General features: G+C 45.3%; 1 protein-coding gene across 2 annotated transcripts; it reads left to right on the top strand.

Annotated features, from left to right (window-relative positions):
• Window positions 1-2,174: 2,174 nt before the first annotated feature.
• On the top strand, window positions 2,175-119,156 carry DHCR7 (7-dehydrocholesterol reductase). Of its 2 annotated transcripts, none has more exons than XM_085643581.1 (8): window positions 2,175-2,281; window positions 74,913-75,019; window positions 86,729-86,951; window positions 93,611-93,701; window positions 97,020-97,233; window positions 99,473-99,677; window positions 104,327-104,458; window positions 118,591-119,156. In XM_085643581.1, exons 2-8 carry the CDS (start codon window positions 74,919-74,921, stop codon window positions 119,053-119,055), a joined length of 1,431 nt encoding a protein of 476 aa, XP_085499707.1. In that variant the 5' UTR covers window positions 2,175-2,281; window positions 74,913-74,918; the 3' UTR covers window positions 119,056-119,156. The 2 variants fall into 2 exon arrangements, with proteins under 2 accessions (XP_085499707.1, XP_085499708.1); XM_085643582.1 differs by lacking the exon at window positions 2,175-2,281 and adding an exon at window positions 7,667-7,769.
• The last annotated feature ends 25,023 nt before the right edge of the window (window positions 119,157-144,179 follow it).

The following is a 144,179-nucleotide window of genomic DNA, read 5'->3' on the forward strand; positions in this document are numbered from 1 at the left end:
ATGGTGTTTGCACTGAGTTGTGTCTGAAACCGGGCACTTCTTGTTTCCTTCCCCTGTTGCACCATGTGACGTAGTCTAGGGTGGTGCAGGGCCATCCTATCATTCAAGACAATCCCTGAGAGTGATCATCGCATTTGCACCCCACAGAGCCGCTCCCTGTTCCTGCGGGATCTCTTGTGTCATGGCCATGGCTTCTGCCGTATACTGGCGGGCTGCAACCCCTGAGCCCCAGAAGCATCTGACCTCTGTGTTCCGATCCCACATGTCAGCGATCACCCCTTCTCCGCCTGCCTCTCGGTGCTGGAAGAGTTCCAAAGTCCCTGCTCTGGGTGGTACCCTACCTTAAGAATGGGTCTTGGCTTCCGGCTGGGGCTGACAATCCTAGCTAAATGAGGGTCCTCTGGGACTGTTGCAACCTCTTTCATGTCTGGAGTGCACACATGCAAATACACACACACACACATGCACACATGCACATATGCACACACACGCCCACATGCACACACACAAACACACGCACTCACGCCCACATACATACACAAAACACACGCACTCATGCACACACACACACACACGCCCACATGCACACACACACACCCATACAAACACACACACACACACACAAAGACTCACACACACACATACAAACCCACACAGACAAGAAAGACTCACACACAGAGTCAGTGTCCTCATGTTACTGCGAAGGCTGTTCTACTATAGCTCAATATTCTTCTGGTCTTTTCTGTGATTTTCCCCAGTAGAATGAACATTTCTTGAGTACATCAGGGTGTTGGGTGAATTTGTAGTGTTTATCAGCACAACTGAAGATGGTTCAATCCAGGGCAAAACTAGTCCCAGACCTAGTGGCAGTATATGAGCAGTTTTAAACTGCCAATTCGACTTGGAAAAATAAGCCCCTTGCTGTCCCACAACTCCTTTTTAAAAATTAAAGCAATTGCCCAGTTTTTCTTAGGAATGTGTGTGGCGTGTAATACAGACGTTTTCATAATTGTGGCAGATGGATAACTGAGGCGCCTGGACAAAAATGGTTGCCCAGGTTCATACATAATTCAGGTTTGACTTTATGAATGTAATTTGCAATTTACTCTATGGGCTTTGATGTGAGAAGTGATATTGTGGGTTTTGCGATGAGCTGCCAGCGTCCTGTCTCAGGAATGAATTTTAGCTTCTGCACAATGTCACTTCTGTGGCATCCTGTGTTTTCTTTGGTGCTTTTTTAGAGAAAAAATCCAGTCCTCACTGAAATCATTTGACTCAGGCAGTGCGTTCTGGACCAAGGCATAACAGGTTTCTTATTTTTGCACACCCCATTGTTACTGTGTTTTGCATGGGTTGCTTCATGCCTGTTTATAACAAGCATTGGCATAGCCAATAGGTCTCGCATTTGGGACCTTATAAGTATTTAGTTATGCAGCACAATATCCTTGGTGCAACAACATCAACTGTTGCATGGCTAAACACTTATAATGTCCCAAAGGCGAGACCTATTAGCTATGCCAATGCTTGTTTTTTATTACAAATTAACCAGTTAGCACCCTCAACAGAGCCCGCTACTCGCGCGAGCCTTCATTACAAACACAAAAAAATTCCTAGTTAGACAATAAGAAATGCGAGCAAGCGCGTGCATGCAGGATGCCTATGACGTGCCAAACATTTAATCCACTAATGTAAAAACCCAAAAAGGCATGAGGGCTAAGGTCATTTGTCTCACATTGGTCTACGCCAAGCGAGAACACCTCGCAGGAAACTTTTTGCTGGTACTTATAGTTTTCCGATCTATATCATTATTGCAGAACCACAAAAAACACAGAATTAAAGAATGCACATAGGCCTTTGCGACTAAAGTACGCGGAAGGCCACGTTATCTCTGTTCGCGGCCTCTGGGCTGAGATTGGCATTACAAAGGTCCTTCCATGGGGCAGGGGGCGGCGCGGTAACTTGCAGAGTTTAGATAAACAAGAGACAAGGCCGCAGTCGCATCTTATCTGCGGCCTGCTCTCTCCTCCTCCTCCGCCTGCTGGCAATTGCTATGGTTACCGCAGTCGGACTAGCGAATGGCTCCAGGCAGCTGCACCAATCCAGCTGTGCGACAGCCCTGGTTGTCCTCGGAAGCGGCCGCTCATTGGGCAGCAGACACGTAGCGTCACCTACGGGGCGTGGCTAAGGATATTCACATCCTCCTGCTAGTCGCTGCTTGCACCCGCACAAAGAAGTCTCCACTGTGGTATGTCGTTAGGAGGCAGCGGCGCAACAACCAGAGGTAAGGAGCACCAGGCCAGATGTTTTAATGTATGCCATCGGCGTTATTGTAACTGAGTGAGTTAATGCATCTGCCGTATAGATCTGTGTTTAATCTGCAGGTCTCACGTTACAAACCAACGCATTTCATCCTTCTGAGGTCGATACTTGGTCAAGGAGGCAACATCGAAAAAAGTCGGCCTCCTCGATCATAACAGATGTTGAGGTTGCTCCTCGTCCTCCTGTATTTATTTTGATAGCGCGTAATACCCCTGACGAGGCGTTGAAGCGCTTTTCGGTGAGTAGCACGCTACTCCGGATCCAGGTGACATGTTCCTTATTTTGTAGAACTGCCCATCGTCACAAAAGTACCGCGGAGAGGTATGACACAAACTGACATAAACTGTGGCTTTAGTTCTACTGAGAACAGCTTCACTGGCAGTTTTAAAATTCATTTCATGATCAGATAGATTGCTGGCGAGTTCGTTTGCTGCAGCTGATATGCACTTAACGCCTCAGAGGCAGGCAGTCCTCCTCACCCCAGCTGAATGGCTGCAGGAGCACAGAATAACAACGTGTGAACACATAACCGGCTCCCTTTCTTGAACATTCCTAATACAGAATGAGAGGTAGGAAGGCAGAGAGCTCTGCTCACTAGAAATACTGCTGCAGAATCTGTTTGACGTTATACGTCAGTGTCCTTGTAGCCAAAATACTGATGTTGGTGCATCAGGAATGACAGCTCAATGCATGTTCGGTATTGTATTACAGTGTTGTGAGATCAGAATTCTGCGTGTGTTTAGGATTGCTGTAGTGACATCTGCTTTCCGATAACGTGTGCATTGCTGGGTCCCAGTCGACCGCACCTCCAGTACTGTTATAAAAACCTGTTTTTGTGTATGTCGCAGCTCTTTAAAAAGTTTTGGTCAGAGGTCTGTGCATGCAAGGAACACTTACCGTGTTCTTCAGAAGATCAGCAGGTTTGAGCAAACAAAAGCAAAGCAAATAAGAAGCGGTTCTAGTCCCAGAGGGCACAACATCACGCGGTGAGCAGATGATTTTCTGCACAGGTGAAACAAAACAGTTAAGTATTTTACTTGCAAGGATTACCGAGCTTGTTCTCTTTACGGTGGTGTTGTCCCACCCAAAACGTGTTCACAGATCATGTGTTTTTACTGCACTGTGTTCCTTAGTATGCATTCTCCTTGGCATGGATGCAGACGGTGCACAAGGAGGACATTGATAGATGTTAATGCAACTTTTGGGTCAGGCATCGCCTTTCCTGTGCCGGCCTGGTTTTAAAACTGCCTGGTTTTAACACTGGATTTTAATTCATTCATGTAGGCTACGGAAGCACAATTTCTCCCCACTGGTTAATAAGCAGGCTTGGTCATGTTTTCTCAGGACACACAGCCGCTTCCCCGGTCTTGTGAAATCAAGTGACATTGTTCATTCACTGAGTCACTCAGGCCCTATTCACTCTTTAAATTGGACTAGGGTAACACCCTCTATTCAGAACCACCATTCAACTCACTAGAAGACTGTGAACCATACAGAACTCAGCAACCAGACTCATCCTCAACCTGCTACATAGAACTCCCATCACACCACACGCTCAGGGAACTCTACTGGCACCTGATACACAAACACTGGCATTTCAAACTCCTCACATACACATTCAAGACACTGCACAACTTAGGCCCCACCTATCTGAACAGTCGCTTCTCCTTCCACCAACCTACACTGCTCTGCTCCTGGTCGCACACATCCCACGTATAGGCACACCCAGATCAGGGGGACGGGTGTTACATCGCTCCTAAAGCGTGGAACGACCTCCCACTCCATATCTGACCCTCATCCTCACTTCTTGAATTCCGCAAGAGCATAAGTCCTGGCTTTTCAATTAACCAGCCTACCCTAAGCAGCGCCAGGTACGCACACCTCCTCAGCACCAGAATCCCCTCGCGGATGATAGTCTGCTTTACAAATACACAACATAACTGCTGTCAGGGCAAACATAGATCCTGTGGACTGCAGATGAGTCATACATCAAGCAGAAAAAGCTGCACAATCTTTTTTACACTCCCTTTATTAGGTCGAGCCTAGCGCAGCGCGCATGCGTTGCCTTATAGGAAGCTTCTTGTGAGCACTCCAAACTTCCCCGAAACTTCTCTGTGTGGGTCTGACAACTCCCACACATTCTATTGGCCTTTGCGTGTGGCTTTCAATAATGAAAGCATGCAAATGGCCAAAGGCGGGTGCATGTCCCACCTCTTCTCTAAAGGTTCACTCCCATGGCATTTTGCTCTTGTGAGCGAGCAGCGTTGCACAGGGTGGCATCTGGTCGTGGATCGGGTTACTAATTAAACACAGCGCTGTCGCTTTCACTTTAGCACTGTGATTGTTTATTTAATTTCCTGTTGATTTGCTCCCACCCCCCTCCCGCTGTACGCATTCCCTTTGGTCCCGCCCCCTACCCACTTGCGGCGACCTGTGAGGTAACTCCCTCTCCCATTGTCCTTGTTCACCAGGCTCCTGCCCCCCTCTCGCTGTTCGCATACCCTTTGTTTTGTTTCCGCCCTCCTCCCCACTTGCGGTGGCCCGTGAGGTGCTCCCCCACCCCTGCCCCCCGTGGCACACCACTATTTGTTAAAAGACTGAACAGAGTCAGCTATGATAGCAGTTGCATTCTAACGTCTTGCTACGTCTTGACGTTTCTGCGACCGCGGCCACATGCCTTCTGCTGGACTGGAGGCGGGTTTGCTGCTTTCTTTGCTCTCTTTCACAGTGAAATGTGGATTAGTAATGAATGATTGAGACGCTCGGTGCTTAGAGAAGAGCTGTGAAGGCCAATGAAGGCTCACAGCATTGTGCCTAATGTAAGTAATCTTTACCCCATCGCTACAATGCTCCCACCCCCTCCCGTTGTCCGCATTCCCTTTGTTCCTGCCCCCCTACCCACTTGTGGCAACCCTCGAGGTAACCCCCCTCCCCTCCTGTTGTCCATGTTCACCAGGCTCCCGACCCCTCCTGCTGTACGCATACCCTTTGTTTTGTTTCCGCCCCCCTCCCCACTTGCGGCAGCCGGTGAGGTGCTCCCCTGGCACACCACTGTTTGTTAAAAGGCTGAACAGAGTCAGCAAAAAGCATTGGCAAAGCCAAAAGGTGGGACCTGTTGGCTTTGCCAATGCTTGTCTGCCACGCCGATACACAAGTGGCGCCAGTCGGGCGGGACACTAGTCTAAACAAACCCACCCCGCCCCAAACCCTATTCTCCTGCATGGCTAAACACTTATTAGGTCCCGTCGGCGAGACCTATTGGCTATGCCAATTCATGTTCTTAATAAGGTGCTGAGGGTAAATTAGTTTGAGGCAACTCACATTTTTTAGAAATAATGCAACCCAGCCACAAGTAAACAAACTAATTTGCCCAGAATCACACATTGTGGCAAAGCAGGGTAGCTGAGAATCACACAAAGATACTTGGCCCTTTTGAGTTTTTAGGTCTCGCTGAGCCAGCGCATGCGCTGCTCGGAGAGACATTTAGTAGGGGCTTTAAAAAGTGCTACCACAAGCTGCTTTGGCTGGCCTAGCGCTAGCGTTCACGCGCGCGTGCACGCTCGCAACCGCCACCTGTCAGCGCCGATCAGGCGCCATCTGTCTTTCCTCTCAACGCTCCTCTGCCCCTCCCCCGCCGTGTCGCTTTCACTTTCGCGTGCGGCCAATGCTTGTTTATATTTCCGTACATCTATACGTTAAGTCCCCTCTGGCTGTTCCACAACACACCATTGCATGGCACAGCAGACGTGTCTTGATTGCTTTCAAAACCATGCGCAAGAAGACGAGGGCGCTTGTGCGGCCCCGTGCACGGCTATAAAAAGCATATATTTACAGTGCATGCGAGGTGATCCACAGCAGGGAGGCCAGCGCCCAAAGGCCGAACGACAAGCACACTTTGTCATCTGTGAAGCACTTTGTCAGATAGTCCCAGTTCCAAAGCGCCAAGGTTACAACCTGCTGTCCTCGGGCCGCCTCTGTTCCATTTACGGGGACCCGTCGGTGGGAAACCCATTGCTGAACCCTTAAATTACCAGGTTTTTGATATTCGCTGCTGTTTGCACGGGGGTAACACTGTGCGATAGGGGCCGTGACATGCAGGCACACTGTTTCTAGTGCTCTAGCCTCTAGGCACTACGTTGCTATTCGTGCACTGGCCTGTAAAATGCTCAGTTGTTGATACAATGCCTTCTAGGTGCCAAGTTCATGTCTTTGGTTTGGGGGTTTACAATTAGTGAAAAGCTGCTTGTACCTATCCTTTAACAACAATCACCAGTGTCTCTTGTAGTTCTAGGCACTAAGTCCTGGACATTTGGTTAACGTGTGTTGTTGGCACCTCGTCATCCTGCGTGACTCCGCTTTGTGTGTGCTGAGCTACTGATGGCCATGACACTCAGAAAGGTATTGTGGTAAAACACTGGATGATATACATGTATCACTCAGCCACATGCATTGCAAAATCTGGTAGTCTTTAATTATTTCTCCCAATCATTCTTCTATGTATTCTTCAAAGTGACGCGTAGTATAATCTTGCAATTTCTCCTCACTAGAGGGACGTCAGACACGAAGCATTTAACAATGGAAACACATAAAATAGACGAGTTCACCATAGTCCATCTTCTTCGCTAACCGAACACACTACTGAGGGAATCGCTGTATTGTCGAGACCAGTAAGTACTCTCATTGAGTCAGAACTTGCTATAAATCTTACCTGCAACACACTAAAAGCGACAGTTTAAACGCACGTGTGCATTGCCAGCATCCTATTTGTTTTGTGCAAATTTGCACGCTAAATTCAATAAAGACAGGATTATTAAAACGTGACATAGGATTTGGATTCCTTTTAAACATCATCGACGGCTGGGTATTATTAGATCCTCTCTAAATGTCATTTGTGCCAGGCATACTTAATGTGCATAACGTCAGTAGGTTTACTGCTTTATGCAAGTTTACCCATTGATTTCATTTAAGATACATCCGGCCACCGTACAAATTATATATTGGAGCCCTTTATATATTATTCAGGTCGTCATACAACCATCTCAACACTGGCACTCGGCATAATTACTATCTATCTAGGACTTAGAGCCCCATGAGCATATATATTTCCATAGTTATCGGCGACCGGCATCTATGGACGCCTGTTACACTGGCTTTCTTTAAAAATAGATCCGATGTCGGTGGGACCCAACAGCACAAACAACATTAGCGATTGAGCATGATTATATCTAATGACAGCATGATTGATCATATTGCCACGTTAGAATAATATTAAGAATTATAAACTCCTCTCCAACAAATATATCAGACATCTAACCGGGCACCAATTTATTTTAATATTTCAGGATACTCTTGTGCCGAATTCTCTTCTCTTATGTGGAATCACGAATTTGAGTTTTCGTTGAGTCAACACTTTGTCATCACACTACATATCTTCTTTAAATAAACTCCAAGTAAGTACATATGCACTAAACCATTTAATAAATAGGGTCCTCTTCATATGTTCCCTTTCATTTTTTTCAAACCAACTGTGAATTTAATCTTGCAGTTTAATATACCCTCAAACTTCAGAACCGGAAATCAGCCTTTCAATATAAATTGCCACGTATACACAAAGAAAATTGGTGACTGAACAATGTGTAAGTACATTCTCTTGACAAGTAGGACATGATTAATAGCCTACCAGTTTGCTCCAAACATTGCTTAGATAAAATATGAAATTACTTGTCTTTACAGATTGAAACCATTTGATGAAATGGCGTTCACATAAACACTGGCATTGTCCTTACTAAACTACCACACAGGTATATATGTCTTTAAAACCTCCAGTCTTAATTACAATTAAAACAAGTGACCTATGGATAAATCACCATAAATTAGTCACTATAACATAATTCCTTTCTTCTCTATTGTGTACTAGCACCAACGTGAACATCAAAGGTCCAGCTACTGGTCTTGGACATTTAGAAGCAAGAACAGTAATTCCCTATACTATGATTACTACTGACTGTATATAGTAAAGATACACACCATCCCTTTTTAGGTCTAGCCTATGCAGCGCGCATGCATAGTAGACATTTAGCCGGCGTGCAGCTCTTTTTCAAAGCACGTGCTTGTAGCAGCATACGCCTTGCCGGAGTGCGCAGCGGCACGCCACAAGCACGAGTAAGTGCTTTGAAAAAGAGCACATTGTGTGCGCACGCGTACACACACGCACCACTCCCGGGCGCGTGCCTCTCTCCTCACCCACTCACCACCGCAGTTCGTTGGGTTTCCAAAGATGTCTCACTGCTTTTCCCATTCTTTCTGTCTGTGTAAGGTTCACCGTTTCGCTGTTTTTTTTTCTCGTTTTCTTTGCCTGTGTATTTCTCCTTTTAGCGCTTCCTTTCTCTTGCAGTCCCCATGTTGTCTTTGTCATCTGTGTGTCGCTGTTTCGCTGTATTTCTTTGCTTTCTTTGCCTCAGTGTGCATTTTTCTTCTAGCTCGTTCTTTCTCTTGTGTTCATCTTGTTGTCTTTGTCATCTGTACCTGTTTTGCTGTTTTTAGGTCTCGCCTGAGCCAGCGCTTTAGCGCTGCTCTCGCGAGAGCTTTTGTAAAAGGGGGATTTGGAAGTGCAAACCAGTGCTTTCATGCCGCCAACTACAGTGCATGTGCGCCGGGCACGCGCACCATTTGGCAGCCTGCCTGATCACTTTCGCGGCCGCTTTGATGTTCTCAGTGAGCCGCGCGGCCACTGAGAACATCAAAGCGGCCGCAAAAGTGCACACCATTTGCCAGTCTGTGCCTCTAACCATGAATGGCACTCATGCACATCTCTCTGGGTAAAGAGCATGCATCAACTCACACTCATTTAGAGGGTGTCATCGTCAATGTTTCTCTTCTCATCTTCCACGAAATCAAAATGCCTCCCACTGTTCCATAGACTCTACTGCACTGAAAATATCCCTCACCATGAATAAATATCCTATCTTCATTGATTCATTGTGACCCCCCTCCAAAACCAGTCAATCTCACTCTCCTTGGAGACTCGAAGGTTGAGAGGGCGGGTACAGCTAAGTTATATACAACCGCCCAATCCTCGCCATGCAGAGTTTTGAAATCTTATCAGGCATTGCAGCTTCCGATAAACTTTTTTTAATTGTCCCTGCCCTTTCCGCCTCCTTCCTCCAGGCCTCATGAATGAGCTTTCTCCTGTGTTGTCACTGTGCAGTTAGGGAGCACAAGGTCGCAGCGCCTTTACTTTCAGTTCAGCCCTGCCACACCTTTTCCCAAAAGCGGACCCCTGGCTTAATTGTTCTATGGGCTGGGGCAGGGCTCTGTGCCAGTGTCACACCTGAGAAGGCCAGCCTGCGACCCGCCTACTTCCCGGCACATTTTTTTCACCACGTTTTTTTTTGGTTATATAGAGTGAACCCGACCCAGGTGCCTTGGAGCCCTTTTACATGAACACCAAATTACATTACACAAGAACAAGGCCAGATTAATGTTTTACTTTTAGGCACTGGGAGATTAAAGTCATTTGCCGAGAATCACACGATAGTGAACAGACGCCGGGACGCGAAGCTGTCTCCCCAGTTTCACAATCGTTATACCTGACCATTAAACTGCATCTCCTCTCTAACCCCTTCACCTCAGGCACCCGTTAGCGGGTATGCCAGAACTTGAAGCATTCTCAAGATAGATAGATGCAGGGGCTGAATTCCTCTACGTATGGCTAAAATCTGGGCATGCATTTTTATTAAATGAACACTATTCAACCGATCTCTATAGGTCTGCAGGGCAACATGAACTTAGCAAAGTGAAGTGTCATCAATTTAAAGAGATACATCCTCGAATTCGAGTCTCGGCTTCGGCTCAACAGTTTGATTCTAGGCAAATCACTTAATCTCTCTGTGCCTGAAAACAAACAAAACAAGCATTTGCAATGCAATAGGTCTCGCATTTACACGAGTTTAAGCTATTGGCATTGTAAATGACAATGCCTTTTATTTATGTTCAAAAAACAAAAATAAAAGGCATTGTCATTTGCAATGTCAATAGCTCAAACTCGCGTAAATGCGAGACCTATTGCATTGCAAATGCTTGTTCTTGTTGTTTGTCTCTGTAACCTGTTTCTGTTGGTGTGTGTTTGCTCTTGTTCTTAACTAACTTTGAATGTTGATGAAACTTACTCTTGTTGTCTAAATTGGGGATTGCAACTTATGAAATCGGCAACCCTCGAGCACTATTTTGGTGGTTCAGAGCAAAGACAGGATCTGTGCCCTCCCTGTTGCTGAGGGGTGTAATTGGAACTTGCAGTTTGTGGTGCGCTGGGTGGCTTAGATATTGTACTCGGAGGAGAAATCTTCTCAGAAGAAGGAGGTAAAAATCTTTGCAGTGACTTCTTTCACGGTTCTTCTCCAATGCTTGATAATTGAGGAGTAGTCTTCTCTGTAATATGGCGAACAGTGAATTTAAAAGCACACTGGACCATTAACATCGGTCTCCGCATAACCCGATTAAATATACTTTACTGCGTTCTCCTTCGGGAGCAGGATTAATTGTAAGTGTGACACTTTAGTACACTGTTGACTGGTAGTCATGGCATGAGTGGAATTTCGTGTTCTATGTTTTTTTGTACCGTCTGACAGGTAGCATGTTTGAGCACACTCTTGTGCTGTTAAATTGGCTTTTGCCTAATATGACGTAAACACGTTTGCAAGCCCTGCTCTAACCCCACGAGCCCCCAAGGGTGGTGTTGTAAATTAGCATCTAGTGGTATAGTTTGTAGACCGTTCTTTTAATAAATGCTCTATTCATACTTCGTTTGCCAGCATGCAACACAGTCGCTATATTTGAAAAAGTGCATTACGTACACTCGTATCTTAAACCACTCTCTTGCAATCACGTTCGAGAACACCTCCTGGTCAGGCTTTTTAACACATAGAATCCTGATTGTGTAATCTGTAACACTGTTAACTATGAAACTCTTTGTTGCATCTCGCATGCAGTGGGATTATTTTTTAATATATTTAGGTGCTCGTTTACCTTAAACAATGCAACACAACGTTTGAAAAGATACCAGCAGAAATGTGCACAGAAACCATGCACCAAGTATGAGCATTCGTGGTGTTCCTTCAACAAAGAACTGATACCCACACATGCAAACTACCCATTCACAGTGGTAGGTTCAAAATGTATAATATTAATATCCCTGGTCAAAATGTCTGCTAGCAGTGCACTAAGTACGACTTAAGTCTATAGAACGATGTATATATATTTGTTTCCAGATTGCATGGTGAGATTATTTCAGAATGATTCTAGAGCAAAACAACGGGATCATTCATTAAGAATTCTCAGCAGTAGCAAATCGACGTTCTTGTAGAAAGAATATTAAATGTTGAAAAATGGCTTGTGACGAGTGGTGTGGCTAAATCTCACAGCATTAAAAAAGGCCATAGACAAACAGGAGTAAACATTGTGAGGACAAGCCTGAGTTGCTACCATTCTAGGTTCTTTTTATGGTGCCATAAGCATAGAAATGGGCACAATTGAATGGCTCTGCAGTTCTAATCCCAACACTATTTTCCTTTCAGAGATAGATGACTGCAAATGTTAATGAATGCCTGAACTTAACGTTTTCCAGTTCAAACACTGCCCTCCTGATAACCTCTCTCCCTCCCACCTACCATGGTATGCATTGCTCCTTAAGCCATGCTAAAAGACTTGAAACACATCTTCCCAGAAGCCAAGCTGTCCTCCCTTGCTAGGGTTTACTCTTCAGCTATAGGTAGGTAGTAAAATAGAAGTAGTAGGGAGAGGATTGTGAGAGGTCTTACTCTCAACAGTGTGGAGCAGGTGGATAGTCTCATGCCCCCTAGTGGCTCCCCTAGCTTCCACTAGAGTAGAGAGATGAACTGTTTCTCCATTGCCCTTGTCTGCTGTAACACCAGAGCATCTATGGTATATCTTCTCACCACAGAAGCTCTGCTCGTGTCTCTGAAATTCTTGGAATGGATGAGTAGAATCCTCAGTTGGATCAGGGTGAGTCGAGCAGAACTGGGGCAGTAGTTCCTTTTCTGTTAGTTATATGCATATTAATCCATTCATTTGTAATCGCTGTAGGCTGGTATATGCTGCAAAGAAATGACGGGAAGAGCGGGTAAACGTTTGTCCAGACAGAATGGTTTCATTATAGCCTTTAATTTGAAATGATTTGATTTCTAATAACTTTCAGCTTAATTATTATTCCAGTGGTTTAGAACACCATTTTACAAGATTCTTTGGCAAATGTCCATTGTTTGTATGCGATAGCGACCATGCTGCCAACATTTTGATATCGATATGTTCTGCTAGTTTACAGTCGTTTTCCTGTCCAACTCGACACTTCGGTGGCCTGGTTTCTCGTCATTCGGTAGCCAATAATTGCATTGTAGTTTACCACTTAAACGGTCCTGGCATTTACGGCGGAGATCATTTTCTGTCTGCTTTTTACCACTTGTGTTCTTTGTCATCAATCCCCCCGATTCTTTCACATTCAGAGAAAGAATAAGTGCATGCTTGGTGAATGTAAATGTAAATGTGCAGATATTTGTATAGCGCAAATCACCAACCGGTCTCTAAGCGCTTGCTTAGGGAACCCGTCCTGGTATTCCCCTGTGAGATAACCCAGCAGGGCATCCACAAGGTGAAAGCCAGGCATCCCACTGCGAGGGGCCATTGTGGAGATTAAGCAAGCTATTGCCCAGAGTCGCAGAGTGTGAACCCATGAATCGAGTATGCACTGGAGCGAGAATTATCGAGTCCATGGACAATTTTATGGACTCAAGACCCAGCCGAGCCGGGAATTGAACCCTGGTCCCGGGCTGACCTCTGCTTCCATGTCTGCCTACTCTAACCAGTGAGCCACACTTCTCCACGATGGTGATGAAACAAAGCCTCCACATCGCAGGGTTAAATGTAAATGTAAATTTGATACTTGTATAGCGCACTACTCACCCGCAAGGGTCTCAAGGCACTTGTACGAATACCGCTGTGGAACCCATCCTGGCTTTCCCTGTGAAGCATCCACTCCTGGGCACCCCCAAGGTGGAGGCCAGGCATCCTTAGCGTTGTGGGGGCCGTTGTGGAGATTAAGCAAGCTATTGCCCAGAGTTGCAGAGTGGGACTCCATGATTGGAATAGGCACCGAGGCGAGAATTATCAGGTCCGTGGAATTTTTTGAGCCCAAGACCCGCCGAGGCGGGGAATTGAACCCTGGTCCCGGGCTAGACCTCTGCATCAGGGTCTGCCGCTCTAATCATTGAGCCACACTTCTCCACAGGGTTCGTAACTGAAGCGTCACAAATAGCATGTAAAACTCTGTAAATGTTCATATGTTGCTTAATATTTGGTTTACGCAGTCTGTGGGCGCAGCCGATTGTGGTGATACGGTCACGGAAGCAAAGGGAAATATATATTGTCCAGGATCTCAAACTTTGGCCAAGGAGAACTATGAGATTGAAACCGGGATCTACTTGTTCCTCAGAATATATGTAGTCAAATGACCATGTCAAAACAAAACAAACAAGCATTGGCATAGCCAATAGGTCTCGCCTTTGGCACCTTATAAGTGTTTAGTTATCCAGCACAGTATCCCTGGTGAAACAACATCAAGTGTTGCATGGCTAAACACTTATAAGGTCCCAAAGGCGAGACCTATTGGCTATGTCAATGCTTGTTATATATATTATTGAACATGTATTTTAAACACCTAGAGGCAATATATGATTCTGTATTGTGGAAGTGAAGATTGAAATTCATAAAATATTTTTGATCATCATTTTTTAAATGTTGCAAAGGTTTTTAACTAATCATGCAATAAAGTGAAAGTTCTCAAAATATATATTGATGACCATGTATTATAAACACCTAGAGGCAACCTGGGAACTTCGCATGTTATCATTAGAGCCCGGATACTATTCTAATCTCTCACCCTCTTGTCCATGAGGTGTCAATCTGGGTAAATGACACCCCATGTTTCTCGGTGTCCATATCTGGCAACATTGGGAGTGGTTAGGGACTGGCTAAAGGTTGGTATGGCACGCTATACAAGTGACCAGATGTTTGCTCTCATGAAGGGGCAGAACTATGCACTTGAGGGCAAAGTGGCAGACGAGGGATTTTTAGTACCACTGACTTCAAATATTTACCACTAAATCGCCAGACAGACCGTATATGGTCTCTAGCTTTGTAACTTCCGTGTTATTGCTACTGCTATAAAAGCAGCACTAATTGTAGCAGAATAAATTCAATAAAAAGGATCGGATTCGCTGATCACGCACATTTAGCGCTTCGCCGCTCCCCCCCCCCCCTTTTTTTATTCGATTGCTGCCTTTTTTGTCTTTGTCGGTTTTGTATTTGTGTATACCCCCACAGAGGGTTTTTTTAAACAAAAGTCCCTTTACATGCAAATTCCAACAGATCCCTCTTAGATGTAGGAAGTGTTTGAGAGACTGACATCAGGAAACAGCTTCCCTCTCCGCCCCCTCCCCCAATCCAAAGAAAGGCGTTTCCTACCCTGGGGCACGTTTACCCTCAGTAAATAAATCATTGCCTGTCTTCCTGGATTGGAAAGAGCAGCCGGGAGGTGTGGTCACAGCATCGCAGCGTTTTATAACATGTTATGGGCCTCTGCTGGTGTTAGGAGGGCAGTACAAATGTCTGTCAGGGCGGTATGCGTGACATGTCTCCCCAGCGTGGCTGGAGGCTGTACATTCACCAATGCTGTCGCCATGAAGCCTCACGTCGGATCTTTGGGACAGGCGAGATGCGGCCAGACAGGGCAGACGCACATGCCTGCTGGGGGAGCATACGTCCAGGGGACGGCGCACCCCATAGGGAGAGTAAGGAAAGAATCGAGCACAGTTTTCAGTTTGGAGTTTTTACTCGCATTGAATGAATTGAAGGATTGTTGAGGCCCCGGGGAAAACATGGGGTACCCTGTTCAGAAAACTTTCAATTTATTACCCGTTCCCAGCTACATCAAGCCCTGAGAATGCCAAAAAATAATAAATGATATAATATTTTTCCGAAACGAAAAAATAAATGCTACTTCCCTCATTGTACTCTCGGGAGAAGATCTATTTTGTATTCGTCGCCATACACTTAGTCACATGTCAGGCATTCACTTGTCTATTCTTACATCTAGTATTTAAAGGATTCCCAGTTGCTTGGTCCCTTGATCTTTTTCTTCTTCAACCCCTTTCGTTTCCTCCTGTGTTTTCCTCGTTTCATTTCACCCTTCTATGCTTTTCTTGGGTATTGCTTACCAGAGAGCTCCTTCGCGCAATAATCAGTCCACGCAAGGTACTTTTAGCGTAAAAGGCCATTTTATTAGGACAGGGTTGGACAATCATAACCAGAAACATAACACAAATCCCCAACAATCCCCAACAACATTTCTCACTATCCCATACTCTCCAAGACTCCAACTACTCCATCCCCACTTCACACCGCAACCTTCTCACTTCCATTCGCTTCCTCACTTCTCTTCCAAAACTCCACCATCATCTCCATTTGTCGTACACTGGTCTGACGCACCCCCACGTTTCCCCAGTATCCCCCTCCCCGGAAGGGTGAGTATGCCCGTCATGGACTCCTCCCCCCTCCCCAATCCGCCCCACACACACACAACCCGTCCTAAACTGGCACGCTGATAAACATGACATCACCAACTAGTCACGTGATTGCCGGGTGGGCGGGTGGCCAACGATCCACTAGCTGACCCACCCTGAGGCGCTGGGGAAAGGAAGAGGAAGGACTTCCTCTTCCTCCCCCTTTTAACCCCTACCTGACGACCCCACCCCTTATCCCACCCCTTCCTCTCCTGTCCTTCACTTGCGCGAAATCCCCGGGGGAAGACTAGACCGCTGGTCTTACTTCCCCCGGGGGCCGCATCGCGCAATAATCAGTCCACGCAAGGTACTTTTAGCGTAAAAGGCCATTTTATTAGGACAGGGTTGGACAATCATAACCAGAAACATAACACAAATCCCCAACAATCCCCAACAACAACATTTCTCACTATCCCATACTCTCCAAGACTCCAACTACTCCATCCCCACTTCACACCGCAACCTTCTCACTTCCATTCGCTTCCTCACTTCTCTTCCAAAACTCCACCATCATCTCCATTCGTCGTACACTGGTCTGACGCACCCCCACGTTTCCCCAGTATCCCCCTCCCCGGAAGGGTGAGTATGCCCGTCATGGACTCCTCCCCCCTCCCCAATCCGCCAACCAGGGAACCCCCGGAGGGCGGTTACCTGCCCCACCCCGCACAAGTGCACCTTTCGCCCTCACCCCCTCAGACACCAGATCGACTCATTCCACAACCCACTGATAAGATCCCTCATCTCCATCATATAGTAAGCGTTTCCCATGTGCGAAAGGTGCACGCCATCATCCCTAAAAAGCAAGGGCTCCTCGAGCCGCAGACCAGGGTGCTCCAGCACCTTGATCCCACAGTCCTCACAGAAAACTCTCATAGCCCTATTCAATTTTCTGCGAGCTCGCTCCACCGCAGCGGGCTTCAATGCCCCCCTCCAAATCCTTCGAGGAATGAATTCTGTCCACACAATACAGGCGCCAGCCAGATTGCGTTTCATCGCTTCCAAGTCCCGTTGCATCAAATAAATCAATGACACCGCCGATTGCCGCACCAGATCATTCTCTCCCAGGTGGATAACGAGCAAATCCGGACACCCTTGCTGCGAGACTTTCTTCGTGAGCCAAGGCAAAAGTTCCCCCCAGCGCATCCCACTCCTGCCTCACCAAAACACCTCATGACTGCTGCTTCTCAGGCCCAGGTTACGCCCGTACACCTGCCTGTCAGAAAACTTGGCAGCCCAATGCACAAATGAATGTCCCACTATCCAGGTAACCGTCTTGGCTCCGGGACCCCCAACACAACCTACGAAGAAAAAGGGGAGCGTTAGAAACAAGAAAAGTCGCACAAAACGCTCACACAGCCGTCGCGCTCCCCCCACCCTACTTCCTAACGTACCGCTCGCAGCAGCGCGAAGGCCATCTACCAATCTTCCTGATCTTATCCCAGGACCAACCCAGCCGCGCCGCCGCCGTCGCCGCGCCGATCCGAAAGGAATGGGTCCCATACCCCGCCGGGTCCCTGCCTAGGCGCCGCAAAGCCATGCGCAACACCGCCAGTAGCTGGAAAGCCGTGACCCTCTTCCCGGAGGCATGACAGAAAATCTCACCCGCCATCCGGCCGCTCTGCCCGCAAAAACTGCTCCACTCCCGCACCGGGCAAACTCCCAACTCCCCTGACTCGCTCAGCCACACCCACGTGCCTCTTCCAGCCTGATCCGTCTTGGAGCGCTCCAACCATAGCCCCAGGCGCACCCCATCCAACCGAACATCCTCAAACCTCATCCCCAGCCCCCCCCTACCCCCCAACAATTCCGAAACCAGGAAAGCCCCAAAGAACATCCACGTCATACATAAGCGGAACACCGCCAACTCAGTCCCGTCGTAACAAAGAGAACCCAACTCCGCCAATATATCTACCAACAGCTCAAAAGTAATCGCCTCGCGCAACGGCACCCCCCCCGCCCTCCCCGCTCCCTGGTCCAGCCCTTCAGCATCCTACTCAGCAACTCACCCCTGGCTGGATCAAAACCCAAATAAATCATCCCATAGAAAGAAATCCCCGCCAATTTACCTGCAATCGTCACTGACGACAGTCCTCTATCCATGCAGTGCAACACATACCGCATGACACCTTCCTCACACTCCCGCTGAGACATCCGCCACGCATCCTGCGACCAACCCAAGAACACACCCAACTCCACCCATGCCAGACGATACGTCCGCCGCGTGGACTCGGCAACAGACTGCTCCACCAGATTCACCACTCTCACTCCCCCCAGCTCCAGATACCCTCCGGCACCTTGGTCTTGGCAAAGTCCGCTCCGGGCGCCAACCTTCGGAAACGCTGCCACTGCGAACGAGACAATGCATCCGCGATGTCATTGCTAGCGCCCGGCACATGTTTCGCGCGAAACAGCACATTGAAGCGCAGGCACAGCAGCATGAAACTTTGCAGCAAGCGCAGCACCCGCAGGTCCCTTGCCCTCTGATGGTTCACCAAATCCACCACCGTCCGGTTGTCCACATGAAAAAGCACCGACCTGTTCTGGAATTCCCGTCCCCACACCTGCAGCGCCACCAACAGCGGAAAGAACTCCAAAAAAGCAATACTCCTGCCCTGTGTCAACCAGTGCGCCGGCCACTGCTCCGCACACCACCGACCGTCCCAAAACACACCGAAGCCGCGCGCCCCAGCCGCATCCGAAAAAATCTGCACCTGCCATACCATGTTGTCATCCGCGAAATCCAAGGAGACCCCATTGAAGTCACTCAAGAACCCCTGCCACACTCGCAGATCCGCACGGACACCCACCGAAATCCGCACCCGGTGATGAGGCAACACCGCCCCCGACATGGCCAGCCCCAGTCGCCTGCAAAACGTCCTGCCCGCCCGCACCACTCGGCACGCAAAGTTCAGCAAGCCCAACAAACGCTGGACGGACCTCAAGTCGATCTTCCGCTGCAAAACAACTTGGCTCAAACAGACCTGCATCTCCGCCACCTTCTGCTGGGGAAGGCGCGCCATCCACTCCACTGAATCCAACTCAATTCCCAGAAACGCCAGACAACAACTGGGCCCAGCCGTCTTCTCCGGCGCCAACGGCACCCCAAACTCCCCCGCCATCCTCTGAAAGTGGCGCAAAGCCGCCCAGCACTCCCCCGACCGACCCCGGCCGACGAACAAAAAATCATCCAAGTAGTGGGACACCAGCCGGTGCCCCGCCCTGTCAGTGAAGGCCCATTGCAAAAAAGAACTGAAAGTCTCGAACAGAGCGCAGGAGACCGCGCACCCCGTGGGCAAAACCTTGTCCACAAAGATGGCCCCCCCAAACTGCATGCCCAACAACGAGAAATCCGCCGGGTGAATGGGCAGGAGGCGAAACGCCGACTTGATGTCGCACTTGGCCAGTTCCGCCCCCCGCCCACACATCCTCACCAACCCAATCGCATCATCCACCGACGCATACAGCACCCGAGAATCCTCCTCCGCGATGAAATCATTCACCGACCACCCCTCAGGCCATGTCAAATGGTGAAGCAAACGAAACTCGCCCGGTTCCTTTTTTGGAACCACCCCCAAAGGGGATATGATGAGTTCAGGCAGCGGCCACGTGTCAAACGGGCCGGCAATTCGACCTTCCAGCACCTCCTTGCGCAATTTAGCCTCAACCACCCCCGGCAACTCCTTCGCCGACCGCAAGTTCTCCACCCATCTGCTCTCCCGCGGCCCCTGGTACCCCACTCGAAACCCTTCAGTGAATCCCCAGTACAGCCTCAACGCCGCTTCCCGATCGGGGTAGCGGGAGAGCCAAGGACCCATGGCGTAGGAGCCCTTTGGCCCAGCCTGTCCCCTGCCCTTTGTGACCCGCCACTGCTCGGATGGGGTGGCCAATGTGAAACATTGCGTGACCGGGTGCCGGCCTCCGCACTTAGAACACTCATGTTTAAATCTGCAGGGGTGTCGGGTGCAAAACCCCTTGTTGAAATTCCAACAGGCCCCTGTGGTGGCTCCCCCACTCTTAGCAGGCTGTCCTGTTGCGCCTGCAGCAGCAGCCTGCCCACCCGCACCCCCGGCTCCACCGGCTCCCCCTCCCGCCCCCCCCGAGGCGGGACGTGACTGAAAAGACCGATAGGCCACCGGAAGCCCACTAGCCGTGTGCGTGGACGCAGAGGACTGCGTGGAAGACATCCACTGGACCCACAACTCCTGATCTACTTCCCCCCAAGGCTTGTCAGGGTTGATGCTGATCCGAGCCCGAAATTCCTCATCGTAACTGAGCCAGGCGAAACCCCCAAAGTGCATCTGCGCTTTACGTATGATATCCATGTATTTGAATAACGCAATCGCCCTATCCTGATGCTTCTCACAATAAATACTTGCATAGATCAAGAAAGCCGACGTCCAATTCTCCATATTTACCGGCACCCGCGGCCGCCTCGTCAACTCCCACTCCTCCTCTTTAGACCCCTCTTTCGCCTGAATCTCCCGGTGCAACAGTTTGAAAACGTCCACATACTCGTGTTTCCAGATCCTGCCCCTCGTCTTCTCGGACAGATGGGACCCCAACGGCATCGCCAATCCCATATAAGGCAGCTTCTTCTTATGTTTCTCTCCCCCTTCCTCTTTCCCTTCCTTCTCCCCCTCCTTATCCGTCTGAACGCCGGTTCCCACGAGCCGCTTCTCATCCCCCTCCGGGGCCGCCGCCTTAGCCGGCACCTTTGGCTGCGCCGACTCTCCCACCACCCTCACCGACCCATCCCCCACCCCCACAGACCTACAAGACTTCCGGCGCCCCAGCCCGGCCCCCCCCTCCCACACTCCCCACCATGTGCTCTCACCTGTCAGAGTGCGTGGCACCTCCTGCGCCCGTCCGCCGGGACCCGGGGCTGACACCCTCGCCACTGGCGCCTTGCTGCAGCTGGCTTTGTTGGCCTGTAAAACACCAAACTTCCGCGTTGTCTCCGTCCCCATCACCTCACGCACTTCGCCTTCCTCAAACTCCTCACTCTCCGACTCGTAATCCAGCTCTTCGACCACCACAGGCTCACTGGGCTCCATGCGCACCTCACGCACCACACGCTTCACGCCTTTTCCTTTCTCTCCTTGAACAAACTCATACTCCGGCGCCGATGATGCGCGCTCCCTCGATGGAGGGCAGGCCGCCGCGGACCCCCCTACTGCTTCGCCCCGGCGTCTGGAGGCCGTCATGCGCCCCGCCGGCCCTCCCCGACCTCTACCAGCAGTCAGCGCTGGCTTGGATCCCCCCCCCCCTCGTGACCGGCATAGTCTGAGGGGGCCCCAGCGCCACCAGGTCTCTGCGACGTCCAGTCCGTCCCTGCCTCATCCATCCACACCCAGCGCCCGCGCCCCCGCGCCGGCCCCGGGCCCCCCCCGCGCGCCGCCACCCGGTCCACCGCCCGCTCCCCCTCCCTGGCCGCGCACATCTCATCCCATCGACGCTCCGTCTCCTCGATCAGCCGGCGCTGTTCCCGGATACGCTCCTCCAGAGACATCTCCGCCCAACGGTCGTCCCACCGCCCCTCCCCCGCGCCCCGCGCCCCACGGCCGCGCCCTGCACCCCCCGAGGGGCCAGGCGTCCCCTGCCCCGCCCCCCCACTCCTTTAGCCGGTCCCTTACCTTTACCCCCCCGCCCTCCGCCCTTCCCCTTGCCCCCACCCGGTGTGTCCCGCGCCTGGTCCCCCCACCCACCACCCTCACCCCCGGCCGACTCGCTCCCGGAAAGATACAGGGCGAACTCCTCCCCCACCAACTCCTCCGACTCCCCCTCCAGGTCACTGTCCTCACTATAGTCAACCAAGCATGAGGCCCCCCCGCCGCCCCCGGCCCCCCCCGGCACGACCGCGCCCCCCCCCAGGCACCCCCGCAGCACTGTCCGCGTCAAAACTCACTCCCCCCCCGCCCCCCCTCCTCCAGCACCTCCACCGCCGTCCCCAACACCGGGAGGCTCAGCCGCCTATCACCGGGTTTCAATACAGCCCCCGCCTTCTTCCCCCCCCCTCGCGCACCCACCGCGTGCTTCTTAGGAGGCGGTTCCTCCATGCAGGCCACGACGGCCGCCGCCACCCCCGCGGACGCCGAACGCGGTGTCCTAGACATCCCCACCCACGCCTGCTCCCAGGGGCGTAGGAGACACTAAAATTCTGGGGGGGACAGGGACAACCTTGTGCACTTTCCAGTGACCCTATACAAATCACCGCCCGTTAAACAAATACAATCGCATACTTTCGAAGTGAAATATTGAGAAAAGCAGGCATGTAGTCACAGTTTGCATGTATGCTTTATTGTTATTTACATTCATATAGTAATGAGACCAAATGTTTAAAAAAAACATATATATGAATCTTGCATCTTAATGCACAAAGCAAACAAAGGCCGCTGACTTAGGGTGGGGGCGTCGTGTTTGCAAGTGCATTAGGGTTTGAAAAGTACCTGCTGCTGCATTCCTGGTCTCCAGCAATTTTCAGGCAACAATAAAAATGTGAAGATAACTTTGGTGATTAATGTTCTTTTCTTGAGAGAGATCGAAGGCTTGTCTAGTGAAAGTTTTAATTCAATAGGTCAGTGAGTTACTGCTTGTGTCTGAGATATTCTTTTGGTATTTGAAGTTTATAAGTTAAAATCCTAACATTGAACAGTGAGCTATTAACCGTCATCAAAGAGCTGCATAAAAACTTCAATGTATGTTATGATTTTTTCCCAGTCTTTCCCTATCCTAATGGGTTCATTAGGATAGAAATCAATTCTGATTATTGAAGAGAACCCCCCAATCATGGTGTTATGTTTTACATTCTGAGTTTGTGTTTCTCTAGTGTTGCAAAGCCGCCCTGGGCACTCCCCAACTTTTTGCTGACTGGTACTGGTGGTACCTGACTGACTGACCCTGGCCTCTGCCAAAACAGCCAGTGCTATTCTGAAAGAGGCACTTAAAAATACAGTGAAAACACCTACATACACTAGGGTGCACTATGGGTCAGGGTACCCCTCTGATTGGCATGACCTCTCCTATAAGGCCCTAGTACATAATAGGGCAGGGGGATTAGAACTACTTTTAAGTCCCTAGAATATAATAAGGCATGGCAGTTTAGAGGCCAGCAGCCCTTTCTGCGCTTACATGTGTGCACTGCTGAAGCCTGAGGTCAGTTTAAAAGTAGCCCTGTGTTATAGGGCTGCTTTTAAAATGCAAATTGTGCCCAAACTCGACTTTTGGGTTTGGGGAACTTACAAATTGATCAACTACAATGTGGGGGCAAAATTAAGTGGAAAAATGTTTTCCACTTAACTTTGGCTGTATCATATTTGCCACATAATACATCATCTGCTGCATAATCTAACGATTTCCTCCAAAACAATTTTGTAGCTCAAACGGATCCCTAATTACTAAAAGAAATGTGACTTGTGTTGCTGTGAAGTTTAGGGCCCTTTGCAAAGGTTAGTAAAGAAAACAATTCCTAAGAAAACAATTGGTCCCAGACACTCCTAATGACACTCAAATTAATACCTGTAGGAGAGTGTAGTATACAATCAATTCATACAACCAAAAATGTATAATGTAAAGGCACATTCAACAGGGAAATCTCATAGATAAGAGGCCAACCAAAGTCAATTAAATTGCAAACATCAATTTATTTCCCGCTGAATCATATTCATAAAATGCAAACTTAGGGGCTGACTACGATGGCAGGCGGACTTCAGTACCACCGCCATCGAATCGGGGAATGGGACCGCTGGCCTTCAAGGTGGAGGCCCCACGATAGGCATTACAATGCGACTGCCACTACGGTGTTCGCAGTGCCTATCTTTTACATTGCAGCAGGTGCTGCTGGCTGCATCAAAAAAAAGGAACATGTTAAATATATCGGTGCCTGCCACATGGTGCAGTGATATGTTGTGGGGCATCATAGATGCCCCCCAGGACCCATGTCTGAGGGCCAGGGGTAAAGGGGCCTGCTACGGGCCCCCAATGTCCCTTTCGCCAGCATTTCCTATGGCAGGTGAACCGCCATTGATAAGCTGGCGGGTAAGGGACATCGTAATCCCTGCTGCGGTGCATGGTAGGCACCACCAGCATTGTAGGAACCACGAGCCCCTCCACCACACTGGCGGGCTCAAGAAGCCCGTCGGATGCGTGGTGGTTGGTCTTTCCGACCGCCAGGTAACCACCCGCCATTGTAATATGGCGGGCTGTGATGCAGTCACCAATGGCGGTGGGACCGCCACCGACGGGGTGACGTGGCGGTCCCACTGCCATTATAATCACCCCCTAAGTTTGGTGTGCATGCAAATCCTACATTGACAACCCCTGGCAAGTTGCACTGCTAGTGCTGGAAAAAGGCCAATGGAGGTACCAATGGGTGAGGTGGACTGGCCTCAAGGGTCTTGTGACCTCAGTGACAGATTCACTGTCGATCTAGGATGTGCTTCTTCATATGCCTGCCTGTAAGACTGGAAGTGAACTGCAGTATGGATTGTGGTGGACAGGTCCACCTGCGGGTGCTAAGACACCTGGGCTTCTAAGGTCCATCGGGCCTTCTAAGGTGTAGCATCGGAATAAGCTCTGTCAGGAGTGTGGTATGGTGAACTGGACATGAAGGTCTGAACATGGTTCTCCAGTTCCAAATTCAGCAGCTCTGGCCAGAGTGCCACATTCTCTCCCACACTGAACACCATACTGCCCCACTGAGAGAAACTTGCACTGCCTTCAGCACAACTCAATTGTGCTGCGACTAAATTCAAATTATGCACTAGACAACAGTAAAATGCTGCCTGAAAAAAAATGAATAACACCCTGGAAAAAGCAAACACTCATAGGGAATGCAAGAATAAGCAAAGCATGTGAACTGTAATCAGAAAAAAACATGGTTACCTTAACGTTTTAAACTCATTATTCAGAAATCAGTAAGTGATTTTGCCTGAAAAGTTCAAGACATGGCTACAGGACCCGGAAGGGACCCCTTTCTATGTCCATTGCTTATATCCTTTAAAAATGTATGCAGTTTGGTTTAAAAAAGACCACATCCCCAAACACAGAGCCGCATTTTATAAGCTAAAATAATTAAAAAGTTGAAAACGATCATATTAAACGTTTCCACTCTACCCATCAACCAGGTATTGCAGTCCCTTTAGGAATGGCGCACTTACCCACCCTGGGAAAACAATGTTGTTCAAAGAAAGAAGATAAAAATAAAGTAGCGCTTTCACTGGCAAACTCTGTAAAGTGGCGCTAATGTGTGTGGGTGTAAATAACAGTTTGGCCTGTCTGCTGTCCACTCTGTATTGCTTTATTTAGGTATTTAACTATTTTTTCTCTCCATTCCGAGGTTTTTCTTTTCAATAGAAAACGGTCAGAAAATGAGGACATTTACAGCCAAAGTGTTCAGCTTTTTGGGATCAATTTCACAGGGGAACAAATAAAGAAAAGGAGAGGCAAGAGAGAGTACCTTAAGAGCTGCCTCTTGAAATCAGCACGTAAGCAGGAGCGAGACAGAGACAGAAAGAGATGGAGGAATAAAGAGAGGAGGGCAGCCGCCAGACGCAGATCAGGAGTAGTGGACACGGTCCTTGCCATGAAGGAAAAGAGACAGCGTTTATTCTTTCTCCGTTCTCTGCCCTTCCCAGAACGGCTGAGCCTTCCTGCAGCATAACAAAAGGCAGAGGACGGGTGGCCTCTGACTCCAGGCAGGTCAAGTGCAGGGCCATTAGGTAGCGCTTTCGCGTGCTAATGGCCCTGCGATAACAGAAGGGAGAGGGGAAATTCCTTTCTCCCCTCGTCCCCCCCACCCTTGTCCCCCGTTTCCCCCCCACTCCAAAATCTGGGGGGGATATATCCCCCGCGTCCCCCACACTTCCTACGCCCATGCCTGCTCCAATACACCCGGCCGCAATAGATCAGCCCTCCCCGCGCGCCCCAACAGCTGAAGCGCCGCCCGCACCGCCGCCTCGTCCGGCGCCTGGCCCCCTCCCGACTCCATCACCGCCCACGTTCCGCGACAACCACCACCCCGCCCCCGCCGACTCCACCCGCCGCACACAGGCCGCCCAACGTTGCCAAACGAGGTTGCCACCAAAACCGCTCGCCACTCCACCAACGTGCCCCGCTTACCGACGCCAAAAAACTCCAAACGATACGCCAAGCCTCCGCCAAACGCTCCACAAACCCCCAACGATCCACTAGCTGACCCACCCTGAGGCGCTGGGGAAAGGAAGAGGAAGGACTTCCTCTTCCTCCCCCTTTTAACCCCTACCTGACGACCCCACCCCTTATCCCACCCCTTCCTCCCCTGTCCTTCACTTGCGCGAAATCCCCGGGGGAAGACTAGACCGCTGGTCTTACTTCCCCCGGGGGCCGCATTGTGCAAGTGCTGGGCCTTGTGATCTGTGCCTGAAGGACCCTGGATGAAAGTGGTGGTTGGAATCCACGGAAGGGCTGCCATAAGTATTGTACTGACATCCTAAGCTATGTAAATAAGATCTGAATAATGTCCAATGATTACACCAGCAAACAAACTCTGCGACTGCTATAGGGTTATAGGGTCTGGTCACAATCTTCGTAACTTAAAGCAGTTCCGGTGTTTACACCGGGAGAGAGAGAAAGTTGCAGGAGGGCGGTTGTCCATTTTAGTATGCCCTATAATGGTCGGTATTCCATCTCGGAAATAAGGGCTGAAACAAAGGACTCCTTGCTTTATCTTCCTTTATGAGGTGAAAAAAAAAGAAAGAAAAAAGGACTAGTTGTATTGTTCGTTCGAGTTAAAAGCATGGTAGAGCAGTGCACACGTTAGTAGTGACAGGTATGTAAATCTATCTCAAGGGACCACCAACAGGGCGTGTAAAGGGGGAGGAGCCTGCTCCCAGGAATGCTAATAATGAGATGCCGTCCTGGGAGCAGGGGCTGACAGGCCATCCCTGGGAAACTCGTGTTCCTGAAAGCTTGCAGGCATCTCTCTGAATTATTCATAGCCTAAGGTAAGTATGCACAGTACAGCACTGTGAGCAGCCAATCCAGTGCTCGTGGACTCTCCTCATAAGTATGATGCCTGCATAGTTTACATTATAAACATAAACATAAACATAGGATTTGGGCATCAAGCAGACTTTGGCATAGACTTGGTGCAAAAAGTATTGTGTGAGGGTAATTAGTGTATGTTGGTAGTACTACAAAAATTCACTAACTCAGAGACCTGTTCAGCCCACAGCCCAAACCTGCCAGGTTAGAACACATTCTAGCAGGCTGTGCAGGTCAGTGCAATTTAAATCTGAGCTTAAACCCACCCAAAGCCCTTTTGAGAGCAAAAGCCCATACCTGAGCCCAGCCCAGTCCAACCTAGAGCTTTGCCAAGTGCCTGCTCCAGCCTACAGCCCAGAACAGCCAATCCCAGCCCCACCCAGCATAGAGCCACGTGCAGCCCAGAACCCAGGCCGGAATCCTGCCACTGTCTTACATGTCTGTATTTTCATTATTGGTAACAATCACCTACATGTTTCCAGGAAATAATGAGGATTAGGGTGATGAGCTAGAATTAGGAATTACCCTATAATAATCGGTATGGAAAACTCTTGTCCCAACATAAGTAGCCTTGCCTCCAAGCATCTATCTTGGAAGCGCCTATATGTATCTTTCTTAGGGATACACTAGATATTTACAGCTATTACACTTCACTGGATATAATTTGAAACAAGCATTGGTATAGCCAATAGGTCTCGCCTTTGGGACATTATAAGTGTTTAGCCATGCAACAGTTGATGTTGCACCAAGGATATTGTGCTGCATAATTAAATACTTATAAGGTCCCAAAGGCGAGACCTATTGGCTAAGCCCGGAGTGATTCCAAGATTGTCACTCAGCCCCACAGTGATTATGCAGGTCCATAACCCTCAGAAGATAAGGAATGCAGCGTCCCCCGATGGATCAGCACTGCACAGGCCGCCGGCGGGGCACCAGGGGAGAAATGAACCGGGCACAGAAAGATCACTAGCGTAAAACAAAGGACAGCGTCGCAGCACGTGACTGCAACACTCCCTAACCATTGGGAGAAGAGGGGCTTCAGCAGAGGAAGCCCCCATCTCATCGCAGCTGGGAAATGACCACAGCACACAGACAGCGGCTGGACTTCTCTTGTACCAAAGATCACTAGTGTAAAACAAAACACAGTCACAAGGTGTGTGGATGGAATACTGCCCGGCCATAACCCTTAACAGAGAGGAGGGGGTGCCTGTCATCGCACTGCAGCTTGGCACTGATTATAACACGCACTGGCACGTGGTGCATTTCCTATCTTAATAAAGATCACTGGTGTAAAAAAAAACCAGGTCCACAATGTGTGTGAATCCACTACCCCTGAGCCTTAACCCTTAAGAGAAAAGAGGGGGTGCCGAAGGAACCTGCCATCCCACTGCAGCTGGGAAATGACCACAGCACACAGGCAGAGGCTGCGATGCCCTCCTAGTAAAGATCACTGGTGTAAAAACAAAACGCAGATTCACAATGTGTGTGAATGCACTACTCCTGGGCCTTTACCCTTAAGAGAAAAGAGGGGGTGCAGAAGGAGCCTGCCACACCCCAGGATACGGGCAGAGGCAGGACTTCTCTCATAGCACCGGCCCCTATTGTAAAAACACAACTGGTGGATATTCTACCAACTGTGTAAATATAAAACACAACTTCGTCATAATGTACACACCAAAGTTCACATTCAGGAGAGCTAGTAAAGGATTAGTGGCAGTGACTAGGTGTTCATAAAACACACCTAACAGCAAAGCTGATGAATGAATTGTGTGATGGATAAATAACTGAACATGCACATAGTCTAGCAATAAAATGTTGTGGACAGAAATAGACTCGCTGTGAAAATCTAATGCAGGAGGCACAATGCAAACACAAATCTAATGAGGAGGGGACTTCAACGCAAGTTATAGTAGGAGCTGCAGGGTGCGTGCAAGGCCTGTTTTGCACACACAAGAAGCAGTTTCCCTAGTGGGCCATGGACTCCGCAACCACTATCAGGAGCTACACAAAGAATACATGCCAGCACCGATGCAAACTTAACAAAATAACGCAGGGCGAAGAACCAGGCCTAGTTATCAACAAACTCCAGTAGATTTGAGCCGGCCGAGCGCAGGGACTTGTTTGGGGTGTACATCTTTAACGGTATCTTCAAAAATTCGGGTCCTATGTTATGTGTGGCTTTAAAGGCAGTAAACAGCGGCATAAATTTTATTATGTTTCTGATAGGCAGCCAGTGTAGTTGTCTGATAACTTCAGACACAGAATGAAATTTCGGTGTGCCGGACAACAGTCTAGCAGCAGCATTTTGAATTAGCTGCAGTTTGTTCTAGATTGATTGCTGAGCATTAATCAGTTGACTATTACAATAGTCTACCTTAGACAGAACCAAGGCCAATACGATCGTTTTCCTGGCTTCAATGGGGATAAAAGGAAACAGTCTCAGCCATTTTGAGGGTGTAAAAAGACGAGCAAACTACTGAATTGACATGGTATTTATTTGAAAGCTTGTTATCAAGAATGACTCCAAGATCTTTTGCCTTGGTAACTGGGACAGGAGGCAGTCCGAGATTGTCTGGCCACCAACGAGAGGACCATGCCGGAAAGAGGTTACCAAACACAATCACCTCAGTCTTAGAGGAATTTAATTTTAGGCAGTGACTGGCCATCCAGGTACTCACCGCCAGCATACCATTGTGTATCGTGAGAATAAGATGTAAGACTTAAGCCAGCCGATTTGATCACTCGAGCCAGGTCGGTCACGTAAATATTAAAAAGGGTAGGACTGGTGGAGGAGCCCTGTGGGACTCTACATGGAAGAGAAAAAGGAGGGGGTTCAAAAACTTAACTGATTGGGCTCTGTTGGATAAGACAGAGCCCAAACAGGTCTTTGGCCTTGTTCCTCTTACCTAAGGAGGAGATACGGTTGATCAGGAGACCATGATCAACTGTATCAAAGCCTGCTAATAGGTCCAAAAGGACCAACGCCGCTGTACCACCCTTATCCAACGCAGACCGAATTTCCTCCGTGGCTTTGAAGAGTGCTGTTTCTGTACTATAACCTTTCCTAAAGCCAAACTGCGTCTCATCCAACAAATTGTGGGCCTGAATATATTGGCTCAGTTGGTCATTCAGCTAATTTAGAGGGCAAAGGCAAATTTGCAATTGGCCGATAGTTGTTAGTGTCTTCTGGGTCCAGGTTTGACTTCTTTGGTAAGGGCAGAATGGAAGCCTTTTTCCCATTGATAAGGATAGACCCCAGCAGTAAACATCGAATTAAAGATGTTGACCAGAACTGGCCTGATTAGCTCAGAAGATTCCTTAAGAATAGCGGGCGGAAACGGGTCCGAAGGTGATCCTGATTTAGCCACCCTCACCAGGTTCGTTACTAGGTCCCGAAAGACAGGAGTGAACTCTCTCAGAGAGAAGTTTCCTAAGGATTCTGTAAGCCAATCTGACCTGGTTGGAGAGACGATAGATGCGTTAAAGTTGGAAAAGATGGAATCTACTTTGGCCTGAAAGCTAAGAGCTATTGAATTGCAAAATGATTGCGTCGCTAGATTACAAGTGGGGTCCCGAGTTTGGATACCACCTGAAATAGGAGTTTAGTAGAGTCTTGAGCAGCTTCAATTTCTCTTATAAAGTAGCTGCTTTTCTCCTTTAAGAGGAGTTTCTCCTGGCTATTGTATTTAAAGGGATGTATGTCGTAACAACGCACACTTTTACAACGCATGCACTTACAACGCATTTTTTACAACGCAAAATCCATTACAACGCATTCCATTACAACGCATGACACTACAACGCATTTTTAAAAACTACCTTTACAACGCATTCCATTACAACGCATACTACCTTTACAACGCATACCATTACAACGCATATTATTAAATTGCATTTAAGGTAAGTATTAGATAGTATAGGAGTAAAAATTACTTTTCTAACTCCAGGGGGTGCAACAGTAGGGTAAGTGTTGGATAGTATAGGGGTAAAAATTGCTATTCTAACTCCAGGGGGTGCAACAGTAGGGTAAGTGTTGGATAGTATAGGGGTAAAAATTGCTATTCTAACTCCAGGGGGTGCAACAGTAGGGTAAGTGTTGGATAGTATAGGAGTAAAAATTGCTATTGTAACTCCAGGGGGTGCAACAGTAGGGTAAGTGTTGGATAGTATAGGAATAAAAATTGCTATTCTAACTCCAGGGGGTGCAACAGTAGGGTAAGTGTTGGATAGTATAGGGGTAAAAATTGCTATTCTAACTCCAGGGGGTGCAACAGTAGGGTAAGTGTTGGATAGTATAGGGGTAAAAATTGCTATTCTAACTCCAGGGGGTGCAACAGTAGGGTAAGTGTTGGATAGTATAGGGGTAAAAATTGCTATTCTAACTCCAGGGGGTGCAACAGTAGGGTAAGTGTTGGATAGTATAGGGGTAAAAATTACTATTCTAACTCCAGGGGGTGCAACAGTAGGGTAAGTGTTGGATAGTATAGGGGTAAAAATTACTATTCTAACTCCAGGGGGTGCAACAGTAGGGTAAGTGTTGGATAGTATAGGGGTAAAAATTACTATTCTAACTCCAGGGGGTGCAACAGTAGGGTAAGTGTTGGATAGTGTAGTGTAATATTATGCGTTGTAATGGTATGCGTTGTAAAGGTAGTATGCGTTGTAATGGAATGCGTTGTAAAGGTAGTTTTTAAAAATGCGTTGTAGTGTCATGCGTTGTAATGGAATGCGTTGTAATGGATTTTGCGTTGTAAAAAATGCGTTGTAAGTGTAGTGCGTTGTAAAAGTTGCGTTGTAAAGGTTGTTCCCCATTTAAAGCACTTATAATAAATATGACTGGATAAACCCAGAATTTTAAGGCATATTGATTTATTGCTTGGACTTTCCGACCCACCAAAAATCGTCTCAGGACCCACTGCTCTAGGGATATCTCAATACACGGATAGTAATGCATGGCGTAATTGAACACATAGCTCTGTGGGTGTCTCAATAGTGAGAGAATGGTGCATGGAAGAGGGCAGCATAAAGAAACATCAAAAGAGCCCTGTCAGTATCCCAGTACTGGGCTGTCAGTGAAGAGAGTAGGCCAGTGTATAGTGAGGCTCCTGTAAATGTCTGAGTGCCGGCATTATGTGCATGGTACAGGTCACATATGGGGTATATCTAAACACCCCTATACATTCAGAGGGCCTGAAAGGCATGCTTAAAGGACAGAATGCAAACTGTAGGAAAAATAAAATAAAACCCTTCTTCTAACCAACCCACCAGCCTGACACTAGGATGAATTTAAATACTGTCAGTAATAGACTCTGTTCCAACCACCCTACACCTGCTTACACAAACCATCCACTAACACCCAGGAAAGTACCCTGTACAGCACGAGTCTAGCAAGACGAATGGAACAATTGACTGACGCAGCTAACAAGGTGAGCGACACTCCGCCGCCATTCCGGAGGAGCCGCCGCTGGTAAAAGGCCTTTGGGACCGAGTCTATTGCAGATGTGGGTTAAATAAAAACTGCGCGTAAAATAACAGAGTCCATAATTCATTAGCAAAAGAAAAGAAAAAACGCAGGCAGACACAAAGCGTGCAGTACTTGTTGTGTTCTTTTTGGAGTAGCCACACATCACTTTGACTCTTTAAGTAGGTGCTTTCAGCATGATTCCCAATGGCTGCTGCAGCAAAATCATTACGAAAAGTCAGAGTCTGGTATCATAACAAAAATGTGGACTGCAGCTATGTCGGTTTAGGACTTAGCTGTGCTAAACAAGCATTGGCAAATCCAAAGGTTCACACCTATGCAAGAGCTATTGGCTTTGCCAATGTGTTTTAGCCACTTTGTACGCCAGCGTGGCTGCAGTTTAGCATGGCTAAATGTTAGCTGAGGAGAGTGGCATGGAGTGTCATAGAGTGGAGTGGCATAGACCGTCGTGTATTGCATGAGCATATAGTGGAGTCGCGTGACAGACAGTTGAGTGGCATAGAGTGGAGTGGTGTAGAGTGCATTGACGTAGATGATTGCAGAGAAAAGTGGCGTAGAGTGCAGTGGCATAGAATTCAGTGCTGCAGAGTAGAGTACTGTAGAGTGCAGTGGCACAGAGTGCAGTGACGTAGAGTGGCACAGAGTGCAGTGACGTAGAGTGGTGTAGAGTAGAGTATAGTGCCGTGGAGTGATGCAGAGTGGAGTGATGTAGAGTAGAGTGGCGTAGAGTGCAGTGGTGTGGAGGGCAGAGTTGCAGAATAGTGTGTCGCAGAGTGCAATGGTGTATAGTCACGTAGAGCACATTGGCGTTGAGTGGCGCAGAATAGAGTGCAGTAATACAGAGTGGGTTACAGTGGAGTGGCGTAGGATACAGTGGATTGGTGCAGAGTGCATTGGCGTAAAGTGTTGCAGAGTATAGTGGGGTAGATTGCACCTGCTTAGAATTCAGTGGTCACAATGCAGTGTTGTAGAATGCAGTGGCGTAGATTAGAGTAGTGCATAGTAGAGTGCAGTGGCGTAGAAAACAGTGGCATAGAGTGCAGCGGTATAAAGTAGAGCGCCGTAGAGTAAAGTGGCATAGCGTGCAGTGGTGTACAGTGGTGCAGATTAGAGTGTCATAGGGTGCAGTCGCGTAGAGTGGTGCAGAGTAGAGTCTAGTGGCATGCAGTGTAGTGCTGTAGAGTGCAGAGTAGAGTGGCGTAGAGTTATGTGGCAGGGAGTGTGGTGTTGCAGGGTAGAGTGCTGTAGAGTGGCATAGAGAGCAGTAGCATATATTGCAGTGGTGTAGTGACGTAGAGTGAAGTGGTGTAGAGTGGAATAGTGCAGTGGCATAGAGTAGACTGTTTCAGAGTAGAGTAAAGTGGTGTGGAGGGGTGCAGGGTAGAATGAGGTGCTAAGAGAGGAGTGGTTCAGGGTATAGTGTAGTGGCGTAGAGTAATGGTGTGAAGTGGTTTAGAGTGCAGTGGCATAGAGTGCAGTTGTACAGAGTAGATTAGAGTAGCACACAGTGGATTGGTATAGAGTGCAGGGGCGTTGAGTGGAGTTGTAAAGAGTAGAGTGCATTGGCCTTTAGTGTATTGGCATAGAGTGCAGTGGTGTAGAGTGAACCGTTGCAGAGTGGCGTAGAGTGGAGTTGTGCAGAGTAAAGTGGAGTGACCTAGACTGGAGTGGTGTAGAGTACAGTGGTGTAGAGCAGAGTAGCATAGAGTGCATTGGCATAGAGTAGAGTGGTGTAGAGTACAGCAGAATAGAGTGAAGTGGCATAGAGTGCAGTGGAATAGAATTGAGTAGTGCAGAGGTCAGTGATGCAGAGTGCAGTAGCATAGTGTAAAGTGGAGTGGTGCAGAGTAGAGCGCAGTGGCGTCGAGTGGAATATCCATGATGTGGTACCACACTCCCATTACAATCAACACATCTTCAATTAAAATCACCATTACATTTTCATAGACGTACAGTTTCACTGATAAAAGTATACAGTGCACAAACGATGATGTGTATGTGTGTAACTGACATCACCTAGTGCATTGATTTGATTTGATCGTTTTCAAATATTTGTTTCCACCACACTTCAGAATTCCTAAAAATGCACTTCATTTAGGCTTTTCTGCTTCTGAAATATCAGCACAGTTCATTTAGAGACATTTGCTGTTGCCTGTTTCCTGGTTAAACGGGCGGGCCACAACTCCTGAGCCTAATCATTGTAGAGCATTATGCTTTGGCGAAATGTATGACCAAAGGCACAGCCTGTGTATTACCTGTGGTTTTAAGACATCCCCTCTAGTCATTGGTTCACTGGACAACTTCCATAGGGCTATAAAAATTGCCTTGGTAATCTGAAGATACAGCAAGGTTGGAACCCACCCATAAAGAGTTCTTAATTATTCCGAGGTTCATGATAAAACATGAAGTAGAACTAGGCAAGCTAGGAGGAGGCTTGGCTGTAATTTATAAAGCACAATGCCAACTTGAGACTAGCAGCTGTAGCAGCTCCTGTAAAGCTCTTTATTTTAAGATCAGAACCTCCCGCTCCTTTCTCCCGTATGTTAATTTATAGTCTTTCTGGTCCCAGGACGTCTTTCCCGTCTAAAATAGAGAAGCTCACAGAGCCCCAGTTGGGGAAGGAAAACATATCTATTCTGGGAGACTTTAATTCCCATTTTAAGATTAGTACGCATAGAGATACCCATGCTCTTAAAGAGACCCTGGTCTGTCTGGGGCTGCTACAGCTGGTCTTGGACCCCAATCAAGTGTCTGGACACACCCTTGATGGTATCTTCTCTGATGGTCCCCGGCTGACTTTTCAATCTGTGTTCCCCCTCAGCTAGTCCGACCATTCAGCAGTCTTATTTTCATATGAACCGCCTTCCACTCATGTGAGGGACACTCTGGTCCACTCCAAGATTTGGAGGAGGGACTAGAAGGGGGCGTCAGCTGAACCCCTCATGAATGTTTTGGGTAGCATGGCTGATCAGAAGGATGTGGACAGAGGGGCAGAAGATCGCTCTGCCTGGCTAGGTGAAGTGGAAGATACAGTAACCCCCATCTGGGAAGTAGAGCTGGAGAGGAAAGATCCCTTGGCTCCCTGGTTCTCAGACAGACTGAGGCTGCTTAGGCAGGCCTGCCGCCACCAGGAACGTGTCTAGAGAAGGAATTATGAGGAGCAAAAAAGGACTGCTTACAAGTCTACGATCAGAGATTATAAAAGGGCTCTCCTGGAAGAAAAAGCTAAATACTGTACTAAAGTATTTGAGGCCACAAATTCTTCTAAAGATCTTTTTTAAATTGTCATGCTGTTATCTACACCTTTGATCCCTGCTATAACCACAGGCTCAACCACATCTACGCAGTCAGTTTGCGGATTTCTTCCAAGCAAAGAGTGCTAATAACTATAAAGAGCTCAAATCGCGAATAACAGCAGTGTACAATTCGGTGCCCTTAGGAAGAGAGGTTTTATAAAAACAAAGAAACCCCAGCAATCAGTCAGGGTCCTTGGGTACAAGTATTTTACACAGGAACAATGGTCCCTCACATCAATGAATTAAGGTTGTAATCCACATAGAGATACAATGACGATAGACTCCGGTCCTCAACTCATCGGCCTATCCTAAGAAATCTGGTCCACCTGGACTCCACATCCCCAGAAATCCGGGCTACCCGGACCCTATATCACCAGTCACTCCCCTACAGGCTTTCCGCAGCACCCAGTTGGGTGCCGGGTGATACTGATTACCACGACAGCATTTGTTTCCCACATTTGCACATTTACGGCGTCATCTAACCAGCCATAATTTCTCCTGTCGAGGATTCCCTTCCTTGTGCTCACAAGGGTCCGTTCACCCTGGCATTCTTCTCAGACATTAATTGTCATGCCCTGATGATGATCTCATTATTTTACAAAGGGATCGAAACGTCGTCGACTTCCAGCCCCTTGACACAATAATATTTTTTTGCGATTGATCTGTGCTATGGTGCTGCTATGTATGTTCTGTGGCCTAATAACTAATTTGTTCCTCGGCCACCATATGCAAATGCCTGAGTTTGTTAACCTCTAATTATCTGTTTTAAATTGTCCCACTTGTATGCCTCCCTTTTTTTGTAATTTTCAGAATAAATTATTATATCTATTTTTGATACATAATCATAGACGTCATTAAGAGCACTCAAGCCAAATTACAATTAGCGCATAACGCGCTGGACAGGCTCATCTTGGACGTTCCGGAACTGGAGTCTGCTACCAAGGATTACATGTCCTTCATTGGCTCCCCGCAAGTAAACGGATTATGATCAAGCCCGTCTACGTAGTACACAAGGCCCTCTTTCAGACCTGCCTGGCAGGAATCAAGGATATATATTTCATAGTTACTTCCTCGGAGTACTCTCGTAAAGAACAGACTTTTCATGCTTTAGGATATCTTTTACATGTCTGTTAGTTTTACGCCACAGGGCGGTTTTACACCTCTGCTACTATAGCACCTTGACGCCCTTGGGCGTGTATTGCACTTTATAAATCCTGTTCAAATCCTCTACATTTTGTTGCGTGTCAGAACAAAAATAACATCGTACAGCCTTCCTCAGCAGCAGCCTGTGCAAGTGAGAGCGGTGGGGCCGGGTGTGGGGTTTCGACAGACGTTGACAAGGGAAAATTAATTACTTATTTAATCATCTTCCCCTCCTCTCCCCCCAACCCGGCCCCACCGCTCTTACCTGCACGGGCCGCGGCTGGTCCTCAGGTACTCCCCGGATCCAATATGATTGTCACATAAATCCTTTCACTTTGAAGTTGGAGAAAGCAAAGTAAATACAGAGCTCCTTGGAAGAGAGAGCCTGAAATTTCACAGCAAATGTGACAAGATAAGAACAAGATTTAAAGGCCTGTTTACAGAAATCGAGCTCTGGTGGACAAATACAGTAAATAGGGTTTGACCAGGGAATGAGACGAACTTGAGCTGGATAGTCTCAAACAAATAGAGCCAGCAAATAGAAAGCAAGCAAATAAGAGTTACAGACCACATAGCCAATGGTAAACAACGGGCGGAATGCATTCCCACTGAAGCTTTCCGAAGTCCCCAAGATGTCATTATTTAACTAGACAGCTATGCTGTCTATTAGGTTTGGACCTACATGGGGCCAAGCAATGTGAACTAATAGTCATTTACTTAAATGACAGAAGGGTACTCAGTGGTAGCATGGGCTCAAATGGGCGTTTAAGAAAAATGTGCCCTGGATTTAGGCAGTTTCATAGACTATGCACCTGTCCCACTACATCTCACCCTGCTTCCACCTGGAAGTGGAAACGCTTCATGAATTTTAAAACGGTGAGAGAGTCGGGACCCAAAGCCATCCCATCAAACTACCAAAAGAGGACAGGATAACACATGGTTATGAATCAGCACAGATCCCACTGAATTTATACATGGAGCATGTATGGCCACGAATCGGGTCCTGATGTTTCTTGTCTGGGTCTTCTCACTTGGGCTACACCTCTTGCCAATAACCAAGACAACTTATCTCCACTTTATACCATGGCCCAAAATGTTGCATGCCATCCCATTTTTCATAGGTCAGAGAGAAGAATCTCGCTCAGCAGCACAAGCCCCCTAGGCACCTCTGGTCAGTTCCTTCTGCTTGTAATAGATTACCAAGCAAGAACAACCAATGGGAATGGAGTAGACCAACTCTCAGTGCCCACTATTTCCAAGTGGGCACAAGAATGTATGATCCGGTTGCCCTGGGGTAAAAGGGAAGTGACAGTTGTACAGGAAAATATTCCCAAGAGGCTACTTGTGCAAGCACAGGTACTAATATGCAGTCCCACTGTTCAGAATATAGCTGCACAGCACACACCACAGGCATTCACACCCCGTTCCCAGCACAGCTTAATGCTCTCGGCAACCGACTACCAGGCCCGGCCTTGTTAGCCCCATATAGGTGGAAGCGAAAATGCTGTCATGCTCTGTAAACTGAATAAACCATCGTGGTGTAGTTTATGTTATGTTTTAGCATAAGCTTGGAAACGGAGACCTGCATACGTTGTGTATTTCAGTTCCTCAATGTAAAGATACATTTGGGGAACTGCGAAAGATGCATTCTACACAGAAGTGTATTATTTGCCCGGTGTCCGCGTATTCAGTTTTTTCCATCACATGTTCTGAGTGTGTTGCAACTCAATTAACACATATTGAGTTTCACATAGCTGTCAAACTGTCCAGTCACTTGGTAATACTTTGCAGCCAGTCCAATCCAACAGCACTAAGGACTTGTAGGTCCATAGCAATCATATGAAGAGTCACACTACAAGAACCAGCATGTCTAACACCTGTTTTGAAAAACAAGGGCTGGCTGAAGGTCACCTTTATTACATGGGCCATTTGCAAATCATTTCATTGTAGACCTGTTCCCTTTAGAGAGGGTGCGGATAGGTCTGTTCCTTTACCAGTCCCTGGCTCCCCTCCGAGCTTACTGTCCTTCACTCCACACTATTGTTTATGGGGTACTGTATGTCATATTTACTTCACTAGGGATATGAGCGACTGGCTCTTTGGTCTGATCTTCGTTTATTCTACTACCTTACTTATTGTAATACGTGTGCATTCCAGTAAGTCGTGAAATCAGCATGTTGTGAAAACCTCTGACATTCAGATATGGGCGATTTCCTTTTTGCCATACTCATTTGTTGGTACTGTGTGAAACCACGTGTCTTTCAGTGATTCTGGAGAATTGTTCTGACTTTTGGTGGCATTATTTTCTGGGTGGTGGATGCGAGATAACCTTTGGTTGAGATGGGCATGGGGAATGTCAGTGATGCTGGAGAATTGGCCTCCAGGGCACTCATAGTTGTTTTTCTGTTATTTCTGGAAGTGTGCTAGTCTGTTTGAGTAACTTCTCCTAACACTGCTTGCGCATCTTCCCGGACTGCTCGTCATGTCTGTGTGTGGCGATTCTCCTCGGGGATTTATGGCGTGCTTAATGTCTTTCGAGATATACAGATGGTGGTAGGTGCGTTCTTCTGTTTGTTTGTGGGGCATGTGAAAGAGAGAAGATATGTTATACCCATCATTGTATCTTGCATACTGTGTGTGATGTGATTAGATTATATCTGTCTCCTTGTGCATCTGTATTGTCCTAGTGTTCTGTGGGAATGTTCTACGGGTGTCAATTGTTGTTTAGAGCTCCCTGGAATAAGCTATGGATAACCTTATAGATCCTGAGGGAAGTCGGGCATACTAGTATGGTTTATAGCTTGCATACAAAACCTATTGACGGAAGGGGCACAGGGAACTGAATGAGAGGCAGAAGGCTTTACATGTGTATCTGCTTTCTCGTGCACTTTTCAGAACTCTGAAGTGCAACTGGCGGATCCTTCTGGCTTTAGGAAACACACACACAAGAATTAGAATGAGTTGAGGTTCGTTTATTTATTGACTCGCTCACGCAAGCGTCTGTACAGTGCATCCGTTCATGTCTCCTGTATGTGGGCCCTAGTGTTGCAATTTTTCATGTAACGAATGTTACCTGCTTTCTATGAGGGATGGGTTGCCATGGCAACGGTGGACTCATAGTTGGAGAAGCAGACAGTTGGTGGGCAGGCCGGCAGCTCTCTACTTTGATGTCTCATCTTAACAAGAATAAATACATATATTGCTTCATAAACCCTGTATCCTTCAACATTTCACTGGCGACGACGAAGGGATCAGGAGGAGAACGTCCTTTTTATTAGGAATCGGCGGCTGAGAAGTGACTGGGGGGCGCTGTTCTTTACGTGAACTGTAGCATCTGCTGGGGCACAGGGGTGCCGCAGAGGAGCTAGCTGCGGTATCGATGTGGCATTGAAAGCACGCATGCAGGTAGACACTGATAGCCGGCCCCACGACAACTTACGTGCACTGTAGCTTGTAGCAGTCTTTGGCCTGGATGCCTTTTCCACGCAACGACTCACGTGATCGAAGGTCTTCTGTGAGCGTCGTGGCCTACAGCTGTGCATTGCCTGGATACCAGTGACAGCAGCTGCATACTACACTGCGGCCAAACTTTGCGTTGCTGACTTTGCGTTCACCACAATTGATTCTTTAAATATGCTGTTTTCCAAGCAGTACTAATACTAACTTTGCCTTCTATGCGTAAGCATAATAGGTAGGAATACGGAGGAAGCCACTAACCATGCCCATAGTTTTGCAAACCCAGGCATGCGTACGAGCAGGAGGTAGGAAGTCTACAATTAAACCCATTTAAGGAAAATTGTGAAAACTTTGGTAAGCCAACAGAATATAGGCTCTACATAAGCAGCCACCTAGGCAACCGCGGTTGAGGCCCTATGCTATAGTAGTTTAACTCAGCAACGAACTGCCCATATCTGGTTCAGCATTGCTTGTTTTGTTTTTGTATTCTCCTTGCACATATCCGCAGTCTCTCCCTTGGACAGACATGCTGTTCGATTTATTTCATGATAACACCACCGACCGCCCAGTCAATAAACTTCAGATCAGGAGGCTGTAATGATGACACGTATTTGTTTACTTTAAAAAAAAAATGGCACCTCCAAGCGCAGACACGCGTAAGTTCTGTTCCGGATCGTCGCCAATTGTAATGATGACAAGTAGTTGAAGTAGATGAATATTTATTATAAGGTTACAGCATAGAACAGGCAAGAGCCAGGCAGTACGACCTCCCTCCAAGACAGCAGTGGCAGCTGCCCCCCAGGAGTAGAACTCGTACACAAACAACAGTGACATTCCAAGCCTCGCTCTGCACATACCTTCTATGTCATCTTAAAGGTAACACAAGCAATAACAACATAACAGAGGCCCGTCCTACCCAACTCCTTTTATTACACCCACTAGTAGTATTTTTTTAACAGCACTGAACAGATCAATTTTGTTCCTTTGCTGGATTGTTGTAGAAAGTTTCCGCACGCAATGTTTTGTGTTGTAGTGATAAAAAACAATATATACGGGCTTCGGTAAACAAATAATTTAACGAGTTCACAGTCATCATCACACGTAACATTTTTTCTAAATGAAAAAGTCAAAGCTTTCTATTTTTCAACCTGTGTTCTATTCATTGCAATTGCAAAACACAGTCTAGTTTGAAATCTTAAGGCTCCAGAAGTGCACCACAGGCCGTCTACAATGAAGCTGCGCCAGATAGTAGTCCGTTTTCTATTTCTGGGCAACCTGGCTACTCCATCGTAGGACGAATAGCGCGTCATATTGTGTATTGGCTTTAGACCTGCCTGTGGAAGCAGCATTTAATGTTTTTGGTGTAGCGAAATAATATTTAGTTTCTTTGTGTAAACAAGCTCTCTAAATTTTAGAGTAACTAATTCAAAACACATTATATAGAAAATGTGAATATTCGTTTTAGGACAGTGTGTAGTGATTAAATTAGGAAAGATTATTTTCGAAAGTGGTGCACAATGTCTGTTAGATGGATCAAACTAACGTGCTCTCTTATTAAGAAACTGCATCGTTCCAAGATGTCCGCGTTCTTTGCCTGGTCTGTGCACTGAAGCCTTTTGTGTATTGTTAATAATTGTATTAGTCACGGCGCTTTGATGAACATTGCGATATAGTTGTGAAATTGTGAAGAACAACCTCGCCCAAGTAACCCGAGCTGGATGGTGACAGGTACCACGTGCGGCTGGCTCGAAGGGTGGAGCTTGGGGAACAAAAGGCTCGTTGATTATGTACACCAGTACCCCTAACTCTGCCATTCTGCATGGCGCGTACAGGCGGTGTCAAACGGTGTTTAATATGTGGGAGTGCAGCGCTCTGATGGTACACAAACCCTTTCGCGAGAAACACATCGCATCCTGATATGTCGCTGCATGCTGGGTTTTTTAGTCCTGTTGAATACATTATAAAAAATAACTGTTAAGTTCCAGAATTCAAAGAAAGTAACTGATCTGAATGATGATCTCCTCGGGCATGGAACTGGGAAACGTGAGGGCTCTGGAAGTATTGACAGAAATATAACTGCCTACTTGTACCTTCTTTGTGTGTTTATAACGCCCAAATGGCCATATCTGTACACAGAAACGTGCGACTCTTTTAGCCATTCTAGGAGCCATCAGCATTCTCAATGTCTGTTGTTAAACTAGACTTTGGCTAAAAGACCGGGTTTCGTACAAGTTGTCAGAGATGACAGGGCCACTTCCAGGCTGTAGTGTGACAGATACAGGGATCCCAGTTCTTCCTGCGTCACGCAAGAATAATCAAGTTTCCTTTATATCTGTGCTTTCTAGGATTTGTAGTTGTGCCTTGTAATGGGGCCAGCGAAACTGCAAGTGTCAACTTGCAAAGAATAAATCCATGAGTACATAAGTTCTGCATTCAGAGCTGGCGTGAAACAATTTGCTGACTCAACACTTTCAGTCAGTCTTTTTAGCAAACCGGACTGTATGTAGATTGTGAAACTTGTAGTTTGTCTCTTTTTCTAAGTAAGGACCTGTAGTTAGCAATATGCTGAAAGTTGTTAGTTTAAAAAGAAGTGGATCGAAAAGTGTCACTCGTGATACAGGACACGTAACTTGAGGGCCACGTGACGGCTGTGCAGCATATTTCTATATGAATTAAAAATTTGCTAACATTCGTGACAAGAATTTTCAATTCTATTAAGGACAAGGAGGCGAGGATTATGCTTTCTCATTTCTTTACTAGAAATGCTCAGCAGCCAAAACACAGTATAAGAAAAAACTACAATACCCATGAACACCAGGGTATGACGTATAACCATAGAGTCCATTGTCTATATAAGCCAACATAGCAAGTACAACATCCTCTTTCTTTGGTGAGGAGAACAGTTTCCAAAAGTAGAAGAAACAGATGAAGAGTCACAACGACCAACAGGAGGGATCACCAGCAAAGATCGCAGGAGACTGTAAGGCAGAACGCACATCCCTGGAGGGCGACAGGATTCTGGTAGCCAGACGCCATCGGATGCAGAGGAAACCAAAAGATGCAGTAAGAGTGTCACTTCGGGTCAGAACCTGAAAAGAGACAGACTGCCGTAAAATACATCCAATATAAGAAAAAATGTAACAAGGGGGGGAGAATATCAGAGAAATATATAACAGCAGAAGGTACATAATACATATGCGAACATCTGTGTAAATGCAAATTAATACATGAGAAGGAACATAATGGGTGGGATAATCCTCGCCTCCTTGTCCTTAATAGAATTGAAAATTCTTGTCACGAATGTTAGCAAATTTTTAATTCTATGTCAGGACAGGAGGCTCCGATTATGCTTGTTCAAAGCTTATCCACCACTACTGAAGCAACATGATCAATAGGTTTATAATAAAAAGCCTTAAACATGGAATCAGAAGACCAATCTGCGGCCTTCATAATGTCAGACAAAGTCACACCCAAGGAAAAAGCTTTAGAAGCCATAGCTCCCCGTGCAGAATGCGCCCCAAAAATAGATACATCAATGCCTGCTTCTGACATAAGCCAGCGCACCCAACGAGCTAACGTAGCCGGGGTAACAGGACGAAAGGGTTTCTGCAAAGCAATCAACAGTTGACCCTGTAAATCAGAACGTAAAGAAGCAGTACTTACCTCATAATCTTTGAGACATTGGACCACACAAAGATTGGGACGGAGAGGAAAAGAAGGATAAGATATCACTGAAGTATTCGTCTTGGTACGACGAGAAATGCGAAAAGTAACACCCTCAGGGGTAAAACAACGACCAGCCAAATCTAAGGCCCGAACATCAGAGACTCGTCTGCACGAGACCAGGCAAAGTAACATGGTCAGTTTGGCTGACAGCTGTTTGCGGGAAAGCAAAGGGTTGGAAGGCCAAGCGTCCAAAAAGTTCAGGACAATGGAAACGTCCCATAAAGATGAATATTTAGGACACGGGGGAGTCGTTAGGCGAATACCCTTGAGCAATTTAGTAATCAAAGGGTGCTCCCCCGCAGGTTTACCGTCAAGAGGAGAATGGCCTGCCGAAATGGCCGAACGGAAATTGTTAACGGTCCGATAAGCTAAGCCTGAAGAGGCAAGAGACGCCAAAAAATTAATAATTAGAGAGACATCCGCTGAAGCGGGATCAGCTTCCCGTTGAACACACCAATCACACCATCGTTTCCAAGAACCTGCGTAGCGTTTGTGAGTGTTGGGTGCCCAGGACTCGCTGATAAATTTGCAAGCGTCGCTTGAAAGGCCTGGGACCGACCAACGGTCCCCGAAAGTCGCCAAGCCAGAAGACGGAGAGAGCCTGACTGGATTAGGGGATGCGGATTCCCTAGAGGGTCCAGCAACAGATTCCACTTCTGGGGAAGAAGGATCGGCACCGCACAACACATTTCCAGAAGAACCGGGAACCAAGCCTGAGCCCTCCACAGAGGAGCAATCAGAATCAGCTCTGATTGAAATCGCTTTGTTCGAGCTAGGACTCTCGGAATCATCATGAATGGAGGAAAGGCATAGCACAGCTGGGCAGGCCAGGTCTGGAGAAATGCGTCCGTGGCCAGAGCCTCCGGATCCGGTCTCCAACTGAAGAATCGGGGAAGTTGCGCGTTGAGGCGAGAGGCAAAGAGATCTATGTGACTCTGCCCCCAAAATCGACTGAGGGAACGAAAGATGCGGGGGTGAAGTCTCCAATCGCTGAAATCCCGAAGGTGACGTGAATGCCAATCCGCAATCAGATTGTTGCGGCCCGGAAGATATTCTGCAATAACAGTGATCTTCCTTTGCAGACAATAGTGCCAAAAATCTTTGGCGATCTCCGCTAACAATTTGGACCTCGTGCCGCCCAACTTGTTGACGTAACGAACCGCGGACACATTGTCCATGCGGAGAAGAATGCAACAATTGGCCTGAATAGGTGTGAGACAACGAATCGCAAAGGAACCCGCCAGGAGTTCCAGACAATTGATGTGAAGAGACAATTCCTGCGGGGACCAACGACCCCCCGTTGAAATCGGGCCGCACCGGGCTCCCCAGCCCCACCGACTGGCATCTGACTCTATCACTATCTCCGGAGAGGATCCGAACAGGGCTCGACCATTCCAGGCCTCCATGTGGTCCAGCCACCACTGCATCTCGCATCTGGCCTCGTCTGATAGAGGAATCTGATCGGAATAGCGAAGACCCTGCTGAAGATGACGGATCTTCAGCCGTTGTAATGCCCTGTAATGCAGAGGACCTGGAAAGATCGCTTGAATTGAGGACGCTAATAGACCGACTACACGAGCTATAGATCTCAATGACACAATCCGTTTGGAGATAATCGACACCAACTCCCGTTTGATATAACGAATCTTCTGAGAGGGCAACAGAAGTTGACAGGTGAGAGAATTGACCTGGAAACCCAGAAACTCCATCACCTGTGAAGGAAGGAGGACAGATTTTTGAGGATTCACTAGAAACCCTAATGATTGGAGGAGATCGATCGTCCAATCGAGTTGCAGGGTCAATTTGTGAGGACAGTCCGCCAAGATCAGAATGTCGTCCAGATAAACAATCAGGCGGAGACCCCGCGCGCGTAAATGTTCCACCACTGGCTTCAGAAGTTTTGTGAAGCACCATGGGGCCGACGAGAGGCCGAACGGAAGGACCTGGTATTCGAACCAGCTCCCTTGCCACTGGAACTGAAGAAAACGCCGATGTGGCTGGAAGATTGGGACTGACAGATAGGCGTCTTTGAGATCGAGACGAACCATCCAATCTCCCGCTCGGAGAAGGTCTCGCAAAAGATGGATCCCTTCCATCTTGAAATGTCGGTAAACCACTCCGCCGTTGAACTCCTTTAGATTGAGGACGAGGCGAGAACCGCCCCCTCGTTTCGGAACTAGAAACACCGAACTTACAAACCCTCTGGGGTGGCGGGTAGTTTGAAGAATAGCCCCTTTCGCGAGAAGAGAAGCGATCTCCGAGGAGATGATCTCCTGATCCTGAAGAGAAAAAGTCAACGGGGTAGGAAGGAGAAGTTGAGGCACGGGCTGATAAAATTCTATTTTGTAGCCCTGAACAGTTTCGAGAATCCAGGCATCGCTGGAGATTAGTTGCCAATTGTGTAGAAAAAAACCACATTGGAAAAAGGAATCACTCTCACCTGAAGTATTGGAGTCGTGATGACCTCCTTGTTGTCCTCCGAAGCGACCCTTCCGGAATTGTCCCCTTCCCTTGCGGGAGGGATAGAAGTTTGAACGGGTGGAGAAACCGGGATCCTGTCCGCCTCCACTGTGGGACTGAAATCCTCGTTGAGAATTTTGCTGTGATCCGCGGCCGAACGAACGTCCCCTGAGACGTCCGGCCTTAGCGAAAACCGGCCGAAACGCCCGCTTCAGCGAAGCCTGGGCTTTGTCAAGGCCACTGAAGGTGGCCACAAAACTAGAAAGTTCTTTGAGGAATGGTTGTCCAAATAAAAGCCCCTGAGCCAAGGGACCGGCCTCAGAAGAGGGGAGCTCCGCTAACCTGGGATCCAGGCGAAGAAGGATGGAGCGGCGTCTTTCGCAAGAAAGCGCACAATTGGCATTACCCAATTGACATATGGCTCTCTGAGCCCATTGAATGAGTTCATCTGGGTTGACCAGAGCCGATGATTCCTTGGCCAGAACACCCAAATCTAACATCTTCGTGAGTGGGCCCAATAAATCTAGAAGTTTATCCTGGCAGGACCGCCAAGATCTATCCAAACCCTTTTTAGGGTCTCGTGCATACTTTTTCAGGTAGGTGACCATGGTAGGGTCAACCTCCGGAGTGTCGGCCAAATGATCTGCTAGATCAGGACGGGGACATTCAGATCTCATACGTGCCCGGGCATCTTGAGGAAAGGGCTGGCGAATGTGGGATTGGACGTAATCCGCCACCGCTGGGGAAGGTAGCCAGGAAGTGGAATGGGGATGCATAATTTCTAAAGGTTCAAATGTAAGAATGGGTGGAGTGGAAGGCGCGTCAACAAAATGCTCTTTGCGAGCCCTCTTCCGAGGAGGTGGTTCAAATTCAGGTGAGGAAGCATCATCACCGTCGGGATCATGGAAGGACGAAAAAGAAGAAGAAGTCCCAGCCGCCCCTGCAATGGAAGACGTGTCCGAAGACAGCGACTTAGCCAATCTTTGAAAATCAACCTTGTGAGGATTGACAGGGGACTTTGACGCACGGGACGGTAACCAACCTTGTTGCTGTGCATACAGAGACAAATGTCGCTTCAGAGGATTTATTGCGCGCACAAGCGCCTTATTCACGGAGTGCTGAACCCCTTGATCAAGAGCTTCCACCAAGTCCTGCTCTAAAGATTCTGAAGGATCTTCCTCATAATAATATTCCTCTTCATCATAGTATTCTGCCATACTGACACAAAGTGTAACAGTAGTCAAAGCCCACACAAACAAATCAATAGTGGCCAAAGGCACAATGCAAGGGGGAGTGAAAAACCCCACAGCAAGCCGAAGTGTAGATAAAACTAAACACTTCAAGTAAATAAAATTCAAATGTGGAGGGAGGGCTTGCTGTAAACAAAAGCTAGCACTCTAGGCAAAGCCTATGCACAATTATACAGCCCAAAACCTCGAAATTGCAAGAAATGGGCGTAATTAGGGGAAAAAATACTGAAGCAGTGGGCTCTCGGCGCGTAGCGTCGATTCTGACAGGCGAGACACCTGTTTGTCAACAACAAATATGGCCGCCGCGCATGCGCGGTAACGGCCGTCCAGTATTTCCAAAAAAACGGAGCCCTCGCAGCACCAGCGCGAGTCTCCGAGCCCCTTACTCCCTCTCCACAGAAACAGATACGCAGGCGCAACGCGCCCGGTAACGGGAGGTGAACCACACGCTCCCCGCACTCGTAATTATACACGCGGCGAGCGAAGGACACAAAAACAACAGCGCCGATAACGGTGACAGCGTCACCATGACAACAATGCGCGCTGAAACATAAAGCGTGGCAGCGTATAAGCAATAAAACAAAGCTGCAACAATGTTACAATAAAAACGTAATAAACAAAGTCAAAAGCACTTAACTGGCTGCGGAGCAGCAAAGAAAGAGGATGTTGTACTTGCTATGTTGGCTTATATAGACAATGGACTCTATGGTTATACGTCATACCCTGGTGTTCATGGGTATTGTAGTTTTTTCTTATACTGTGTTTTGGCTGCTGAGCATTTCTAGTAAAGAAATGAGAAAGCATAATCGGAGCCTCCTGTCCTGACATAGAATTAAGGGGCAGCTGTTCTAGCTGGGAACTTGCAGCTCTTATGAGGAAGATGTCTGCAAAATGCTCTTCTGCATGCGTAGTGTCAAGTCTTGACAGTAGGTATGCCGGAGAGAATGGATGAAAAGGAGAAAGAGAGTGATTGTGTCTCTGTATTTTCTTTCTGCATGTCTGTTGTGAAGGCAGGAATTTACTGTATATTTATTTTAAGAGTTTATGTCAAGAAAATTGCTTGCCTGAAGCCATGACAGATTTCCTGACATTGGGGCCAATGAGCGTGCAGTAACATCACTGTCTCTCCTTGCGTCACAGCTGTGCCTCCTGTGTCTCGCTGGCCCCTGGCCTTCTTAGATGCTGCTGCTCATGCTAAGAACTCTGAGCATGGAGGGAGCTGTCTGAATACCGAGGTCCACTGGACAGGGCTCAATACCATTACTTGTGGCCTTTCATGATCAGGCAGCACAAAACTAACCAGCCACCATAGCTAGATACGCATGGGATGTTTGTGTCTGTTTAGCTGACTGTCTGCATGGAGGTGTGAAAGGATGGATGTCCATCAAGCTCATGTACTTATGCACGACTGTACTCTCATGGTATCCAGGTACTTTTAACTTCAAATTGGTGGCAATTTTGTTTTTTTCTTCCGTCTTTTCCAACCTTTTGTCAGCCTATTCAGATGGCTCAACAAAATTTCACAATAAGTCCACCACATGTGTCTGGGCAGCTGGAGCAGAACCTTCTACACCCTGGGTTGAGTGGAATTATTATTTCATGAATTATATTGAAGCTATTGGCGATGATATAGATACAGAAGAAGATCATTTTGCTTCATTCTTTAGGCCCACTTGGGTAATAGACTTTTTAATCGCATGCCAAAAGCAGTCATTGTCGGGGACACAAATGTGTTTGATGCTGTAATAAAGGATCTGGATAAGTATTTTGCACCTAAGTTTTCCATACGAATAACAAGGCAGAAGACTTTCCAGTGGAAACATGGGAAAAATGAATTGGTAAATGATGTTGTAGCTTGTTTTTTTAAAAAAAATAGGACTTCAATGTAAATCTTGAGTATTACAGGAGGATCTAATAAGAGATCAACTAGTGACGGATGCTTGTAACCTGCGAAACAGGAGCTATTGTGGGTCAACAGAGATTCACCCTTGGGTGTTCTTTTAGTTATTGCAAGGAAATCAGAAATGTCTGGAAGATGCGCCAGTGCGATAAAACAAGGAGAGAAAGAGCACGACACGTGAACAAGTTATCTCTTCACGGAAAGGACAAATATTTTGGGAAGCAATGTAAAGGCAAAACTGGAGGCAAAGAGGAGTATACATGTTTAAGATGCTGTTGCAAAGAGCATTTGGCGTACAGTAAATATTGTCCTGCTATAAAACAATAAAGCAGCAACTGTGGTATTATTGCGCATTTCGTAAATGTTTGTAGGAAAAAGAACAAGCATTGGCATAGCCAATAGGTCTCGCCTTTGGGACCTTATAAGTGTTTAGCCATGCAACAGTTGCATAACTAAACACTTATAAGGTCGCAAAAGCAAGACCTATTGACTATGCCAAGCGGCAGTGTGGCCGCGAAAGTGAAAGTGATCGCGATGCGATCAAACATCAAAGCGGCCGTGAAAGTAATCGCGGTAAAAGCAGCGCGCGCGCCCGCGCTCATGCACTGTGGCTCTAGGCTGGCCTGGTAGCACTTTTCGGAGCCCTCTCAATAAGTCTCGCCAGACCAGCGCATGCACTGGGTTAGGCGAGACCTAAAAAGAGCATCAAATGTGTAGTTGAGGATTACAGGAGTTTGGAGGAAGAAGATCAAGATACAGATACGAAGCCCTCCGGTGTGATGAGTTTACAAAGGGATTTTTTTTTAAATATCAATGATAAGATGGTAAAAAACAAACCAGAATACAACATGTCCAATGGTGGTTATAAGAACAAAATACATGCAGATTCAGGCTCACCATATACAATTGTAAGTGAGGAGGTTTGGAAAAATGCATTTATCAAGAAGATTGGTACAATATTGAGCCTATTATGCAACGTGCGGGCTTCCGTGGAGAGAAAATTGACATGCTAGATTACCAATGATTAACTTTCAATTTCTAAAAATAGAACTGCTAGAAGGAAGCTTTAAGTAGCGAAGAGAGATCCATTCGTGTTAGCAGGGATTGATAAGGAAGTTTTCACATTGTTCTAGATCCTAACAGCGAGGGGAAAGTACTAGTAGTGGATGAAGAAGCTACCATTGGGGCAGCTACGCTAGATACATTTTAAAAAGTGTTCAGTAAGACTTTGGGGTATTTACAAGGTTTTGAGCACATGATTGTTCTTAAAAAGGATTCTGTTCCTATGGTCCACAAATTTAGAAATGTACCTATAACGGTAAGGGAGGAAGTCTGCAGGAAATTGGACAAATTGGTATCTATCTGTGTTATAGAACCCCTAGAATACCTTGAATGGATTTCTCCTTTGGTGGTGGCACGCCAAAGCAATGGTAGATCAGGTAGTTTGTAGACCTTCGCCACTGAAATGAGAACATTATGGTGGACCGTTTCCCCCTAACCAAGATAAAATGGTGATGTGCCTCAAAGATGCTAAGTGGTTCTCCACAATTGACTTGTCATCAGCATACCGCCAGATTTCATTAGCCTCTTCATCTCGACATTTGACACATTCAATCCAGCAGTAGGATGTTTTCAGTTCAAAAAGATGCCTTTTGAATTGGCATCTGCTGATGCTGTGTTCCAGAGGTTAATGCACAAGCTGTTTTGCAAGGTGCGTAGAGTTAAATTGTTCCAAGACGCCTGGTTTTTGGGAAAAACAAGGGAATTCATGATGAAAAGTTACAAAAAGTGTTAAGTATCTTAGAGGAACACCACTTGATGGTAGCACACTCTAAATGTAAATTTGCAGAAAGGTCAATGACTTATCTGGGCCTGGTAATTAGGGAAAGTGGAGTCAAGCCCAAACCGTCTCTGGTTGATGCTATTGAGAAATTTCCGCACCAAGCAGAAAGAAAGAGGCCACATCCTTTTTGGGCATGTCAGAGTACTGTGCAAAATTCATACCTAGGTTTGCAGAGTGTACCTACAATATCACACTGAAGAATAAATCAAAATTTGAGCAGACACTAAATTGTGAGAAGGATTTCAGGAAAGTTAAATCATGTATTTCCAATGTAGCAAGTTTAAGCAGTTTCGATCTAGAATGAAATAACATCATTATGGCTTATGCCAGCAATAAGGACTTGGGGGCTGTGATAACACAGAAAAATAAGGAAGGCGTAGAAATTGTGATCTTTTTTGCTTCCAGGGCTTTATCCCAGCTGAGGAAAAATATCTTCTACTTTAAAGGGAAGTCTTGGCATGTGCATGGTATTTGGACCATTTTAGGGTGTCCATATAGAGTAAACCACTAATCATACAATGTGACCGACAAGCCAATGGTGAGATTCCTAACAACAGAAGGAACTGTAAATGCTTATTGAGACATGCCAGACTATCCATGAGCTTGCAAGACTGTTTATAAGGCTGTCTATGTACCAGAATAGTACAATGTAGTGGCAGATTACTTTTTTCGGTTTTTGTGAGTGATGCATCAGATGACTTTTAAGTAGTACTAGTTCATGATTGTGGCATGCCAGCAATAAAGAAAGGGCCTTAGCATGCCACAAGGATTCTGTTTTGTTGGAAGTGGCTGAGTTTATTCAGAAGGGTTGGCCAAGAAAAGATCTTTTCACAGAGAGTTGAGAAGATTTTGGGAAGTCAGAGTTTAACTTTCCAGGGACAATGATGTGATTGTATGAGGGGACATGATTGTTCCTCCTGAGGGTATGAGGAAAGATATAATACATTGGTGTCATGAAATTCACTTTGGGGCGGTCAGGACAAAGACTGTTATGAAGACACTCTTCTGGTGACCAGATATGGATTCTGCTGTGGAAAGATTTGTCAAGGAATGTCCCAAGTGTGCCTATGCTGACAATTCACTACACTCGAGACCCCCAATGAGTGTTTGTCACGTACCCAAACAGCCCTGGGAGTCTGCAGCAATAGATTTTTTGGGACTAGAGGGGGGAATGCATCAAAATGCATCACTGTATGGATAGAGCTGTTTACTAGATGGCCTGTTGTAGAATTTGTTGACAGAGCAGACACAAAGTCCGTAATCAAATTTTCAGATGCAATATTTGAATCAGACGGAATTCCATCCACTATTCTCAGTCGCAATGGGGTGCAATATGTATTCAAAACTGCTAAGGAGTGCTTTGAAAGAATTGAAATGAAACATAGAACCACGTCCCTATTTAGTCCCAGTGGAACCGGTATGGTTGAGAGATTCAAACTGAGTGATAAAGGGAGTAATTCAATCTGCTGTAATGTCTAATGGTGATTTGGAGTTACAAGTGATGATGGCTATGTGGGCGTACCGGGTGAGTACTAATGAAGTTACTCGATTTTCTCCATTTATTTTGATACGGGGAAGGAATCCTAGGAAAAATTTCAGCTGTAGATGGTTGAGCAGTTTTAGTTGTGGAAAATTGGTCAACTGCGCAAGTACGGAGGAGATTGGTTGAAGAGCACATGAGAAGGAAATCATACTATGACTGTGAGCATGGTACTGAGAATGTTGAAGTTAAAGTGGGAGACTGGGTGTGCATAAAGAAACCAGGCAAGATAGGTAAAGGGGAAGGTCAATTCACTGATCCAGAATCGGTTGTGGAAGTTTTAAAGAAAGCAAAGTAATGAGTGGTGGGTATGCAATCTTAAAAGAGTGCTCTTGGGTTGACAAGATTTGTGGAAAGATTGTGGTTGTAAACTAGGAAACAGATTTTAATGGATGGATGGATGATGTTGTAGATGCTGAACCTCCCTATGGTTCAGGTAAAAGTGTACATTTGGATGCCAAATTTCCAAAGACGTGGTGGTAACGGAGAATTTGACGTAGAACACTAGTGCAGCATGTGATCAAATACAGGAAGCGCCCCAGGCTCTAAAGTGACTGGCTTCAGCACGCTGGGGCATTCTGACGTCACAGACACTGGCGTGGAACTCCATTTTAAGCAAGCATTGGCTAAGCCAATACGTCTGCCTGGCATTTTTTAATCCTAACTAAAAAATTTAAAAACACGGCTACAGTGAAACAATAAAGAAAACGTCGATTACGTTCTCAATAATGCAACTATGAGATAAAGCATTTAATGCTTGATAATTCAATGTACTTTTCAGTTGTAAGATTGGACCTCGTGCTCTACAACATAAACAATCCATAGGTTGCAGACTGATGCATGAGGTGAGAGCTAAAGATAAGAAACTGGGCGGCACCAAAGCCCACTCTATGTATATATACAAAGTATTGGAGTACTGGTACCAGTAGGTTCGCAGATACACCGGAAAAGCATTGATGAAACCAGTATATATGGCTTGTGCATGGCACACAACATACAGTCAATCATTCATTCACACATACAGACACAGACTTCACACAGTCACCGATCACATATAATGCTCATACAGCCATGCATGCATGATGTGACAGATAGAAAAATGGAGAACTGATGGACGGTGTCAGATGGCTAGATCAAAATGGATGCTAGAGAGATGTAAGGTTACTATTTAGCCCCAAGGCAGGAAAAATCACATTTGAGGTAGAGAAAGAAGTGTAGGTTGAATACCCTTTCAGTCCTTGGCCTCTGTTTGTTGCAATGACTCCTACTGGTAATTGAATATTTCAGTCTCTGTGCCGATTCCATTATTTGCAGTCTTTGAAATATCACCTGTGGGTAACTGCAGTGCACTCGGCACGCTAATTTCATCCATAATACCTACATGTATTAAGTACTAACACGTGTCACATTTATATTTGCCAAATTGTTCCAAGTATGCCAAGCACATTAATTCAATCCTTGGCTTTTGTTGCACAATTCCATGTTGTCAAATATATTAATTCAGTTAGTTCACTTGAAGCTAGATATAAACTGCCAGGTGTAAATATTTGTTGGGATTTGTTAGCTGAACGTACAAGACTAGAAACGTGGTTTATGTAGAGTAATCTGACGACATTTGCCACACCGTGCTCTGCATGTAGTAATTTTATCAGATTTATTATTCCAAAAAATATTCCTTTTGTTTTTATGATGACGACCCTTTGACTTATTTTGCCTTTTCTCCTTTAGAAGAAATTGTTTTGCCCTTGACCACCTAGTGAGTTATTATGTCCCGGAGATTCCAGATGAAAGTGATTGTTGTTGATGGTGATCAATCGCTACATAGCAAAGTGGTGACGGTCTCACAAATCAAAACAAAGGGGGCCACCATACGAAGGTCCACATTTGAGAAAGACCCTTCCGCATTGAGTGGACTTTGTTTGAGTCAAATCCCTATGAATTAAACAGATGGTTTTAGACAAAGGACGAAGCAGTGCATCCAAGACTAGGAAAGGTCGAGCACATTTTTTTCTACCTCTCCTGAAAATCTCCATGAGCAATGGTGGCAAATGTATTCATTGACTGTACTTTTGAGCATGATGTCAAATGAATTGATCACTGGGAAAGGGATAGTATTTTGGTCCTGAGGAAGGTGGTTGAGATTTCTAGTTACCACTGAAACGTGTCGGCAATTGATTGAACAAAAGTAAATGTTTATGGTGCACAGCAACTATTTTTTTTGAGTAAACTTAACTTAAGGCTCTTGAGACTTAAGTTAACTCAGAAATAGTTGGTGTGCACAATAACCATTTACTTTTGTTGGATTAGGTTTTGTCTATTTTATCATAGCACCCTCAAACAAAAAATGTCATTTGAATCAATTTCGAGTATCACGGACAACAGAGCTAATATAAAAGCATACACACCTTAACAAGCATCGGAAATATATGCTTTAATTCACTAAACAGCAACTTTCAATGCATAAGGAGGCCCATTACGCAACAACTAAAACCACTTGAATACTTATTGAGAAGAGAACTAAACCAGCCTTTTACATGCATCAACTTTAATCCAATACCATAAAGTCGAAAGAATCCCAATAGGCCTACGGCTACCAATAAAACCTATGCTTTACAGATTTCAATATAACAGAGAGTTTATGGAGAAGTGGTACGCTATCGTGAATAAATGTTCGTTGGATTTCATTTTATTGCTAGTGGTAGAATTATCCCGTACAATCAAAGCTCTTGATGAAGAAACGTTCAATCTAAAGAGCGAATTAGAATGGAGAATAGAAGGGGGGCGTGGTTTGGACGCAGAAAGAGATGGCGGCGCTGTGAATCTCTCTGCCCGTGCGATCTTCGAAAAAGGACGGAGGAACGGGTCTCGCTGCCCCAACGAAACGACAAGTTGAGGAATCCTTAACCGGAATGTAAGGGGGCAGCCGAGGTGAAACTTGGAGGTTTTTGGACGCAGGGAAGCGGCTCTCCGGGAACTTCGTGCGCTCCGATCGATGGCCGAGAGGAGTGCAGCAGGACATGTGACCGCGTGACCGCAGGGGTGTTGTCGACCGGCTTGGAAGTCACTCGTCAATGTCGGAGGAACTTGCTGCCGATTGCTGGTTGCTGCGGTGCTAACCGGTATGTGGAGGGGTGCGCGTATGGGCTGGTGTAGATGACCAGCTTAAATCTAGTTGAGCCATTGATGCCTGCCGCGTTCGCAAAATGGCGGCACCCGCATCCCAGTCGGGGAATCTCGAGGTCACTGCAACGGTGCCTGAGTGATGTCCTGTGAAGAGGGGGGTCCCTGCTACGAGCAATGACGGCTATCTGTGTCATGTTCTGGAAGGTGGGGAAGCCAGCTACAGAGCCGCGCCTAACTCTGATTAGTTCTGCTGACGCTGCTCGTCACTTGTAATGGAGGCAGTGTCGGCGCGATTGTTGGTGCGAAGACGAGAATGAGAGGTGGCCTGCTCTCTCCCAAGTGGATCTAAGCTGTCTCGGCTGAGTCTGCCAGTCTGCCATACTGCCTGTGATGCGGTCTGCCTGCCTAGATCGGGGTTTTTAGATCCTCTGCCTGGAGATGGGGAGCTGTGGGTGAATCCGCTACCAAGACGCGAGATCTAAGACTTACCAACTTGGCACCCTGTGTTTCTTTCTGGATCACCCTGTGCTTTACTATACGGATTTATCCTGGGTCGGTGCAGCCAGCCTTGCACATATTTGCTGTTTTACGTCTCTGCTTATATATGAGAGTGCGTGCTTATTCATGGTGATCCACTGATAGCGCAGGTAGAAGCCACGGTATGGACAGGTAATGCGTCCATACTTTTACATGTGGTAGACCTATGGGCTTACTGTGCGCTCTAAGGAATTGGATACTATAAGACAACGGAAGACCCGGCGACCGTCAGTCATTCTACAGGTGGGGGCTGGTACGAAAGGAGGCAGCTGAGTACGCCCACGGAAGAGGTGTAACTAGCGACCATGGCGGACGGTAAGGACTCAGTGAAAAGTATGAAGAGACTCAAATCTGATCAGTCGAATCCAAGTTCACCCAACAAGGGAGGGAAAGGCAACACGGACCCGATGGACCTGATACTTAATAAGCTAGATGAAGTTAGGGAGCTGGCGAAAGCGACCAAGGAGGAGGTAGCGGCGATTCGGCAAGATAACCGCGAAACCAATGCGAAATTGTTAGAAGCAGAATCGAGAATTGGCAGATTAGAGGACCTGGAAGTAAAATCATGTAGTGCCATTAAACGCCTGTGCATAACTGCGGATCAAACAACACGGAAGCTGGCGGAGTTAGAGGACAGAAACAGAAGGGGTAACCTACGTATTTTTGGTCTTCCGGAAGGATCGGAGGATCAGTATGGGAGCTGTGTGGCTTTTTTGGAATCGTGGTTTACCCAGGCTACTAACATGTCCTTTACTCATCCACTGGAGTTTGATAGGGCCCATAGAGTACCGGGCAGAATAAATAAGAATCAAAAAGGTCCTAGAGCTATTGTCTGTAAACCGCTGCGTTACCAGCATGTTGAGCAAATCCTTGGGTTCATGCGGAAAAACAACCATATCTTATGGAAATCGGTCAAAATCTTCATCTCTCAGGACTACAGTAAAGAGACGGTGGAAGTTAGGAAGGCGTTCTTGGCACTCCGACCGATGCTAAAGAAAAGAGGCTTCCAATATGGGTTCGTGGGCCCTGCAAAATATCGTGTGATGATCCATGGCTCTCCGCACCTTTTTTCTGATCCACTGAAACTGAAACGTATGCTTGATGGGCCGGAAGACTTGGACATGGAAACGAGTAACTCCGTGGGTACAGTTGATCAGGCCTCGGCATCAGGATACAAGTGACCGGTCCATCTTCTCTTTTGCCAATTCACAATTTTACATGTGTTTCATGTTCTCTTTTGCCAATTCAGAATTCATAAGTTTATATGTGCTTCATCGTCTCACGGTGAGGGGTTGTCGTCAGTGCGACTCTCGGCTTTAGAACACTTTTCAGTGAATGATCTGTTGGTTGTGGGTGGTTGTTTCCATTACCTAGTTCCAGTGTATGTTGTCATTAATGCTTATCAATATGATGATGTGTGTCGGCTCCTATGACCACGATTACTAATGGTCATGCTTCACATAGGGTGGTTTGAGGAGCACGTTGGTGGCTTCTTGTTAGTTTGGTTAATGGCTCTTGACCGGCAGATGCGGTCCCTGAGGAGTGAGCTCCCGATGTGGGTTGTTTGATATTACTATAGTGAGAAGTATACCTCCATTGACTGTGTTAGTTCCTCTGTTCCATGTTTCTTTTCATTCTGCAATGGTCAAGCACGGGGGGATGTGACGCAATCTTTTTCCAGTCACCATGCCTACTACGTACAGTGGGGGTGGGGAGGGTGGGGGGTTGAGGGTTTTTTGGGGAAGGGTGTGTGTTCAATGTTTTTTGTTTTTGTCTCCTCTTGCTTGCATAGTCACCATCTCATTGATGTTCGGGGGTGTGGGAGGTGTTGGACTCTACTACTGCCCTGAATGTGCTTATTGTGTGAAATGTATGTTTATCGGTATGATGCTGCAACCTTATGATGCCAATTAGCTCAATTAGTTCTCCGTTGGGAGTATGCAATATAGACAGATTGAAGATATTATCTCTTAATGTTAAAGGCCTGAACCAGCCTGTCAAGAGACAAAAGATTTTGGATTATGTGAAAAGAATGAGGGGAGATATTGTTTTACTGCAGGAGACAAAGCTTGAAGCGAAGCAGTTTTATCACTTGAGGAATAAATTTTATAATGAGGTTGTGGGGGCTGAGGCGGTGAACAAAAAGAATGGGGTCCTGATACTTGTGGCGAGGAAATCTAAGGTAGAGATCTTGTCCTCTGAAGCGTGTGTGGATGGAAGGTGGGTCACGGCCAAATTGAGTAGGGATAATATAGAGTTTTATGTTACTAACATTTATGCCCCCAACACTAGCGATCTGAGGTTTTGGAACGCTCTGAATAAGCATCTTGAAACTATTCCGGATAATGCGGTACACATCTTGGCTGGGGATTTCAATCTGCCGTTGGATGCAACTTTAGATAGAGATTCACGCTGCCCCTTCAAGTCAAATAAGTCACATAAAGCTCTTCTTAACCTGTGTTAACGCTTCCAATTGGTGGATACATGGAGGCTCCAGAATCCCACTGGGAGAGACTATACTTTTTATTCCGCGCCACATGATTCGTACTCCCGGATTGACTATATCCTCATAACACAGAACGGCGTCCCTAGAGTAGAGTCCACTACCATAGAACCCCGTGTAGTGTCTGATCACTCTTGCATATCCTTATCACTTGCTAATGTCAAACCTTCCTCATGTCAGACAGCTTGGCGTCTGAATGATGAAATCCTAAACAGTGATAAACACCGGTCCACTATACATGAGGCGATCTCGTCCTATCTTCAGATTAACAAAAAGGGGGACACGTCCGATCTCGTTCGGTGGGATGCCTTGAAAAGTACTATAAGGGGTGTGTGTATCAAAATTAGGTCTGCCATGAACAAAAACCATACTGCAAAGCTGGAGACCTTGGAGGCCGATATTAGGAACCTTGAGATCAGACACTTAAAAGATAGGGATGATATGTCTCTTGCGGCGTTGGCGAATAAGAAATATGAATATAATAAAATAGTTAGCGAAAGGGCGGGAGTCTGGCTTGATAAGGGTAGGAGGTTTAAGCTTTGCGAATCTAATAAGGCAGGTAGGTCCCTAGCCTCATACTTGAAGTTCAAAGTCCAGAAGAACTCTATTAGTGTTGTTAAGGATGCATTGGGATCCTCGCACTCTGACCCAGATAAAATAACAGAGGTGTTCAGAGTATTTTACGAAGACCTTTATGCAAAGAATACGGCGGTGGAGGAATCCAGGATTAAGGAGTACTTAGACGAGTGTGTCCTTCCGCAGCTTTCTGCTGAAGACCAGGCCAGTCTCAATAATCCAATCAATGCTCTGGAGATAGAGACTGCAATTAAAAAGCTAAAGATAGGGAAAGCTCCTGGCCCTGATGGTTTCACGGCAAAATTTTATAAAACTTTTCCCTCCCTTTTGGTCGAACCCCTCCTACACTTATTTCAGGACATCAATGAATCTGGCGAGGTCAGAGGTACACTAGCGGAAGCAATAATTGCTGTACTTCCTAAGGAGGGGAAAGACCCGTCGTTACCGAAAAACTATAGGCCAATTTCGCTGATTAACATAGATTGTAAACTTCTTGCTATGATCCTCTCCGCTCGCCTCCAGAGGGTTCTTCCCCAGTTGATCCACCCTTCACAAGCTGGCTTCCTTAAAAATCGGTTGTCCAGTGACAATACAAGGATTTTGGCGCACGTCTTAGAAAAAGCGAAACTCCTTGGTACGCCCACGGCAGCAATAACTCTAGATGCTGAAAAAGCGTTTGACAAGGTTGATTGGTCCTTCCTTAAAGCAGTTTTATGTAAATTCAATCTTGGGGAATCGTTTACAAAACTAGTAATGTCCCTATACTGTTGTCCTTCGGCAAGGGTCAGAGCGGGTGGTTCCTTCTCCTCCCCCTTTTGCTTAAAGCAGGGCACGCGACAGGGATGTCCCCTGTCTCCCTCCTTGTTCTTGTTAGCAATTGAACCATTCTTATACCATATAAGGAATGATCCTAAGATAGCGGGTGTGCCATTTGGTGATTGCATTGTTAAGTTAACTGCTTACGCAGACGACGTACTTATTGTGTCTGAAAGAGCGGATGAGGCCATACCTGCCCTCATGACTGTTATTGAAGACTTTTCCAGAGTATCTGGGTATAAACTCAATAAGGACAAAACGGAGGTCAAGCTTCTGAACAATGTTGGGGATAAAGGGATTATTGGGAACTCCGGTCTCACTTGGCAGCCTCGGTGCTTTAAATATCTTGGGCTAGACTTTGACAAAGATTTGATCTCTACGTTGAGAGTAAATGAGGATTTGACCCTTAAAAAGATTTCTACATTGCTGGAGGGCTGGTCTCCAAAGTTTCTTTCTTGGTGGGGTAGAGCGGAGACACTCAAAATGATGTCAACTCCGTTGGTCAACTATCTGGCCAGCATGCTCCCTATGACGTTTTCGAATAACTTTATTACTAAAGTGGATCAGCTGTTTGGCAGCTTTCTGTGGCAGGGCAAGAAAGCCAGAATTTCATTGAAGAAGCTGCAATTGGCAAAAGATAAAGGCGGCCTGGGTCTCCCCTCCTTTAGGAACTACCAGACAGCGTTTCTTTGCAAACAAGGTACTCAATGGTTGATAAAGTCCCCTGCCTATACACCACTATGGGTAGACATTGAAGAGGCGCTGATAGATCACGCTCCTTTGGAGGCCCTTCTCACGATGGATCTGACACATCTACCACACTCCAAATATATCATGCTAAATACAAGACGAGCTTTGCTTAGACTCGATCAAACACATAAAACAAAGTTGACATTCGCTGGGTCTTCGTATATGTCCTTGTGGAGGAATTCCCGTCTCAAATATAATAGTAGTGGGCTAGTTTGGGAGTCCTGGTCCAAGAAGGGCATCAATTTGGTGAAGGACTTATATGATGATAAGGCTCCACTGCCGTTCTCGATCCTGCAACAAAGGCATGATCTCACCTCAATGGAATTTTATGATTTTTTGAAAATCAAAATGATGCTGACTGCGCGTAACTTCTCTCCTTATACCCCATGGTTAATAACCCATATACCACGCCTTGTGCATGCTGGCCACTTCGTTTCGAGGGTGTATAAACTGTTACTGCCTTTACCCACGAGGAATCATACAAGGGTGGAGTTACATTGGGAGGCCGAGCCAAATCGAACCGGTATAACTTTTGACTGGGATGCGATACATAAGTTGGCCCTTCATCACAAGGTATCGCCCATCCTCTTCCAAACGAAATATATGCTGCTCAACAGGGCGTTCTGGACGCCGGACAAACTTTTCAAATGTAAATTAAGGGAGTCCTCTGTGTGTTGGAATTGTCAAGCAGGCTCTGGTGATCTTGCACACATGCTATTTAATTGTCCTTCACTGGGGGATTACTGGGGGAAAATATTCAACTGCATTTATCATGTGTTCAAGATAAGGCCTGTTCAGGACTTTGTATATGTTGTTTTAGGGGCGCTGGACCCACAAATATCAAATGCTCAGGATCGTCAGCTCTTGGACTTAATGCTCACAATGGCTTGTAAAGTAGTACTTTGCAAATGGAAGAATGCGAATGAGGTGAGCTTCAAAATCTGGCAGGAGTGGTTGTCTTTCCTGAGAGGTTCTAATAATCCGGCTCTACAAGCTTCTACTTGGAGCCCTTCCAATAGGAAGCTTTGGAAATCATTAGACGTATCCTCCTTTCATTATGAGCCACCCTGAAATATTGAAATATTATTATGTGGTTTGGTCTTTCTGAACGAGGTTGGTTGTCCGTACGACAGGGTGTATCCTCTTGAACCCAGGTGTGCCTCTCCCACATTTTGTGCAGTATGTGTATATATATGTACCTGTTCATTGATGATGCAAGCCGGAGGTGCTTTATTTTATGTTTACTTTACTTTACTTTATGTTTATTCTACTTTATATCATGTGTCAGGTGTTACTTATTTCTGTTTTGTAATTGTCTTCCAAAGACTGATTGAACTTTTTTGATTGGAAGAGTTATTGTATTGTTATTGTTATTTCAATAAAAATGACTTGAATTAAAAAAAAGAATGGAGAATAGAAGATAATATTTGGAAAAACACCTTGGAAGAGATTAACAATAAACTGGAGACCTACACCGCAGAAATTCAAGAGAGCAAACTACGCAAGTTTAAGCGTGATACTATTGACTACTAACCAAATGAAACATACACATGGGCGGAGGTTTATGCCCAAAGGACGAATTATAAGAAGAAAACCAACACATCTTCAGAAGAGAGTATTGTGTCGGAGAAAGACACTGATCCAGTAAGAGCGCCATAAACAAACATTCAACTACAGAAAACACCTCTGAATTCGGAAAACATTCGAGTCAACATCCACGTCAGCTCATTAGACTTTTTTATCCACAGGACTCGATTATAGCCACCAGGGCACAAGTCTTATAAAAAAGAAGTGAGGGGACTGACCAAGTTAGACATCATGACGTGTGCCATCACAGCACATGATGTCACAACGTAGCGCTATAAAAGAAATAAAATAGTGCTATTTAAATTATTTGTTTAAATACTGGGACAGACCACCCCATCTAAGTCTTACAGTGTCTGCACTAATGTGCAGGGACAGAACAAAGGCAAAAGCATGCATCTCTAAAGTACCTGTGAAGAGATAGCAAGCTGTGTGCCTTTATTTCCCTCTGTGGCATTTAGATTTGTGTGAGGTTCCAGGCCGCCTCCAGTCAAAATATTAAAACGAAAGGAGCCCTGATGGCCCCTTAACTTCGGCCTGGCTGGAGGTAAAAAAGAAACACCCCTTGCTGCTTGCACGCTGTTGCTGCTTGCTGAATGTGTCCCGGTGTCTAACACCAGGAGTAGTTCAACAAATTTTTGTGGGGCCGAACATCTTGGCAGGGGGGGGGGGGGCGTCCACCCTGTGAAAAAAGTGGGCGGACGCCGTGTACCTGCGTGTACCCCCGACTCGTGTCCTGCCAACCACTAAATATTTCTAGCACAAAACAAACAACCTCAGAAGAAAAACACAGAGAGAAAAAATAAAAATCCAGGAGAAATCTAAGGATTCAGGACAAAGTCTAGTGATCAACATTTCCTCTTTGACATTATCAGAACAACTATTGACCGTGTTGAACAAGGGTACATCGTTTGTCTCTACGGACAATAAAAACATTTTAGAGAGCTCTATTTCGTTTCATGAGAACATTAAGATTGAGGCACTTTTTCACTGATGTTGTACCTTCCAAGGAAATCGCGGACGATAGTGAATATATGGAATTCAAACCTAAGAGCACGTTTCAAGCCCCGACAACTCCCAAAACGCTGGATACATATGAAGTACTAGTGAAAAGGGATTTTAAAGAGCTTAATCATAAGCCCAACAAAAAAACTGAATGTATCGAGAAGAGAGAATAATATACTAAAATCCTTGACAACTAATGGTAAATTAACATTCCAATCGTCGGGCAAAGATGGAGCGTTGGTGGTCATGGACACAAAATTGTATGCATCAAAAGTAGACAAACACGTGAATGATTCCTCAATATACATGGAATTGGACAAAGATCTCACAGTTGCTTTGACACAAGGTCTGGCAACCATATGACAAAAGGCGGAATATTCGGAATGGATCAGGTCTTCAACTAAATCATTTCTAACCACGCCATATCCCAGAAGACCACCGTTGTATATGCTTATTATAGTTTCTTTGCAGCTATAAAAGTGTTTCGCATTAGTAACAGCGTAATTTCGTAAGTTATTGGAATTATCTGGTGTTGCAAACACCTTTTCATGATACACAGAGGGCACTTTAAGATTTATCTCGACACCTTGGATGTCACGGATGCTCTGGGTGGTTTGGTCTATCCACTCTCTCAGACACTTTAGCTTGAGTACACTTTTGGAGTTTCTTTGCATGTTTTTTTTTTTAGCAACACCCTACAAATTACAATCCTGCGCAAGGTATTCAACTACATGAAAGAATATTCTTATAAATTGTTGCTGCTGGGTTCAAGTTGAACGCGGTGCATTTGTTTCGTTTTCAATTATTCAATACAGCCCCTGAAGAAGGGAGTTTGTCCCGAATGCATTGGGCAATGTGTTGTTTGTCAAGAGTATGATACAAGACTTAATGTGTCATCAGAAAGATTTATTTGTAGTTAATATTGTTCAGGAGTGGTCTCTGTAATTAGCAAAGATTGCTTGAAAATGTAAATTACAAGTAAAAAAAAAAAGATTTCTAAAGTATAAATAAGTTTGTTTATTATTTGTGATACAATCTTAAGCAGTGCTCACTGGGTCTAAGAAATCTGTAGTTCTGAGCTCACACTTTTCAATTGATTGAAGCCACAATGTACAACGCACTGGTTTTTTTGCACATGTGAAATGGATACATAGAAAACTAGTGATATATTAGGTCGATGTGTCTGTTTACAAAAACGAATTGTTCTGTCTACAGATATTTCTCCGGAGGATTTTATGTACAGTGTCATTTTAATGTTTTTATTATGTTTTTTATTTATTTGTAATGATTTTATGTGAAGAAATGTATTTCCAAATGATCAATAGAGTATAATATATTAATAACCAGTGTGGTACATGAGTGTATCTTTGTTAGAATTTCAATGCTGGTTGATTGAACGACTCCGATGAGTGTGAGTAGTGTGCATTTTTAAAGTATCGGTATTCAGGGGGCTTTTGTTTTTCTGTTCGTTTGAACGCTGTACCCTTGGTTGCTTAAGGGGTCATCAGACTTTATCATCATTATTGTTATTATTAAAGAAATTGTTTCCTACATTGGCGTTTTGCACCACTACAAATGTAAAAAGCAAACTCTACAAATGAAATCTTTTATTCTACGTTTCTCTTTTTTTCATGCCTCGTCACTTATATTTCCAAGCAGACTAGCTCTCATACAATGATTATTTTAAATTGGACCATAGGGGGATCAGGCCTGCTAAACCACTTTCAGATTAGTGACATACCACGTATGCAGTGCAGTGTTTCCCACACCTGCTATTACAACAATTCTCGCACCCTAAATGGATTCTTTTAAGACAGGGATTTTTTAGCAAAACCCCCAATGAAAATAGTAGATGGCTGCGTAACAAGCGATGGTGGGTAGGTAAGCTGCCTTACTTGCTCAGGGTACTTAAAATACTCACTTGTTGCACCAGTGATCCTGCCTAAGTGCTGGTGTTTACCTTAGCATAGGCTCTCAGCTAGGACTCTCTGGTGGTAGTTATGGGTGCCAATCACGGAGTTGGTGCTCTAGCAGACCTTCCATGCCCTGGTATCTTTATATCATTGGAGACTAGCTCCATGCTTCCCTGGACACTTCTGTTTTCAGGAGTTCTTTGCGCCTGGTGTGAGTGAGGTCTGCTTTCGGAACGTTCCATAGTTCAGGTCTTTGGACTGTGGCAGGGGGTCCACAGTAGATCCAGGAGGGGCAGATCCATGCCACATTTTCAGTTTGCCTCTGACTCTGTAAGTGACCTGCAATGACTGTGTTATATGTAACTTTAGCTCCCTTAAATCCTAAAAGCGTGGCATGGATCTGGCTCGCGTGGCCTACATTGGATGCCCCTGTCTAAAGGCTCCCACCCTCCCGGAAGTACTTGATACTGCTTCACGGGGACGTTTTCGATGCAATTATTAGCATCCTAGTTCAATGGGTGCTGATTTTAACAACGTCTGGACGATGAAAGGCTGACTGAACTCTACTAAGACTCGAACCTGCGACCAAGTGATCACAGACGGCATCAGAGGCCGGCTATGTTTTTGTGCTATTTATGAAGATAGTGGCGTTGACAAAAATGTCGATCGTAAATGTAAGCAGTTCAGTGGCCTCTCCTTGATAACGTGCGGCCAATATTTATAGCCCATTAATTAAAGTCAATACTATGTCCAACAACGTAAACCTCTTGACGCTCCTTAATCACAGGAATGTTGTTTTGGAAACAGGAAAAGAAACAGAACAAATGTGTGTTCCAAATCCCTCCGGGTGAATGGCTATTACAAATCGCCCCTGTCTTGTTCTTTGCATTAGAGAGAGGGCTTTTACCGACGTGAAGAAACAGGTGCACAATCTACCTTAAATCTGTGCCGGTCTCTGAAATAGTTGCATACTGCAGGCCCACAACGTAAATTGAAGTATGCCAATGTCACACCGTCTCACTTCCTTTTATCGGCTGCTTGAATGGGAGTGATTGTGACGTATAGTTTACATTTTGTGGTCGGAGTCAGTTCAACCAGTTTCTCATAGTGCAATTAGAACGATTATATTGCATCACAGCACACATGATGTATCTTCAAATATCAATGCTTAATCAAATACTTCCCCCATTCGATCTCCCCCGCCCTGGCCCACCACACCTCAGAGTGCACACCTGGCACCCAGCGACTTCCTGCCTCTTCCGGAGCCATCTTGAGTCTTGACGTCCGTGTGTTTGGGCCTTTCTAGGAGAGAGGTCATTACCATGCAAAAGGAACCGCGTGTGAGGGGGCGGAAAGGGGGCGCAGGCGGGGGTGAGTTTCGATTATTTGGACAGGCCACTTGTGTTCCGGAGTCACCAATCCCCCTTGCCTCCCACCCCATTGTCCCACTTAATTGAAAAACAGAATGGAATCAACAATGTGTTTGCCATGTAGAGCGGGAGCTGTGCTTAATTTGAGCCGGTGGTGGCCTCCCGCACTCATTGTTTGGGGGACCGGAAGTATTCTTTCTCAGCAGACCTTTTCCCAGGAGCAAGAAATGAGGAAGACACACACGGGAGATAATGAGTTAGAGAAATACTGATAACCCTCAGAAAGAGAGACAGCAGAGACCTGCGAGAGTGAGATAAAAGGGAAGAAGGGTGTCTAGTAGTGGATTAAAGAGGCCCGAGGTAAATGGGGTATTCGGCGCGCTGACATTTAACTGCACCGGCCGCGGGCTTCTGAGCAGAGCTTTCGGCACCGGCACTCGTTCTTTTACAAATTAAGCCCTGGTTCTGAAACTATGCTTCCCGGTCAGTGAATTATTTGTTTCAGAACATGTTTTCACATTCTCCCTTAGAGTGAATTAAAATTGTTCTTGTAGCAATACAAATCCTAATATCACATCACTCCCAATAAAACGAAGCGCAACGATGCCAGGAAACCAACTTCAATGCGCCCAGCGATACAAAACAATTACCCGGAAAACAGTGGAGAAAAATAAAAAGATAAAACATTACAGCAAATGCTAGAGCACATATTTTAAATACAAAGCATGTTGTGTTCACAGATGTACTTGAAGAGAACTCGTAAACGAGCGCCGTCACGTGAGGGAACTTCAAAAGTACTCACACGCTTCGATCACAGCTCGTGCTGTAAGATGAAAGCAAAACTCACCCTCCCTGAATATGAGACAAACTGCCTGTCGCTTCCAGTCAGTGCAGGACTGTATTAAATATTGACTGACTTGTATTCAGAACCATCACCAGCGGGTGATCATTTATGCATATTTTGTGTAATGCGGTCTCAACCAGTGATACATTATCATGTCTTCTTGGTGTGGAAAACAATGGATACGATATTGTTGCTAGTTTTGTTAAATTAATTACTAACTGCATTTAGGTTCCAGTGGTAGAGACACAAAACACTGCATGGCTTCTGATCGTTGTGACGACATCACCCGTGGCTTCCAGTGCATGGCATCCAGTGGTTGCCCATTGCATGCCAATGTAACGCTGGTATTTATGTCTCTGTAATTATCGAGGCTGCATTGTACAGGACAATCAAACATACAAAAAGTAATGGGAGGAGAGCTTGCAAATAGTCTTACCGCCGGCAATCACTCAGGAAAGCATTCCAACCCAGCTTATTTTTTGCCCACCATGCCACCTCAGTTTGGACCCAGCCATATACCAATCAGTGTCCGTCCTGTTCCAATAGCCCGAGCTGCCTGCCCAGGTCCTCCTTGAACCCGAACACAAGCAACCCAAGATCAGTGGCGGCTGACTTGTACTGAGAGTAGTAGGGCCAGGGGCACCAAAAACAAGCATTTGCAATGCAATAGGTCTCGCATTAGTAAAAGTTTGAGCTTTTGGCGTTGCAAATAATAATGCAACACCAATAGCTCTAATTATTAGTAATGCGAGGCCTATTGCCAACAGACAGCTACACAAAAATAACGATGAACACAAAAATCACTCTCAATAGAAAGCAACAAGCTCCAGACTCCAATGCCAAACAATTGTTTAACCTCAGGGTGACGGGGTGCCAGGTCGAACATTCGCAAAATGTTTCAGTTACTCTCTCCATCTCGACGGCAGGATACAGTATTGTTGCATAATAACAAAATAATTAATCATAAATAATTTGTAAAACGTGAAAACTTGTGCCGTGGTTGCGTTGAAAGGTGGGCCAGGCGTTCCTCCAGTGATTGCGGCCTTCAAATGCACAGGATGTCTTTTTAATTCAACTGCTGATTAATATATTTAAATTCAATTAAAGAAACGAAACAAAAAGCTGAATGCTGGCAGTACTGACCCAGCCCGAATCGCCCGGGGACGCGTGTAGGTTTCCAAGAAATTTTTGTTCCATTTACTGCTGCGCTGTGAAAGGCGTTAACGAAGGGGTTGTGTGGTGCCCGAGGCGGATTCTTAGATCTTAATCATAAAAGCCTTACGCACGCACACCCAGATTGACTTAGATAGAGTGGCACAGACATCCATGCCCATGCACTTTTAAACAAATACACAAACCCGCACACTCAGCTAGAAGGGAATTCACACACAAAGGCGGCCAAAAAGATTACATTATGGACTTGGCCCATTTAGAGGTGCTGGCAATGGTAAAATCGACCGAAAATTATGTTTTTACTAAATGTAAATGCAGGTACGTAGCTTCAGATGGGCTGTTTGGGCAGGACACCCCCTTATGATTTCTCAGTCCGGTCATGCTGCGAATTGCCATGCCAGGGTGCAAGGCGAACGATCAATGGGCAGGTACCGCCGCCATGGCACCTCATTTACGAAGAGTCAAGAGAACAGTTAATGCAATTTACAACCAGCTCTGATAATATGAAAAGACAAGCGTGACCAAGGCGGACCGCACTGAAAGCGGACCACGCTGAAAATAAAGATACACAATACCATCACAAAACACATGCCAGCAGGGGGAGGAGAGGCTGTCAGGCCGGGGGCACCCACCTTCCTGCGCAGCCGCAGCTGGCCGGTAAGGATCGCCAGCAGGGTGGGGTCAGGCTCCTTCACACTCACGCACACATGCCAGCACGGGGTGTCAGGCCGATCACGTGCACATGCCAGCAGGGGGTGTCAGGCTTGTCCACACTCACTCACACATGCCAGCAGGGGGGGTGTCAGGCTCGTTCCAACTCACTCACACATGCCAGCAGGGGGGTGCCAGGCTCGTTCACACTCACTCACACATGCCAGCAGGGGTGTGCCAGGCTCGTTCACACTCACACATGCCAGCAGGGGGTGTCCGGCCGATCACTCTCACATGCCAGGAGGGGGTGGGGAGGGTGTCTGCCGGGGGCACCCACCTTCCTGCGCAGCCTCAGCTGACCGGTAAGGATCGCCAGCAGGAGCATCTTGAGCAGCAGTGTGTTCTCCATCCTCGTGGCCGTGCGAGGGCTGCTCTCTGCCGAGGGTCACCGAGCAGTGCGTGGCTGCGCTGGGAAGAGGCACTAGGTTGTCAAAGGGGGGAGGAAGGTGACTCAAAGGGCAGGGAGTAAGACAAAAGGGGGTCGAAGAGGAGGCAGGGAGAGGAGGGGAGAGAACTGCGAGGGAGGAAGAGAGGGGGCCTCAACGGGCAGGAGAACCTGAGCGTGGGCTGAAACGCCGGAGGGAGGGAAAGCGAAAGCACGCCATGCGCGCGTTGAGGGATACGCATGCACTGGCTGAGGGCGGCTGGTGCGTGTGTGTTTGTTGGCGCAGGGGGCGTAGAACTCGGCGAAGCAGGCGCTGCAGGAGTTCAGCAGGTGAGAGCAGGCCGAGTCGGAGTACAAGATGACCAGCGGGTCTTCCCGGGAGCACATGCCGGCCCAGCGACTGCGAAATATTCGTTGTTGCTTTGAATTGCGCTTGCATTAGTGGTTTGCCTACCAGGCACTAGGACCAGGGGCTCATGCCGATATGTTTAGCTGCCCGGGGACTGCCCCAGGGTAGCCAGCGATGGGGGTGGCTGGCCCGCTTTGGATTACACTCGGGCAAGACTGCCCGCGAGTTTTCTCCTCGCTTCCCCCTTCAGCCAGACCGGGTTTCCTGACAGCCGGTATCACAGATCCTTTATCCTGTCCCTAGGGGGGGTGATAGCGCGACGGCCTAGGGGTGCAAGGCACACTACACGCGTTGTGTAGAGCAACACAACATAATGGCCAGAGCGTGGGACTTTGAAGCTGGGGAATCCAGTTCGAGTCTCGGCACCGACCCTCAAACATCCGGTGCTTCTGGACAAATCGCCTAGCTCCCAGCGCTAAAAAGGAATGGGCCCGCTTGTTTACGCTTGAATGAAGAAGGCAGTATAGGGCGCCCTGAGCACCAACCCTCCCGTTCGCTATTAGCGGATGTAGCGCGGCATGTAGTATGACGGAGCGCGCATAAGGCTCGAACCTGTTAATATGTACACATTGAAATGGCGCATGGGGCGCGAGCACTGGAGTTCGAGGGCTAGGTAATTACCGCAGCATGTGGGTACCAAGGTACAGGTGGCGCAGGTCCATCGTACCTCTCTGGTGTGGTTCTTGTATTTTTACCGCTGCGCCATAGCCATAGTTCAGGAATTGAGAGGGGCCTGAGTCTTTATGAGCGCGTTCACAAAGAAACTACTGCCTCGAGCCTAATTTACACGGCACCAAGCACCAGCTGTACACGTTACATGCAAGCGCCAAAAGCCCTGCGGATGCCCAAATGCTGCGTTTTTAACGAGTGAATGTTCACGAAAGTGAAACTGCATGCTGACTTGCAAGGGAAGGGGGACAGGAGATGTGCACGCCGCGTGGCTGTAAGCGCGTACACCAACTCAAATCCGCCAAGAGCCTGCGCGTGCCCATCTCCTGTCCCACTTCCGAGGCAAGTCAGCAACAATAGATCTCGCTGGCGACAGCGCTTCGCGCTGCGTTCGCCAGGCGAGACCTAAAAAGGAAATAGACTTACCTTTCTAATTTGCTGCGCGACGTCCTCCCCCCTCGGGTGTCTTATGGAAGCTCTGGACGCAGCAAACTGCACTACCAATCCTGGCGTTGCTCTCACAGTATGAGAGCAATACCAGGATTGGATAGAGCAGGCTCTCTCAGCGCTCCTAAGAGCGCTGGAAGCCTGCGCTTTCTCTAACCGAGCTGTCTAAGACAGCTAGGTTGGAGAACTTTAAAATGCGCCCGTCCGGCTGGCCGACCCAAGATGGACGGCCACAGAGACATATACATTTTAAAGAGCACAGCTCACTGCATTGGCCCCGCTCCGGCCTGACACTTAGGTAGGAATTTGCCCGAGCATCAGTTTTCCGCGAGGACCTCGTCTTCCTGGAATCCGAATGCAGACCACCCCCTACTCAAAATAGCTCTAAACCCAGCATGCATTCCATATCAAACTTGAAATAAAAAAGCATTTTCCAGTCAATAAAGTGGTGCGTACACATGCATTTGCATACAGTGAGAGCTGCTGAATCAATGCTTTGCAAACGGAATATTGCCTTTGAAACAACTTACTACATGATCCGGTGCTGGCTCGCTTTGTGAACTATCCTGGCTTTTTATTCAATGTTATCTAGATTGTAGCTGTGTTGTTGAGCACATTTCGGTATCCTCACTCACATCTGGCAGCTCATATGTCAGTCTTAAGGCAGCTTGAGCCGACCTCTCCATTATGCCCTAAGTACAGTTGAATTTGTGATTTTCACTGAAACAACTGAGTGGGTCCGCGTGCAACTGAATGAAGATCCCTCAGTGAGATACCCAAACTGACAGGATGGAACGCGTTTCCCGACACCGCCAAGCAGTATCTTCCAAAAACACAGCTTTTGGAGCCAGTACTGTAAATCTGTGATTAAAAGAAAACACATGAGACAAAATAATAATTCTCGGCTTATAACATATTGGAGATTGGTTACTATACATTTTAATGTAATAATTCTTCTAACTTGCAAATAATCATTCTTCTAACTTGCTAATAATCATTCTTCTAACTTGCAATCCTGCTTGTTAGATTGTGCTTTTCTGTATTTATCTGTTATAAAATGAGTTTTAGGGTAACACTTTTGTACTGTGATCATTTTGTATACTTTTTTTAAAAACAGTAAATGTTTTGGCAATGACATTGATTGGTGGATGCTGTTGTAGGCGTGGAGTTGTTTTCACAGTGAGCTTTTGAGGGCACTGTGCCGTTTTGACAAAGACAATGGTGAACGCTGTTGTGGGCGCAGTGTCGTTTTGACAGTCACATTGATTGGTAGATGCTGTTGTGGGCACACGCTGTTTTGACAATGATATAAGTGGATGCTGTTGTGGGCGCGGTGTCGTTTTGACAATGACATTGGTGGATGCCGTTGTGGACTTTGTGTCATTAGGTCTCGCCTGACCCAGCGCATGCGCTGGTCTGGCGAGACTTTTTGTGAGGGCTCAAAAAGGTGCTACCACTGTAGCCTAGAGCTACAGTGCATGTGCGCGGGCGCGCGCGCCTCACTTTCGCTTTGATGTTTCATCGCGATCACTTTCACTTTTTTATCTTAGGCTAAAGTCGGGTGCTGAGATTGCTTCAAAAGTAAAGAAATAGACAATTCTTTACTTTTGAAGCAATCTCGGCACCCGACTTTAGCTTAAGATGTTTAAGCTAAAGCACGGGTGCTGCCATTACTACATAGAAGTAATAAACAGAAACAAGCATTGGCATAGCCAATAGGTCTCGCTTTTGGGATCTTATAAGTATTTAGTTATGCAACTGTTGCATGGCTAAACACTTTATAAGCTCCCAAAAGCGAGACCTATTGGCTATACCAATGCTTGTTTTTACATTGACATTGGTTGATGCTGTTGTGGGTACAGTGTTGTTTGCCAATGATATTGGTGGATGCTGTTGTAGGCACGGTGCTGTTTTGACAATGACATTGATTGGTGGATGCAGTTGTGGGCACGGTGTCGTTTTGACAATGACAATGGTGGATGCTGTTGCGGGCGCAGTGTCGTTTTGACAGAGACATTGATTGGTAGATGCTGTTGTGGGCACACGCTGTTTTGACAATGATATAAGTGGATGCTGTTGTGGGCGCGGTGTCGTTTTGACAATGACATTGGTGGCTGCTGTTGTGGACGCAGTGTGGTTAATCTGTACCATGTTGGATGCGTGTGAGATGTTCTGTCTAATGTGGCGCGTTGTTGTGCTGTGATTCGGTGGTGCATGCTGTTGGAGTTTAACCTGATTGTGAGCTGTGCGGCTTCCTCAGAATTCTATCACTCAGCAAAAGACTTTGCCGGAGCATCAGTTTTCCGCACGGACAGACGTCTGTCTGATGTGTTCTGTAGCAGGCAGCGTGACTGTCAATTGCAGTTTGGGTCCCACGACAGGCGTTTATGTCATGTAATTTGTCTTTTAGCTAGAGCGTCATACTCCACTTCTGCCGTTTCTAAGCGCTTTGTTCGACAGATGTTACTATTGCTCGATTTAATGCTACTCAGTTTACCTAATTTGAAAGGATGGAGGGCTGAGGCGGCTTTTCCTGGATTCTAGCGTGTGTCCGGCAGATCACCACATTTCACAGCAGTGAGTTTTTAAGCCACTGTCAGCTTGTCATCCTTTTAAATATTGTAGTTTATTTCGGCTACAGTGGACCAATCAGTGTGATCTGCGTTCCCGTGAGTGTACACTTCTACTAACTGTTGCCACTTCATTACTATCTTCCGTGCCTTCAAACACATAGGGTCGTATCTCTTCCTTACATCAGACAATATAGTCTTTTGGAAGAGATTTAATTTATTTAAATGCACTGCTTCGTGGTCCATTTTTCTTGTGCCATGAAACTGCCTACTTACCTGCCCTCCAAGGGGCTTTTCCTGGATTTCACGTTGACACCCCCCTCCCCCCCCACGGTTGGGAAAACAAAGCTTTTCAATTATCTTAATTTTGTTGGGAGTAGTGAAATTGTATCTTTTATTTGTTCAAGTAGTGAAATTCTAATCTTGGATTCTAAAATGTTGTTCTTTGTTCCAATTTTACAGTTTACAATGGACGAGGTAGGCCAAGAAACGAAGGAGTCTTCCAATAAAGGGAGCAGAGGTGCCCTAAACGGTGAAAAGGCCACTCTGGGACAATGGGGGAGAGCCTGGTAAGTCGCCCCTTTGAGACTGAGGGGAAGAGTTTGCATTGCCATAGTTCATGTTTAAAAGCTGTATATCTCCTTTCTGTAACATGAAATAAACAATAATGCCAGAGTGACCCTGCGAAGGATGACGCTGCAGCCGAAGCTAACGGAGGACCCCAGAGAGCGTATACATTGGATGACTTCCAGGTTTAAGATGGAGGTTTTTATTGAAACATTTTGAAGCAGAAACACTATCTTGGTGCAACATTTTATTGAACATTAATAAAAGCTAAACAAGAAATATGAAAACACAAAGCTTTTTACAGCTCACACCTTCATCTTCCACACCATCAGTCCTGCTGTCAGTCTGACTTACTTGCTTTGGTGTACATAGTGTGATAGCAAAAAGGATTCGCTACCTTGCATGTGCATGTACATATATGGATTTAAGAGACCAAATCAATTTATGTCTGGTTGTATTGATGAAAAATGTAAATGTAGGTTGGAATTTAAAGACTTAGGCACTGCCGAAGCAATCTGTATATATCCTGCGAAGGATCGTTCGGAGTCGCGAGCCCAGCCACAACGTCTGTAGTTCAGGTACAGAATTCTTCATAGGCCAATATATGACTGGCACGGGTGGCATATACAACATGTATTCTCTCGGCACTTTTTCATTTCTTTTACAAGGAAGCTAGCAGATAACAACGCCCCTTTTTATCATCTCCCAGTGTCAAGGACTGGACTTTTGTCCAGGCCTCAGTATGTGTAACAATCTTACGAAAGAAAGACTTTGTGGCTTAGAGCTCGAGCCAGGACCAAAGTTCTCCTTTCTCTCCAATGTGAGCTCAGAGTTGCTCTACATAGATATTTTTCACATAAGGCTGTGTATACTCCGTTAACAGTTGTAGATCCTGATTACAGCTCATAACAGCGCCTCTGCATGACGGCCACAGAGAACCTACCTGAATCCACCTCCCCATGTTCAGAAAAATATTTCAATCTAAAGACGAAAATAAATAACTTGGATTCATCCAGCAAAAAAATTCATACAGTGATGGCTCTGCCTCATTTCTGGAAAGGCTGACCAGGCAAACTGCACTAGCATCAAAGTTCATATGATACTGTACTCCAACCGGTGACTCTGTCTCTCTGTGGCATCTAGGTGCTAGGACGTCCTCTTTTGCATCAAGCGAGGTCACTTATAGGGTATCTCCCACAGATGAGTGATGCACTGCCCCGCCTTACCCCCTACAGGCTAGTAAATATTTGCAAGAGAAATAAAAACCACTAACACATACACAAGACTGTGCCCAAGATGTTACCAGCACTGCTCTAGCAACAAAGTCCAGAGTGAAATCTTCACTGGCATGCTAAAAGGGATTTTAGGATTATTGCTGTCTGGCTTGATGAGAGACCTTCAGGCCAAAAGTACATTTTTTTTATTTGATACAAATTAGTAGCCAAGGATCTCGTAAAAAAAATCCATCGCCTAAAATGAAAAATATATATTTTGACATCTTTTACATGCTTAAAATACCTCCATCAGTATTTTGAGTTTTAAAAGACCCCACTTTAAACATTAAAAAATACTTTTTTCATTCCCAGGTTGCTTTCACAGGGCGGTGTCCACGTTATTTCTGGATAGTAAGGTCCCTTACTCACGCAGGGCTTGGTCCCCGCCTTGTCTCAGCAATGGTGTACACCCTCCATATGAAAGACTCCAGAGTGCGTCCCAGCTGGTCACATCAGAGGTAGCTGACATGGCCCGATTGTGCCTCCAGGGAGTGGCATGATGGTGGTACTAAGAGTTGAATCCGAAATACAAAGAACATGGTAAACCAAAAGGAAAAGGAACTGCCAAACTTGTTCATTAAAGTTAGATAGTGAAATGAACATAATTGTCCTAAGCTGAAGCCCGCCTCTGCTTTTTCCATGAGATGTATTTTTTGAAACCATAAGCAAACAAGTAACACGCTAAGAGGTGCGCACTAGGTAAAAAAACCCACCTCTGAATCACAATGAAGAGAGAAGGCTTCATGGTTAATGTCCAACAACTCGAGCTACCATCACAACTAAAGCACCTTCCTAAACAGCATTATGTAGGGAGACTAAACATAAGGGGAAGGGGAAGCAGGGGGCAGGAAGTCAAAGCTATGTAAGTTATAACTCCAGACAATCCACAGAGGATCCCACAACCAGCTCATACAAGTATCCAGGGCACCACCTAAAATAAGGCCATCCCCCAGTCTGACCAGCCACCCAGCGAATGTCCAACCCCAGCGGCTGAAAAGAGCAAGCATTTGCAATGCAATAGGTCTCACAGTTACACGAGTTTAAGCTATTGGCATTGTAAATGACAATGTCTTTTATTTATGTTTTAAAAACGAAAACAAATATAAAAGGCATTGTTATTTGCAATATCAAATAGCTGAAACTCTCGTAAATGCGAGACCTATTGCATTGCAAATGCCACTTTAAAGTTCTTGACTACACAGTAGGTCTTTTGCAACAAGACAGATTGTGGTGTCTGGTAGGCTCAGTCTGAATTTTTTTTTTAAAGTGTGTGTGTGTGTCGTTGAATATTACAAAACATGAATTCAAAGTGAAAACTATACAGAATCTAATAACAGTAGGTAAGGTAGCTATGCATCCTCGACTCCTTCCCAACGATGCTGTCAGTAATTTTTATTTTCCAGGTGTCTTTTGTTGGTTGTTAGTGGAAGGGAGACATTCACAAGCTGTATCACTATCAGCATATTTTTGCAGCTTTATTAATCTTGGTTTATAAATGGTGAAGTCGTATGAAAAATATATAGAAAGAGAGAGAGATTCTTGAACAGTTATCTATGGTGTTCACTTCACTTTATTATTTACCTTTAATCCGTTGGCAGCAACTCACAGACGGTTAGGTACTCGAGATGTTTCTTCCACTGCCTCAAAGAGTAAGGATAGCACTTGTGAAGAATAGCGCTGTGTAAAAGAAAACACAGCCTTTAAACACGGTCTGTATGCGTGATGAGGGGGCGGCTAACAGCATGACCTTACCTGGCGGTATTAAGCAGGGGGTGCCTGGTGCCCACTAGCTTCCAGACCTGCATGGCGATGTTGCTGAGCTCGTCTCTGAGCAGGCAACGTAGACTCGTGAAAGAGGTCGGGTAGCCCACGATCTTTTCTGCGTCTGACACCACTTTATGCCACTGGGAAGCAGAGCCCTGGGATCCGGAGAAAAAGCTGAGGCTGCAGCAACCTGTCAACCCTGGGAATAGCCCAGGCCGGAGCAGTCTAAGCCGAGACATGGCCGTAATGACCGAAGCTGCAGCTGAGAGAAGGTCACCGCTCTTCTTCTCCGATCAGTGTTGTGGTGCCGCTGTGGATATTGGTGTCTTTGGAAAGTGAAAGTTGGCTAATGGCTCTGCTGCAGATTCGATCTCGCTTTTGTCTGCTCCCAGCTGACTTTCTCTGTTGAAGAGAGGGTTTATTCCTCCTGTTCGGGATGACCGTGTTTAATGTCACAGACTGGGCAAGGAACGCAACAGGGTTACTGCTCCAAATCCTAGATATGCATATCAGAGGAAACTCAGGTGCCTGCCATGGGAGCCGCCATCTTAGGAGAAGCCAAATATGCCAGTGTCGCAAAACAGAGAGAGCAGCCGAAAAGAAACTGACAGGTCTCTGCAAGCGTAGCGGAAAGCGTTAGTTTCAAGTCATTCTGGGTCACATGCTTTATCGTCCCACTCCCTCTGGGCTTCACTCTCGTCAGCTTTGCGCTGCTTTCTGTCCTTTGTATGTTCTAGTATGGATTGGACAAGATAGTATTAGTGCCCAACTTTGTATGTTTTTGTTCCCTATGACAGAATCTCGATTTTCTATGCTAGTGTCTAGTGCGCGACGCTTTCAGCCAGTTGTAGGTTTTCAGTCAACAGCGCTGGTAACACTTGGATTTTTAAGCAAACACGTGCATATCTCTTGTCATGCGTGCGCGCAGACAGGGAGGGAGGGAGAGAGAGAGGGAGCGACCGCGCGTGCATATCTCTTGTCCTGTAGTGGCATTTAATGGAAGCAAATGCGTGCATATCTCTTGTCCTGTGTGCGCACAGACAGGGAGGGAGGGAGAGAGGGAGCGACCACGCGTGCATATCTCTTGTCCTGTAGCGGCATTTAATGGAAGCAAACGTGTGCATATCTCTTGTCCTGCATGAGCGCAGACAGGGAGGGAGGGAGAGAGGGAACGACCGAGCAGAGTAGTATGCATGCACATCTCCTGTCCCCCGTAGGCGCACATCTGCTGTCTATTCTGCTACGCTGTCAGACTTACGCGTGCACATGTTCTGTCTTCCGCACGCGTGCACATGTCCTGTCCCCCTTCGGCCAAGAAACTGACAACAATAGATCTTGCCAAGGCGTGCAGCGCATGTGCTGCGTCGCTAGGCGAGACCTAAAAAGGCACTTCAGACACTCCATATTTAAAGCGCAAGTCACAAATTTGCATTGCGACCACATCCTGCTTTGACCCCTCCTTCTCTCTCTTTCTGGGTCTCTATGCTCTGTTCTGGAACGACAAGGCTCCTATAGATGACAGTCTTGTTCCTTTCCACTGCTGTAATGGCAGCAGTGGTGAGGAAGCTTCACCTTGACACCTGAACTGACCACTGGGATTATCGTTCCTTTATTCATGAAGGCACCACCTATGTCATTGTTAGAAGTCTAAAGACCTTTTGAGTTGTTCCCAAGTCTGGCCTGCCTTCAGTCAACACTGGAATAAGCACAAATTCAGGAGACAAGGCTAGTAAGATGTTCTCCCTTCTAAGGGGCTGTAGGTAGCTGGCTATTTATATAGTGGACCAAAAAGAGGTACACTGTGTAAAGAGTTCAGGCAAACCCTAAAGGAAATGCAGAGGCACAAATGACATCCCAAATGCCCGCTTTTGTCGTAGCTTAGGTGAGCAATTAGGCATATCAGAGGGTAGTGCTAAGCATTTATTTACACACACAAAGGCAGTAAGTGAGAACACACTCAATAAAGAAATCAAATTCCAATTAATAAAAAATAACACTTACTTTTATATAAAATTAGATACCAAGATCATCGGGTAAGTACTTTTCGAGTTATGTATTTTTTACAGTTTTCAAAAGTGGACAGAGTGCATTTTCTGGATTGGTAATGTTATCCTATGAAGGAAAAACATGTATTACATTCGAGAACTTACAAGACTGTTCTGGTCTTAGGTGAGCATGGGGCGAGGTCCAAGGCCACACCAAAAGGGACCTCAGGAGGCTGTGGGGCATCCGGGTGTCACAGCGTTGGGTGTCGCATTCACTTCAACGGGAGAACGGTCTGGTCACAAAGGCTGCAAGCTGGGACTGGGGGACCATGAGATCCTCGAGCACCCAGGGTACATGGTTATCTTTTCTCCTAGTATTTCCCCTAACTCTCCTGTTATTATTTCCCAGTACCACTGTATCGCTGAGCATTCCCAGATAGTGTGTATGTATGTGCCTATCTCATGGGTGCGTCCGTGGCATTCAGGAGTATCGGCCCTTCCCATTTTGTGTAGATGGGATCTGTCATAATAGGTCCTATGTAGTACCTTAAACTGGATAAGGTGGAGGCGGGATTTAATAGCAACCTCTCGTGGGTGCATCAATGCTGCTTCCCAGTCAGGGTCTTCCATGGTTCCCAATTCTAAGTTCCCACTTTGCGGTTAATTTTATGAGATTATTATTTTTTTACTTTTTGTATGCCCCTGAGACTCCTTTCTCACTAATTTCCCCAATGAGAAGTCTCCCCTCTAACGGGGCATATTCAGGGATCTTCTCCATGTCTACACTTTGCACTCTCCATGCGTGGGCCATCTGCATATATTTGTGTAATATTGTTTCTGGTGCAGTTCATACTCCTTTTGGAGATGTGGAAAAGTGGAAAGCTCTCTACCATCTAGTATGTCTTTCATTTTAGAGATGCCCAGCACGTTCCACTTCCCAAAGTCCTTTAGTTTTACAAGTTCTCGTAGTCTCTCCCCCTCCCAGAGTGGAGTCTCTTTTGTGATTTGGTCGTTCCATTTCATCTGCCTTTCTGCTCTCTTCCATGCACTTATCACAACCTGTGTAGCTGCCAGAAATTCCCTAGCTCCCTTTCCTCCATAAGGTAGTGGATGTGTGAACGTGTCTCAAATTGTGCAAGCTCTAATGTGTACATAGGGTGGTCACCCGGCATGTGCTCCCAGTCGTTAATAACAATTTAGTGGGCCGCCCAGTAGTATGCCTTAATATCCGGAAGCGATATCCCCCCGTTATATTGATTTTGCTGCAAAGTGGCAAGCGCCACCCTCGGGGTACCACCGTCCCATAGGAATATCCTTAGCGCCTCATCCATCTTACGAAAACCTCTTATGGGAAGGAGTAATGTGTATTCTGAAGTAGCTATAAACATTTTGGTAGTGCTATCATTTTATATAGTGCTGCTTTCCCAAGGAATGCCAGGGGCAATGATTTCTATCTCTCAATGTCAACGTTAAATTCCATGATGGCTCGATATATATATTTTGATTTAGGCTTTAGAGTCTGTTTGCTGAAACGTATATGCTTAGTTATTCTATCCTTTCTTTCTCAATTTTGAGCTGTCCCAGCTGTTCGAAGCCTTGGGTTGCTGGATAAAGGCAGGATTTCTCTCAATTAATTTTGTATCCTGCGTGTTCCCCATATCGTTCAAATGTTTCAAAGATGTATTGGAGGGTCTCACGGGGTGTCCACTCCTTTCTTGATACGTTGGAATCTGAAGTCTTGGTATTGGGGTGTTCCCTAAATACTCAATTTAGGGGTATTTAGGGAACTACGGGGTGGCAGCCAATGGGCTACTTACCCTGGGGTCACTACGTCCCCTAGATGACCACTTCCTGTGGAGGGTTGGCATCACCCAGTCCCAGAATTTCTAATTCCACCATACACGATATGGTGGTAGTCCTAAAGTCGTGTTTACATCAGACTAGTTTACCCTAGAGATGTGACCAGCCTGGCAGTGCAACACACCTCCTGCATACTCATTTTTCCGCCTGACCAGGTGCCAAAGGGCTCTGGACAAAGGGGGTCAGATTCCTCTCCTGTGAGGGAGGCCAGATTCACATTTCAAAGGTGGGGGGCTCTTTGAACCCACCTGCCTTGAAATGCTAATTTATCAGCCTTTCCTCTCCCCAGCGCAGGCATTGATTCTGACCTCCTAAGAGCAAAGGCTGAAGGGTCTGAGACTCGTCTGTGGCAGCAGGCTGGAAGGAACCAGTCAGCTAGCACACTGGACGGTTGGTAGGTTTCAGGGTGTACCTCTAAGAAACACAATTGGTGTATGTATTAATAAATTAATCACTGGAATCAGTGTGGGTTTATTAAAAGAGAGGTGTTTGATACCAAACACCATATGTTTCAGTGACGTCATTATGTAGCTGGGGGAACTTGTTTTGACCAGTGCGCAGTACATCCCTTCAGATGGCTTCCCTGTTCACTTGCATTATGTAGTAATAGAACTAGACATCACAGGGACATATCTGCTCATGCAGATATGTCCTCACATTAAATATAATGCACCCTGCCTTAGAGCTCAAAGGCCTGCTGTAGGGGTGACTTACAGTGACTTTGGCATGCCACACGGGAGTGTGTCATGTCGTGGTTTCACTCACGGTTTGCACCATGTCATGCAGCCTGCAATGGCAGTCTGTGTGGAATTTGTATGTAGGGCCCTTATAATATGTATGTAAATCCCATAAGATATGCGACAGCCATTAGGGGCCCTCTTTATTACCCCTGTCCTAGGTACCATTTACTAGGGACTTACAGGGGTGCTAAGGTCCTTAGCCAATTGCAGCACAATCAGACAACACCTTGTTTTAGGGAAGGAACACTGGCACTGAGGTTTGGTAGCAGGCCTTAGTGCACTCTCAGAGTGGAAAATCAGCATCAAGTAGCTAAAAAGGGGGCAAAAAGTAGGGGGTAACTTCAACAAAAGCCCAGTTCTCTAAAGGGGCTTCATGATGTAGAATCCAAAAATTGCTGTGGAGGCAAAAAATCTTCTTTTTCCCCTTTTAATGTTTCCTCTTTAGGGGGCACAGCATGCAGAAGGTACAAGCTTCTTCCAAAGGTCAGTGTTTCTGAGGAATCTAGAATAAAGCTCCTCTCCTAGCCTCGTTCCCTGGTGATTCGCTGGCTGCCTTTTTCGCCTTGTAGAGCAGCCCAGTAATCCACCTTTGGGAGGCTAACTCTGTGCCAGGTCTGCTGCCATCTGGGATTTGCTCTCTCTCATCTCGTCAATGCCACAGCCCCAGACATGAGTGGATAAAGGCTTCTGGTACATCTCAGTAGGTTCCTGCAAGAGTGCTGTCCCGAAAACATTGCTGTGAGATGCCTTGAAACGGACCCAAGTCTGAAAAATTCAGCAGTACTGAGAGGTGCTATGTTTGTGTCCTCTTAAGTCACTGAGGAGGCCTCTTTATCCTCGGTTTCAGGGGAGCTGGAGCTCTCTACAGGGACTACAAAGTAAGATTCAGGAGCACCCCCTGGTTCCCCTCCTCCACAACAACTCCACATGTTCCAACATTCTTGCCAGCACTTGGGACCCTCTACCAGTGCCTGCGCTGGAGGCAACAAAGATGGCAGACTGCCTTCAAGGTGGCTTGCTCTGCTCCCCACATCCCATTTTTATTAAGAAATAACTTTTATAAAGCACACAAGGCTGAGAATCTTAACTCCACAGGGGTTTCCTTAACAGAAAATACAGACATTTGTAGGATGTGTTGCTGTAGATACACATGTTTTGCAGACACACTACAGTCCACTGCCAAGTCCAGAACCAATGACATTTTCTCTGAGATCGTGGAGGTCAGTCTTCCAGAAGTTTGTCCAACTTACGAAAGAACTCTGCAATGGATCAGCTTCCGTATAGGACTTGACTTCGAGTGGTGTTGACTCGGCTTTCTCAATCAGATCATATTAAGAATGAGTATTGATGCAGCATAATATGAAGACAACGCCCTTCCAATTCTGCCTAAATACATCGGGTGTGTAACTTCTACTCGTCTCCGGTGCACAAGCAGTCAACCTGTTTAGCATGTAAGACATCCAAGTGCAAGAAGATCATACGCTATCAACACAAGCACGGCTGAGTATGCCACAAGATGCAGCATCGACACTCACTTGCGACTCCAGATCTGTTCGAACCTGAGGACATTATCAGCACCAAATGAAAGGAGCTGGACCTTCAGGTATCTGCTGGTGCAAAGAGAGCAAGCCAGGAGAATTTGTGCTACGATGCTGCAGAGGAGGAACTCCCTTTGTCCCACAGCACATGCTCCAAGACAAAACCCACCCTCATTCCTCCATGCTCACTCAAGGATCAACCTTCGGAATTGACCTTGAAAGGACCCTCATGTCAAGGCCAAGCACTGCTCCTGTGGTAGTCAGGCATCAAGCCCTAAGACGGGCCATAAGAGGCCTGACCTTCGGGTCCACCTCCAGGCCTTGAGATCTGTATGTCCCCGAGTCCGTCCTTGGCTCTAGCAAAGCCTCCGGCAAAGAGCACTGAGCCTCTTCATCCAGCCATGTCGGCTAACCCTAAACCCCAGAGTTGAACTTGGCTTTGAAGCCGACTCTGAGACCCTCCTACCACTGCCTCCAAAACAGGCCTCGGTGCCAAAATCAGACATGAGGAAAGTCCCTTGCACCTTCAAGCTCCTTGAGGTGCCTTCTGGCAGCCGGCGGAAGATTTTCATTTACTCGTCCACAGGGAAACCTAAGCTCGACCACCTCTAAAGGACCAATCCTAAACAGCTAACATACCTAAGAAGAGCAAGCTTTCAAGAAATTGATATCAGAGGAGCTACAGTCCTTTTTAATTCCAGAGTCACCACAGTTCTCCTCTCACTCTGACCACATCCATTCAGATCATGGAAGCCCTCATGAGTCTAACGATCTATACCACGGCACTGCCACCTCCGCGGACAACCCTCGGGAGGACTACCATATTTATTTCCGAGACAATCCCGAAATGCAGCCCTACGCGGTTGAAGCCTCCTCCTAAGATGGCCCCACTGCCTATGACGTCATACAAAAGATGTCAGAACACCAGGAAGTGATGCTCCACATGGTTTGAGGAAGAGGAAGACTTGTTGGTGGAGACTGTGTCCAACACTGAGGGATTTGTCCAGTACCTGCCCATGCTAAAGAGTGTGGTGAAATGCACTACGGATAATTTCAAGGACCCCGTCAAAAATCGAGTTGTCACCCCATGGATTGAAAAGAATTCACTGTGGCTTCAGGCGACTCCATTTACATGTGGGGCCAAGTCATGCAATTCTTGTCCTGTCCTGGAAGGTAGCCTTCCTGGTTGCTTCGACCTCTCGCATGAGAATCGCTGAGCTGTAGATTTGACCTTATTCAGATGCCTAACAATAGATCAATAGATTCGTTTTAAGAAGAAACCTTAAACTTCTTCCAAAAGTTATGTTTCCATTGCATGTAAATCACACAATGTTGCCGTTTTTGAGTAGTAATTTTTTAATGAATCAAAGACCATCAATTGAACAACTTCTGCCAAAATTGCTTTCTATCCTATTAGCACAGGAAGCTTTACAATGCAAAAGCACTAGTAAAATCACAATGGCACGTACTTTAATGAGATTGTATTATTAGTAATAGGGGTATATTTATGAATGAACTTCTAAAGAGACTAAGCACTGGTAAGGCCAATAGGTGTGGCTGTAGTGTTCTAAATCAATCAGACACAGGCATTCACAAATGTTGTTCCTGTGCTTTGCATGCACACAGGCTGTTCATCACATAACACACTGATCCACTGGCTTTGCCATTGCTTGGAAAAAAATAGCAAAAAGTCTTGCATTCTATCTTGAATGGATGTAGAAACCAACACCATGATGATTGAGTGTAATCTTCAGATGTAAAATAGTCTCATACATTTCAACGGTAGTGCTTCTTTGAGGCGGAAACATATACCAAATAGCCAATAGCATGTGGTGAAAGAGTAATACTTCTCTGGGTGGAGTCAAAACCGCATCCATGTTTATTTTAAGAATTAGTAACAATATTTCTTGCAGACAGCTGCACTGTGAAGCCAGACCTAAAAAAGGTGAAACATGTTTTGAACATATCAGATCTGGTAATATTATATTACCTCTAGATGTGTTGCTTTTAAACATAATACTCTTGTGGAAAAGACCCCGACACCAACTAACAGTCCAAACCTCTTTCTTAAGCCTTCATGTTGATATTCGCATCAGTACATGAAATTCAAGAATTGCCTGTGTCAGAGTTGACATATTTTCATGCTCATACACCAAGAGCTATCAAAAGAGCAAACACACCATACATTACACAAATGACATCATGGGCGCGCCCAATGGCTGCTCTGTGAATAACTAGATCTATAAATATTAAAGAGCGCCCCCATGTCCACCTGGATCTGTTCAGTGCTGTGAGAAAATCTGGAGGGATCGACAGCGTTCTATTTTCTATTTTCTGTTCTTTTGGGTGAGCAGCTACATCAGGAATAATAAATCAGAGAGTCAAATTGCTGCTGCACCATTTGTCTTAGTATCTCCAGGAGTAAATAAAACAGTAGTTGCAATTTTATTTTCCAGACTTTCTTTTGGTTCTTCAGTTGTTGTCATTCTGTGAAGAAGCAGATGACCTGTTTGGAATTGTACAGTAACCTCCAGTCTCTCATGTTTGCAGGGAGGTGGACTGGTTTTCATTGGCATGCGTCCTCTTTCTGCTGATGTTCGCCCCGCTCATCGTGTACTTCTTCATCATGTCCTGTGACCAGTTCCAGTGTTCTGTGACCCGCCCCATCATGGATGTCTACACCAGAACGTCCCATCTCTCTGACATCTGGAACAGGACTCCACTTATGAACTGGAGAGCTGCAAACATTTATTTTGTTTGGGTTACATTTCAGGTAAGTGCTTCATTGTGAATCACAACTTAATTACTCAGCTGGCAATAATCTTTCAAAGAGAAAACTGCATTTTATGAGCTTACTCATCTACACAGGTCATTGTATGTGCAGAACTCGCCAAGCCTGTAGGGTCTGTCTGTTGTTTTGGGAGTGGGGACTACCTCAATATGCTTTCAGAGTTCATAATCTGCACTAGAAGTGCAAATGCCAGCTATGTATGTTGGTTAAAGCTCTATTACAAGTCCTATAATACAAAGTATTAGGCTTCTCACAACACTGAATCACTCAGAGACTAATAATAAAATATTTGCTTGGAATTGTAAAACATGGATTTTTATGATCATTATTGTGGGGGACAAAGAGGAGAGTACTAGTAAAGTTTGCAGCAGAGAATCTCCTATTCTCCATCAGTTCCCTACCCCTGAAGCATCTGTTGGTCCCTTTTACCTCCATGTTGCTCCTTGGGTGTGTGACATATAAGACGCATTCCTTGTATGCCTTTGATCTAGTATACTTAGCTGACTTTCTTTAATCTGGAAGAAACTCCAACAGCTTAAAAAATATATATTTGGCACTCCTCCCCACCACTAAAAAAAATCCATTCTGTAAATACTTTCATATGATTGCCTACTTACATGTAATTGAAAGTTAGCAATTTAGGGATACTTTTATACAGCACGCCCGTGCTCAAAATCCTCGTTAATCCCCTGGTCAAGGATGATGACCGGCAGCTCTTCGTATTGTATTAGATCCTCACATGACTCCCAACCAGCCCCAGATGGAGCTGACAAGAGCTCATTATGGCTCACCATAACTATTACAGCATCAAATACATATGGCTGCAGATGAATATAACAGGATACAGAAACTACAATGCATGGCAGCCAGAACATGTTTGAACCTTTGTAAACACAAGCACATAAAACCTACCTAAAAGTGCTCCACAATCTCCCCGTGGGTGCAAAGAGCAATTCAAACCCTCTGCGGTGTTCACAAGGCCTACTGGAACGAAGGCCTAAAATATCTGCATAAGAGGTACCCACTGTATGCCAACTAGAGATCTGTACTGAGCAACTATACGCTTTATAAACCATGTTCCCTTCAAGTTTCTAAACTTACTGATGCCATAAACCCAAATCTGCAAGCAAAATTCTACCGCAAGTAGTTCTGAAAACACGTGGAAATTTGCTTTCAACTGAACGTGGGGTAGAGCAGGGGCAGTGGCAAGACAGTATTAAGCTAGGTTCCCACCCCCGCCCCATGTGGAGTCCACCCCTTCTACCTGCTTGATGCATATATTTGTCAAACCGTGTTAGCACTTTGAAGTATTTGGAAATGGATGCACTTCTCTCTATAACAACTAATAAATGAATAAATATCTACTATAATAGAAAATAGCACACTAACAATGTATGACAACACAATAAATACAAGTCCTGAAACAAAACATTCCAGGTGGGGTAAGAAACCAGTTATATATTATGCTAACTAATAGGAGAAACCTGGATTAGTAAGTGGATACACATTTAAGAGGTATGTCACCAAGCATCCTGCAAGATCACCGCCCGCCCAAAGATCTGAGTCATCTTACTGCTCTCAGGGAAGGTGAAGTTTGAACCTGTTAGACTATGGAAGCCAACTCCCTGAGCAGGAAGAAGATGAATTAGCAATTACTCTCTAGAGTCGGCCAGTGGTGAGAAATGCATACCTTCCAGTTGCTCCTGGTGTTCCTAACTAATATTACTGCACTGTGAAGGTATTTGGATGATGATATGCGGGGCTATTGAGGTGAAGGCTGACCTAGGTATTAAGAGGACACAGACATTTATGTCATTAATTATTTCTAAGATGTCATTTTGGTGAGGTGACACACCCTTATTTCATCTAAACTGGGCCATGATTCTAAAGCAGTGCACCTTAGAGGACAGTAATGCTGCTTATATCAATAGTTTATACTTAATATTGGGTTCCTTCTGTTTAGGCCAAGGGGCATACATGACTTTAGTCCATTCAGGTTTACACCTGGGAATCTAGGGGAGACGCTATATTGCTTCGCAAAAACCCACCTTTCACAGGTACAAAGCGCTGGACTGACCCTTTGGGACGTTATGCAGGTTTAAAACGGGTATGGGAACATCAAGACGTCACACTGATCAGTGTCTACGCACCCCCCCAGCTACAGTCATCCACATTGGGAAGGTGGCGGATATACTTTTACAAGCAGGGTCCACACTCCACCTCGTGGGTGGGGATTTAACAACCTCATGGCGTCAGACTAAGATAGGACCGGTTGGCCTCACATGTCCCCTCGACGCTTCTCGCTAAGTTCACTACCACTTTGGGACTAACTGTCCTATGGAGGCGAGCACACCCACATGCTACAAATTACTGTTATTTTTCTGGAGCCCATCAGGACTTCTCCCATTTAGACTACATTCTAGCACTGGCAGGGAAGGTAAGCTCAATTCGACGGGCTGAGTACTTGGCCCGGGTACTATCTGACCATTCGCCTCTATTGATACAGGTAGGCAATAATTCAAAGCTGGCAACGGGCTAGAAGCTCTTTGCCTGGGATCTATGTGATCGTGAGGTAGCAATTGGCCTGAGAGTAGACACCAAGCTCTGTTTTACAGAAAACGAGCGTTCAGTCAAGTCCAAGCTTACATTGTGGGATGCCTATAAAATCGGTCATTCAAGATAGAGCGCAAAACCTGGTGGCTCAGAAGAAGAAGAGGGCCTTCCACTTGTTGGAGTGGTCAGAAGCTCAATTGTTGGAGCACGAAGGAGCCCTGAGCCTAGAGCCAGACCCCTCGGTCCTTAACCAACTAAAGCTCCTTAAAGAGGAATATGGTGCCTTAGCCCAGGAAATGCTAAAAACCAAATGCTAGCCACAGTTCATGAATTATATGATGCTGGAGTAAAGGCGGTTAGACTATTGGCCTGGTTGGCAAGAAAAGAATTAGAGGCCAAATGGGTGCACAGGGTGGTGGGAGCAGATGGAATGGTGATTGACTCATATAGGGACATAGCTGAGTCCTTCGCACAGTATTACAAAGATCTGTACACTGCTAGACCACTACGACCAACACATCAACTCTCAACCTACTTAGACGCAATCGTCACTCCAGTCCTAGATGCTGAGTCCTGGGACAAGCTAGAGGCTGAGATGTCACTGATTGACATCAGGAACGCTATAGACCAACTGAAACCCAGCAAAACCCCTGGGTCTAACATGATTGCAGTGGAATTCTGTAAGAGATATGCAGACCTCATGGCCCCTCGTCTTCTTGACATGTTTTTAGAGGCGCACCGACCCAGTGCTCTCCCTTTCGATTGGCAAAGGCCAACCATAGTTGTCATCCATAAAGATGGTAAACCTAGAGAATGGTGTGGCCCTTATCGGCCTGTTCCTTTCCTGATACTGAAGTCAAGATCCATTCGCTATAACCTAAGACGAGCACATAATTGTATCAATGAAAGGCAAGGCCGTAGGGAGCCTCGTGTTTTACTGATGCTCGACACTGAAAAAGCGTTCGATGCTGTACATTGGCCTTTCCTCGAGCATACATTGGTAAAGTTCAGCTTCGGTCCTAGCTTTAGGAAATGGGTTTAACTGCTATACCAGACGCCGTTAGAAAACAAAACACCTTGTCCTAACTGGATTTAGTTCAAACAATAGAATATTTTCAAACACTTTCGTGAAGTAAAACACGAAAAGGGGGCTTTACAAATTGCCTGTTCTTCAAAATACTTTTAGTTTATTTCACATCCTTATTTTGTGTGATAAAGACAGAACAACTGTACATAATGCAAACATATATATACAATATAAATGACAATATACTACACAACACCCTAGCAGATTTAAACATTCAATCATCAAACAAACTTGGCCAATCCATTCATACCAGAAGCTGACTCATACTAAACTAAACTAAATGGTCCTTTGACCACTACTCCCTTTTGAACACAGATTGTTGTCCGTATTTCATAAGTGTTAAGACATTTACTTTCTTAATATACACTTCAGAACCCACATGAACATTAAGGGCAAGACTTTTATATGGAGTGTGTGGTGGACCGACTGGTCGACGCGTTTCGAACCTCTATCTTTGTGAGGTTCTCCTCAGGACCAATAAATTCTTAAGAATAAGCGTCAGCATATAACCTTGACCAGCTTTGCGTTTGAAGACGATTCAACCAGCTAGAGCCGGAGCCTACGATTTCTAGTCTGCTTCGTACCAAAGGGTTGGTGTAACAAACGTTCAAGCGTTCTGTTTGCTGTAAGTGGTCCTTCTCAATTACCGGCGTCCCGCGAGCCCGTGCAGCTGCAACAGGGACAGTCCCTGTTGCAGCTGCACGGGCTCGCGGGACGCCGCTAATTGAGAAGGTACCAGTCTCCGATGGAAACTAATGACTGAGAGTACGACCACTTACAGCAAACAGAACGCTTGAACGTTTGTTACACCAACCCTTTGGTACGAAGCAGACTAGAAATCGTAGGCTCCGGCTCTAGCTGGTTGAATCGTCTTCAAACGCAAAGCTGGTCAAGGTTATATGCTGACGCTTATTCTTAAGAATTGATTGGTCCTGAGGAGAACCTCACAAAGATAGAGGTTCGAAACGCGTCGAACAGTCGGTCCACCACACACTCCATATAAAAGTCTTGCCCTTAATGTTCATGTGGGTTCTGAAGTGTATATTAAGAAAGTAAATGTCTTAACACTTATGAAATACGGACAACAATCTGTGTTCAAAAGGGAGTAGTGGTCAAAGGACCATTTAGTTTAGTTTAGTATGAGTCAGCTTCTGGTATGAATGGATTGGCCAAGTTTGTTTGATGATTGAATGTTTAAATCTGCTAGGGTGTTGTGTAGTATATTGTCATTTATATTGTATATATATGTTTGCATTATGTACAGTTGTTCTGTCTTTATCACACAAAATAAGGATGTGAAATAAACTAAAAGTATTTTGAAGAACAGGCAATTTGTAAAGCCCCCTTTTCGTGTTTTACTTCACGAAAGTGTTTGAAAATATTCTATTGTTTGAACTAAATCCAGTTAGGACAAGGTGTTTTGTTTTCTAGTGTATTCGGCTCAGTTCTGCTGGTGTTTTGAGCCAAAGCCCAGTTTTGGTTTTTTATACCAGACGCCGTTGGCATCAGTGAGAGTTAACGGGGTAGTGTGGTCTGAATTCTAGATAGGACAGGGAGCCCAACAGAGTTGCCCCCTCTCTCCTGTTTTATTTGGTCATATAATAAAATCACTGCCATTTAGGATACGTGAACACCTGGAGGTCCGTGGCTTCAGAATAAACAATCTCCCTATACGCGGATTACATTCTCCTTTATGTTACCAAACCTTCCCAATCCCTCCTGCTACTTCTCCAGATATTGGATGAATACAAAAGCTATTCCGGATGTCGTATCAACTGCCCTAAATCGCTTCGCTACCTCCCACAGAAGAACACGGCGATCGTCCCGCTTCTCAATAACCTGACCCACACCACTCTGGGGTTCAAATACCTGGGTATATTTCTAACCCACCACCAGAAGATATGCCAGGAATGCAATCTAGGGAGGGTTATGCGTAACTGATGAGAGGACATGGCCAGATGGACTGCCCCCACGCTGCTGGGAAGAGCGGCAATTTTTAAAATGATAGCATTACCCAAACTACTTTATGCCCTTCACCATACATACTACCCCATTTCCTCTGCAATATTCATGGCAATAGAGGGAGATCTGCATACACTACTGTGGGATGGCGAGCATTCCAGAATAGCCCTAGCCACGTTCCAGCGCAACCAATACAACAGCGGGATTGCCGTACCCAACATCCATGCGTACTATTGGGCTTCCCATCATCGGCTCAGGCTGATTCAATTTAAAATGTTACACTGAGTCTACTATGATAGGCGACATCTCCACGCCATGGAGAGAGCCTCGGATCCGTGTTGCCTGAGATGTAAAGCCACAATGGGCTCCTTTTACCATACAGTGTGTAGTTGCCCAAAAATATAGGTCTACTGGAGAGCCATCATAGGGGAACTTATGGACGTGTTTTCACTATCCCTCCCGATGGACCCCAAATTGATCCTGGTGGGTATCCCCAATGATATAGACCTACCACAAGCCCAGTTGTTGTTCAGCAATTTAGCCCTGGTGGTAGCCAAAAGGGATGTGGCCCATCACTGGGGCTCTGCGGAGGGCCCCATGTTGATGGAATGGAGAAACACCATGAAATGTACATGATCGCTGAGCGAGCTACCTATGTCAGCAGGGGCTGTCCTAGGAAATTTTCATAATGTCTGGGATAGTTGGAAATCGTTTTATGCCTTGAAAGATTTGGTGGATGATGGGGTACGAGAGGGCATTGGGTGAAAGGCATCTCATACCTTGTCAAACCTGTGCGTGCCTATCGGGTGATGGTTTGTTTTTTCCATTCCAGTGTGACTCCGACGATTGTAATTGGCTATTGGGGGAGAGGAGGGTATAGTTGTTGGGGTTTGAAAAAGACATTGCATACTCCATGCTTGTATACTCAGTATCCATTACAACTGCAAATGCCTATTGACAAATGCTATGTCATATTTGATTTCTTTATAAAATAAAAATATATTAAAAAATATTTATATATATATTATGTTCCTTCTAGGTTTTCTTATATATGTTTATTCCGGACCTGTGCCATAAGTTGCTGCCAGGCTACGTTGGAGGAGTGCAAGAAGGGGCGCGCACTCCTGCTGGTAAGAACTATTACTTGAAAAGTCATGGCTAGGGTTGCTGTTAATACCTTTTAAGTGAATAATTTTTGTTTTGTTTTTTGATTTATCGTTTTATTGTAACAGAGCAGTAAAACACGCCTTAAATCATAGTTGTTTAATACACGACCAAAGATTGTTACATAGATTCAAGGGTTAACCTTCGTTTGTCATCTTTTGGCCCTGACACTATTCGCCATCTCATAGTCCTGTATCACATTCAGTCAGCTCCTGATCAGGGAGTGTATTGTCTCCCCCACAGGGGCCGTACATGTGGTGAATAATTATTATTGATCATTTGAATAATTATTCAACTTAAAAAATAAGTTGTGAACTTATGTTTTATACTAACATGTATTCCAAAGAGTGGCCTCAAGACTTTTGCTGGTAAAATCTTTACCGTTAAAAACCTGTCCTTCTTTTTATTGTTTTGAAAGTTGTTTATGTGAATTAGTGTTATTCTCTAAAAAGTGTTTTCAGATATGTTTCAGTTTAAGTCTTTGTTGACTAAATTTTACAGAAAAACCATAAAACAATTGAAATCAGTGAGCTAATAATCCTTTTAATACTTCGACTTATAAAATTTAATTTTACATCTGCATGTTAATATTTATCAGTAAAACATAAGATCCTAATTGTAACAACCTGATAATAATCTGCAACTATTGATTTGCATTAGTAAAATAGTAAAATATATTTCAGACCAAGGATAGAGCAGCATGATTAGGAGAGTTATAGTGAGTTAGACGAGCTAGAAGCTGCTTATTTAAATAATATCTTAACTTAATTAATTCGAAAATCACTTACAATTTTATTACAATAACCATTGATATAATGAATTCATTTAATATTTAGAACAATGTCATATCAAAATCGATCAACAAAATAGTGCCCATAAAACAACAAAAATTAACATCAAAGTCATGCAAACCATTATTTTCTGATGAATATTTATTCAAAATAAAGTTGGAACCGAACAGGTGATTAAATAAAAGTTCAAAGCAACCATTAAAAATACATACTTGACATAAATTTTCTTTGCTTAAAAATAAAACCCAAACTCTGTTACCAGGGTGATGACATAATTATTCTTAAGCATAAAGAGCAACTCAAAACCATCAACTGGCCTGCTCCATCTCATTTCAAGTCCAAATGTAAATTATTCCAAGACTTGTTCCTAAACAAAATCTCACTTCTCAGAGAATCATATCCACTACACTCAACTCAGATATGAAAATAAACTACCATCAATATCTTCATACTCATGATGCAAGTTCTGTGGAGTTTCTGTAGTTACTGAAGTCATCAAGGATTTAAGGCCCACGTTCTACTACGACAGTATAATTCCGCCCTCAACAGTTAAAAACTCCCAGCAACTATGTTATCGACGGCAGCTTCTTATTAACTTGTTACTCCAAAATGGCATCTATCCAGACATACTGCGAGTTTGGTGAAATGGTTTTGTTAAGAAACACTCCAGTAGATCCCAATGAGCTCACTAACTTCAGGCTGGTCACTTATCAAGCTTGGGGGGGAAAGTAAATAAAAAGTGTGTTGCAGACTCACTTAATACAGTAATTGACAAGGCCAATTTACTCACCACCTACAAATTAGAGTTTCACTGAGGCTGGCCAGCAGAACAATTAAAATAATAACAACCTCTCCGTGATGGACAAGGGTGATGCCTGTCTTCTTGTCCTCTCATTTATGAGCAGCATTTGTTACTATTGACCATCAAAGATGCAATTACATCCTTAAAAACTTCTTTCCAAACCAACCGCAAATGACTTATCGGGATCACTAACGCATCTTTTGATCCCTTCCCCCTCGTTCACGTGTGGCTGTCCACAAGATTTCTTTCGAGCTCCAATAGGTTTCAGTCTTTATATAGAACCACTGAGAACTCTGAGGAAGAATGCAGGTTATGAAATACACCAGTACACTTACTACCCAACTCAACAGAAAAATCTCACGGTTCAAGATATCCATTCTGAAAAACTTCCTAGTCAAAATGAAATGACACAATTGAATGTCTGCTAACGGCCTGAAAAATACATAATTCATCCTCCTGCACAAGCGCATAGCCGGCTGAACTGCAGCTTCCCCACAGCCCGTAGTGCCGGGGGGATGGGGGGAGAGGGGGGCGTCTTTTAATTCTGAGGGAGGGCCCTTGGAACCTTGAGTCTGCCGTATTTATGTCTGTTGTGTCTGTCTGTTATACGTTGGCGTCTCCTTGCTTCTGTGTCCCCTCTAAAGCGAACAAGTTATACATTTAAATATGTTGCCTTGCTGGTTGCACGAAAAGGTACTGCCCACTTGGAATAGTGAGTAGCCATGATGTTAACCTGTGAGGATTCAAATCTGTAACATGTAGAACAGAGAGTGATAAATATAGAGAGTGAGAGTGAGACAGACAGACGGACACACACAGGCACTCTGATCATAAGACTTTGTTACAGATTTGTGTGCATTGAGCACATAAATGTAACTCTTCAAACTGAGGAAAGATGAGAAAATACAGGTGATCAGAGCAGTGATGTATGCAGAGATGGAGCTATGTACGAATTGGAAGTCCGCTAGGAAACCTACGGTAGTCTGGTATGGGTCAAGGATATTGTATTATATTGCACCGTCGCATTTGTATAGCGCTTACTACCCCTTTGGGGGGAACTGAAGTTCTTGAACGCTCGCAGTGGAGGATGAGCACCAGTCAGGTGATCCAAAGTCAGGTGGCTCAGACCCCAGCGAGAATGACTCCCTGAACATGCAATGGGTGAGAGACAAAGCTCTTGGTAGGTTGCTACCCTGACAGCGTAGGAGCCAAGCAGCTAGCCTCGCATTATACTGCTGTCCCATGAGCCCAATACTTTTCTTTAAACCTAGAGTATTTCTTGTTTACATAAGAAGGCATCCTTCTGACCTTCTAGAATTTCCCCACAGAACAACTTCCACTTTCATCAACTTCTAGATGGTAGAATTATGCACAACATTTCAATCTAGAAGAGCTTCAAGCTGCAAAACCATTATTACTGGTAAGCAACTGGTGTTGTCCTCATTGTAGACTTGTGACAGTCTCTAGTAATGTCTTTAAATGGATCCTTGAGCTAGTTTCCTTTTGTTATATTTTGTGTTGATACAATTGGAATAACCTCGTGTAGAGAAAGTCCCAGACTTTCATATGCAAACTGTTCAATTGTTCTATAAAAACCAAAAGCTGTACCTGCACAATAAATGTACTTTGTTATGGATTCCATTACATGTTTTACACAGTGAATTATACATGGGGTTTTCTCCCCTTTTCAGGCCAAGTGAATAAATATCAAATCAACGGTCTTCAGGCTTGGATCATCACCCATGTCCTATGGTTTGCCAACGCATATCACTTCCACTGGTTTTCGCCAACCATCATTTTTGACAACTGGATCCCGCTGCTGTGGTGCGCTAATATTTTAGGCTACGCAGTTTCCATTTTTGCAAGGATAAAAGCAAGTTACTTCCCTACAAATGCTGAAGATTGGTAGGTTATGATTTTGAAATGTGTTTTTCTAGTGCAATCAATGAGCTTTGCTAATTTCAGTCAAATTGTATGTCATACTCGTGAGTTTTTAGCTCGCCAGTGATCCTTCTGTGAAGCAAGATGTAGCCCAAATGTATGGATCTGAAAGAGGTTTAGTGTGGTGCTGTCGATTGGACTCTTACAGTAATGCCTCAGCATACCTGTTTCACCTCTCTTCCCTATGTAGACGTCTCAGCAGCATTGCTGAGGAACCCCAGCTCTTAAGTAGTGCTGAATGCAAAGAAGATGATGAAACCATTCACATCACTCAATTGCACTCACCCCAAGATGCACTGCATCATTCTTCGATTGTGGGATTACCTGATTGTGTAAGGAGAGATCCAGCAGCTAGAATGATGGAATCCACTGCTTTGTTTGTTTCAGTAGTTGATACCACCCAACGAGTTCCAGAGTTGCTTAATCCTGCCCATGGTGAAAATGAGCTCTTTGATTTGATAAGAATTTCGAACTAGTGCAGATATGATTGTCCAGATCCCATCTAGTCACAGATGTCGAATAGCATTAAAAGAATGTCACCTGATCTGTCACCCGGAAGACCCAATCCCAGAGAGTGGTGGAGATCCAACATATTATAAGTATTGGATGTATGGATTTGGTTAGGATCCACTGTTACTGGTAACTACCAGCAGGGTAATCCATAAAGTCTGGTATTCATAGCCCTTATTATTAGCTTTGTAAAATATTGTTTGGTTGGTTATCTGAATTCAAATGTGCTCTGCCTGGAGAAACATGAGGTTCTATATACCTTGTTATTCAATATTTTCCACCATACACCGAGCGAAGATATGCTAACAAACCAAGCAAAGGTCACAACATAGAGATGTAAGTGTTACATGTGTTTATGTGGGCAGACAAGGTACTGTTTCAAAAAGATTTCTCTTCCCTGTTTGGGGATAATAATTTCTAATCAAATTATCCATTTTATTTATTAAGAATCACCGGCTGTGAATTACAGTTGCCCAGTGTGAAAGAAAGAAGATAGAAAGGCTAAGAACTATGGAATGGGAAAGTGGATTAAAAAAGATCTAGGCGATGAACTGTAGTGAACACCAGAAATGAATGAAGAATTAGTGGGAGTTATCAAAGCTCACCCGTAAGATTGTTGAGCAACGAAAGCAAATATTATGCTTTAGAATGTTAAAATGCTGTATAGTCTGTGGCATGTTAAATTGTTTAATCGAAATCAAAACAATAAAATATAAATATATTTTTTAAAGAGGCATCAGCCGCCTAAAGACAAGCCCATGTTGCTCCAACCTCAAATTGCTTAATTATTTGTATTGTCTTGAGAAGAAAATTCGAAAAATATTTACGCTGCAAAGCTTCTTCAAAATAAGTAATGGCACAAAAACAGCAATATGTATCTGTTAGATTTGTTCCCATTGCTACTGCCTAAGAGGCTGATATAAAGCGCGTGTATATGTAGCTTGCGCTGGGACTCGGAGTGGCCATAATTGGTCTATGAGGGGCAGAGAAAAGTTCTGTTTCTCATCTGGGTGCAGATGAGGATCATATTAGTCGGTTGGGGAAAGCAATACCCTTTTGTGGCTGGAAGTTGAGGGTTCTAGAAAGGACATGGGGCAAAGGAAGCACATGTTGCAATGACTAACACAATTCACTATTATACAATTGTGAAAGATTTTTGAACTCACATGCTGTGGCCACCTCAACTACCAATATGACAATCTAGCACCGAAAGGGATTCTTATTCATTGAAATTAATTTACTGAATTAACCAGTTTATACACATCCTGTCCAGTATGGACTAATGTGTTGACCCGATGGGGCCTCTTAAAAGCTACTGGGTTGGAAAGTCCAGGGCCAGCCAGGCTTCTCCCATGTAATGTCATTTAAGAGGGTAGGTACACCGCGCAGGACTACCAGGCCTCAGGAATGCACAAGCAGGCACTGCGGGGACGAAGGCATGACCAGTCTGCAGTCGGAAACTTATCCTGCGGTGTCTTAGAAAAGCTGTCTTTTGAATGCTAATATTAAAGCACTGCAGTTGTTTTTATGGTGGGCTACTGAAACTAACAATGTCTAGCCTTTGGCACCCCCGAAGGCATTCTCCTTAATTAAGCACTCTGAATTAAACAGTGATTTCTGTATAATTTGATACCTGTTGAGTGAATCTTTTGTGGAATGAAATATCTCTTTTCTACATTTCTGTACCCTTCAGCAAATTCACCGCCAGTTTCTTCTATGACTTCATGATGGGAGTAGAATTTAACCCTCGAATTGGGAAATGGTTTGATTTTAAGTTGTTCTTCAATGGTCGGCCCGGTATCGTTGCCTGGACTCTCATAAACCTGTCGTATGCAGCCAAGCAGCAGGAACTGTACGGGCATGTCACCAATTCCATGATCCTCGTCAACGTGTTGCAGGTATGACCAGTAGTAGACAGTTCTGATGAGGCTTATTAAATTTCTTTTTAAACTTGATAAACTTCTATTGGTTGTTTCAAGAATGTTACTTTATGTCTTACAGTTCTAAAATATATTTTAATATACATTGCTTCACTATTTTGGGTTTGTTTGTAAGTGTGTGGCAGTGATTTGAAAAGATTCTGTATACATGTTTTTCTTGTGTCACACATTAAATACCTTGACCCATTGATAACTTGTAGTGTTAAATTCCCTTATGTGTGTTTATGTTTTATTTATGTTTCTTTAAATGTATTTTTAGAGACAGTCTGAGGCATGAAACTGCATGTTTTGAGTGCACTAATCACTTATAGTGTGGCCTTTCCTTTAAATTCTGAGACACTCTGACCATTCCAGTTCTTAATGTGCCGATGACATCTACTTCGCTAGTACACTGCAGTCCTCTTGCCGTTGAGGAAAACACCTAAATTTAGCTAATGCTTGACAATCAAAATGCTTTAATGTTTGTCAGGCTTTAACACATACTCTAAAGTTTATCCTCGTCAATGCAAATTGCCTCCATTTCCTCATATCACAGAGTGGCCTAATTTGACCAAGCATAAACCGAGTAAATATGGTAGTAATATCCAGTACCCTAAAATTATAGAGTAAATAATGTGGCTTGCATTCCTTTATTCATATAATATGACATAAACTGGAAGGCATTTTGAAAACTTTTGTTTCTACTTGTCGAACATCGAGTAAAATCTGTCATTGCCTGAAATGTGTTTCATAAAGGTAACTGATAAGGTGAAGATTGTACTTTTTACTTTTCTCACATTGTTACTCCTCTTCCTTATTTAGTTCCAATCCTCACTTTTCCTTTGGTGGGGATTTGTTTGTGGGTGTTCATTGTTGGTCCATTTGCACTGCAGGTTTAGCTTGTTTTCACAATTCACACTTGAGCGAAATTTACTTAGATTTAATATAAAAGAGAATCATTTACTTAGTAGTTATCTTGAAAATAGGGCATGGTTCTGATCTTCGTGGACCAGAGTTGGACACTTCTTTATTAAGACGGTTCATTGCTTCACGCACTTTTTCATAATTCGATTGGCTATATTGTAGTGCTTTGGAACTGAGTTTATTAAAAATGTGTGTTCCCATCTATATGTTCTTCTTTTTGATTAGAGCCAGCATTGAACCTCTTATTTTATGTCTGTAGAAAAATACTAGTAATATCCAACTTCATCAACTTTCTTTAAAAAATATTTCTGGACTCAAACAGGCCTGCGAATCAACTTTTAAGATCGTGGTGTGTCAAAAGGATTTTGGGCAAGACGGAAATATAGGAAGAAAATGTGGCGAAAGCATAATTTGATGCATCTTATATAAAATTCACTTTTTCAGATTGATTTCTTTAGATCAGGGAGCTCCAACCTTTTTCTGTAATAAGAGCTGCTTATGTTCAATGGATATCATCCCAAGCTACTGTTAAAGCGAGTTTATCAGACGTGGTCACATTAGTGACAACCCCATACAAGATTACGAGCAGTGATTACCCCAGACCCCCAGGGAGGGTTGCCACCAGGAATGTACAAAAAGGCTTTATCAGTTTTGAACGCCTCTACATGGGTAATACATAACAGCCACAGCTGTAATACTCCTAGTACCAAGGTAATAATATGAGTCATAAGTCCCCTTTGTGCTCCATAATTTATCACTCAAATATTGTCTTTATAATTTACAAAGCCTATCATTTTTCTCAAAACATCAACTTATGAGTTCTGAAAATAGGCCAATGTTTATCTGATACACTCTACTCAATTTGGGGTTAGATCTATTAATTCAGTCTAGCGTCAGCTTCTAATTTAGTATGTTGGCTGCACACAGCAGAGCTACTTACACGTATATACAGAGCTGCCACTAGCTCATGAGCTACTTGTTGGAGAATCCTGCTTTAGATTACTTCTGTTATCTCCATTGATCCCACAGAAGGGACTATGCATGACCTATTCGGCTTCAGCCAGGTGTGGCGTTTTCTTGCTTTAGCTTCAAGGGAACGTGACCTGGGATTGCATAATAGAAGTTTTAGATATGCGCCTGGGGCATCAGTGATGTAGTCTTCTAGTTTGGGGCAGTACCTAGACTCGGTGTTGCTTTGTTGCACCCCTGTCCAACCTAATGATCAATTGGGCCCAAGAGATCCTCCAGCAGGTCTGAATTTGTTGACCAAGTCTAGAACGGTCTTGTCATATTGAAGAAGTTGATTAGAGATACTACCTGTGTGCTCAAACATTTATGCACTTGGTACCCACATGCTTGATTTCTATATGTCCAGAGGCAAGAAATGGTGTGTTTTAAGGTGTACAGCTTGTGCAACAAACAGTTGCACAAGTAAAACACTTTATGGCACCTCACAAGCTACATAAACCTCTCAGCATAGTAGCAGTCATAGACGAAGATTGGCTCATTGACCTATCTTTTTATTGTGTGTCTTGGCAGAGAATGGATTCTTTAAGCCAAGACATCTTGAGAAGTGTACACCGTAGTTGCTCTGTGCAAACTCCATTTTGATGGTAATGCCCTCCCATCCCTGCTTAGAGCAGCTTCCTTCCTATTTTTGCATCACAAGTGTGCTTCGTCACTTGTATGTGATTGTTTGAATCCTATTAAAAGTAGAGTGCGTCTACCCCACCTGCTTGTCATTTGTCTTGGATAAGGGTGTTCATTGGTGATCCACTGGGGCCAGACCCATGCAAGATTTTCAGGCTCTCCACATTAAATTATTGTATTTACTTTGACTTTTGCTGTCGCTCCGAAGTCCTGCTCTTGAAGCAGCCGTGTGCAAGAGGCAGAAGCTGCACAGGCTGGGCAGGGAAGAGATGACTGGTACAGCCGAAGAGTGAGTGAGCATGGAGAAGAACTCACATCAGAGGACAACACAGGAACTAACAGAGAGACAGCAGAGAGAAACACATGCAGTATCTCTACATTTGGGGGATTCTTATAACTTAGGGGCATAAAAAACAGAATAAAACAACCAGTGCCTGCCAACATGACCACAGCGCTGTGCAGAAAGGGCCAGGGACGTGCTGGATAACGGCGAGAGGAGAGGCAAGGGATCCAAACACAAAGAAGCTATAAAACGTGGCTTCCAAGGCAAGTCAAAAAAGGCAAATAGCAAAAATCTGTGTATATTCATCGGAGATGCCCAAAAAAGTGGGAGAAGGTCTGGGGTGGATGGAATGAGTACCGAGGGAATATATGTGAACCCCCTCAGTCTGAGGACTCCGACTCAGGGGATAGTGACTCAGCAGGGTAGATGGGTCGCGACTACAGGGATGGTGATGAACAGACTATGAGACTATAAAACAAGGGGTGAAAAGAAGGAGAAGGCAAGAACGATGGGCATGCCAACACAGAAGTTGTAACAATGCAGTTCGTATGATGCTAAGATGTAAATCCATTGTCATAACGTGCAAGTTGCTCAATAAAAAGAATTTACAAAAAAAAAAAGGCAAATAGCTACCAATAAAGTGAGTAGATATTATTATGTGCTACGACGGGGGAAAAGGAGGCCATCTTCCACTACTGGAAACAATAGTCAGGAGTGGTGCATCGGCCACAACACCTCCATCGCGCCAGCAGCCAAACCTCAGGGGAACATTGGCAGTGGGACCACCACGGAGCACCACAAATGTGCTGAGAGTGGTTGTTTGCTGTGGATAGCATCAGCTTGGGCTATGCAGGCAAAGTGGTCCATGGCCTCATGTGATTATTATACAAATATAGTACTTGGAAGTCATATACAGAGTGTCAAATTATCCTGAAAAACTACCTACATCACTGGCCAACTTTGGATATTCCTGATGATGTTCTTTTTTTGGTTCAGTGGATTTTTTTTATATAAAGAAAACAACTCCGAGAATCAGTTTGTGAATTTAAAGACAAAAATGAGAAAGAGAGTGTCCCAGCGACACAACATGTGTCGGACGTCTTAGTTTTCTTTTGTTCATTATTCAACCAAAGTCTTTTGCAGATAATTAAGTTTACTGTTACATTGAATAATGCTGATATTTTCTTTGTTCTGTAGACTAAGTATTCTTTCCAACGGATGCCTGTTGCCATTCTTTGTTTTGTTATTTGTTTCTTTTTTCTGGTATTTAAATATTTTGCAAGTTTTGATATTTCACTGCCTTCATCCTTAGGGGCCCTGTGCCATAAATTCACTTCTCTATAGTTTGTGTTGGTCTCTAGGTTGTTGCGCTGTCCTTATCCTCACCTCCTTTGCCTGACTTCATAATAGATGAATCTTTGTCCTACATCTGGTGCTGCTTTCCGGTGTGGATCTATTATGTTGGCACTTGCCTGGGTTCCTCCCTCACCTGCCCCAGCACAGTTTCCTCATTCCTTGCCTTTGTAAACAGTCTATGAATGTAATTAGGCAATGCCTTTGACATTTACATTTATCTGTTCAGTTGCCCGGTGTTCCCTTTGTGTAGTAAAAAGCACTCCTGATTAATAATAACTGGTTTAATTATATTAATATTAATTAAATGCACATATACAGTCATGTAAGCACCTTTGAAACATACCATTACACGGCTCGCCCTGGCTATAATTCATCTTGATTGCTTCACCAGCGTCTTATTTGTCCTCGTTTGTAGGGCATTTATGTGTTGGACTTTTTCTGGAACGAAGCCTGGTACCTGAAGACCATTGACATCTGCCACGACCACTTTGGATGGTACCTCGGATGGGGAGACTGCGTCTGGTTGCCTTATCTCTACACACTGCAGGTAATTGTTGAGGTCTGGGATGTTTCTTTGATGACACGCCCTGTAACTATTTGCGTCAAAACAGAATGATTGGACTGGGTCGAGCTCCCGCTTTCGCAATGTGCACTCAGTCACCTGTGCCTATTCGTAGCTAAGAGTCAAGAGGTGATCAACCTGAAGTGGAACTTTCACCTGGATTGAACTTTTTTTAAATTGCTCTGCGTCAGTGTTTCCAAGCACCCAGTGCCCTTAAATGGGGGGCAGGGAAGTGACCTTCAAAACTACTTTGCAGTGGACTACAAGCTAATAAATGTTTACAAGTATGCCAGGCGAGCAGCTCATTCATATCAACAGCAAACGCCTTAAGTAGAGCCCTGGTGGTTACTGTGTGTTTCAGAGGGCTCGGGTGGAATCTGGGCGGCTATCAACACTGAAAAACAGCAATAGCTCCGTTTCAGTGGCACGGCTCCCTGCCATGGCCTACATAAAAGTGCTTTACAAACACTTCTGTCTACAAACCCATACGACTGCAACACACTGTGCGGGTTACTTGGGTAACCTATCAGGCAGGTCATGGGCACTTTGTAAATCAAAACAGATGTGATGTCATGCCACCTGCGTTAAACGTTCGGTAACTTTAACCTAAGTGAAACGTGTTGAAAAGCAATGAACACTGTTGTGTGTTAGGTGAAGTAGTGGGCTATTGGAGACTGATTTAGAAAGCTCCACTGTACAAAAGTCCACCCCCGAAATAAATCCCATAATATGGTTTGGAAATAAGGTACTGAGTAAGAAAAAAAAAACATTTCAATAGAGGCATCCATATTTTCGAAAATATACAATAAAGGGGCTGATTCGTTAAGAGTGTGGACTCCGCGCCAGAGCCAGCTACTTGCGATGCTCCCATGGTAAACAAAACCCACAAATTCGCCCACACTTAATAGCTGCGGAAACAGCCATATCCATACAGTGGTCGGAGTTCATTGTACTGGAGCGCTTACTTAGTACTTCATAGCAGTATCAAGGCTCCAAAGCGCTTAGCGAGGAAACGGCATGCTTAAAACACACACAAGTCTTCATAGCAAAAATAATTATTTAATAATAATTTAAGGATTCACAATAATAAATTTCATCCGAAAACTGACACCATAAACAAGAGACGCATAGCTCTTCCCTAAGTAGGCAAACACCCGCTGCTTTTCACAAGCATACATTGGAGTACACATGCTCGCACATACTTCCAGTTTTTGTTTTAATAAAAATAGAATGATGTCATATTGCATTTATTGCGAGGCTCCCTGAAAGGTACGCACAAGACGGAAAACTATGCATGTTATGTGCGGCAATACAAAATATTCAGATACCTTCCCAAAATAAGCTACTGCATTTACAAAGCCTTAGCAAATTTGGAAACGGCCTGAATTAAAGAGGAAGTAGAAATTTCACAAGTGCTTGCTTTGAGAGAGGAAAAAAAGTAGGACAAAAGTTAAATGCAGGACTGGCGCCCTATCTGTGCAAATGAACAACTTACAAAATGCAATATTTGAATAAAACGCAAGTGGCTTTCAGCAAGATACAACGCAAGACGATAATTAGTGTAAAGATTTTACAAATGCAATACTGCAACTGTTCCGTGAACAGAAACACAGGATATGCAGAGCTGCAATTGTCGTAAGCCGTCGCAAGCCGTACATGTCAATAAAATAAAGTTGCATTTTTTCAATAAAATAAACATAGGTGTGTGGCCATCTAATTTAACCTGCTCTTTAAGGACTTCTAAAGTTTTAACCAAAGTCAAGAAGGAAAAGCTCTGCTGAAATGCAGCATGAGATGTTAAAGCCCGCTACCAGAAAGTGGTTTCCCGTCCAGGCGCGTGCACATCTCCTGTCCGAGATGATCTGCAGCCGACGGAGCCGTACACGTGCACATCGCACATCGCCTGTACGGACGCGTGCACAGCTCCTGTCCCCCTTCCGAACACAAAACCGACGATAATAGATCTCGCCAAGGCGGGAAGCGCATGCTCTGCGTCGCTAGGCGAGACCTAAAAAGGGAATGAAATAACTACGTTCACATGCTCACCAAAGGTAAGTTTACTGTCCATAACACCTTTAATGTTTTTGGCTTTGTACACAGGAATGCGCAAAGTTCCCCTGGCCACCAAGATGTATGGTCACCCCCACACATTTCGCTCCAGTTCTGATGGTTGTGACTCTGGAAGTGCACTGGAACTTGCTGCCCAATCCCCAGTGCCAGTGCTCTCTCTCTGAATACAATGTAAGCAAATTGGTACCCCCAATTGGCAAGGAGTTTAACCCCCTTATAAGTCCCTAGTAAATGGTACCCAGGGCATGGGTGTTGAAGGGGTCACCAGGGCCTGAAGCACTGTTTGTTCTACCCTGAGTGGCCCAAGTAAAATTATAAGAGAAGCCCTGCTATTGCAGACTGCAAGAAATATGCAAACTGCTCCAACTCGACTTTACCCTCACCATGAGTGGTAAGGTTAAAGTACTACTTTAAATGTATGTCAATCATCCCTAAGGTAAGCCTCCTGAGCCCTTGAGGCAAGACACATTATATTAAAGGTGTGCATGTATAAGTACAAACCTATATGTACCTAAAGTAGCCTCTTTCCATTGAGGGCTACTATAAGTGATATGGGGGCCATAGGATAAAATGGATGGGCAATCTGAGGTCGCCAGCCCCATTATAGTCCTGCTGAATATAGTCATGTTGGATATGGAGCAACTTGCCTCATCACCCCTGACATGATTCCAAGGTCGGGTTTGATATGGCACGCACCCAGGTGGCTAGCTAAGAAGTTGCCCACCTCGTTGCCCCAGCCTTTCCTGGTCCAGCAGCTGCTACCACTAAGACAGGAATCTGTCCTCCTGCCAGGAAGTGTAAACACTCCCAGGAGTCAGAAACAAAGGCCTGCTTGGTAAGAAGGTGACACCTCCCTTTCTGACAGGATGGCTATTAAAGTGGCGATCAAGGTGGTGAGCTTGAAATTGTGCACCACCTTTGATATGCATGCACGCCGACTCCCAAAGGAGAAAACAGACCTTCCCCTGCCCCCAGGCACATTTGCACCCAGGCAGGTAGGAGAATTAGCTAGTCAGGAGGCGTACACCCCCAGAAGGCTAGCCGTACAAGCGAGGAAGGTTTGGGAGAATAGAGGGTTCTGTGTATTAAAGGTGACACACGCTCCCAGATGTGGTCACCTCAGGGGCGGATTAGCCGCAGGGGCTACTAGCTCATTGGCTACTTGCACCCACACCCATAACGTAATCTTGGATTTAAGGGGCACCCCTAGCACCAGAACCTCCGATCTGAGAAAACTTGCAGCCAATGACAAAAAAAAGACCTGAGTCTGCGACTTCAGGACCTGCACAAAGCGATGGTGCAATAACCTGCACCTGTGCCAACCACCCTTCAACTACACGACCTGTTCCTGACCAAAGGCCAGCTCCCCCAAACAGAGGTACTCCTTTGAGTGCCAAAGTTATCTTCCGACTCCCTTAGACTAAAGGTACTAGTCCCCTGCATCCCATAGATAAAACACACTCTTTTAACCAAAGAATCGCTGAGGTATTGCCCAAAAGTAGATTGTCCAGTGCATTTCAGGAAACGTAGTCCTGACCTCCAGCAAGTTTCTGGCGGGTACAATTTTCCTCTGTATCAATTTGCTGACCTTACTGCTACCAAAGCTTGCTGGTGACCAGTACAGTTTCCACCATCTTTGCATGATGCTGCAACACGAGGGAACTCTGCAGCACCTTCAACTGACCACAGCGGTGGCCCCGTTGTTGACCTTTTGCATCCGTTTCCTCGCCAGTACTGTCTAAGCGGTAAACCTAGATCTCGCGTGGCTCCCACTTCAGCACCAAGGACAGCCAGGACAACTCTGCACCCGGACATCTCAGGCTAGGTAAAATTGAACAGATTTTTGTGGCTTGGTCCTAGGACCTGCATCACCTAACCCCCCCCCTGGGTTCCACGTAACCCGCAAGTAATCCATTGTCAGTAGTGCTTTTCCCCATTGACTGCAATGATAAGGTTTTGCTGTAGTGAAATGCACAGATTTATTTTTGCTTCAAAAATCCATAAGTCCAGTGATACTCATCCAATGGTACTAGTTTTAGTGTCTTAATTAATATACAAATCTGCTTTTATTTTATTTTTAATTGGTGTCAGATTTCCAAGTCGTGTCAGTTACTTATCGTCCATGTTGGTACTCTGAAATGCTTAACACATGTTCCTCTAGTAAAGCCTGACTGCTCTTTGCCTTAATACCAGGACTGAGCTAAAAATGTAGTATTGTGAATTCACACACCATCTCTGGGATATTGTGAGAGTATTACACAGTGAGGCCTAACTAGCATCACTACATAATACTCCACTTTCCTACACTAGCCCCTCCTCCCGACCCTAAAAAATGGTACTCATGTCCAGAGAAGAAATGGTCAAAATTACCATTGCATGCAACATTCCTCCATACCACCTATCCGCCTGATGATTCTGTTGAATTTCTCTATTTGCATGTCCTTGCTGCTTCTCTGCAGCCTAGTAGGCACTTCTAATCTACAAGGCGGAGAAAATAATCTGAGAGTTTTCACACACACAAAGTTTTTTTTTACCCCAAACTGGAGGGATCTGGTTTCACACCTGCCTTGTTAAATAAAAAACAGAAAAGAGTTAAACAAAACAAGTAGTACTTACTGGCTTCAGCCACTAGGTGGTGGAATATATGCATATTATATCAAGAGTCAAGCTGCAAAACTATTGTTACAGGTAAGTAATTAGTTTCTTACAGACTGCTATACCTTATATAGAAACTAGCTACCTAGCTCTCAAGTGGCACTTTGAATTGTCTGGCCCCCACCTTTAGGCCTGTAAAGAAAGGTTTATTACTTGCCGTGACTCGCAGCCTATGCAGTGCATTTTATTGGAAAGTACATGTCAGAGCAGTTTTTCCTTGTGGGACAATGATAGTTTCACCTGTTAAAAGCTGAGCATTATGCAACACACTTCTTTTCACAATTCCTTTGCCAGACCCTGATTCCGGGTAGGCAGGCTTACTGGGCTCCAGTTGTGATGGTTTAGGTAGTTTGCCTCTGGTGTCCATCGTGCTACAGCTCTGCAAAGCGGGCAAAGTACAACCGTTTCCACACATGACTGGCAGGGTAGCAAGGGTGAGCAGTCACAGCCTTCGCAGGGAGGCAGTGTGGTGGGCACAAGTTTAGAACTCAACAACCAACAGGCATAATAACTTCAATCTCCATCCCTGTTCTTGTCTTCTTAGAAATGGAAAATACTTTTTGATCACACACAACAACTAAATGCTACAAAATTCAATCCAATATATAGGGAAGTGATTGTGGTTACGAGACTGCCTTGTGGCACTACACTCACGCATTTCCCTTCTGCTTATCCCACCCAGATGACTCCTTGATAGCTTGTCTGCCCAGCAGTTAGAGCAGTAGCCTGAGTCAGGCTCAGTGCAGTGGCAATTCAAATGTGCACTCTGTTCATGTTTCTCACGGCTCTTGATGCTGCTGGTGGAGTGGGTACTTTGATGAGTCTCTCATGCTCCTACTGAAGGAATCTGGCACCTTGCTGTCCATTCAGAGGCCCACAAAGGCAGTGTTAGTGGCTGCAGAGGAGACCGGACAGCCAACGTACTCATACAGGTGGCCGCCAGGCTCCGTTTGATGGTGAACCTGGTGCTTACGTGTGTGCAGGCGTGGCTGCGGCAGCACTATCCAGCCACTGGATGGTGTTAGCCCCAGCTGGGCTATTCTGCCAAATCATGTACAGCCCTCGATTGAGCCAGAGCAGTCATTGCAGCAGTAGTAACTCTGATTGTTTGGATGCAGGCAGTACCAGCTCCTATCGAGCCAACACCCTCGCAAAGAGTTGAAGTGGCTCCTGCTAGGAACCTTATTCAGGAGGAACCTCTGCAGCACGGGTCGCGCCTGGCTTCACTTTGAGGTAGTCTACATCCCCTGGATGTCCCTCAGTCCCTGGGAGCCGCTGGGCTTCTCCTGCTGGACAGGCACACTCCTTTCCTCTCTCAGCTGGCAGCAGGCTCTCCAGGCACTAAGTAGCCCCCCCAGCTTCTCCTGCAGGTGATGTCCCTTCACCTCTGGGAGACTGACTGTCAGATACCAGCTCTGGTCACTCAGCAGTTCTTCAAGCATTGGAGGAAATACTTCCATCCTTGGTTATGAAGGATTTGGAAGTAGAACCCGGTTGGAAATGGGGATTTTCTGCCCCCCAGCTTCAGAACTGGTTTGGGCGGCTTTTCCTTTTAAGTGCAGTTTTCAGGCTGATCTCTCGAGGCAGCCTCTGTGTTGAGTAATGCATCCTAGAGCAGGTAGCACTGGAGCTGCTTTTAATTCCATTTTCGGTATTTTCAGGTATTATTTTGTACTTTTCCAAAATGTTTCTTGTTTTTCTATGTCCTATTACTCGTTTTTTCCCTTTTATTTAAAAGTGCAAGACTCAAAATATTCTTGGCATTTTTGAGTAGGTTTATTTCTGAGCATTACATTTATTTGGCTTACAACGTTTTTGTAGATCACAGGCCATATATTTGGTCCATGATTTATAGATGCCTAATTCCCTTTCGAAACAGAACAATTCCATGATATTCAATTGGCATTGCAGCTCCCCACTGCTGTTTTGAAACCAGGGCTGTATTTCCCGCATTGAGGAGCACTGTATTGTAGTTGCTACTTCGGAAGGTTTTCAGCGGGGTAGAATATATTCATACTCTCACATACACTTGCAAAGAAAACATACAAAGACTGGTCTATTCTATTATCCAGTTCTCTATACAACTTACATACCTTTCCTATTCATTGTGTTAGCTGTCCGTATAAGGGAAATAGACTGATAGGTCTATTTTAAAACTAAGCCATGGGACTGGCAGGGAGACGTCTGTATCACTAGAAATACGTAGTAATGTAATGTACGTCCCCAAAACCTCTTGCTGCAATACGACAGGTTCAGTTGATATTTTATCCAGCCCCTGAACTTTAGGACTGAGAGTAGTTTTTGCACAGTCAAAGTTATCAGTGGGCCCCCTTTGTTCTTTAGTTTTGCAGCGTGAATCTTTTCTGGATTCCCATGCCGTGCATCATTTCGCCATATAGTGGTTGGGGCCGGAACTCTCCTATTGCAGTCTTTCATATCTCTCTCTCTTTTTTGGGGGGGGGGGGTTGTGCGTCATCTGTTGCCACCATTTGGTGCCTTGTCCATTCCTCTCCTGTCAGATGCCCGCCCCCAATGCTCGAGTATGTGGTTGCCTTCTGCAGATTATTTTTTCCGCCGTTGGAATGGAATGCCAACTGCTGAATGAAAGCTACTGCTGGAGACTCTCCGAATGTTAAAACAGGAAAATGCGACTGATCGTAGAGGAAGAATTTGAAGGATCAGCCTACAATCACCACCATAGTGCAAAGAAGAGAAGGATAACCAATATCCACCGCAGTATCCACTTCTGCTCGGAGTGCCACCGCAAATTTGCACAGACAGACAATCACCAGGAGTGCAACCTCTGTTTACTGAGGACCACAATATGAAGGGCTGTGTAGCATGCTCTGAGTTCAAGCACTGAGAGCCAGGGAGAAACAGGTACATTATGTCATACAAGAGCAAAAGTACCGTTCGTCGCTAAGGAACCTTAGTCTGTCGAGCGAGGAAGAGGATAACATTGTCAATGGAGAGAGCTCAGACCCCAAAAGAAAGGTCATCGATTTCGATTGAGAACACAAGAAACACAAGGAGTAGCGCGGACCGGTAACGCAGAAAAAACAAGGGCCAAACGAGCTGAGACCCATGGACTCAAAAACCCAAAAGTCTGTCTTGGTGCTGAAACACTCATCAACCGAAGGCAAGTGGAAAGATCCCCTCAGGTCTCACACCAAGGATCTCACAGGAGGCCGGTCTTTCAAAAAGACATCAGTGTCAAAAGTCGATCGAGGACAAGAGAGTCCGAAGAAACTGGCAACGGAAATGCAGACACTGGAAAAAGAGGTCACCGTGCGGACTCCATGTCGAAGAGCGAGCACTCAAGATTGAGCGGAAAAAAGAGATGGCTCAAAGCTGAGATGTTAACAGTCCTCCAAAGGAAGCCGATTGTGAAGCTTCCTTTTGGAAATTCTGTATTCCATCGAACTTTTCTATGGAAAAGAACCAGAAGGAGAGGGAGACGGTGGACTTGAATATAACCACTAATGCCAGAGCTCCAAGAAAAAGCAGAAGAACACAAGTTGCAGTACGAGGAAGAGGACCCAGAATCTCAGAGCTTATTCCACAAAGCCGAAGAGGTGGAGGATCAATGGCAAGATCTCGTCTCCAACTTACCAGCAGAGGAAGTAGACACAATATGTTGATGCCATAACCTACGGAAAACATTGTTGTGTACAACTTGGTGGTAAAGAGAGCAGCAGTCCGATATGGAGACCAGCTAGAAGTAGAAAAATCACTACATACACAAAAACATACTTTCTACAAGAAACCCTCCTCCCTTAACAAAGCAAATGCAAGTATCTACCAATGTGTGCCATCATTTTGGACCAGGGGAGATAGGCGTTCAAGGAACGGGCAACATTAAAGTTAGTAACGCCCAATGTGGAAAAGAAATGCAAGCACTCTTCAAAGGATCCTGCTTATGTTTGAGGAAACACAACAGCAGACTACATAATTGTGGCGACCACAAGGAAAAGAGCCAATGTGGCAACATCACCAATGCCACTCCCTGATAAAGAGAGCAAAAACATGGAGAGGGTGAGTGAAAAGTTCAGAAAGGGGACTACAGCACAATGGTGCATCGCAAACTCCAGCACACTACTCAACAGGTACGCTCACCAGCACTGGGAAGAAGTGGAAGAACTGCTAAAGCACCTGCCAGAGCAGTACCAGAAGAGAGCAAGCTCCCTCTTAGAAGAGGGCAAGAACATAGTCAACATGTGCTTAAAATCAGCACTAGATGCTGTGGACACGGCCAACAGTCAGCTAGTGTTAGGAACAATATTGAGAAAGTATGCCTGGCTTTGAGCGTCAGGCTATAAAAATGAAGTCCATCAAACATCATCAATACACCTTTCAACAGGGAGCACTATTTGGCAGTGCAGTAAATGACACACTCGGGCAGCTGAAAAATGATAAGGAAAAGGATGATGAGATGGCAAAGTCCTTGGGGACACAAGAGGTTGGAAACTGCCTCCACAGGAAGACCGATAGGAAGAGGGAGTTTTCAGCCCACCACTCTGCACCAACCCTTCTAACGGGTAAGCCAGCCATAGGGCACAACACAGCAGTGACAGTATCAGGCACCATAAAAACAGTCCTTTCATGACTGAACATGAAGTAGAGGGCAACCATCCAGAGGAATAGGCCCCACAAACAAGTTACTTTTAAAAGCAGTGCCCCCTCCCACCTCAAACACAACGTCTGTAGGGGGAAGAATAGTGACCTTTCTTCAAGAGAGGGGGGACGTGAGGAGGGATGTCACACAGAACTGCCCCCCCCCCCCCCAAGACTGATACCAAAAGAAAGACCATTATATGGAAGAGGAAGGATCATATCTTTGATCAGGGTAACCGATGTTACAGGTTGAGGTCAATCAATGAAACTACTCTACATATACCGGACAAGTCACTGCAACCAATACTAGATCTCTGCTTCTTAAATTTATAAACACAGAAATTCAAGATGACAACGTTGCAAAAAGTCATCCTGCCTCTCCATGAGGCAGATTACAGGGCAACTATAGGCCTACTTGCACATCCCAATGAACTGCAGATACAAGCAGTTACTACGCTTCGTAAAAGACAAGACACTCATTTCAGAGTACTACCCATGGACTATATTCAGCACCCAGAGTGTTCACATATTGCTTGCCAGCCATAGCAGCACACTTGAGATGAAAGGGAATACACGTGTACCCCTACCAAGACGACTGACTGGAAAAAGCAAGTACCTTTTCCAAGTGTGCAAACAACATTAAAACGTGATTGAAACACTCCACAAACTAGGTTTCTCTTTAAACACAGAAAGATCATCACCTACACCAGAAAGGGAATATATTTCCAGGAACAAGAATCAATACAACGCAAGCAAGACCATTCTTCTCTATGTCAAGAGAGTCCAAGCGATAACGCAGCAAGATTGCCATTACCACAAGGGTCAGTCTCTGACAGTGAGGAAAGTGGGAAAGATGCTAGGCATGATGGCTTCTGCATCCCACTAATTCCATATGCGACGACATACTTGAGACCAATCCAGGAATGGATTCAGAAGCAATGGTCACCGTCAACAGGATTTGGGAGGATCTAGAGGTTGTCAAGCAGAAAGAACAAGAGGACAGACAACTCACACGGGATGGGGAGCACAAATGGGGAGATTCAACATCATTGGCGTGTGGAAATCAGAGGCACTGACAACGCAAATAAACATACCCAGACTAACTTCAGTATCCCTAGCACTAAAGGCATCCCAGACACAGTTGAGGGCAAAAGAGATACAAATTCAGATGGACAACACAACAAAAATGTTTTACCTCAACAAGCAGGTGGGGAACGAGGTCCTTCGTCCTATAAAAACTGGAAACTTGTAAGTGGGCCATTCAAAGAAGGATGTCCTTAACAGCAGTACACCTACTAGGAGTGGACAACGTGGAAGAGGACAAACTCAGCAGACATTCAACCATCTCACACAAGTGTAAACTAAATTAGACAGTGGTCAAAAAGGTATTTCAGAGATGGGGGACACCAGAGATTGACCAATTCGCAATACCACAGAATGCAATATGCTGAAGATTCGCCCCGAGGCACCCACACTGCCACTCTGGGAAATGCACTTTCAATAGACTGGTCAGGAAATTTGCATATGCTTTTCCCCCAATCCCACTACTATTACTCATAATCAACAAATGTAAACAGTCGTGGATGACGATAATCCTGATTGCCCCACAATGGGCAAAACTAACATGGTTTTCCGAGCTGATAAGATGGCACAGAGCAACATGCAGAGACTGTCATTGTTACACGACCTGCTATCCATGTCTGGGAGGTTCTACTCCCAGAACTTAGCACCTTGAGCTTAGCATTATTGCTCCTGAGGACATAGATTGTGAACTCTTGTGCCTTCTGGAGAAAGCAATGGAAGTCCTAAGGGAAGCAAGAAGACCGGCTACGAGGAAATGTTACACGGCCAAATGGGAGAGGTACAAAAGGTGGTACCAAAATCTGACCTGTTCCAAACCGGACACAAGACACCACAGTCTGGTAGATTAGACTAGATTGTAAACTGACCTATACCTTTCTAAAGGTGAATTTGGCAGCAATAGTGGCCTATAAAAGGGCCCCATAAGCAGAAGCTTCTTCTCTACATGGTGGTCATATGGTTCCTAGAACAGGCCAAGAGAATAGCCCCACCAAGGTGCTCACAGACACCCATTTGGAACCTAAACGTGGTGTTAACACAACTGTTGAAAGGCCCATTTGAATTACTCTACAGGACAACAGTAAAATGTTCACACTAATAACAGCTTTTCTAATTGTCGTGACATCACTACACAGGGTACGTGAGCTGCAAACATTTACTACCCAGGAAGCATACCTGCAAATACGCAAGGACAAGGTATTCATGAGAACCAACCCATGCTTCCTACTGAAGGTCATGCCACAGTTCCACATAAACTAAGCTATCCAACTACAAGGTTTCTTTCAGGAACCAAAGACTCAGGCCGAAAAAGCCCTGCATAGGCTGGATGTACTTAAAGCATTAATGTACTATCTAGAGAGAACAAAACCAATCAAAAACAGGAAAACAGTTCTTTGTATCATTTGCAGACAAGCCAAGGAAGAGCCAGTTACTAAGGGCACTATCTCAAGATGGCTAGCCCAGACAATACAAATGTGTCACAGAGAGGCTGGCATACAACTGGAAACAAAGTCCAGAGCACACTCGTCAAGGAAGAAAGGAGCAACCATATCCTTCCTACCAAACAACCTGTAATGCAACATATGTATGGCAGCCACCTGGTCATCAGTCCTCACGTTCACAAAGCACTACTGCTTGGACATCCAGGTGAATAAAGAATCACAAGTGGGACAAAGAGTACTAAAGCATTTGTTTGAGAGTCCGACGTCATACCAAACCCAACTACCACAGTAAACCAAGATACTGCTACGTAGTCAATGCGCAGCGTGTGAATCCAGAGAAGATTCACACTGCAAAACAAAACGACAAAAAGACAAGAGGAAGCCCACGTGAGGTAAAGTGAGTTGGCAAATTGCCAGCATGTCACTCCAGAAAATATTTCAAGCTGCTAAACTGCTATTACTGGTAAGTGACCATTTTGTTTTCACTTTTTCAGAAGGATGTTTTTAATGCCCCACAGTGGGGTGTGAATGTGTGTCTAAAAGGGTCAGAACCATACTAGAGTTTCATGATAGCTGTGTATGATACGTTTATATATTGTGAATGTAAATAAAACTCTGGTAAAATGTTATCCATAGATCTGCCATGGATATGGCCTTTCTGGTCCTAAGTTGGACACTCATGGATTTTCATATTTCCATCTGACCCTTGTATCCCATCCACTAGAAGCTTTAGTTCTGTAGTTTGAGTAAGACTACTTGAACACAGTGGTAAGTTGCTATATTCATTGGAAACCGTGTATTTGTGCCTCATGCATAAAGGTCTGCAGTCCTGATGAACCATGTTACTAGGTGAACTGATGGGTTCCAAAGTAGAATCATCAAATCATCAAACCAGGTGAAGGCAGAGTCTGGGAAACAGTAATATTTACCAAATGTACATCTTGTACAGTGAGGCATCGGGGGAGTCTAAACATTTCAGCCAACATTGCATTGCACATAGCACATACCTAGCACAGTGAGTTCAAATCAGAAGCATCACGCCTTCGGATTCACAAGGAAAGCATGACCTGCTGATGAACCTAGGGTATGTAGCCCTTTTGCTGGTCATTAGCCCTTTAACCGGTATTCATCCCCGTGCTAGGTGCCTTCGGTCTGTTGAATATTCATGAGGTCTAGAGGAGCCTTGGGGTCTGTCTGATTTTCAATGACAATTATGTCCAGTCTTATGGAAGAAAATTTCCAGACAGTCCTGGTGCAGAAGATGTATTTTCTTATTGCAGATTCCATTGTCTCTCACACTCTATTTCTCATGCAATTAGGCAGGTATCTTAGGACACACGTCTTGAGTCTTACACCCTGCTTGTAATCTTCCACCCCCTTCTAGTTGACATGTGATATGTAAGCAACCTGGATCCTTGAGTTTGGTGCAGAGAAACTTCCTTTGGCATGACCTTCAGTCATCGTTAAGATGTCCTCATGCTGCCTTGAGTTTGGATGTGTCGCTGAAAGAGAGTTTGCTGAAGTGCATTTTGATTAGTCACTACCAGTAGGGGTTGAATTTACAATCTCATAGTTTATGTTGTAAGTGTGATATTGTCTCACATTCCATTATTTGCTCGATTTGATGCACCTCACATCCCTTGACTCTCGGAGGTGGTCGCACATGACTCTGTTGATATTAATCCTGCATTATGTATTTCATCTTTATGGATTTTTAGTCTAGTCAGACTAAGTTTTTTAATTAAAAAAATCTGATTGTAATTATAGTTGTCAAAGTTTCTGGTCGTATGCCCTTGGCTTGACGCTACTTACGGGGGACTAATCACCAGGTGTCCCTCTATCATTCCACCAATTTCTGCATTACCTGCTGTGATTCTAAAAGGGCAAACGACTGGAGTGTGGCATTGTGGGTGTATATGTTAATGTAGATTCATGGGCAATTCAGGGCTACGCTTATGAAAACAGGATGAATTTGACTACAACATGATCTTTATTGCAAAAATAGCAGAGCGCCTGTCGTCCCGGATGCTTCTGGGTTCTTTGCGTATTTTCTGAAGCTTGCAGCGTCAGAGGAGGGGTTTAATGCAGTACTGCAGGCTAAACCTTTATTGTCTAGACAATAACATCTGAAGGTATATTGTTTATTGTAGATGCTTACTGATCTCAGTAGATGCAATACAGAGGACCTGAACAGATGTTTGTATGCACCCACCATACAGTGCCATTTCTCATGCTATTATTTCTGTTTTCCTTCAGGGCTTATATCTGGTTTACAACCCGGTCCAGCTCTCCACTGCCGGCGCAGTTGCAATCTTACTTCTAGGCCTGGTGGGTTATTATATCTTCAGGATGACCAATCACCAAAAAGATCTGTTTCGCCGTACTGATGGAAACTGCAAAATTTGGGGTAAAAAACCTGAGTACATTGAGTGCTCCTATACATCTGTGGACGGAGCGAGGCACTACAGTAAACTGATGATCTCTGGATTCTGGGGGGTGGCAAGACATTTCAACTACACTGGCGACTTGATGGGCTCCCTGGCCTACTGTCTGACCTGTGGCTTTGATCACATCCTGCCCTATTTCTATATTATCTATATGACCATTCTGCTTGTCCATCGCTGCATCCGGGACGAACATCGCTGTTCCAGCAAGTACGGCAAGGACTGGAAGCGGTACACTGACGCCGTGCCCTATCGACTACTGCCAGGAATATTTTAATTTCTAACTAGGTTTCATATTTTATTTTAAATATAATGTACTGACAAATGCCATTCGTATTGAAATGCTTGTTTTTGTATTAAACATTGTTTTAAAAACAACCTCGTAGTCCAACAGTCTATTTTCGAACTTTACCAAATGAAAACTGTAGGCCCGCCTTAAGCTGACTTGGACTCATTTGACTGGCCTATAAAAGACATGTTTTCTGTATATGTTGTTATTTCTTGTCCCTAACAGTTAAGAACAGTGGTGTGCCCTTCTGTTAAATCTTCACCTATGTTATCTCAGTAATTTGTACATTACACCAACACAGTTTGATATTTCAGCAGTATTAAGCCCCTGCTTCTCTTGCTGCTCAGAAGATTCGCAGTCTCGTTTAAAAGTTAGATAATGTGTCACCACCAAACATGCGCTTTTGCAGTGTGAATCTTTTCTGGATTCACATACTGCGCATTATTCCACGATCTAGTAGTTGGATCCAGAATATTCTTTCTTTTTTCTCTCTCTCGCTTTGTTTTTATTAGTGTAGGGGTGTCGTCGATGTCAACCACCATTAGGTGCCATGTCTGTCCTCTAATGTGCCATCAGATGTACGCCCTGGTAGTCCCTGCGTGTGGTTGCCATCTTCAGATACTTTTTTCCTCTGTTGGGTCTGGAAGCACCATCAAGAGCGCCATTAAGCATGCAAGACAATTCAGGTTTTTCTGCAGGACGTCAATGGGAAAGCCTCGCAGACACCTGCTGAATGGTTGAGGGAATTTACAAAAGCAGGGAGGAAAAAAAAAGATTTAGGGATTTTTGTCAAAGATTCCTGCCACCGAAGAGCGAGAGGGGGATAAGTAGCATACGTCTGTTTAATATGCTGTCGTAAGGGCAGCCATGTGGTGTGCATCTTTGTTTGCCGAAGGACCGCTGCACAGAGGGCTATAGCACGTGCTGAATCCCAACCCAAACTTTGAAATACCACCGAGATAATGTTGGTCGAGGACGCCGCGGCTGTCGGCAATGCTCTGACGGTGAGGCCAGTGGTAAAACGATTGTGCTTGATGGCTTCTTGCATCCCATGTTACGGATCAGACCACTCCAGGAGTGACTGCAGCATCAGGGATCACAGGTAAGCAGTAGGGGGGGTGATCGGGGGAAGTACAGTGGTGAAGCATAGGGTAGAACACTGGAGGCCGACCTTTTTAACACCCAACTCTCTAACCATTACAACAGATACATTCCACGGAGGACGGGGGGGGGCGCGTCACATGGGACAACTGGACGTCAACGGCTTATGGATCCTGAGAGATGCAACACCAGACATATATCTTGGAAGTGAAGACATTTTGTTTTAGCCATGAAGACATTCCAAACACAGTTAGAGGGGAGAACAAGTATGATCTAAACAGACAGACAAACCAGCCACGTTTTACCTCAACAAACTGAGAATAAAGTCGCACCTGCTGTCTCAACAGGCAAAGGAGATCCAGAAATGGGTCATACAGAGAAAGATTACCCTAGTGGCCATTCACCTGAGAGATTTAAAAAACACACAGTCAGACAAGCTAAGCTGGCAGGCTGGCACCTCTCGCAAGTGGGAGCTAAAGCACCAGGTCATTGAAAAATAATCCAAACTATGGGGCAAGCAAATAAGTGGATCTCTTTCCAACCCCCGAGAACGTGAAATGAAGAAGCTTTGCATTCAGGTATCCACATCCCCTGTCTACGGGGAATGCCCTGTCGAAAGACATACCCTGAAACCGGTCCCAGGAGGCTTCATTCCGGTCCAGGGAGGACCTGGCCGGGCAGTTCGGTCTGGACTGTTCCCATGGGGCACAGGGTCAAGACTGATTTGCATATGGCTGGGTCCAAACTCTGGGGAGAATGTTTGCATTGTCAGCATTCCGTCCATCATTTGTTTGCTGTAACACTGTCGATAGACTGCTCAGGAAACTTTGCAAACACTTTCCACCAATCAGAATGATGCTGTTTGTATCGAAAAGATGCAAACAAGCTCAGGTGACATTAATGCTAAACGCCTCCAATGGTACAGAGAGACATGGTCTTCAGCCCTAGTGGAAATAGTACAGGTCAGAGTGAGAATACCAGGACATCAGGACCTGCTCACAACACAAAGGGGCCAGGTGTTCCACTCAGAACAGAGCACCCTCAGGCCAGCAGAATGGCTCCTGAAGCATTTGGGCATCTGTGTTTGCCACAGAGGGCATTAGATAGCCTTAGGAAAACAGAAGGAAACCCAGAAAATGGAACAGGTTCAATCACTGGTACAATAGAAACAGCCACAAAGACAAATGGGCACAGGAAACTACCATTGTTAGGTACTGCATATACCTTCTTAAAAAGAGACTCTCTTATGCCTTACTTAAAAGTAATCCGTCAGCCATGGTGGCGTATTCAAGAGATGGCACATGAAGTTTCTTAGTGCACCAGTGATCTAACGGTTTCTCGAAGAGGCGCAAAGAATAGACCCAGCAAGGGCAGCGCCCGCGCCTTTGTAGAACTTCAATCCGGTACCCACACAGTTGATGAAGCCATTCTTCGAAACAAGGCACAAGGTGGGAATCAATTATGCTTAAGACTCCTTTTCTCATTGCTATTATAGAGCGAGCCGCCAGCTCTCACAATCTAAGAATCTTATTCACAAATACACAAGGACAGATTAGTGATGAGGACTGATCTGACATTGTTGCCAAAGTGATCTCACACTTCCATTTTCACCAAGCTATACAGCAAATAGCTTTTTATAAAAACATAAGCAGAAAGGGCACTTCACACGAGCAATGACATACTACAAAGCAAAATAGTAAGGTATACCATTTTGTTGTTTGCTTTGCAGGAGCTAGCAAAGGTTCTCTGGGAACCAAGTCATACTTCACCTGATATATAGCCCAAACAATGTAGATATACTACAAGAAAGCAGGATTGGCACGACAAGAGAAACCAAGAGCACACTCAGCGACGAACAGAGGTCCAGCTCTGGCCTTCATTGCCAATGTGTCAGTTAATTACATTTGTAAGGCACTACTGTGCGGATATGCAAGCTAACTAAGAAGCACAAGTGGGACAACAAGTACTTAAACACCTCTTCGCAAATACAAACTCATTTCAACCCATCCTTACAAAGGAAACGTTGCTGTAAAATCTATGCATAACATGTGAATCCAGAAAAGATTCACACTGCAGAGCAAAATAGTTACTTACCTGTAGGTATAGTTTTGCAGCTTGAAGAATTTTTGGGAATTACATGAGCCCCTCTCCGGAAAATGAGGTAATTTGTAACATAAATCAGGGTAAGACAATCTAGGAAGCCAAACAACATTAGCAAATTGTCAGGGGAAATAAGAATCTGAAGATGGCGTCCACATGCAAAGGTTTGCGGGGCATATGCTGCATGTCTTTGGAAGATGTTCACAGCACCAAATGGCGATTGACATTGACGAGGCCTACATGCAAAAATAAAAAGATAGAGGAAAGACTATTCCATACTCAACCACTAGATGGCAGATTGATGCACAGCATTTGAATCCCGAAAATTTTTCAAGCTACAAAACTATACCTACAGGTAAATAACCATTTCGTTCATTTCCCCATATAGAGGTGGGCAAACTTTTTTTCCATCAAAGGAGCCTCATGTATTCCACTGGTGGAAACCCTTGACTTGGAGGCTCTTGTACCACTACAGTACAAGGTCACAGTGACCACCATCCAACCCTATTATTGCAACTGGTACTGGTTTTCCCCATCGAAGACCACCATACGGAGCTTGGCCACCCCAATAGCTCTGATGCAGTGGGAGAAATATCCCTATAGGTCAGGGCCAGTGACTTTTTTCTTTTATTTTACTGAAACAGACTACTGCTATGGGACTTTCATTTCATTACAACAAAACTTTTGATGCGTGGTGCCAAAAAAAACATGTAGTACACTCTGCAGATTGCTCTGCCTTCAGCACATCTGCTACACTTGCAGAATCGATGACATAATTCAGATCCCTGCGTGACAGGTGGCAATCTCTAATTATGGTGGGCAGTGCTCCAACACGGGATTGTGGGTCAGAGCCTCCGCTGACCCGGTGGGCAGCGGGCTGCCTGCCAAAAGTTATATGCCCCCTCAGAATCTAACTAACAGTAACTGACTCTGCGTCAGTAAAGCAAATATTTTAAATCCAAATTAATACACGCATGACAATTTTGGACCGTCGGAGTGAGATAAGGATTATGTTACTTACACTGTAAGCATCTGTTCGTGGCATGTAGTGCTGTAGATTCACATGTTCTGCATACTCCTGCCTGCCATCTAGTTTTTGATTCGAAGCTGTGCAAGTTGTTTTTCTTCAAAGAAGATATTTGAGTCAAGAGATTGAGTGCCTCCTCCTCCTGGTGATACTGCACATGGGCATTCACTCCTTTGTTAGATTGTTTTCCCGCAGGCAGGTGAAACAAGCATTGAAAATGCAATAGGTCTCGCCTTTGATTAAGTTAAAGCCATTTGCTTTGCTAATGGTATTGTATAGCAAAGCAAATGTTTTTATCTTAATGAAAGGCGAGACCTATTGCATTTTTAATGCTTGTTTTGTTTTCCTGCCTGCAATCCACGTATTGCACAATAGCACATGCTGTGGCACACGTAAGATTTTATTGTATTGTAATTGCATTTATATAGAGCTTATTACCCCTAGCAAACACTGTCTGAGTTGCAAAGACAGACGTTAACAATTGTAAGTAGTAAATGCGAGACCTATTGCATTGCAAATGCTTGTTGTACTTGTCACCTAAGTGCACTAAATATGTGCTTCCACCACACTTCAGAATTAGAAAAAAAAGTGATTTGTTTGTGCTTTCCTAATTCTGATATATTCTGAAATATCTGCGCAGTTCAATTACAGACATTTAAAGTTTGGTGTGGGCTAGAAAACAACGTGTGCTTTCACACAAAGATTGTCACATAAATCTTCCCACTTTGAAGTCACAGAAATAAAAGTAAACACCAAGCTCCTTCAGAAGACAGATCCTGACATTTGATCTCTGTTTTTGAATGCACGGCAAATGTGACAAGATAAGAGCAAGATTTAAAGGTCTGTTTACAGAAAGTGAGCACTCACTTATTTAGCAGTTTTATACAGCATGCAGTAACCTAGTGGGGCCTTTGCAAGAGGTCAAGTTATCAGGGATCCAGATACAAGAGAGCGATTACAAATAATATGAAAAGTATTAAGCAAAACCGAAATCATAAAATCGTAGCAATAAAAGTGCCTGATGTATGCATCAAAAAGTGCTACGCCTAATGTCGATATGTAAACAGAGATGGATGGACAGCTATAACCAATATAAAAACACAGAAAAAGCTATGCGGTTAAGTTCATTGAGAATTAAAGGGCGCGTGTTTTTATATTCAAAGGTTTTAAGGTAGAGTTAAACAATACATATATGAATTCTACTTTAAATGCTTCGTAAGACGTTATGACTTGATGAACAAATTGATGGAGTTAGAGACCTCAAGACAAGAGGCCCCTCGTGAGAATGATCGTTTTAGTGTCTTTGACTTTTCGAAAGATGGGATTTCAAGGAGGTGTGAGTCTAAGCTTTCAAGGAGACGTCAACATACCATTGTCTGGCCTGTCATTATTATGTATGTATCAATACAGTTACTTTAACATAGCTATCTCTGATTATTCACTGTGTTTCTCTATGTTAATCAATTTTATTACTAGTTTGGTATATCTAATAATGTATTATATTTTCGACGTCCTTTATCTACATTTAACGATATTTTAGTTTTTTATTAATTTTATTTTATGTATATCTATTATTCAATGTATTTTTTAGTTTTTTTTTAATAAGGTTATTCGTTTATTCCTTATTCAGATGCATCATATAATTTGATATGAATAATAAAATATAATCATGTATGTATGAAGCAGGCCCTAACCATTAAGAGTCCTCAAATAACCAAGCACTCTTGGAGAGGTGTGCACTCAAATTCCGTGTTTCCAACTCCAATTCTCAATCAGGTGAACTTCAAAGGGACCTCACAAGGTCCAGCCAGACAATGTACCTCCAGGAAAACCTTCAACCAATTAAACCCCTGACAAATGACATCAGAACCTGCTTCCATGGGGATGGTCTTAATGCGTCTTGCACTTAGGCTACAAAAAGGAAGGGTACTCGATGGCGAACATTCTACCAGTCATAAGGGCCTTGATTGTCAGCTTGTCATGAACAGAGAGAAAGAACCCCCTTGTACGAACCAGTTTACCATACTTTCTAAACCTCTTAACTTTCATCTCTTTATTATCACAGCGCTCAGTCTGGATTTTTCCAATCCTTTTCCAATCCCACAGTGTACTCAATCTTGAAATGTACAAGTTAGATGCAATTATATCGCCTCCATTACAACATCAGTATGCACAAGCCCTAAATAATCATTCACAGAGCGAACTTCCCAGTGGATAGAACCCTGTTACCCAATTAGAGAAAACACAAAAGGTCTTGTATACATCAAAGCCATGTGGTGTTTGTGAATTCAACACATCTTTCCACAATGACTCGTACTGAAACAATTGCTCACAATTTCCTTGGTGTATGAAACCACTTCACAATTTAAAAAAACATGACCTTTTAAATGTTTCACCCGTGATGAGTAAATCTTTGTTGCTAGTTAACAATTCAAGTTCATTGCAATAGAGGGGGTCCCCAAGTACTACTCGCTTGGCCACTATTCGCCTTCTTTTCTTAGCCTGGGCCCGAGACAGCCCGAATATCAGTCACATTAGATAAGTGGCACGTAATTGCTGACGGATTCCTGCACATAGTAATGCATTTACCCTAATAAACAGCATCTGCATCGAGTATGGAAACTCTGCCTCCCAGGTTGGACCTTTAGCCCAGACCTCTTATGCCCCCACAGCCACAAAGGCATGCATTTATTCCTTCTAGCTACACAGCTCTATGCCCTGAGATAGCCCAATACAGGAGGCCTTTAACACTGCACATTCCTGACTCAGATCCCCGGCACTGCTCACTCAGACATATATAGAAATAGATCTTTAACTTAAAGGGACATGGGATGGGATTTTACACCATTTGACTACGCCATCCATTTATCACCATTCGAACAATAAATGAACACAAATACACTTAATTTCATTTGTTTTTCTGTGATACATAGTTCATGTAAACAAATGTTGGTGCCTGGGGTCGGGGGAGGGGCTGGGAGGTTCCTCACATGGAGTGGGCAGCTCGTTTCCAAAAGGGGAAGGCAGAGGGGGGTTGATGGGATGGCTTATGTTTGGGGTTACATGATATGCTGAATTTTATCAAAGCATACTTACTCGGATTCATCCCATAAAACCCCCTCCCTTCCAGTGTCTTTGGGTTGATATAGCTTCCAGATATCCTGATGAGAGGCAGACGGTGAGCAAAGCTCTTGTTGTTGTTTAAGCTCTTGTATAGGGCCCAAAAAGCCCCTTTTAAAAGCTTATTTCTTATCTACTATTCAGCTTAATGTAGATGAAAAAAAAAAAATCTCGCCCACATTGACGTGCACCTGAACATAAAACATTTCCTATAAAAGTACACTCGCTACTCTCTCTCGAAATAATTAAAGCAAAGAAAAACTGCAAACGTATGTAAATTTTCTCTGATATCCAACCAATTATATGCTTAACAGGTTCCAAACCATGCTCGGAATACCAATCTTGAGGCAGTGGAACCTTAATCCTGATCCAATGCAAATTTCTCTCAATGGTGTCAAACAATCACATATGCAGTGTGGCTTTTCGAAGCTTACCTCTTAGATATTCTTACAATAAAAAAGGAAAGCGACACCTTAATGATGCGGCAAGACGAGGTGGGCTGTCGAATATAAATGGTTGTCCTTAAAATGGCTCTTGATACAACAGGTCAGGTCTATAGAGATCAAGTGTGTTGAGCCTCGCTACCTCCTAGAGGCACAGGAGGGATAATGGGTGTCTAATGCCACAATAGGAAATTCTTTGAGTAGAAACATATCAGCTCCACCACTGAATCACTGACACTGCTGGTCTAAATACCAACTGTGCCTTTTAAAGAAAAATAAAAACATTTACAGATTGTGAACGTAGAGAGTGTCATCTGGCGAAGTAAAGGCTACAGCCTAGGGATAGAGGAGTCAGAAAATCGGTGTAGGGTCTACCTTTTCGGATACGAGTCTAAACGCTACATTGCTATACTCCGCTTTCCCAGTGTGGGATCAGCCCGTACGATCCCAGGAAGATCACGTTTCTGTGCATCACTTTTCTTATCTGCCAAAAAATAGACCATTCAGAAACAGACCAAACACCAGCACGATGTTCTACTGAAAAAATACAATTTATTTAAAATGCATATTCATCAAATCTCTTATATTGACGACTTGTGAATAACCTACATGAAAGGTGAAGTAGCTTCACCCAAAACACATCAATAAAATAAAGCACATTTTAACAATCAGTTATTTTTCTTGGATATAGCCTGCAATGTTATCTCCGACATGTTTACACTGGAGTGCCTTAGAGAAACGGGGTTCACTGTGCAGACGTTATGCTTCCCCAGCCAGCGGGTGTGAGAACGTCCTATCAAATCCCCTCCTGGGCCGGAACTTGACCCACTCTTGCAGACCGGAAGTAGGCACTGCGTGACAAGCCAAAATGTTTCCTTTATATGCTCCAGGGTTTGGGGGTGGGCTCCATCCGAAGCAATACCTTTTTGAATACCACAATGGGCACAGGTCTGTGCAGTTACAAACATTTAGTGGGTTTATGTGAAATGCCTACGGCAAGGCAGGAAGGTAGTCGGGCGGAAGTTATTACCCGGAAGGCCTGAATCAAAGTATTGCCTTTCCTGACCATGTGAGGCGGCAGGTATATCGCTTCCTCTTTGCGAACGTCACAAAAGACTAACCGGGCTTGAGGAGGAGCGTTTTGTAACCGGTGGATTTGAGGCCTGCACGTGGGGCGGCTCAAGGTGTCTTGCCAGTCTCGCGCACGGCAGAAACCGTGGCACAATCACACCCTTTCCAGCATAATCACAGGGACGCGAAACATGTGCGCCAGAAATATGACAATTTAAGTGCCGCGGCAAAGCGCTGATAGGCATGATTACGCGTGGGGGAAGATTTATGTTTTCAATCGCCCCTTTCTTTGTGTTATTTCAGACATTAGAGAGGCGGTTCCTTCGGAGGACTTTGCCCGAAACGAGGATAATCTTCTAAAAGACTTTCGATTTCAGATCCTCTTTCTAGCAAATCGTGAACCACGCGACAACCCTGCAAATGACTGAAGTCATTTTGGTTCCTGTGTGAGTCATGCTGAATGTGAGAAGTTCCCAATTTCACAACGTTCAGTGGGCAGAGCGCATTCAAGAAATACTAGTAAACGTTGTTTTCTTCAATGATTACTTTTTATAGCATTACTCCCGCCCAAAGCATTCCTCATAAAAAAAGACATTGAATAAAGAATTATGAAACGAGAATGCTCCTTACGATGGTTAGATAAAAATTGCAAGAGGCGGGGGCACAACATACGGAGTCTGAAGCACACCCCCTCACCATAATCCAACAAGCGCTCACCATTGCCTTGTCCTCCCCGTGACCCCGTGCGCCTCTGAGCTCCGTGCCTGATTCACAGCTGTCGTGAAGCCTTTTCTTATCTGCTTGTTAAATAAACAAGCAGATAAGAAAAGTCTTCACCACAGCCGTGAATCAGGCAAGCCAGTCCGGCAAAAAGCGAAAGGGAGGCAACGAAAAACCCTCCTTTTCAAAGGGAAGCCAGCGTTTACCATAAACGCTGACGCTACCCAATGGAAATGAGGGGCGGGGCTCGAGTCCCCTTCTGGAAACTGACTACCTAACTATTGCTCTCGCAGGCGAGGAGCGCATGTGCGCTACAACACCAGCCGAGACCTAAAAAAGGAGTGAGTGTAAGAAGAGTGTAAGAATGAGGATGTCCATGCTAAATACAAATGTATCACCTAAGAGTGAAATATAACTACAATGGCCACAAGCATCCGGGGAGGAGGGAGCACGCATGTGAATCTACAGCACTACATGCCATGAACAGATATTTACAGGGTAGGTAACATAATCCGTTGGATGGCATGTGGGGTTGTAGATACATGTGGTGTCTGCTTCCAACTTGCCGCTCAACCAGTGATGGTGTAGAATGTTAGTATGAGTGTATGATGTCATAGAGTGTTGTATGCGTAGATGAATGTCAGTTGAGAGTAGGGCTGAGCAGCAAGCAGGCTGCTCCTGTTGGGGTTTTGTTTCTTCCTTCATCTGTACTTCTTCCTACGAACCCCAACAGTGACCTTACACCGGTCACCCATAACACCTACGTGCCAGTCTATGCCTTAATTCTGCTTGGTATCTGCTTAATGTAACTGCTCATGGAACCTGTCACTAATGCCTTTACTGCTGCCATGGAACACTATTCTGCCACCTTATGAGCGCCCTGTTGAAACAAGTTTCTGTCTGCCTGCTCCTTCTGATTACAACCTGACCTTAACAGGACTAAGAGAAAAAGAACCGTGGTATGTGGACTAGATCCGGTTGCAGAGTAGAGGACAGAATCCAGATCAGGGGAGCGAATTTGGGCGTGTGACCCTTAACCTGAGGACAAGAGTTTGTTTTCTACTGTCTCCTTGACTGATCTACTCTGCTGGGTGCCCTCAGTAACCTGCTCTGCTCTGAATCGTGACAGTAGGGAGATTTACGGTTGCAGTGTTTTGATTGAGACAAACTCAGGTGAGACATTTTTATTTGGATTTTTTGTCTACTCGAAGACCTGATCCACGCATCTGTTACCAACCGTCATTTTTAAATTCAAAATTAGTCATGGCACGAGCTCCCCTGCACGCACTTACCTATATCCTGAGGACGTGCTGTTGGCTCGTGAATTAAAAATTTGCGAACATTCGTGACAAGAATTTTCAATTCTATTAAGGACAACGGAGGCGAGGATTATGCTTCTCAATCTTTACTAGGAAGCTCACAGCAGCCAATGAAAAACAAAGATAAAACCACGTGACAACCATAGAGTCTCTTCCATAAAAGGTCCCTGTCAGCACATAGAGTCCTCTTTCTTTGTAACAGTACATAAGTCCATGCACGACCTGTTCCTGAGGATCACCGACAGCTAGGGTCTTCTCCCACCAACGAACTGTGCGCCCAACGGGGCCGAACGTCGCACTGGATCCCGGTCCAGACAACTTGCTTGAGAGCGAAACAACAAACTGCGAAGCGATCCATCGCCGATAGACCACAATCAGGTTTACTTGTTGTCAGTTCCTGAAAGAAAGGAAACAGCCCGTAAAAACCGTTTGAGGTTGTAAAAGTAACAGCATTACATCACGAGAGATTTGGGTGGGGAAAATACACAGCAATGCAAAATAGCATGATCCAATACATACAGTATCATAATCTTGAAATAGCAGTACGTTAGCAGTACGTTAGACAATGTATTTCTGGGCGGGATAATCCTCGCCTCCGTTGTCCTTAATAGAATTGAAAATTCTTGTCACGAATGTTCGCAAATTTTTAATTCTATGTCAGGACCGGAGGCTCCGATTATGCTTGTTCAAAGCTGAGCCACCACTATTGAAGCAACATTGACAATCGGCTTATAGTAAAATGTTTTAAAAGTACTTTCATTAGACCAGTCAGCTGCATTCATGATATCCACTAGGCTCACACCCGTTACAAACGCTTTGGAAGCCATGGCTCCGCGCGCAGAGTGAGCCCCAAACTTGGAGATATCAATCCCTGCCTCGCTCATGAGCCAGCGCATCCACCGCGATAAGGTAGCTGGCGTCACTGGGCGAAAAGGCTTTTGCAAAGCAATAAGTAGTTGCCCCTGCATATCAGCACGAAACTCCTCAGTACTCACCTCGTAATCCTTAATACATTGCACCACGCACAGTTTAGGATTGTTAGGAAAAACCGGGTATGTGATTGAAGTAGTGTTACACTTCGTTCTCCTGGACAAGGTGAAGGACACTCCTTCCGGGGTAAATCTACGCCCCGCTAAATCCAGAGCTCGGACGTCAGAAACCCGTTTGCAAGAAACGAGACACAAAAGCATAGTCAGCTTAGCTGAGAGTTGTTTACGAGACAAGAACCTATTGGCTGGCCAGGATTCCAGGAATCGGAGGACAAGAGAAACATCCCACAGATGAGAGTACTTTGGGCAAGGGGGCTTCACCATCCTGACTCCCCTCAGTAATTTACAAACTAAAGGGTGTTCCCCAATGGGCTTACCATCTACAGGTAAATGCCCTGCCGATATGGCGGACCGAAAGTTGTTGACCGTCCTGTAGGCCAACCCGGAGGACGCCATAGAAGCCAAAAAGTTGACCATTAAAGACACATGCGCCTTAGCGGGATCCACGTCCCGTTGAGTGCACCAATCACACCACCTTTTCCAAGATGAGGCATATCGCTTGTGAGTATTGGCCGACCAAGCTTCTTTGATGAAGTTACTAGCTTCTCGCGAAAGGCCCGGGACACTCCACCTGTCCCTGAAACCCGCCAAGCCACGAGAGGAAGTTGGCCCGAGGCCACCAAAGGATGGGGAGTCTGAAGAGGGTCCAGCAATAGGTTCTGCAACTGAGGAAGGAGGATCGGAATCTCGCAACACATGTCCAGTAACACCAGAAACCAAGCTTGAGCCCTCCATAGAGGAGTGATCAAAATGAGTTCCGCCTGAAAGGTTCTTGTTCGTGCTAGAACCCGTGGGATCATGAGAAACGGGGGAAACGCGTAACAGAGGGACTTCGGCCATTCCTGCAGGAATGCATCCGTGGCTAACGCCTCCGGGTCCGGCCTCCAACTGAAAAACTGGGGAACCTGCCTGTTCAGTCGAGACGCAAAAAGGTCTATCTGGCAAGGGCCCCAAAGGTGGGTGAGGTGTCGAAACACTGTGGGCAACAGCCTCCAATCGCTGGAGTCCTGTAGGTGGCGGGAATTCCAATCGGCCACTTGGTTGCTGGAACCGGGCAGATATTCCGCAACCACCGAAATTCTGTGTTGTAGACAGAAGTGCCAGAAGTCCTTGGCGATCTCCGCCAACATCCGCGACCTGGTACCGCCCAGCTTGTTGACGTAGCGCACCGCCGAGATATTGTCCATCCGAAGGAGTATACAACAATCTGCTTTCTGCGGTGACAGACATCTGATCGCAAAGGATCCAGCCAACAGTTCCAGGCAATTGATATGCAAATGAAGTTCGTCTGGCGACTAGCGACCACCCGTGGACAACGTGCCGCACCGGGCTCCCCAACCCCACCGGCTGGCATCTGATTCGATCACCACATCCGGGGTCGATCCAAATAGCGCTCGGCCGTTCCAGGCCTCCATGTGGTTTAACCACCAATCCATCTCCAGTCTCGCCTCCTCTGAGAGAGGTATCTGTTCTGAATAACTGAGACCTTTTCGAAGATGGCGGATCTTGAGCCTCTGAAGGGCACGATAATGGAGGGGGCCCGGGAAGATCGCTTGGATGGAAGAAGCCAGTAGCCCCACTATGCGGGCTAAAGATCTCAAGGACGTCGTCTGCCTGAGTAGGATGGACCGCAACTCTTTCTTGATTGCCTTGACTTTTGTCATCGGCAGTAAGAGTTGACACGTCACTGAATTGATCGTAAACCCCAGAAATTCGATGGACTGAGAGGGGATTAACACTGATTTCTGCGGGTTGACAATGAACCCCAAGTTCTGCAATAGATTGATCGCCCAATTGAGGTGCGTTTGAACCGTCTGAGGGGAGGATGCCAAAATAATTATGTCGTCCAGGTATATAATGAGGCGGATTCCCCGGGCCCTGAGAGTTTCCACCACCGGTCTCAGAAGCTTCGTGAAGCACCACGGTGCTGACGACAGACCGAACGGGAGGACCTTGTACTCGTAGCACACCTTCCCCCAGACAAACTGCAGGAACCTCCTGTGAGGTGGAAAAACGGGAATGGAGAGGTACGCGTCCTTTAGGTCCAAACGGACCATCCAGTCTCCTTCCTGGAGAAGGTCGCGCAGTAGATGGATCGTCTCCATCTTGAAGTGCCTGTAAACAATCCACGAGTTGAATTCTTTGAGGTTTAGCACTAAGCGGGAACCGCCTCCTTTCTTGTCTACGAGAAAGACAGTACTCACGAAACCGCGAGGGTGAAGCTCGGAGGGCGCCACTGCGCCCTTCTGCAGCAAGGAACTGATTTCTGCCGTGATAAAGCTCTGATCTTGTCGGGAAAAATACAGAGGGGTGGGGCGGGAGTGTTGCACAGGGGAGGCGTACATCTCCAGCCTGTACCCCTGCACCGTCTGCAACACCCATGCATCTTGCGAAATTTCGCGCCATTTGTCGAGAAAATATGCCACTCTGCCCCCCAATGTCACCTCCGAGAAGGGAATGAGGCTCACCTGAATTTCCGGCATCATGCTGGTTGTTGGAGTTTCCTCCAAATCTGCCACCTTTGCGGAACCTGTTCCTGGAACGTCGCGAAGGGTAAAAATTGGAGGTGTTGGCTGAGCTGTCTTGATAACCACCTCTCTGCTGTCCACGTTGGGTGCCTTGATTATATCCCCGGCCGAACGAGCGCCCCCGGAAGCGTCCGGCCCTGCCAAAAACCGGGCGGAAAGCCCGCTTTAACGAACCCTGGGCCTTGTCAAGCCCACTAAATGTGGCAACAAACTTGGTGAGCTCCTTGAGAAAGGGTTGACCAAACAGGAGGCCTTGGGCTAGCGGGCCCGACTCCGACGTAGATAATTCGGCCAGCCTGGGATCTAACTTTAGGAGAATGGACCTGCGTCGTTCCGTCGACAATGCACAATTAGCATTGCCCAGCTGGCACACTGCCCGCTGTGCCCAGCCGATCAATTCATCAGGGCTAATTGCAATGGAGGATTCTTTGGCTCTAAAGCCGATCTCGAGAATCTTGGTCAGGGGGCCTATGACGTCTAGTAGTTTATCCTGGCAGGATCGCCAGGACCTGTCCAAACCTTTCTTAGGATCTTTTGAGTACTTTTTCAAGTACGTCAACATGGACGGGTCCACCTCCGGGGTAGCCGCCACCTTATCTGCTAGCTCCGGTCGCGGGCATTCCGACCGTAGTCGTGCCCGTACGTCCGTATCAAATGCTTGACGTAGATGGGTTTGAACATAATCTGCTACCTCTTGCGGTGGTAGCCAGGCAGATGAGTTAGGGTGGATAATGTCCGCTGGTTCGAATGTGAGCACTTTAGGTGATGCGGACGGGCCAGAGTGCTTCTCCTTCCGTGTTTTCTTGGAAGGGCGCGGAGATTCTTCCTCGTCCGTTGTAGGATCAGGTGTGGTATCTTGGCCATCATCCTCCTGGGAGATCTCGGTAATTGTCGCTTCTCTAGGAGAAGAACGTTCCTGCTCCGCCATCGAGCGTGCGAGCCTAGCGAAATCTGCAGCATGGGGATTCGTTCTTACCTTACCCCCAGGTGTAGGACGAGAAGCTGAGGATGGAACCCAGCCTTGTTTCTTTGCGTAAGAGCAAAGATGGCGCTTCAATGGTGCGATCGCCCTCACCAATGCGGAATTGACAGATTGCTGCACACCTGCGTCCAATGCCTCAACGAGGTCATATTCCATAGACCCTGAAGGGTCTTCGTCATCATAATAATAATAATCCTCTTCATAATATTCAGACATAGTTGCCACACAGTGAGCAATTAACGACCCTGAGGATTACTTGTGAAGATCGTCAAAATTCACAATCAATATTCTCACACAGGAGATCAGGGGGAGTGGTAACCCCAGGCAAGCCCTCAATACAGGCACCAATAAAGACACCGACTGATAAAGTTTAGATGTGGAGGGAGGGAGGGCTTGCACAACACAAATCACCAATCCCACTCTAGGCAAAGCCTATGCTGAATTATACAGCCCCACTGACTGTAGAAACAGAAGGGCGTCTGGGGAGCCAAAACGAGCCTTTTCCGCCGAAAAAACGGAACAAATACGGGTCTTAAGCAGTTAAAACACACTGCTCTGTGTTCGATTCAAGCCCGACTAATTTTCGCGGGCAAAATGGCCGCCGCGCATGCGCGCTGGCTCAGGCTCGCACAGATAGTGAAAGAGGACTGCGCGTCAGACAGACGCGCGTCCTCGCTCCCCTTCCTCCCGCTCCACAAACCCGAATAACGTGAGACAAACTCACCGACGGGATACGGAAACGCCCGCAGCGCTTTGCGCTACTGAAAAGGAAAGGCAATCAACAGATACACTCGAGGAGGCTAAGACCTCTGTCCACACAACTCGCACTGACAGCGAACGCGCATCAAAGGCAGCGCCTCAAAATAAGCAATAAATCAATTAATAACAAACGAACAAATCGCGCAACAAAGCAGCGCTTCGTAATAGTCAATCAATAATAATGAACAAATCGCGCAACAAAGCAGCGCTTCGTACTAAACAACAATTACAGCGTATGAACTTTCCAATAAACTAACACTGAAGTAATAGCACACTGTCAGAGAGAAAAATGCATAAGGTACTTAACTGGCTGCGGAGCAGCAAAGAAAGAGGACTCTATGTGCTGACAGGGACCTTTTATGGAAGAGACTCTATGGTTGTCACGTGGTTTTATCTTTGTTTTTCATTGGCTGCTGTGAGCTTCCTAGTAAAGATTGAGAAGCATAATCGGAGCCTCCGGTCCTGACATAGAATTCCTCAGTGACGTTGCAGAGAGATAGGGAACTGACAAATGGACGTTTTGCTGCACTGGCATGCAGTGAACCACCCGGCGCGACGTATAATTGCGTGCCGCCATTTTGTGTTTGTCTTTTTCTTTATTATGTGGTTTACTGTATTCATCTTGCCAGCCACGTATTAATAAGAACAACGTTCGCAGTGTTCCTCACCTTTGCATTCCGCAATACTTCAGGGTTGATGCACTGTATTTCTGCTATCCCAGCAACGCCAGGATTCTCTCATCTTCTTTGCCTCGTATTTTGTGATATTCTGCATTGATTTCCTGGATCATATTTCTGAGTGAGTGGAATCATCCTGTAAGTACCTTCTGCGCGGTGACGCGCACACCTTCTTCAAAATGTGACGATTCTCCTCAGTGTCACTGTAGTGTCACTGTAGCTGCTCGGCAATCCTTGGCCCTTAAACACTCTTCTGCCAACCATGCCATCCACGTTTACCATCGCCACTTTAATGTACTCTTCAATCGGTTGGTGTTTTACAATTATTTGTTTTTCGTCAAGGTTGAAGACCCTGAGTATAGCTTGTGCAGTTTTATTGATTATGGAATAGTGCCACCTAGCGGTCATTCACCACCTCTGCACCTCTTCAAGGAAGATAAGTCCACTCGTTTTAGACATGTAAAACACAATTCCTCCAGTGTTTTTCTTGCATCAACTGTTCTGCAAAGGTCACCCGTTACTTCATATGGTACTGTTCCATTTCCCTTTTATTCGTCAGCTGCATTCTACCATGACAACGGTGACCACCTTATTTGTTTTATCTTATTATTTTTATTGGAACTTTGTTTAAAGTTTAAAATGCATATCATTTCAGTTATGAACCATTTTGCCAACATGCATTTCCTTGTGTTCTCACATTTTACGCTGACATTTATTGTCACATAGGGTTAGTACTTATTTTACATTTTGTTACAGTACTTGAGAGGGCCAGTATTTGCATGGTTTAGAGCATCTGTTTTAATAGCCTGCTGGCTGTATACCTTACTTCACAGTGATTCCTTCTCAATTTCTTGTTGGAGAATCTTCAGTGTTTCTATTATAGTATTTATTGCAACGTTAATTGGTTTAAAAATTCCATAGGGAATTTCTTATTGAGATCTAAGAGTGATTTTGCTCTTATGTTACATGACTTGTCATGTCACCAGTGTTATGCATCACAGTATGTTACATTCCTATGTTACGTGACTTGCCAGGTCACCAACACTGATATCCTTTATGGTATGTTACCTTGCCATGTTTTGTGACTCGTCAGGTCACCTACTATGTTATTCTAGGTGTTACCTTATTTTACATGTGCCTTATCCTTCGTGATTCGTCATTCACAATGTTTCTTACATACATTAGTGGTTTACATTACTTTACGTTGCATTTCCTTACAGTGCCTTTCTTTAGGGCATATGTTATGTATGTAATTGTGTTGTAATAGCTTATGTTTGTTAATTCTGGTATCTTATCTACATATTCTTGTTCTTGGTATCTATGACACTCTATATTTTCATCTTACATGGTACCTGTACGTTGATTTTACATTGTATCACTTTCCTATTTTACTATTCTCATGTGTATTTTCTAATTCCAAATGAGTTTTCCTTACATATCTCTTATTCATTTGAGAGTGTTTTTCTTGTCTTTGACATGCACTGTCTGTTTTTCTTTTGCTGTTTCTTCTTGCCATCTTCATTCTGGTAAGGCCAACTAGTATGTTTGGTGGTGATTTGGAGCGTCAATTCCTTTTTGTTATGTGTGTTTCGTCTCCATTGCTACACTATTGTTGTCCTTCTGTACTTTGTTAGTATCTCCTTATCTTGTTGATATTTCCTACTTTTCCTCTTCTTTTGCTCTTCCTACACATGATTTCTTTGTCGTTCTATTAAAGAGGGAAGATGGGTGTGGGTTATTTGGATATTCCTGTTATTCCTTGTCGAGGTTTGCATTTCCCCTTTTCTTCCTTATTTTAGTGTTATTCTTCTCATCGTTAGTCTGCTTATTAATTCCATTGTTTTATTGCAGAATCCTCTATCACAATAATTGCAATATGTTCTCATTTAGTTACTTTTGTTTATTGACATTCATACTGCTTGCTTCTTCCCTGTAATGTCGCTATTATGCTTATTCTTTGCATTTTCATTTTTTGGTGTTTTATTAAAGGGGGGAGAAGTGTGGTGTCTGCTTCCAGCTTGCTGCTCAGCCAGTGATGGTGTAGAATGTTAGTATGAGTGTATGATGTCATAGAGTGTTGTATGCGTAGATGAATGTCAGTTGAGAGTAGGGCTGAGCAGCAAGTAGGCTGCTCCTGTTGGGGTTTTGTTTCTTCCTTCATCTGTACCTTACTTCATTTATTTATTTCCTAATAAACTACATGAAGATACCATCCTGAATACGGACTATTCTTCCGTTACAACAATACACATGCTCTGCAAAGATTGTAATGATTAACGAAAACAATGGCTCCTGTGGAATAACACAATATCAAAGTGATATTGATAAACATGCACAATGGCAATGAAGAGGGTTAGAATGATGTCAAAAGGAGAAAAGACCTCAGACATCTTACTTTTTGTATCACAAAAATTGATTATCCTTAGTCACAGTATCCAGAGTCATTTGACCATTGGGAGAAACAACAGTATAAGACACTGCTACTTCCCACTAATGATAATAATTAGTGTTGTAATATGACTAACACCAAATGAAATTACATCACGTATGACTGAGAATTTATGGCTGTCAAACAGGCCTTTCCTTATTGGCGGCATTATATAGAAGTAGCCAGGCATAAGCACATTATATGGAAAACCCATGATCATGAGAACTAGTTTCATCGTTACATACCTCTTGTCAAGTCTATCAGTTTTACAAATGCTTCTCTAATAAGCCTGATAGTTTGGCAGGATCTGGGGGAGATTATTTTGGAGGAATACTCTCAGAAATGATGCCCTAAAGGCTCCTGGTTCTGTTTCTAGGAGGCTGGACAGTAGGGAACTACCAAGAGCATAGGTTTATGCCTGAGGCATTTGTGGTGTAGCATTTTTTTATATTAATATTTTTTGGCACAAACCAAAGAAAGCAATACAGTCACGTGTAACATGTGCCACTGTACATATATATCTGTTGAGAGGGCACAATGTCACATTAAATTGTATAGTGCAAATCTTAAGAGACAGTTACATAGTGGATAGAGAATAGTACACATTAAGCATAGTAAACATTCCTTATACCGATTGAGTCTGACTGGAAGTCAGGCCAGATTTTGTACCAGGGCAATCCTCTGTGGATCCCAGCCCATAGTAGTCTCCCTCCACCACCCTCAGATCTTGTAAAACTTACAGGAACAGTCTCTGCTGCAGTAGGTCATCTTCTGTGCTGCCATGAAGAGGTCCATCACCCGTCTCCATTCGTGTATGAAAGGTATCTCCAGTGCTACCCAGTACTTAGCCACATATCTTTTGGCCACTACTAAGCCCAGGGTGCTAAAGAGAAGTTTAAAGCATGGGATATCAACATCGTTTGGGATTCCCAACAAAACATACAGCAGTTCGAGCAGGACTAAAACCTAAAGGAGGCTTGAGAGTTCCTGGATGATCACTTTCCAGTAGGTTTGTATGTAGGGGCACTCCCAAAATGTGCACATAAAGGACCCTAACGCTTTGACGCATCACAATTAATTTAAAGCAGATACTCTACCCATGTTTTGTAGTCTGCGGCGGAGGTAAAAGACCCTATGGAATATTCTAAATTGTATCAGGCATAGGCGTGATTTGATGGCAACCTCGCATTGGTGCTGGGTGTATCAACGCCGCCTCCCAATCAAAATATTCTAGTTCGCCAACAACTCGCTGCCACCACTCTCGTAGCTGGCCCAGGACATCTGGCCTATTGTTCTTGATCATTCTATATGCAGCCGAGACTGCGCCCCTTCCCAATTCTTCATACAAAATTGACCCCTCAACGGGGGCATATTCAGGTATCTCCGTCCCCTCCAGCCCCTCAGCTTGCCAGGCATGTCCTAGCTGCGCATACTTTAAAAATTGGGTCTGTGTAGATGGCATTCCCTCTGTACCGAGGAGAAGAGCATAATGTTCTATTTCTCAAGGATATCTCCCACCTCGGAGATACCCATGGTATCTGACTCCCCAAACCTCCACAGTTTCGAACCTCTCGTAGCTATGTCCCTTTCCAAAGGGGTGTTTCCTGGTAATCTTGTGGGCCCAACCAAGTACCTTTGTGGCCTTACCCCAGACTGCCAGTGCGACCTGTGTTGCTGGCAGTAGTGTCTGGGATCCCTTCCCTCCGTATAGATAATGTAGGTGTGATCTGTCTTCTAGCAGAGCATGCTCAAGCCTAAATGTTGAGTGGTCCTGCGGGGCATAAATCTAGTTAATAATGTTGATCGTGTGGGCCGCAGAATAGTACCCTTCGATATCAGGGAGTTCAAGCCCACCATTATATTGGGTACGCTGTAGTATTTTGAGCAATATTCTTGGGTGCCCCCCATCCCACAGTGGGGTCTGCAAGTCTTGGTTAATGTTGTTGAATACAGGCAGGGAAACTGGGTAGTATGTATTCTGGAGAACATATAGGGGCATATTAACAAGGGCCGGCGATAAATATCGCAAAGCGCATTTAGCGCTTGCATATTTATCGCCGGCTATCTCTGGAATTTATCGCCCAGTTAGCGCGTTATCAACAACGCGCATCGCTGAGGCGATAAAATTCCAGAGAAAGGTGGGATATCGCCGTTTTCCATGGTGGAAAATGGCGATATCCTAGATAATAGGGCCTGTGGTCTTAGCCACACAATCCAACCCCCATGTTAGGTATGCCTTAGTCAGGAATTTAACAGACGTTAAATTCCTGAGTTAAGGCATACTTAACGCGATTTTATTTATCGCTAACCCTCCTTGATAATATCGTGAAGCTTCCTTCGCGATATTATCCCATGTTGCTTTACACAGCCACGCCTCTTTTGCATCTCATTATCGATGCGAGGCGAGGTGTGTGAAAAAGGGGCGATACATCAAGGTATCATGCGCTAGCGTGCCCTTGATGATAATGCGATAATATTATCGCCGCTTTGCGCCCGAAAACGGGCTCTAAAGCGGCGATAATATTATCGTCGCCCCTTGAAAATATGCCCCATAGTAGTTTAGGAAGTATAATCAAGAGCAAGGGAGCAAGGTAGGCCCCTCAACCTTTCGAAGTCAGACAGCACTCTTCCTATATTACGACTGGTTCAAAGCTCTTTTTGTGATGTTACAAATATTCCCAGATATATAAAGCCATCTTCCGCCATCCAAAGTCCACATGCTAGCGTCAATATTTCTCATATGCCTTGCAGAGTATAGAGCACTGACTTATCTCAGTTAATTCTGTTACCCGATCGGGCCCCATACTCCCCTTGTAGCTGAAAGAGCACCGGAATGGTATTCACCGGGCCTGTTATGTATAGGAGTGTATCGTCGGCATATAACAATATTTTTTCTTCTTTCTCATCAGCTGGAGGGATTTTGAAGTCCCCACTCCGGGGTGCAACTTTACCACACATCCCAAAAAATTCTACCATGAGGGCAAATAAAAGCGGGGATAGTGGACATCCTTGCCTGGTTCCTCTGCTTAGCGGGAATTCGGCAGACGTCTTTCCATTGACACTAGCCACCGCAACAGGGTTCCGGTAGAGCACCACCACCCACTTTTTGAATTGCGGGCCATAGCCAAATTTCAGTAGCGTCATTCAAGTAAAGGCCAGTGGGCAACATCAAACGCTTTGTCAGCGTCTAGGGAGAGGAAGACATGTGGTGTCAAATGGGACTGCACTGTGGTCAATCAATTATGTGTGAGTCTCAATGTATCAGGGGGGTAATAGCCTGTAAAAGTTAAGTAGCTAGGATAGTGGCCAGTAATTTTGTCTCAACGTTAAGCAATGAGATTGGGCGTTTGTCCCTTGGTTTCTCTTCTTCGGGAAGTATTATGGTAGCACTCCGCAGATCCAGGAGAAGTTCCCCAACCTCACGGAACAAGTTTAGCAGTTGGGGCCCAAGTAGGCCGGCATACCACTTACAAAACTCAGCAGGAATGCCATTGGGCCCTGGAAATTTCTCCAGTCTCAGGTTTGCTGGAACATCCTGTATCTCGCTCAGCGTTAGATCTTATTCTTGAGATTTTCGTGCTTCCCCGTCCAGCACCGAAGGGGAATCGCTGCCAAGTATTGCGCTATGGCAGCTGAAACATGAGGCGGCACGGCCCGGTAGAACACCTCATAATAAAAAAACAACTTACCAACAATTATGGCATCTCTGTCACAATTGACCCCTGTTTGACTGAGTATATTGTGCACCCAACAAGCATCCCACTCTTGCCTGCTTTGCCACGCCAGGATTCTACCCGCTTTGCCCCTGTCTCGTAGAGATGATCTGTTTTTTGGACCCTTCTTGTGCAAATTTCCCATACTCTGCTTGCAGAGTTGCGATCTGTCTGAAAACGAGGGGATCGGTCTGCGTTTCTGGTGACCCTTCAAGCTGTAGGATCTGGTTTTGCAGCTCCTCAAGCTCTACCGCCTCCTTTCTCTTTTCTGTGCAATCAAGATGTGGGCCCTGTCCTGGAGCACAGTCTTAAACGTTTCCAATAGCACAATCTTAGAAGCCACTGACTCATTGTTGAAGTCTTCACCTACAATGTGCAATGTGGAGGTAGAATCTAAAATAATATCAGCTATTTTGGCCAGAGTAGGCGCTTGAAGTCTTGGAGGGGCGTACACGCTCAATATAGTCATCTTGGTCCATCCCCGGTGGCCCTGCACTCCCACATATCTGCCACTGGGAACCACCCAGGTTCTGGTTACCCTAAAAGGGGGCTTTTCCTCACCAGTACAGCCCCCCATCTCCTCTAGTAAGTCCTGCATGTGCCAGAGTTGTGTAGGCCGCCCTCCCCAAAACATCTGCAGTGCATCCCCTGCAGGTGAATCCCTTGAATGAGAACTATGTCGGGCTGTAACTCTTCATATATTGTGCCACAAGCCTCCCCTTGATTTTATTGCCGAGACCGATGACCTTCCAAGTCCGTATCTAAGGGGCAGATCCTCTATCGGACTGGACTGTGCCATCTTGTAAGACTCATTGACTGCCTCTCTGTGTCTGTATGTGGACCTATTAAATTGAGATTGTGACTGCGTACCCTCATGATAAAACTGATGTTAATAAAACACGTCCCCCAACTATCCCCCACCCCACCCCTCACTGTCTCCCCTAGCACTGAACCATTGCATCTGATTCAAACATTCATAAAAAGAGTATGTGACGTCCGTAGCCCACCACCCATCTTTTACTCACAACCCGAAATAATGATAACAATAACTTAGGAGTAGAGAAGAGACAGAAAGCAAACACATCCAGAAGTCTCTGAGAGATTTTGGGGAAAGGAAATGAAATTCTAGTCGCTTTCTGCAGCTCCAGTGCTGCCTCGATATCACATTTTTGCTGGCATGTCCATCCCGCTCCATAGTCACATCTCTCACAGGGGAGGCACGACCGAAAGTTCTTGTTCCAGATTTGCAATCTCCATAGCCAGTGGATGAAGGATTTCCAAGTCCAATGACAGGTCTCTCTCTGCGACATCAGGAGTTGGTGCGGCATTATTTGCGGTCATGTTGTGTCTTTTTGGGTACCAAGTTCAGCTCGCCCTCTGTATCAGAGGAGACCCCTGGCTTCCAATCCTGTCTCCCGCCTGTCGGTAGGGTACCCTTGCGCCCTGGTACAGGACTCTGTCTCCTCCTCCCCGATAGGTGGCCTTAGGTCTCGCCCCTCCGGATAGGAAGCACTTCTGCCGGAGCATTCCCATCCTGCCGTCCTATGGGGCGCGCGCTCCACTAGACAAGACCAAGCCTCCTTGGGTGAGAGAAAGAAGAGCACCTTGTCTTCATAACGAACCTTGGGGCATATCTACAACGCGGCAATAGGAAATTATCGCCGCTTTTGCGGCCGTCTTCGCCCGATAATTTTATCGCCTAATTAGCAAGCTCACGCTAACGCGTGAAACCTTGCGTTAGCGCACGAATTCCTAAAGCCCAGCTATACATCTTTAATAAGATGCAAAGTGGGCGTTCCTGCCTTGACATGACTGGAGAAATGTCGCTAAGCAACATTTCTCCTATCATCAAGCCCCACGCTATGAAGCATAGCGGCAAGAAAAGTAGCGATAACTCCTGTTATCGCTACTTTCCTTACGCCTGCTTCAGGACTGACTTAGCCATGATATCCTATGGAAGGTGGATATCATGGCTAAGTTTGTGATGCCCTATCAACAAGCTAACGCCACATTGCGTGAGATTATCGCTGCGTTTCCAGCGATAATCTCACGTTATGCAGTTAGCGCTAGGATTT

This window comes from Triturus cristatus, chromosome 3_1, assembly GCF_964204655.1.
Source record: "Triturus cristatus chromosome 3_1, aTriCri1.1, whole genome shotgun sequence".
Taxonomy (NCBI): domain Eukaryota; kingdom Metazoa; phylum Chordata; class Amphibia; order Caudata; family Salamandridae; genus Triturus; species Triturus cristatus.

Bases quoted from the DNA above. Each gene is read 5' to 3' on its own strand.
- DHCR7 (XM_085643581.1), top strand. From the start codon at position 74,919: ATGGACGAGGTAGGCCAAGAAACGAAGGAGTCTTCCAATAAAGGGAGC. The intron at 86,952-93,610 runs GTAAGTGCTTCA...TGTTCCTTCTAG, and splicing joins TTGTTTGGGTTACATTTCAG to GTTTTCTTATATATGTTTAT. The intron at 93,702-97,019 runs GTAAGAACTATT...TCCCCTTTTCAG, and splicing joins AGGGGCGCGCACTCCTGCTG to GCCAAGTGAATAAATATCAA.